Source organism: Microchirus variegatus, assembly GCF_963457635.1.
Source record: "Microchirus variegatus genome assembly, chromosome: 4".
In the NCBI taxonomy this organism is placed as follows: Eukaryota; Metazoa; Chordata; class Actinopteri; order Pleuronectiformes; family Soleidae; genus Microchirus; species Microchirus variegatus.
In genome coordinates, this window is record NC_139805.1 from 27,564,001 (window position 1) to 27,708,179 (window position 144,179).

The 144,179-nt window shown below is 40.2% G+C and overlaps 1 protein-coding gene across 1 annotated transcript; it reads left to right on the forward strand.

Moving 5' to 3' along the window:
* Positions 1-22,179: 22,179 nt before the first annotated feature.
* Positions 22,180-59,980, forward strand: brinp3a.2 (bone morphogenetic protein/retinoic acid inducible neural-specific 3a, tandem duplicate 2; the record flags this gene model as incomplete). Its single annotated transcript, XM_083888538.1, has 8 exons — positions 22,180-22,412; positions 37,283-37,473; positions 40,201-40,391; positions 46,486-46,591; positions 47,637-47,873; positions 52,571-52,793; positions 58,042-58,384; positions 59,210-59,980. 8 exons carry the CDS (start codon positions 22,180-22,182, stop codon positions 59,978-59,980), a joined length of 2,295 nt encoding a protein of 764 aa, XP_083744664.1.
* Between the last annotated feature and the right edge of the window lie 84,199 nt (positions 59,981-144,179).

The following is a 144,179-nucleotide window of genomic DNA, read 5'->3' on the forward strand; positions in this document are numbered from 1 at the left end:
AAAGGTCCAGTGTGTGAGGATTGAAAGAATTGGAGTAATTATATGAACTGTAAATCATTTCTATTGGTTTATCGCACACTGAGCAGTGGCTCAGTGGTTGTCTTTTAACTGGAAAGTCATGGTTTTGATCCTGGGTTCCATTACTCACATGCCGATGTGTCCCTGCAGACACTTGACCCCAAGGTTGTCAAGTAAATTAGTGTAATTAATGAATGTAGATGTGGCTGTCTTTATAAAATCTATCTATCTATCTATCTATCTATCTATCTATCTATCTATCTATCTATCTATCTATCTATCTATCTATCTATCTATCTATCTATCTATCTATCTGTGGGTTTAATATCAATAATATGTGGGTTTGGATGAAAACAAAACTTACATACAGGCACAGGGATTCACAAATTGTTGAATAACAATAATAACAATAATACATCATAACAATCCAAGTTGTCACTTTAGTGGCACCGTCGTCATGTGGCATTGACAACTGACAGTCAAACGTAAGAACCGAGTCCGTGTCTCACACACAGGAAATCTGGCGCAAATCTCTGCAGGGACGCGACATAAATCAACTTCAGCACCGTGGACAGCTCCGGCGCAGCGCCGCATACTAACCGGACGCCGGGACGCACGGGGAACTGTGATAATTAGCACCACACTGAGGTCTGCTGTGCCTGCTGCTGTACAACTCGTGAGTGCTGATTCCGTTCAGCATTACTTAGTTATTTATGTAATTAGTTATTAATTTCCTCGAGGAAAAAAAAGAGCCAAATTATGAATAAAGTTCACACACCAACCATGTTGTGCACTCAGCTTAAAGTGTTGTATTGTTCAAACTAACTATTTAGGCATCATAGTGTTTACAAACCAGAATAATGTTCTTATAAGTGCGGGATTCAGATGATAATATAAAATGGAAAACATAACAAAGGGCCACCCTCTCTCTCTCTCTCTCTTTCTGTTTCTCAGCATATTAATTATTCCTGCAGAGAACTAAGAGCCAATAAAAGACAAGAAGTGCACATGTCTGCGCGACCGTTCAAATCCTTACACGCTTACTCTTTGGCGCGCGGGGCTCTGAAATGATCAGCGCATAATCTGAAATGAAATCAGGTGCGCGCACACACGCGCCTGTGAGAGGCTGCGCGTGCGGCTGATCCCCGATGCTTTAATGTGTGCTGTCACAGTCATTATGAACACGCCAGCATCTATTCATTGCATGTGGTCTCCTCGCCGCTGCGTGGTGATTCTGAGGAGGAGAGGCTGCAGTTTCCAGTGCCCACATAATGAATCTTAAATCCATGCATAGATAAACGCACGCGCTCCACCGGACAAAACCAAAGAGGATTAAAAAAAGGCATGGGCTAACTATAATGTGACGCCTTACACTGATAAGGACTTTAAAATGTCCACGTCCACTCATGTGACACTTTTAAGTGCAGCAGCACCACGATTATGAGGGCTGTTTAATTAATTCTACTGACTCTGCCTGTGCTATGTGAAAAGAACTATAAATGAGAGGATAAAGTTAATGGCATAACATTGTCAATCCTCACCGGTGCTTTTCATTTAAAGTGTGAACGAGAGTGGAGGAAAAAAACCGCTTATCATTCCCGCCACGTCGTCCACCACAGTCTTTGGCAGCGATTACAGAGGGCTACTTGTGTCTTAAACATGTGATTAAGTGAGAGAGGGGCGCACACAGAGGGGGAGCTGAGGCGCCTGCTGCCGGACCAACAGAATCCTGGCTGCTGCTCTCCTCCACACAGCGATGCGGTGTAGGCGGGTCGGGAGTGTAGGGAGGAAAAACACGACTCCGGGCTGGAATCCATGACGGGATATTTGACCATCTTCTCGGGGTGTGCGTCCAGGTCCCCGGTAGCCGCATTCCGAGCCGCTCTCTGGCTAAATACAAATGCGCAAACGCGTCTTCTTTTTTTTTTTTAATCGTCTAATCGACAGCCCCTTTGCGCTCCTTGAGCCTCTCCTCCTCCTCCTGCTCCTCCACCTTCCCTCTCACACTCTTCTCTCCTCCTCTCCCGCTGGATGATTTCATTTTGTAAAGTCATTATCTGCGGAAAGGTCAAAGCTGATTGTAGGATCGTTGAATTCACTGGGATAACGGGGATTTCATCCCCCAGCGCGCCCTGACTGCGTCTCTCAAAGTTTTTTTCCACTGGTGTAGAACCGTGCGACGGATTTGTCCGGAGCACCGTCACTTCCCCTCCTCTCCTCGGATCCCTCAGTGTTTTTTTTTTTTGGAGTGTTGTTCTTTCTATGTTTTTTTTTTTTGTTCCCTGCGCCGGAGTTACTGTTGACAGCCTCACAAACTGTGACATGAGTTTCTCTGCATGGTCGGCACTTGAGAGGCACAGCGATTCTTCAAGAGAATGGGATATACTGAGTTAAACTTTAACTGCAGTTCCAAAACGCGGTGAGTTCTTGTAAATAGACAAATGTTCATTCTTTTCCACCCCTGTATACATAAGATTTTGTAAACGTAAACAACCTACCTGTGGATGTGTTGGTCATGTTTTTAAGAGGACAAACACATTGCAATGTGGAAACAATACTGGTATGTCATAATGTTGTGAAATATTTGCTGTGGCTTCATAATTCAAACACACAGTATTGGTTCAGATGTCTTGTCAGAATATGCATGAGCACTATCGGACTCATGTCCTCCCTTGCCTGCCTGCTCGCCTCCTCCTCCGCATCCACACTGTCACAGCTTCTCCTACAGACACCTAGAATCTATATTGCTGAGGGTGTATAGGAATTCTCGCATGTAGAGGATCAATTGTATAGCACTGACGTGTGTATATGTGTGTGTGTGTGTGTGTGTGTGCACGGTCTCTCCATGCACTAGCAAGGCAGCAAAAAAAAACAGAAAACAACTCCAGCTCTCTTCTCAGACTGGGGAAAAAAAAAAAAGTACAACAACAAAAATGGAAAAAGAGCCCCTCTGATTTTCACAATTAGACAATTTGGCCCTCGAGCATCACTCTCAAAGAAGGCACATGAGTCAGGGGCAGTGTACTGGGATTGCCAGTGGAGGCTCCGATAACGAGCCAAATGCCCTCGAAGAAAACAAATACCATTTAAAATGCAATCACACAGGTCCAAGAGCCCGCTCTGGCGCGGGCTGCCGTTTGCAGTATTTTAGATATGACTTCATATTGAAATAATGCTTTAGAGTTGATTACAAAACAGTCAGTGACAGCGAGGCAGTTTCGCAGTGAGGCTTTATGGCAGAGAAACACAGTGAATCACTGCTGTAATTCTCTCTTTGCCACTTGCCAGTGTTAGGCAGAAGTGCCAGAGAGCCTCAGACTGTTTATAGGGCCACAACAGGGCCACTGTTCAGCGGTGTCCTCATCTATCCTGGGAGACTGGTGAACCCAACCGTGTCCAGGCCTGAAAGGCACACTGTCTCCTCCCATGAAAAGAGAGATTTCTCTCCTTGTATCGGTCACCTGGCTCACAAAAACATTGTAGTTAGCTTGGTCGTTTCGTTCCCAGACTCCATTTAATTTCCATTTTTTTTGCACTGGGGGTTTATATGTGTCCCAAACATTGTTATCTCAGACAGTTGGTCAGGGTGTGAATAACATGGCTGCCTGTGATGGACACAGTTGAGTTTTTTTTTACATAATCTATTGGCTCCTAGACTAACAACAACAGCAGAAATCGCATGACAAGTTCTTGTTCTCGCAGTTTAATATCGGGTGCTGCAACAGAGCCAACTGGATGAGACATTGTCTGGAGGTGTGAAGGCTGAAAAAACTGGAATAAGGGAGAGGAAGAAGAAGAAGAAAAACCAAAAAGATCACAGCAGCCCTCCTCCCACAGATGCACTATAAATATGCCACAAGGGAATGAAAAGACTGTGGAGTAAATACAGTTCCAATGCAAGATGGTTCTTCATCACATAGTGCTGGTAGGATTCGGGGTGAAGGAGAAGGAGGCTAACAAGTATAACTTAATGTGTGATTGAAGAAAGAAAGATGAGGATCTCACCACTCACGGCCCATTATTTTATGATAATGAGCGAACTGGCTGGAGTTTGACTTCAGTCTTAGATGATTGGCTGCAGGGAGAGCAGAGTGGAGATGAGAAGATGAGGAGTAAGAATTAAAAGGGAAGCAAACTGTGCAAAGAGGAAGACAAAAGACTTTTGTGTCCGACTACGTCGATGAAAAGGAAAAACCTCTCAGACGAAGACCGACTCAAGCGTGCATCTGAAATCTCTCCGAGGCGGCTGGTAATTGAATGTGAAATCACACACAATAACAAGCAGACGCCAGGCCGGCTCTAACTGTTCATTTCGCAGTCGTTCACAAGAAGAAATCTCCTAATAATTCACATTATTTGCAGACTTCCAGGCTGCGTCAGATGCTGACTAAACCGACTAAACCATGCAGAGCTAATGAAAATCACCAATCTGTAACAGTAATGAAACTATATTTATGCCGCAAATCATACTTAAAGTCGCCTTCAGAGGGATTTACGAGGTTATATCACCGATACGGGATCACAGTGGGAGAACTTGTGGAGTTCCCATCATCGAGTTTACTACATTTAAAGGTGCAGTGTGCACATTTTGTTGTTGTCTCGATGTTATTATTCCGCCTCTGTTTTCGATCGGTCTCCATGAACAGAATTGTTATGAACACAATGCCGTTCACCATATGAGAATGGGCTCTGTCAAGCGCTACAATCAAACCTGAGGGAGGGAGCGTTTGTGTGTATACAGCAGCAGCGCAGGGGCGGTCGGGAACAAGAGAGGTTTTTATCAAACTTCGAACTTCAAAGTGATGCACTACACTTTTAGAGACGGGAGGGTATATGGAAATAAATGACTAAAAATATCCTTGGTATGGCAGACAACGCATAATTAACAAGTTAGCACACAGTGTCGCAAAATAGCATTAGGTATACAATAGGATAATGTCCTACTTCCCAAATCGGCCTTCTACTTCCTGCTTCCAAAAAGGATTCTTATGAAGTCATAAGAGTCATTTTGAAGCTACTCCTGCGGCCATTTTTCAGTCTCCAGTTGTATGTTACAGAATATACAGTAATAATATCTTCATGTCGTTGCTCCGTATAACAAATAAATAATTAAAAGTGAATCATTTTGGCTTGTGGCCAAAAACAAGACATTCGAGAACATCATCATTTTCCGGGTTTGACAAACACTGATCGACATTTTATCGACATTTTATGGACCAAGCGATGACTCGATTAATTGAGAACATAATCGACAGATCAATCACTAATGAAAATCGTCGTTAGCGGCAGCTATAATGGTCACCTTTAAAGTCAGATTTAAAGACTTGGTAATGTACAGTACAATAGAGCAGGAACACAGGTAATGGAGAAGAAACTGATTTAAATTAAAAGAAGTTTACATTAAAATACATTATAGAGTGAATTCCCAGTATAAACGGATGTGTTTTCAGCAAAAATGGTTTCCAATTTGGTACTGTAGTTAGGGCTAGCATTAGCATTAGCATTAGCTTGGAGTAATAATATTAAAAAACTCAAAGTTTTTTTTTAAAAGAACTGAGTGAAGCAGCTGAAAACAACAGATAGAGGAAGCAGACACACACACACACACATAGAGAGTAGTAAAGTCCTTTTTAATTTAAGAGCAACCTCTGTCCCTGTTTGTACAAGGCCATCAGCAGAGGAGGTATCTCTGTGTTTTACCGTGATTCATACCCACTTCAGTCTCGACATGTTCTTGGTCACTTGGTGATATGCAGCCAATAAAAAAAAAAAAAAATTGAAACGATGTGAAGTTTACAATCGAGAAAGCAATCATTAAAATGACTTTTTCTCCCCCTGTTCGCTTTCAATTTTGGGATTTTATGCAGCTTAAAATTGATGAAAATGAAAAGAAATGGTCATCTTTGGCTCGCCAAAACCTACGAGTGCACACACACGCACACACGCATACAGGCATTGACAGGAAAAACAGAATAACTAAGTGAACCAACCTGAATATTTCATGTTGTTTTACAGTCACAGCCATACACACACACACACACACACACACACACACACACTACAGAGAGTTTAAATAAAAATGATTATATTGCCAGCCAGCTCACATTAATGAATGTGTTGTGTACACATGAATCAAAGTAATATCTTTGGAAGATTTTGTTCTCCCATGTATCTCGTGTTTTTATTTTACTTTATTTTGGCGTTGTCTAAGGTGACGGGGGCTTATTGAAATCCATCTTCCGTAATGAAATGTCACCGTAATAAAAGAGGGCCGTTTGCTGTGTTTGTTATCAGTTTATTGCTTCTGTCAGCCAAATTTCCATCTGGCTTTTGTGAGACGAAGGATTTGTTGGCCTGATCCGCTCTCCGCACTCACCCAGATGATGTCCACGCCAGAATCGCTCCGCCGTATTTCATGACACGTACTTATTTACGTATTTTTGTTATAGGAGTTGAAAAATTAAACTGGACTTAAGAGGAAAACACTGACTCTGAGGTCACATGTGGTCCTGCTGCTGGAGTTGTGTTTTTATAAAACAGTACCAACTGTGAAAACGGAAAATAAAAGCCCTCGCACACCAGTCTTTTTGTGCGAATTACTTGCATTCACATCGGCCGTTGTAATTTCGGTCTACAAAATTGCAAAGTTTTTTTTTGAGGATCCTGGTTGATTTTCCGGAGCAATTTTTCGACAAATGTGTGTTGTTGATGATGTACAGCCCAACCAGTTAACGCGGTATCCGACCTCTTGATTGTGTTTGTTTCCCAAAACCCGGTTCTTTTCAGATAAACAAGGGAAAAACTATAAAACGATGCTTCAAAACAGTTTTCACCAACGTTCCCTCTGAGCTGCTGTCTCCAGTTGAGTGAGAGTGTGTGTCCTCGTCCTCATTTTTTATTCGTTTCAACGCATCGTGCTTGATCTGCATGGGAAGTTTGGGAGTTTGCATCGCGCCCAGTGTGCAAACAGTAGCTCATAACCTGAAACCATTGCGTATACTCAACCCTAGTCTTCTTTACGTGAGTCCTCAGACATTAGAAACTCACAGTTAGTTTAATATTACATGTTACCGTGTCGTTTACAAGAATTACAACTCATAGGTACGTGTTTTTTTTTTTTTAAAGCTCACATAGAGTGGTCCTGTTGCACGTATATGTTAGTTATGGAGGTCTACTTACATACATCAAGTTGTTTTTATGGTCAAAAACCTCTTAGTTGCTGTAAACAAGCCAATATAAATCCTCTTTTCTGACAGTGTTTCCCAGCCGCGAGATTTGAGACTCAAATCTCTCAACCCGGGAAGTGACATATCAGCACACCCACTCTCAGATAGCTTCTTCACGACTCCCCGCCGCATTCCCTTTTATGACTTTGACCCGGAGTCAGACCCAGAGTCAGACGACACTGTCGCTCGTGAAACACCTCCACAACGGACGTTATTCTTCTTCTGCGGTTCAATGTACGCAACCCGATGTGCCCAGACTAGTGCCCGGAGCAGGACGATCGGCTGTTCCGGAGACACAATACAATATTACAATAAAACATAGCGTTCTCAGCGATGGCTGAACTGTTTGCTTCGAAACTTCAGGGCTTCATAAACAAGGTAATGACGCAGATACACACTAAAAAACAGCGTTAATTGGAACTTCCGGTCTAGTTCCGATTTGAAACAGGCGCATCAAACGGTAGTACAACAACAGATCAATTCGCTTAGTAGTTAAAGCACTGTACTTTGGTGCGGTTGACACAGGTTCAACTCCCATGTTAAGACGTTTATGTTATTGTCTGTAACTTTCTGCCTAGCTCTGTCTAACCCTCACTCTGTCTAACCTCGAAACGTACTGTACCTATGGGTTGTATTCAAAGGGTCGGCCAAAAGGATCCACAGTTAAGTTTCAGTTAACAGAGTCCATTCTCATATGGTTAACTAACAACTATATTTACTTACTTACTTTCTAGTTAGTGCTTACGTATTCTTCATGAAGCCAACAAAGCACATGAAACGTGAACATGTTTCTTTGTTGCTTTAACAATATCAATTATCTATCTATGTACAATAATGTCTATGCGACAATATTCATGACAATATTGTGACAGCAGCTCGTGAAACGCACCTCCAGACTCGCGTCTCTGTGTAACTTCAGGTTTTTGTATCTTTGTAGAGAGCTTGGTAATTGTGATTGACTAAACAATGTCCGTGCTGGGATTTTATACTTGAACTCCACGATGTTTACTAACCCTTCTGAATCTTTCATTGTCTCCCCAGAAAATGGCTTTAACACTCTGGCTATATATTTACCAATACATCTTGTGATCTCTTGAACTTTTCACTGTTATAGGGAAGTGGGGGTTGTAAATACTTCCGTTTGAGTCTCTTGGCCACACTGGATTTTTTCAGTGTGAGGATTTGCCAAGTGGCTTCTTATATCACTGGTATTCCATGACCTGTAGGTCGCTCCATTCTGGCAGTGTTTTTTTTTCCCAGTCATCTTTTCCTACCTCTTCTCATTTCTTGAAACAGATCTGAGAGCAGCTCTTTTTTTTCTGCGGCACATGCCATTTTTGCCAAAAGAGGCAGTGAGTGGAGTGCAAAGTATGATGGGCACACACACTGGCAAGTGTCAACTCTTCACTGATGCTGCTAGAAACTGCTACTATTTGCCCATTTGGTGCAGCCACTGGTCCACAATGGTATCAAGAGTTCTTTAAAATGCCAAAAGGTTACAACCCTATTCATTTACAACAAATCACCGATTGGAATGGTCCAGAACGTATATTTTTTGGTATTTCCATTAGGAATAGTACCAAAATTACCACCCCCAACCGTTCCATTTTTTCGGCAGCCTTCCCTTGGAGTACCAGAGTAATGGTTATGGCATGGTAAGGGTGAAGCTAGCTCCACGACAGTCAGCCAATTGGGCGACAGAAAAGTGTAATTCCCAAACTTTGCAGCTCCGTTGTCGTCTATTGTATTGGGCGCAGCGCTCACCCTGGCCTAAAAGTGTACTGTTTTACTCATCTCAGTGGAAAAGTGAGCCTCACCGAGCCAGTAAAAGCCAAAAAAGGAAACTAACTAAACCAAAATAAAGGGAGGGGGTGACTCGTTATATTGCAATACAGTCATTTGCACGACTGCAGACGCAGCAGCTCATGTAAACAACAAATGCAAATAAGATTTTATTGTTGTGTGACTTCTCTAAGACTAATTTACATACAAAGAGGACGATAAGAGATTAAGAATAACCGCCGTTGAAATGCAAAGTGTGCCAGCAGACATTATTTTTAAAAATAAATAAACAATAAAAATAGAGTTAATATGCATGACATTATGGTCCTTTTGTGTCCAGTCCCTTAATCTGAATATGGACTTGTAATTTTGAGAAAAGTTGGCTTCGGAAAGTTTTTTTTTTTTTTGCATTTACACAATCACTTGACTTTGCAGTCAGTGAAGTTGCGTTGCCTTATGTCTTCTCGTTAATTACATGAAAAGTTTGTGGATTTTTACATGCGAGTGCTAGTGATTTTGTGTGGAAGCGCTTACTCTGTGACTTTTTTTTTTTTTTTTTGGCTTTGATGTCTTTTTCCACAGAACACCATGGGAGCTCATCCTTTGTATTTGTTTGCTACGACAGCCGGATGAGAGCAACTGGCAGCCATATTATAATTTCACAAAGGCTGTTCTTTTTTACCTCTGGCACTGTTATGAGAGGTATTGTTGACAGTTGTAGGAGGGAAGATAACTGGGTTAATTAGGGCCAAAAAGCTCATTAGTCAGCACAGAGGGGGAAGACGTAGAGTTTATCAGTTCCTGTTTTTCCCTACTTTGAGGATGGTTTTGGGGTTGGCTTGCAGACAAGTTACAAAGTGGATCCTGTGGAAAAAAAAGAAAAAAAATACAATTCTAATGGCATGTTTTAGTCAAATTGACTCCTACAAAGCTTGCACCTCCCCTCCTCATTCTCTCTCTTTTTTTTCTTCTTGCCATCATTTTCCTTCAGATGTGCTCGGTGTCGGATATCACAAAACAGGACACATTCCAATTTGCATACAAGCAGCGCCAACAAAGAGGATCTGAGTGTTTCAGTCACAGATATGGCCCGCATGGCAAACGACTCACAAACAAACCTGCGGTACATCGACACACGCACGCACAAAGCTCGGGGAAAGTGACGGCTTTGGTATTCTATCACGAGAGAACAGATGTTTATGAGCTGAATGCTCTGTTTTGTCCTCGTCTCCGATGGAAATGCCTGAAGAAAGATGAGGCTCGGGAGTTCCCACATCTCATCAAGCTCACTGTATATCTGCTAACAGACAGGGCGAGAGTTGAGCTCTGCTGTCAGCAGCTGGGCTTATATACCTCTGAAATGAAATGTAATTTAGGCTGTTACACAAACTTACATCAAGTGCTGCAGTATAAAGTCTCAAAGGCAAGTTTCGACTATGTAAAAAAAAAAGAAAAAAAGAGGGGTCTGGTAGGAAAGGCAAAACCAATGAGGCTGTGTCAGACTGTCTAACGCTGCCAATGCAGTTAATTTCAGCTCAACAACGATGCAAATCAATCACATCCGTTCAAAACAAGTGCAGAATAATGTCTGGAATGCAAGTAATCATACCCTCTGGGGACACTGACTCAATAAATTATCTAAAGTGGTGCAGGGAGCAGAACTGTTCGGACAAATACCACATGGGCGCAGTTGACCTCATCATCAGGCTGGATCTCAGTTCGACTCCCGGGGCCAGCCTGACAGTTTACTGCAGGCCACCGACATAATGACATTCTACCAATTTGAGCGCTCCCTTCTTGACCATTTTTTAGAGAAGAAGGGTGAACACAAAAGAGAGCCGTCGTTTCACAGAGAGAGGACGGGCCTGACTCGCAACTGTGCATGTCATACCGTAATGTAACTAGCAGTAGTGGCTTGTAATGAAAAGTGCCTTTGACTCACTGTCTCATCACTCTATTGACGTTTCTAACACAATGCCTGGGGGCAGAACGGCTCGAGCTTTTGAGTAAGTTATGAGCATGTTTTCCTCTTTGCCTGAGTGAAAGTCCTTCAACATGGATCATGTCTTTTTTTGTCCTCCTGGAAAATACACTTTGATTCCCCCCCATCGTGGGTCGTGCTGTGTGTCAAACTTCTCTTGCTTTCAAAACGAGATGATGTGCTTCATGTCTCACAGGCAGCTTCAGCGGATATGAGGCCAAACAGAGAGATCTGGGGGCGATCTCAAACCAGTCCATTTTCAATTAGTGCAAGAAACCTATTGTTCCTGTTGAGATTATTATTTCTCTCCGACGTTGCGGTCATTTTTGAGGGGGTTATCGGACATAAAAACTCTTGAAATTTGGCAGGGAGGTCGGGTTGGCAAAAAAATGCGATAGTGGCACCCGTTTAACGAAATTCAGTTGGTTCTACTCCAAAGTTCTTAGAGGGATTTTTGGGAAATGTTTGAGGTGAGAGAAGGCGGCCAAAACTGCGTTATTTTTTTTCTCTGTCTTAGTCGCACATAGTTGTTGATTTCAACCAAACTTGGTTCACTTGTTGCTTGCGTCATTCCCAACTTCCAAAATGTTCAAATTAGCATTTGAACTAACTCGTCTCAGCACGTATGAGCAAGCCGTGTCAAACTTGGTCCATGTTTTTCCCAAATTTGGCATTAAAATGGCGGGAAAACTAGTTCTAAATTCCACTTTTTGAAAGCTGTAACGTAAACAGAACTACTAGTTTAAGGATGTGCTTCCGAGCTAAAGTTGAAGAAATCAGTGGTGTCGAAATTATTCATGGACAGAAAAAAAAACGCAAACTTATTAAGCAGAATACATTTCACAAGTCAGCGGCAAAGACAAGGTTATTATAATAAAATACAGTGATAAAATGATGTTATAATATATGCTATTATTGAATTACTGCCCAGCCCTCGTCATTCAAATGCGCAACCTTGTAAAATATGTAAATACTTCTAAGCTATAGCTTCTGCAAGCTGTTTCTGAAACACTTCAAGATTTCAAGAGTGATTTGTATGAAGAAAAACAGAAAGACGGAAGAAGAATAAAAAAAACATCCATTGTCTGCAACGCTAAGAGAACCGTAATCAACATAACCGGCAATTTCACTGAGATCACATTGGAATGATTGGCTGGTTTGTCACCCACCAGTTGCACACACGTTCTCTCGCAATATGCAGCCGGAGCCTTCACAACAAGCTGGAGAGTCACACACACACACACTGCTGAAGTAGAGATGGGAAATGCAATTTTAATGAGAGGACGAATGTATTAATAGAATTATTACAATCTCAAAATGTAGCCTGCTGTCAGTCGGTCGCTTTTTAAGAGACTCGGAGACCATGTGCTTTGAAAATTGGTAGAATCAAGTGAAGACAAAGAAAAAGCAGCAAATTTGCCAAATGTATTTTAGATCAGTGCTTCCCAAACGGTAAATGGGTCTGTATTTTATAAAAGCGCTTTTCTAGTCCTGATGATGACCACTCAAAGCAGCTGGCACACTGGCATTGCATGTCAGCTACAGACAAGAATATACGCATTTAAAGTAGTTTCCTTGTTCTGTGTGAGGAAAACCTACATTTCAAAAAAATGTTTTCATTTGAGCAATAATTTAAGATCATTCATTGGTAGATGTGAGGCTGTGTCTTGGCAGTTTAGCAGACTTTTTTTAGGGACCTAAAAATCTCTAGATACGAAAACCACTAAATAATTGATCACTGCTGTAAGACATCATGTCAGCACAGTTTGATTGTAAAAGCAGGAAGTAGCGAGGCCTTAATGCACCTTAATGTAGCCGAGTAGATGGCGGATGGACGGCTGTGCATCAATCTGACGACCTAAGTAATGTGATCGCCGAGGCTGGGATGCAAAACAAACCCAGCTGTCTTGCCCAAACTGATAATTACATGGAATATGAAGTTAATGATCAATACGCAACCTCCCACACTGGTCTTGTTTATTCAGTTCTACTGTGTTGACTTTGCTCATAGTTTGTCTTCGTCAGAATAACCACATTTAATTTGGTGAAATTGAAAAAAAAGTAAATGCTGTAAACGAAAGTGAAAAGCGTGATGAAGAACAGCGGGTACACGCAGCACTCTTTGCTCCGCCATCTGCTGCTTTTTGGTCAAGCGATGATAAGATATTAGTATTAAACTCTGCATACGGTGGGAGTCGGCACACGCGACTTGTTAAGTATTTTCTTGCAGCTGAATTATTTGATATGGACTGGTGCTTACTGAATGTTGCTCGTCAGTGGGACGGGGGCAGTGGGAGGAGGAGGAGAAGGAAAACGATGTTGATTTCCATAAACTGTTGGCTGCGCTTTATTCGAATAGCCATTTTAACACCCACCACCACAACAACAACAACAACAACTCCTGTGTCTTTAGAGAACTGGCAGAACAAACAAACTCTTCCAAACTGACATTTCCTCTGTGCGGGAAACAAGCGAGACATTGTCGTAGGTGTGATTCTAAAAAAATGAGAAAAAGTCCAATATATTTGATTTCTCTCTACTTCAGCACTACTGTTTTCTTGAAGGCAGAGGTCTGCAACCTTCAGAATGAAAAAGAGCCATATTTGCCACCTATCCACCCAAATCAAACCAATCTGGAGCTGCAAAAAACCTATTTGATTCTTAAAGGGATACTTCGCCATTTTGCATGTGGCTTTGTATTGCTAGATTATGTATTGTATTTTAAAAATTATGCTTCCCTCCCTCAGTGAGGGAAGGAAGTACATTTTCTAAAAAATACTACTGCTGTTCTAGCAATACAAAGCCACATTCAAATCGGTGAAATATCCCTTTAAAATGAAGATATTATCATGTATAAAGTAGTTTTTTTTATATACATATATACTATATTTAAAGAACTACAGGACAGGACTCCAAAATGTCTACTTCTTCATGTACAAAGTGACTTTATTTAAGTTTATTTAAGTGTCGGTAATGGCTTTTGGGAGGTGTTTCAATCGCATTTGACGTCAACATTGAATGTGATGCACAGAAATATCATCGTCTCGACAAGAAAAAGTGTGAAAAACATGGGAATAAAATAAAAATAAACACAATGTTTTCTTCAAAACTACGAGGAGCCACTGCAGAGGGGCATTCTTAGGGCATGAACAAAATAAGTGTGTGTCACGTGACGTGCCTGAAGTGACTGTGCATGCTGACTTTTCAATTCCACTTTCCTGAACCTTGAGGTTGTTCCTGAAGAACCTATGGATACCATTTTTTTTAAAATTTAACTTGAAATTATGATTACCTCGGTGGTTTGGAGAATATGCCTCGCAATACGAATACATAATCTTGCAAGTGAGACCCCGCCGTCACTTGATAGCTAAATTCAACACAGGTAATTGGTAAAGGGGGCTGCGGTGGCTCAACGATTGGCCACAACTGTACTTAAGCTGATATTATTCTTGGCATTTGCCTATTCAGGGAATGCTTATATCTCTTTATTACATCTGAACATTTGCGCTCCTCTCACAATCCCGTTGAGGGAACCTCGCAGGAACAAAGTGAGCTTTCATTTTATACAGAAGTCCCAAACAGCCTCGGGTCACTGCTGGCCCATGTTGTTCAAAATCATATTTGAATGGATCCACTGGAGCCCTGGTGTTTGCTGGTGCTCAAATTGAAAAAGCCTTCCTGTTGTACGACACAACACATGATTTGTTCTCCAGATTATGGTTGAGGGGTTGGGTTTGTGCCTTCAGGAGGAGGAGGTTTTTTTTTTTTTTTTTGGAAAGCGATGTTTGCATAAGGATGGGGGGATGAATGTAACAGAATGCCCTTGTAAAGTGAGAATGACATGTATCTGATATTATCCAGGCTGGCTGACAACAAAGGATTACGGTGAGGCTTTGTTTGGGCGATAATGTGATTATAAGGCTGGCGGAGACAGAAAGCAGTGGATGTTTACAGAGAGGACTGTCACAGACAGTGTGTCAAAAACACACACACAAACACACACACACACAGAGAGACAGGCGAGGTGTTTGAGTATGCAGAGGAGGAGAGAGAGAGTGGGTTGAGAGACAAAAAGCCAGCAGAGCGTGAGAGGTATGGGGAAAGAAAGCAGGTGAGCAACAGGATACAGAGAGAGAAAGAGAGTAAGGCAAGTGTTCTTCTGCATCAGCTTTTGGAAAGCTGCCTGTTGGATGATAGGATTAAGAAGTCTTTGCATATGACCTCAGTGCTGTATTGTGATATTTAACGTGCCTCACACGCCCACTCCGAGCAAGGTCACTCTGCACACAGCACGCACGATGTAAAGCAAGTCAGGTTTTTAACCTCCAATATTCAGCTAAAGTGTTCTCTGAGCTTCACTCTGGATTCTAAACAGACTCTCAGGTGTTGTTGCAGCACAGACACACAACTTAGAACTCTCAACTATATGACTGTAGCCCCCTCCCCTCCCCTCCCCCCCCAAGGCCTCTGTCATAGTACTGGATTTTGTGAATCAGACACAAAGCGGCGCCTGCGTGTGGCCCTTCATGCTGCAGCAAGGCAAAAGAGCGCGAGGAGGAGAAGTGCAACGTTCAGACTCCAGCTCGAACAGGGGGGAAGCGCGGCAGAAGATGAGAGAGCGACGGCGGGGGGAAGACGAAGGTCTCTCCGTCTCGGTGCGAATAAAGTATTCAACGCTGCTGCAACGAGAGCAGATATTGCCTCAGGAACCGTTCGCAGTTTAACTGCATCAACAGCAAAAAAAATAAGATTAAGGAGCGCTGACAAGGGGCTGAGTGGTTTGCTTAGTTTCATCGTTGGGTAATTTAATTCCTGTCCCTACATTTACTATCTGTTGCATCGCTGTGTGGGATTGTATCACCGTCGTGGCGCCCCGTGTCCTGCTTCATGCTAAACAATTCATTAGATCAGGGCTTGAATCTATATAATGTGTGACTTTCAAAATAAAACAGAATTGAGATAAGAGACTGTAAATGAGTCCAGGCACAATGTGATCATGCTGCTGATTATTAATTGTGGGTTAACACTGATCGGACTAAGTGTCTCGCAATATTAGGAACAGAAAAGTGTAAAATCAGACTGACTAAACTGACTAACACACTCAGATAATCCACTGAGGAATAACATTACTATTGCATGTGTGTGTTCAACAAGAGCCAAAATGGCTGTGGTTACTCATGCTCCACAATTCCTAGCCTCAGACTTTGACCCAGAAATAATAGAAGAAGCCACAGGACACAGAAGATGAAGACAAGAGTAAGATAAACACAGCTTAACCCTGCACACAGAGCATTGTTGGCTGCTTTGTTATCCATTACTATGTTAAAACATATACAGTATATACAGAGGTTATAGGAATGTGCAATATAGAGTTTCTTATATCCTTTCTTTTTTTCATTTTCACCAACTCTATAAACACACCTGAGCTGAACAAGTACTTAAAATGTTTAAAACTGGATTGAATTTGTGAAATTTGGAAATACGTCACAGTTCAAAGTTCGCTTGGCTCGTTTTTTTATGAACAAAAAGAGTAGAAGAAATAAAGTTTCACAATTTTTAAAGCCCGAATATCAGAATTCCTACACATTTTCCATTTCAGAATTACATACTTTTCAACAACTCAAATTTCCAGACTTCTCGGGGGATTTTTCAGTCAATATTAAACATCTGAATACCAACTGTTAGATGCTTTTTATGTAAATAAATGGTTTTAAAATCCTTCACTCATTTTTCATGGAGCCAGCCCTCGGAAAACTTGCATCGACCGACAATAGGTGGCTGGCTCGACGACACGTATGGAAAATAATAAACAAATAAGAATCGCAGTCAGTCACAGTAACCATGGTAACCCAACACCATTCTACAGCCGCTTGATTAGTTTCATATCATCTACAGGTTAGGCTATGTTGCTTTAGTAACTTGTTTTGATTTGTATATATTCATATATTTTATTTTAGAAAGTGAGATAATAGTCTGGAAACAACACTAACGTTTTTCCATACTTTTTTTTTTTTTACCTTTTTTCCATATTTATCCAGACCTGGAAATTACTCAAATTAAATGCCATACTTTTCCAAGCTGGGTAGGAACCCTGGAATATATGACCTATAAACTTATCCAATTTACCATGCACATGTGGCACAGATCCATGCCGCATGAGCACTAAGGGTTAAAGAAGCCACTATCTCAACTTTCTCCAGTCTGTGATGTAATAGATCAACACCCTTACGTTGAGCTACATCATGGACATGTACGGACTCTCTGGTTCTGTTGGTGCGATTTTAATTTCATTTATTGACCTTCTTCTTAAGTCCCTTTATTTTTTTTATTTATTTTTTTTAAAGATGATTCCAGTTGATAATAAAAGCAGGCTTAAAACGTACCGTCCATGTGCGGCTGTCAGTGAAACTACGTCACGTTTCATTGCAGAGCAACATCCCCGACAAAGATCACCTCATTCTCATAAAGCGCCGTCTCCCAGCTGTCTCTGCAGTCTTTGCTCCCCACATTTACCTTAGTTGCAGTCTCATTAAGCTCAGGCCCTTTGTTGCTCAGTCTGTATCACTGTCAAAATAAAAGCAGCACAAAATGTGTCTGTACATTTCTGTGTAGGTGTCACAGTGTCACGTAATTCTCACCACCGTGGTCCACTGAACACTGCTAGAAAAATATGCTGCTGCTTTCTGCATAAGTGTGTGGAAATATTGTGTTTCTTTTAGGTTAAGAGCATATTTCTTTTTTATATTATTTTAATCCTTAAAGTCTGTTCCCAGTAATTACGATTTGGGAGTTCATTTCCCCTTGACTGCTCTGAAACGTGACTTGAGACTTAAAAGCATGAAGACACAGTCATTGTTGAGGCTCAATTAAAATGTTTTGTCCGTGTGAAAACCTTGAGTTGCCTAAAAAGAGGAAAAAAACTGTAGTTGAAAAAGTAACTTATGAAATGTTCTTGACCTTTTATTGAGATTTGCCATGATCCCCTCTGACAAACAGGACTTGAGAAAAGGTTTTGAGGTTTCAAGAATAATGAGATCCAAACAGACAGCATACCTGCTATATTATACAATATTTTGAATTAATAAATAATAAATTTAAATAACGTCATTAAGTCCACCCACATGCTTAATGAATCCTTATGTCTGTCTCTTAATGTGGATAAATGAACAGCAGTGTTAAACGTCAAATTATGTCTGTTTTACCTCACAGGGCAGCGTGGGCATGGAGACACATGAATTACATCATCAGAAAACACAAAGTTAGGTAAATGTATAATGAAAGCGTCACTCAGTACGGGGATTGTAAAGAGTTTTTCTGACATTTTATGGACCAAACGATTACTCGATGAATCGAGAAAATAATTGACAGATTAATCGATTATGAAAACAGGGTCTCTGCAAGTTTCAACAAGTCAAATTTAAGACTTTTTAAGACTTTTTTTAAGACCATAATGAATACAATTTCAGACCCATTTCAAATCCATACTGGCAAAAAAGTACAAAAGACATGAAGGAAAATTGGAGCCACAAATCGTTGAACTTGCAATTCAGCTTAGCTGTGGGCTTTCATTATGTTTTCTCCACTGCTATGCTAAGCTGAAACACACCATGGCGCGCGCACAGCACACCAGCTAGTGGTGCTCGATAAATTCTCACCAGGCAGCACAGGTGGCCTACTTCAGTTCCGTGTTGTAGTTATGTTACCGGTATCCTCAAAAATAGAAACATTTCAATTAAGCGAGACTGAAGTTTATGCATGTTTTTAAATAAAAGTAACGTTAATAGATTTTTCAGACCTTTCAAAACTGTATTTATGAGATTTTACGAGAATTTAAGACATTTTAAGGCCTTCAATTCAAATTATTGGATTTAAGACTTTTTAAGACCCCGCGGATACCCTGGAAAATAATCATTAGTTGCAGCTCTACTCCATTGTTATTTAAAATGTGGATAAGGGAAGACAGTAAATGTTGAAAATGTGTTGCTGAGGAAGGACATTTAAGGAATTTCCACACATTGCACATGAATTGAAACTCTCTGGAAAGGAATAACAAAGCAAGCTAGGAAGCTGTACTATAGTCATGTAAAGTGGGATATTTTTTTTCCTTATGAGTCCTTATGTATGGCTACAAAACGGGTTATCGTTCAAAAACTGAATGCGCAAATTCACCAATTCAGAAACCAACTGATCACTGAAACAACGGGATTGAATAAGTTGGAGGAAATGTGCTTTTTTTGACAGCACGATAAGGAAAAAGCCTGTGGATAAGTTCAATAGGACCAGGTCATTATTTGCTCTGTGTCCATGGAGAGCCATTTCATACAGTACACTCTTAGAAATAATGGTTCCAAAAGTGTTCTTATACAATGCTGAGATTCTACCTGGAACCATTTGTTTTTCAACAGTTCTTGGTAACTGGTGGTTCCAGTAAGAACCACGTTGATCCAGAGAACCCTTTGGAACCCCTTTCCTGAATAAGGGGTTTTAAGAAGATTCTGGGTAACACTAAGGGTTCTCCTATGAGGACAAGCACTTTTATTTCTAAGAGTGCATATAGGCATTCTGGTACATGCCCAGGGTTATGTTCATTAAAAAAAAAAAAAGTCAGTCTGGCATTCCATACGTGCAAACTCCATCTCACATTCCATTCCATGTAGCAGCAATTCCTCAAACCTCTCCTTGCCACAAGCAAGTTTCCATGGTTACACCCTCCAGTCTTGTGAAGGTTCTCGGAATTCGTCCGGGGTCATAGTCGTCTTGCGTCTTCAGTTAAGACGACGAGGTTTCCTTCCCCCATCGTCCGAGAGTCTCTTCATTCAGCCGCCAAACTGCCGACAGTGACATGGTGACCAGTCATTTCAGTCTCTTTCATCAAGAGCACACCACCAACAGTTGGGATGGGAACAGTTGGTGCTTGCAGGCTTAAATTGGAAGGGTCAAGTCATATTTGTCAATGTCACGCATTGAACCTAGTGGACGTCTTGTGGTATTATTGCACAATGAGTCTTTGTATTGTCCCACCACTGGTTTTTAAAGCCACAAAGAAATACTGGATGTCTGCCAATCAAACTCAATTGCAGACACACCGGGATCAATCCTCTCTTTCACTGACCTTGTCACCGAGACTCAATAACCTGCTGCAGGTTCTCTGGTGTTATAAAAACAATATTATGCAGTGCAGTTAAACAACAATATAGTATCAAACTGCTTGTTTTTAATGTGCAAGAACCCCTCTAGGGAATAATATAGAGTATATATAAGGTACATACATAAGATATGTTGCTCTCATGCACACATATATATAGAGTCATATGGCTGAGTAAACTTGACAGCTTGTCATTGAGCTACTGTAATGGGACTCAAACCTCCTACACACACACACACACACACACACACACACATTTATGTACAGCATTCTTAGTGAGGGCACTCGTAGACGTAATGCATTCCCTAGCCCCTTAGCTTTACCCTTACCTTAACCATCACAACTAAAATGCCTTACCCCAACCCTTAAAACTAAACTTTAACCTAAACCGTCCTTGCTTTCCTGTGGTTTTTTAAGTTTTTTTGGGGTCCTCACAAGGTTATATGTTAAAGAACACACACACACACACACACACACACACTCACGCAAACACACACTGTGGTGAAGATGACTGACAGGGTTATGAAGACAAATGTGAGTCCTGGACAACATTGTGAACAGCAGGCGCTCTGATAACACACACACAGGAGCAAGGACTGTTTATATTATCAACAAAAGAGTTGTATGTCTGTGTTTTTGATTTGTGTCGCGAGTACAAACTGCAATAGATCATCTGCTGCCGTCGCATCGGATCACGGCTGAACTATGACGCGAGTGCAAATCTGACAATGGCAGCCGAGCCAATTATTCACCGCGTTAAAGGGATGAATATACAATTAGAATCGTAACTTGTAACCAGTTTGAGGAGCACTTGTCCTGTGTGACGTTTATACCAGAGAATCGTTGTAAATCATCACAAAGTGAGGCTTCGACATCGACAGCTAAGCCCACAGAGATGAGAACTCCTCGGAAGAATATGTAAGAAAGAAATAATTATTTTTTATTCCAGAGAAATACATTTTCCTGATACATGTCTCTTTTGTTGTTGTTGTTGTTGTTTTGGTCTAGTACCTGAAGATATGGAATAATTCGCACATGATGTAAAACAGAAACACAGCAAATCCTCACATCAAAGAGCTGTTTCCGGTTCTCACTCCAGGTTTAGGGTGCAACATTTTGGCAGAGATTGAATAGGCTAAGCTGTAACTCACAATTATTTTTGAAATAAATTCATCTGTCCATTTATAGATTCATTGCTTGGTCCATACAATGTCAGAAAAACGTTGATCAGTGTAAATGATGATCTTATCGAACGTCACAAAACCAAAGTGACTCAGTTTTAATGAATTATTTGTTATGTGGAGCAAAGAAACCAGGAAAATATACACATTTAAGAAGCTAAAACAAACAGAAATCTTCTTTTAATAATGAAAAAATCTTTTCAAATTAATCGATGATCAAAATATTTGACGATTAGACGCTCTAGAATATACCACTTGTACGATTACCTTAGGTTAGATTAAAAAATAATTCCCGCTCACCAAATAGGTCACACTAAACAATACAAATTTGCAATTTAAGCATCATCAGTCGAACACTGAAGCATCGTTTTTTTGCGACAGTTAAAGATACTAATTAGGGGATGTCTGTCAAAAAGTGCAAAGTAGAAATCCATCCTTTCTGGTTTGTCTAGGCCACTGTAATTCCAGTCCTCCATTTTGTCACAATCTGCAGTCTCTAACCATTAGATGTCACTAAACATGACGCGCTGCTCCTTTAAAGTTTGATATCATTTATTTCTTCTGTAAGTCAGCAGCATTCGTGATCGACTGCCACCCTGTACTGTATATCGCTGCATCCTTAGCTGTGCTATGTGTTCTTTAGGTGTTCAGGGGGCATTCGGGTGATGCAGGTCCCCTGCTCTTCCCAGTGGAGGAGCCAGCTAACAACGAGTGGCTTGGGCTGCTGAACGCCCTTCACCACCACCACCACCACCGCCACCACCAGCAGCAGCAGCAGCGCCGCCGCCACCACCACCACCACCACCACCACCACCAGCATCCCTCCCTCGCTCCCCTCCATCTCTGATGGCTCTATGGGGAGTCATCAGCCTCAGCCTCCACTGCTGGGTGTGTTTACAGTCCGTGTTAACAGCAGCAGCGACAGCAGCAACGACAACATCCAGCCTCCCCAATGACAAGCCCGGGGGCCCCCTGGATTGGCTCCTCTCTGATAAGGGGCCCTTCCATCACTCCCAGGAGTACATTGACTTTGTGGACAAGAACCGGCTCGGCTTCTCCACCAGATACAAGATATATAGGTGAGTCATTACTGCGAGATGAAGTTCCACGCAGTTACCTCGCTGTTTCATGATTGCTTCTGCACTGTAGATTCATCAGAGTTAATTTCTTTGTGAGATCCATATGCTGCTTTAGAGGTGGGACGAACGGGCAGATATGAAGCAGTTTTTAGAGGATGAATTTGAAGATTAAGCATCACTGGTTAATGAAGGAAGATGGGAAGACTGCATGCTTTCATTAATACTGCATATGCTGGGTACATGCTGCATATTTTTGCAATAGTAAGCGGGAGGGTTGGAGGGGGGGGGGTGTAGAGAAGCCTCCTTGATTAATGTGAACCGTGAATTCCAGCAACTCCAAGGCCACACCAAATTTGTACAAATCCTCACCTGACCCTGATTAAAGTGCTCGAGTGAGAATTATATTGCTCGTGATGAAATGTACTGCAGTTAAATCAGGCGGAGTAGAATTAAATGATAGAGATGAGGAAAAGTAGGGTGGCGAACTCTGTGCTGCCTCGGCTGAATGTGCATCTATTGTTCGACAGGACAAGGTCAATGTGAGGACATCGCTGTCTTATTACATGTGATGAGGTTACAGTAGCTGCATCAGCTGTGGCTGCACTGTTTTTTTATGTATTTTTTTTTTATTACCAGTGCATGTGTGTGTTTATTGTAACATCAAAATGATGTAAGGGAAGAAAACTCCACATCCGATATTAGTGCACACAGTGGAATGAATGTGCTTTATGACAACCCGTATTCATGGCTGCTTGGTAGGCAGAGTGCATTTCCTGTCGTATGTTGTCATGCAGAACGGGATCTCCCAGCGCTCAGTGCTCACAGCATGGTCCGGCACATGCCTCCGCCGCCGATAAATGCCGTCAGTTGACCCTGCGTCGCATTCGAACACTCGCCCCGATCAGGTGGTCAACTAAAGACATGTTGATTAGAATTGGGGAATTAAAATCGATGACTTGTTGTGACAGCGCCGCAGCCTGAGCTATCGGCATACGGCCGAATTAGTGGACACGGCGCCATGAATCATATCCGTCTTCGTTGAGGAGGATGTTGTCCAGGCGTCTGGAGCTAGACGGACAGGGTTCCTGACATCTATGGATCGGCGCGAGGATGCTTTATGGCTTTAGTGATTGGTTGCTGTGTTAGAGGTCTTTAATATTTCCTTCTCTGGCAAAAGGCAGTGGTCCGTTGGAGCCGAGCTGCACGAGAGGCAAGATTAATAGTCTTATCATGTGGCCAAGTGATTAGTGAGCTCTTAGTACTTATTACTCTGCATTATCACAGAATCCCCTGAGAGGCTTCTGTCAGCTGCAGGGTTGTGTTTGAGGCCCACTAGATTACCACAATGCGGCATTGATTAATAGTGATGATATTAAAAGGAAAAACTAGCCTAAAAAGTAAATAGCCTGTAAATCTTCCTAAATTGAATTCACTTGGATTCATTCCCATTTGATTTAATAAAAGAAAAAAAAAAGAAAAGGGATCTGACAAAGACACAGGGGGATTGCAGCTGCAGTGTAGCCTCCTGTTTTGATTTTATTTTGCTCCTGTTTTGGGGAATAATAGCTCTCTGTCAACGCTGACACTGGCAGGGTGAAATGTGGTGATCATTTTTTTTTGGGAACCCACACCTGGAGCTAGCTCATAAAAAATTCAGCGGGGTTGTTTTATTGCAATATTGCAATATTCTCTCCAGGGGCCCGAGCATCCTGCTGTGTGTTACACTGTAACAGATGTCCTTGAATTTCCTCATCAGGCCCTAACTCTTGCGCTAACAAGAAAAGGAAATGATGTTGCATGGCGGTAATTCCCATGATTTGTATAAACAAGTGTATTTAGTCGCCACTCTTCGCACCAGCGGTTGACAGACACATCGGAGCGCGCTCGAACGAAGACAAAATAGAAACTAGTTATGGTTCAATTATGAAAGAATGTTTTTGTTTCACAAAGGATTCCAAAGTTTAATGTTGCAATAAAATATAAGCAACTATAGCATTTTAAAAGCTGCTGAAACCAGCGGTTCTCAAACTTTTGCCACCTGAGAACATAAGCTCTCAAGGTAACACAATTATTACTTTAAACATTAAATACAGTGGTATGAGGTGACTCTAATTACTGAATTTATTATTCTTTTTTCATACCCTGGTATACATTTCATCCCAAGTTCCACCAGAGGAATCTCTATAATTATCATCATGATAAAATGCGCCTGAGGGAAAGATGAACGATCCAGTTACTTGTGATTTGAAACTTACGGACAGACAGACTTTGTAAACGTTCACAGCAAATCATGTGCACGGGTAAAATAACACAAAACCATTTTGACAGGAAGCCGCACCGTTCAAATCCATATATATAGATGTTGTGTATATATATATATATATGTATAACCTATTTGAAGATGGTGGATAGCTGTTGTGCCCTAGGATGCAGGAACATTTGGAGTCAAGCAAACGTCCAGCATTTTACTGGATCACCAAAGAGTGTCGTGATGGGACTTGTGTAGTGATCATGTCATGTCAGCTACCAGAATCCACTGCTAATTTACTTAATCATGTTTATCTTTACATGTTTATATTGTGATGTGCAAGCGTTCTCCACAGTCGGATGAGGAAAAGGTGGTGATGTCTGAGTAATAATCATGAAAACTTTTAGGAATCACTTATATTTAGTCTCTAAAATTGCTTATGCTTATGCTTATATATATATATATATATATCTTGGTTAATCCCTGTGGAATAAAGTGTCCAGTGAACTCTGACAGATTGAAACCGGCACTGGTGCCATTTATTTTCCTGAGGTGTAAACAAACTTAGTCAATCGATGTCCATGAGCTCTATAGGCAAAACATGTATTGTTTTTTAATTATTACTCAATTTTACTCTTTTTTAACTTAATAGTCCGTTTTGAGAAATCAGCTCAAGGTTAAAATGAGACTTAAGTAAAGAAGAAGAAGAAGAAGAAAAAGAGGCTAGATTGGATGGATAGATTGAAACAAATAAGGCAATCATTCCTGGATAAGACCTCCAAAGGAACTGTGCTGAAGCTGCTGTCAACACGGTAACTGCTTTATACTTGAAACGAATGTCATCCATTAAAAGTACTGCAAAGAAAATAAAAGGAAAGAAAAGGAAGTTTTGTTTCAAGAGGCGTTAACTACAGTACAGAGGATGTCAGTGCGTTGGTAAGCTTCACTGTGCGTCAACAAAATAGTGAGTTAAAACAATAGGACTCTTAGAATTAACTGCAATTATATTATTCTATATGTGGGAGCCTGGGAGGGTATACCCAACCCTTTGAGTCTAACTGGATCAAAAAAAAGAAAGAAGCTGCTCACTGTTTGATCTAAGAGCCACTTCAAACACAATGAACAACAGCAGATTTTCCAAACCACGGGGGAGACTGCAGGTGCTCTGAAGAGTGTTGAGGTGAGTGTTTTAGACTCTCCCTCAGCGCTTCTTCAACATCCCACTGTTAGATTCTCACTCATGTTCTCTGTCTTTCGTTCCTCTCCTGAAAGTCAACTCCAAGAGGCCCCTTGTGGTAAATAGGCTGACAAAACAAAAGAAAAGTATTTTTTTTTGTTGTTGTTCCTTTTTAAAGAACAACTTCTTTACTTCTTTTTTTTTTTTTTTTTTAAACCAGACACTGTACCTTGAACAAGCGCCATTAATTGCTAATTTAGTTATTTAGTTCTTACTGGCATTCAATTTGTTCACACTGCAGGCAGCTCATGCTGCTGAGCAAAAGTTTGATTCAATAAAGTTCATAAAAGTGTGAAAAGAGCTGATGAATCCGCAGAGGAAAAGTCTCATTATTGTTTCCCGTCCTCCGTTTTTAGCCACAGTCGGTAACTCACTCAATGGCGTAGAATCAATTATCGAAATAACTTTTGGATGGATTTAGACGCGAGTTTTTACACACAAACTCATCAGTTGGGGTTTCGGTGTGTATGCGCTGTTACACCAGTAGGTAGTGCCAAGGCGCCCTAGTGCGTCATGCCAGTGTATTTATACTTTAATGAAACTACTCAACTGGATATTATGGATAAAAAAGTAGAACTTCCACATTAAAATGACACCTATTAAAAACTATTGAGAAACTGCAAACTGCACCGTAACTACACTATGATTTGTGCTGTCCGAAATGGTGATCATGGGAAATGGGTAATTTCACTTGCGCTGATTCAGGAAGCCTGTTTTTGAATATTGAGGCAAAGAATCAAACAAATGTTGATTAAAATATGTTTTACACTTTTCAAATTTAAAATTTAAAATGCAAAATCAGATTTTTTTTTTATTTTTTTTTTTACATGCATGTAAATAACTGCTAGATATTGAATGTCATTCTGGAAAAAAATGGGCACAAGCACTTACTCTGTCCCTTTTATGGTCAAAATAAGCAAAGAAAAAAAGTTTAGACGGGCATTTTGAGGCTTTAAAGGGTTAAAGAGAAGCAAATTTGTGCATAATATATAACATTTCCAACTGAAATTGAAACTAATTTTTATTGCCACCTATTCTGCACATTTTAGATAGAAACAGTATGCATATGTATTTATTTTATGTATGTGTTTTGTAACACATCTTAAATGAGATGCTGGGGGAAAAGTTCAATAAAGTTCTTTGGTCCTGACCCAAATCGTGGGATGTGTGCGTGGTTCCTGACCCAGTGTCTGGGTATGACGGATATACGACAACAGCAATAACTCATGTTTAACAAGCTGGAAACAGCAGCTGTTTGATGCACGGCTGGTTAAACTCTCTTTCCTGCAGTGTGCTCCTCTCAAACAGTGCTGTTTTTAGTGACTTTACTGAATTCTCCTTCCTCTGTCGCTCTCCCTTTCCCCCACGCTTCAGTGTCTGACATGACTCCAAACACAAGTCATGTGTGATTTCAACACAAAGCACTTGTATTCAGGAGGAAGCAAACCCTGCATGTAGCTTTATAATGAGAGTCTAGGGATTTCTGGAACCCGGGCAGGAAACACATCACTTTAAATGTACATTATTATTGCAGATTATATGTTTTACTCACTGACTGGGTAATATTTACCCTAGCACACATAGTGCCTCCTATTGATGATCTGCCACTATAATGGAAATGATTTGGTTCCCAATTCAAAATTATATTAGGTTTAACATTATGCACAAATTTGCTCCTTTCACGACATATATTGGGATGATTTGAGTCACAAATTTGGGGAAACATTGCCGTCGAGAGTAAATCTTACTGACTTACTGAAAATGCTTGCCAAGATCCCGCACTGTCTCTGCAGTCTGTCTGTTCGTGCATTTCCAAGATAGTGAGTAGCTCATATCAATAACTCAGTACACAGCCGTCGAGCAGATCCAACAGCTGTAACGTGGACAAATACATCTTGAGCTTGTGTTTGTTGTAAATGATAATTTTTGACAGTCCACTCTGGGCAGAGAGGCACATCACTTGTGCGGAAACGCGCGGGCCAGAGGTGATTGAAAGTGACAATATTATTTTCTGCTCCGGTCCTCCACATGTGCAGTCCAGATCTCGGCAAACATCCTAATAAATGCCCAATGACAGGAGAAGATGAATTACCAGAATTGCTTCTCCGAGTTACAGCGTTTCAGCCACCTCAGCAATGATGTGGTAATGAATTCACACCACGTTGCCCCTCGACTCAATTTCCTGCCTTTCTTACTGATTGAATTTGAAAGAACTTTTAACAAGTCCTCTGAACAAAATGAAAGCGAAATTGTGTGAATGTGTGTGTGTGTGTGTGTCTCCCTCTATTTTGGATATGGAAGAGCATATCCATTGCTTCCAATGCAAACACAATCTGAGCCTTCCCCCTCGGCCACCTGTCTGCTGTGAACACTGCCAGAGGGAATATGCTGCCATATTCAGCAGGGTGAAGACATGAGTGTTTACATACATTTGGCCTTATTCTCAACATATTGCATTAGATTTTTTCTTTTTTTTTTTTGTATGTGAAATATCAAGATACTGTGAAAAATAATTCCAAAAGAGATGGTTGTGACGGTTGGTGCAGTGGTAAGCACTCTTGCCTTTGCAGCAAGCAGACCCTGGTTTGAGTAGCTTTGAGTACCTTTCTGCATGGAGTTTGCATGTTCTCCTCGTGTCTGTGTGGGTTTTTTTCCAGGTTCTCTGGCTTCCTCCCACAGTCCAAAGACATGCAATATGGGGATTAGGTAAATTGGACACTTAAGGTAGTTAAGGTGTGAGAGTGAATGGTTGAATGTGGAGGATAATGCAGTAGAAAAATGGATAGATGGACAATTCCGAAAGAGGGCTATTACATAATAGCCCTATACATATTTACATGCATAACATCTGCTAAATAGCATCAAAGGTGAGTCATTGTCCGCACAAAAGGAGGCTCCTGCAGCAGACTGTTGCAGAAGTTGCAGTTTATTGTTGTAACTGTCTGAGGTGGAGCTCGTGTTAACTGATGCTACTTTATATTCAGTTACGGTCCAGCGGGTCACAACTTAGGGGTTGGGCAGCCTCCAAAGGATCACAAGATAAATCCGGAAGAGTTCTGAGATGATTAATGGTGTAGAAATGAAAGACTAAAAAAAAAATTATTCTGCTACACACACAATGTTTCACATTATATTTTCCCCAACCTTTCCTTATTTGTGAGGAATACTGGATATTTTATTAGAGCCTGTAGTCTTCAAATGTTAATATCTTGGTTTTTTTTTTGGTAGACTAGCAGAGTTAGGCATAAAAACAGATTGTGTTTTGTAAGGTAGAGTAAAAAAAAACAAAAAAACACTGAAGATGCACACTAATGTGCAGTGAAGTCAAAGTGAAATGTGATGCACTTTCCCTCTGCCTTGGTTTAAACCTGAAAGTGTGTATTTCAGAAAATGGGACCCTCTCTGACTTCTGAGAAACTCCAGCACTTGGCGATGATAGTGTCCCAAGATTTAAACTGATGAAAGTGATGTACCTTGGTGAAAAGGTGCTACGATTGATAATAATAATGACATAGCAAGTTGCGGGGAGGATTGAGGCCCCTAAAATCAACTCCGAGGTGAAACCCATTTCATTTCCTTCTCTTCCCCGCAGGATGAACCATTTGGCCTTTTGGGGGTTTAAGATAAGACAGTGCCAGCTTATCACAGCCGACGATAACTGGAGAAACGAATGACAGCAGGGATTTGTGAATAGTCTTTCTATACCTGCTTTCTGCTCTCTGTTCCTCCCTCCCTCCCCTCGCTGCCTGCATATTCCTCCTTTTCCACAGAATGTGCTGCGGTCTGGAACTAGTGCTTCCATGCTGCAAAGTGGAACTCGAGAGACACGGTGTACCATTTGAAGAGGTCATTTATTTGTACGGCATGAAATGAGGTGAAGATTAATCGCTACACTAGATGTATCTGAGCGCAAGATTAGTCAAAGGCGTTGTCTGAATACTACAGTGTCAGCAAAAAGGTCAATGGACACCACATATCCATTCAACATCATTATGTTTACTTCCTACTCTCCGCCTACAGTTTTGGTGGTAATATGTGCATTAGTGTCTTGGTTGATGATTATATAATCAAAAAACAACAACAACAACAACAACTAACAAAATAACTCATGTGCATTGGAAATCATTGCGACCCGAATGCTTTGACTTCCATGTGCATCAGTTAGAGCGTACACTTAGCATCAGTCAAACACCTGGCTGTTGGAGCTTTCCTCATTACTCCTGGTTTAATGTGATATATACCCTTTCAAAAGGCCAAACTAGCCCCATCTATCATGAGCGGGCAAGGGTGTTCCACGCGTTCTGATCAGCAGTCAAGAGGGCACGAAGAGCAATATTTGAAAGACTGGAACGGCGAAGCACTTAGTGGGAATTCACATGAGGAAAGTGCGATACTGGACTTTTTTCGTCAATAGCTGATATATCGCGCTGCTCGGGGCACATAATTACGGCACGGTTATTTTGCTAGCGATAGTAGCTGTTTCCAAGCGAACTGAGGCGATACTCATGCGCAACGTCGCTAGATAATCGCCAACATTTACCAGGGAAATGTCTAAAATCTCAATATTTTACACAGGAGTTGTGTATTTTACGACAACACTGCTGAAAGCCTGTGATCGCTACCGGCGAGCCCCGTCAGTCCAGCGACTGTGTCAGAAGGACACTGTGCTCAGGGTCTTGGAGGAAGTACTGAAATTGTTGTAATGAACTGATTGTAATGATTCAGTCAAAAACAGATGGTGCAAGCATAGGAGTCAAGGGGGTAGGAGCATTTTCAGCCTACTCCAGGGGATCTTTGAGTGTTTGCAGAGTTCCAATAATACATTTATTGGAACTCTAACACACAGATGGTTTGTTCTAATGTTCTACTGAATGAAATAGAGCAAAATGAATGCGTCCATCAAAAAACTTTCAAAATAGTTTTTTGCTTTTTGGTTATGATGTTCATATAGGGATTTTTTTTTTTTTACTGCTTTCAAACATAAAACACGTCAAGATATTGAAAAAATACGAGGCAAAACTACCAAAGTGCTGTCAAAACAGACGGCTCTTTGAGGAATATTTCTTCCGACCCTGTCTTCCTACATTCTATATGAGTAGAATGTAGTAATTATATGAGTAAATTGGGGGCGCAGAGCAAAACTTGGAAACACACTACTGTATCCTCCCAAAGACATTTCAAAGTAATCAAAACTGATCTCTTACAATTGCAGCTGCTATGTTTTTCTGAGGCTCTGTAACTGTCAGTGGGATGGAGATTTAAAATAGAATTGCACTTTTGGCCTGATATGAAAATGTCCCTTTTTTGAAAACAAACACTATCTCTCAAGTACACATTTAATTAGTTGTAGTTTTTCCTCCAGGTGGCTTGTCTTGCTTCATCTCCGATTTCCACTGCATCTAATGCGTTTTTATTAAAAACCAGACAACCATGAACAAACCGTCTTCCCTTTTCTTTCTTCCTTTTTTTTATTTCAACATTGGTAGCAAACTAAATAGGTGGCATCGTTTCACTAACTACATTTGTAATGTAGGAACCCAAAAGATCAGTTTGTACGGAAAAACACAGTATTACTTCACCACAGACAGATAGACGATGTAAAACACATGTGGGGAGTCTAATAAACTGAATCCCTTCCAGCACCCGTGGATTTACTGTACATGTCACCTGTGCCTCCAAATATGAGCTGTAGAGATTTAGATGCTATTGTATGTAGGAAAAGTACTAGTACTAGGAGTAGAAATGTTGCCGTTTCATGGCTTAAAAATACTGCATTCATTGGCCTTGTATTAGCTTCTTCAAAGAGAAAGTAAAGATAGATAAAAAATTGAGAAAAAAACTATACAATATGAGGGCAGAATTTAAGGAAGAACATCAACAAGAATTTGATTATATTTCAGCCAAACTAGTTGTTCTAAATAAGCGACAAAGCCATATATGATCCATCCATCCATGCAGCAAAGCTTTTGCAGTTTACCTGCGGTTCCTCAGTCACATTACATGTGAAATCTCTGTGGAATGTCCTGGGTCTTTCCTCGGGTTCCATCTCAGGTGGCACACTTGAGCTGCCTGAATGGTCTCAGATGGGTCCTTTAGACACAAAGGTATCGCAGCTCTACTCCGATATCCCCTCCAGACGTCTGAGCTCCTTACTCTATCCCACTTCTAAGTCGGAGCCGGGCGGCTACCCAATGGAATAAACTAATTTTGTCCACTTGTGTCTCATTATTTTGTTCGCTACCCAGAGCTCAGGACTACAGGTGAGGGTTGGAATACAAACTGAGTGGCAAATGGAAAACGTTGCCCTGCAGCTTAGCTCCCTCTTCATGACAATGGTCCAGTGATGCACCCATACTGATGCTCAAACTGCACCGTCACCCTCCTTTTCCAGACCTCGAAAGGTTTATAAGGCTCCACCTGAGGCACGAACTTACACCCGACCTGTTCAGTGCAATTCATCATTTTGCAGACAACGTGAACTTTGAGACACTGACCCCAGTTGTCCTACATCCATTCATTCATTCATTCATCGTCTACCGCTTTGTCCTCCACATGTGGGTCACTGGTGCACTACTGGTGGTAATCCCAGCTGACATAGGGCCAAATGTGGGGTACACCCTGGACAGGTCGCCAGTCCATTGCAGCCTGGGCCAAAAGAGACAAACAATCATTCACTCACACACTCGCACATCTGGGGAATTTAGATGTAAACTGCCCCATGTGCATGCCAAAACTAAGAAAACCTGCAAAAAAACAAAGCAGTAGCTCTAAAGCCCACACCGATTACACTCTTGTCTTTTCGACTGTGCCTTGAAATCCTGCAGTAAATCACAAACAGCCTTTGTATCCAGGCAAATATGAAAACAAAGGAAATCTGTTGGTATGAGTTTAAGGGCCAATTCCAATTCCTATCTTAACCCTCAATCTTAACCCTCAAACTCAACCCTTAATCTTAACTGGCCCTCAAAAAAGTGTTGAGGGTTATTTTGTCACTTAGAAATGGAACACCCCTTAAATGCAGATACGTCTTCAGACTGTGGGGGGCAGAATAACGCGAAAGCTGCGTCCAGTCTGTCAACTCCAAAAAAGAAGAAGAAGAACACATTTACGTCACGATTATTTATTACGATCCGTTTGTCAGTCAAGTTATTAGGTTGTCAGTTTGTTATAAGATGATACTCATACAAATACCACAACCACGGACATATTCAGCTGACAGTTACCACACACCACGGCTTATTGAAAAGTAAACCATAGCAAACGATCGCTTGTCCACACCGGCCGGCTATTGACAAAAGATCGTAAAATAAAAATAAATGTTACGCAACAATGACGTCAGTAATCCATAATATGGGCCTAAACTAAGATAATACAATGGTTTTCATCATTTTTATATCTCTATTAACAAAGAAAATACTTAATTTGTAGTGTACTTGTTTCGCAATCTTTGTTTTGTCAAAACACGCAATGCATTCTGGGTAGCCACCTCACTGCAGATCTGATCAGATTCATCCTTAACAAGCAAAACCATGCTATGTCCCCATGCAGCAACTCAAAGAAGGCAGGATGCAACCACATGTTGTGAAAAACACAGGCATTAACAACTACCGTATCAGCCCTGTGCTCAGATATGGTTAATGTATCTGTAAATGTATATGTGTGATTTGTGGAACGGGTTAGATGAGGAGTTAAAGGAAAGTCCATTTTAAGATGTCATGCAGAGGAAAGGGGGTTGCTGAAAGGCTGATTTATGTATTTATTGCCACTGGGTGTTTATTTAGAGTGCAAATAATTTGGTTTGTATGCAATGTTTGTGTCATAGATGAACAATGAAAGTGGAGCAGAGGAGAAATTGTTTTCTGTGTTGATAATAAATCCATTCTTGTAAATTCTAAATTAAGTGAACTGTTGCAATTTGTCATTATCACTGAAATATTAGGAGTTTCTCTTGAAACACGAGCAAACAAAGACAAAAAAAGATGTTCTGCCCTTTAAATGAGCATTTGAGAGAAGTGAAGTTATAATATTTAAAAGCTTTTTTCAACATGACCACTTTCAAAGAAGCCAAATCCAGAGAGGAAAGCTCAACCGAAACTCAGCTACAAAAAATCTGACATGTGAAATAACCAACACTCTCTGACACGCGGTGCATCTGTGTGGGCTTCCATCACTTTTGAGTGAAAAGGGATTTAGAAAAAAAAGACATTTCACACCTCTAAACCCTGGCCCATTTTGACCTTGCATATTTTTTCTATCCTTCGCTGCTTCAGTCATTCTTCAGTTTCTTTTGACTAAAAACAACAACATGTTCAGAGTAGAGTTTAACTTGTATCAATGAAACTACACAGACGTGCAGTATATTCAGAGTGTGTCTGTGTTAATAGTTTTCTATTCTTTTTTCTGTGATAATTAACTTCACTCTTGTGAGACGTCCTCAAAGCTCTTCAGTAATCTTCACAAAAGATGAAATTAGTTACTTACTTAATTTATTTTAGCTTTTCAAAAATAAATAAATATTGTTTAAATAAACATGATCATTATTATTTTGTGTAACCTAACTTGTATCACATCGTTTCAAAACAAAATAGCAAAAGTGGTGGTTTTCTGCATACACCAACAAGCATAATTGCGGACGCAGATTTATCTGTGAAAGGTGTTCCTTTGGGCTGATTTTTATCAGCCTGATAAATCACATGACTCGACTTCACTATTTTTGAAATATCCCTTTTAGCTACAGTATAATATTAATCTAATTAAATCCACCTGCTATCAGTGTGCAGCTCCCATGCCCACATTTCAGGTGAAATCCAGGTGAAATCAATCAATTGTTTGTGCAACACAGACAGACAGAAAGATGCTATATCTAGCTAGCTTTGTAGTTAGCTAGCTGCTATCAGATAGATAGATGCTATATCTAGCTAGCTATCTGCTATGAGATAGATAGATAGATAGATAGATAGATAGATAGATAGATAGATAGATAGATAGATAGATAGATAGATAGATAGATAGATAGATAGATAGATAGATAGATAGATCATGCTAGTTTTGTAGTTAGCGAGCTGCTATCACACAGATAGACAGACAGATAGATCTAGCTAGCTGCTACAAGATAGATATATGCTATATCTAGCGAGCTATCTGCTATGAGATAGATAGATAGATAGATAGATAGATAGATAGATAGATAGATAGATAGATAGATAGATAGATAGATAGATAGATAGATAGATAGATAGATAGATAGATAGATAGATAGATAGATAGATAGATAGATAGATAGATAGAATGACAGTTTGGACCCACAGTTCTTCAGAATTTTACTATTCGTAATGCTTTGACAAGCTAATGAATCAACTCATCTAATCTCAACAGTTTGCTTGAATCAGGAACTTCACAGCTCAAAATGCTCTTACTTATTTACAAAATGAAGAAAATACTGCTCACATATTGGATGCTACCAAATGCTGACAAGGGCGAGGACTGACCAGCGAGTTTATAGCTGGGAATAAATCCCCGTGGGTTGTGGCTGCTACTGGTAATTAAATTTGAGAAATATGAGCACCTTGCTTCTTTCCCATAAAATAAAATGCATTATTTTGTGATTGTCATATTTCAGTTCACGGCAATCTGTTCAAGGACTTATTTTACTTTGCAGCAGAGTTAGGAGGAAAGATCTCACGTGAAAACTCAATATCTAAGTCTAGAATTTGTAATATATTGCCAAAAGTCAGACAAACAAAAAAACCAAACAAACAAGGCTCATTTAAATGCAGAGTACACTCTCTCTGTTAAGGTGAACAAGAGCACAAAGTATCTGTATGATACTTAACATGGAAATATTCTACTTAACAGCTTGACCTTGGTTGAACAACTTCACATACTTTATAGAAAGCATTGCCAAATGCAACATCTGCTAAAAGAGATTTGCTTCAGGCAAAGGTTTTTTTACAAATATACTGCAATAACGCATGCATGAATGCTGGCTTGGTCTTTATTGATGCACACACATGAACATGCATCTCTTTAAGCTCTGCTTCAGCTCCGCTCACCACACTGCCTATGACTTATCTGTTTGTTCCTTTTTACAATGCACTGCATGTGCTGGGCTTTTTTTTTTTTACATGAAACGAGAAAGAGCGAGTAGCTTAGTAGCTGTAAGCGGGAGATATGGAAGAGGAAGAAGAGTCTTATTCTTTTTGACAGTATTCAAACCTTTAGTCAAAGTCTTCAGTTTCCCGCCATGCATACTGGCACTATAGTATTACCTTTAATCATCAATCAACGGACATGTGTGCCAGTCGTATTATAGTCCGACTCGTAGGCTGCAGGTATAAGCCTCCCATTGGCTGTGTGATTCTTCTCTAATCCTGCGAGAGTTTCTCCCTTTATTAAGGGAAATATAAAAGCTCAGAGCTGGAATCTGCGGATTGAATATGGCAGGTTTTGATAAAGAATTGGATGAAAGATTCGACTTGTATCTTTAGCATGTCGCTGTATCCTGAGCTTGGCACTGTGCATGCATAACAGGTGTGATTGGTTTAATACACAAACAAGACCTACTTTCCTTCCTCTATAGCAGAATGATAATGGGCGCAGGCAGAGAACCTTCTGAGGTGCTGACACAGCGCAGTGGAGGTCTGGCTATGTCAGACATTATAATCAATGAAGCACCAGGGATTCATATAAATCCAGCCTTTAAGCAGCACTCATGGTGGAGGTCAGACACATTAGCTGTCAGAGGTCACTGGAAGAACTTGAAAAGGCAACAAAGTGTGGCAGTCGCTTTTTTTTTCCATGCTGCTGCTGCTGCTTTCACGGTTCTTGTGACATTCTTCATTTCCCCCTACGTTGTCTAGATTCACAGCTTGAGCAATTTCTTTTTTTTTTTGTTTCTTTTCTTACCCCAACCTGTGTTTTATTCATTTTGACACACGTGTCTGTCATGATGGGGCTGTTAAGGAAAACATCTCTCAGCTGTGAAGTAGCAGCACATTTCCATCCCGGGTGACAATCATGGTTTCAAATGATTTCTTCTATTTTTTTTCCCTGTCACCAGCTTTCTGTCTTTTTTTTCTCTCATTCTCATCAGTTCACTTTCACTTCATTTCAGGCTGTGTCAGCATGGTTGAGGGATTCCTTACCATGCAAAAAAAAGAAGTCACAAAGAAATTCATCTGCATGTGTCTCTCTCCGTTTCAAACGATGAACAAATGCATTGTCACTAGATATGAGAACTAGAGAAGGCAGAAGATGCTGTATGAGCCTTTCTATCAATTATTATACATTTTCTTCCATAGAGGACTCCTTTTAACCAGTTGAATAATGAATAATGTATTTCTTTTGGTAATTTCCTTTGCTTTGCTTGTGTGTTCTCATGCGCAGGGAGTTTGGGAGATGGAAGGTGAATAATCTGGCTGTTGAACGGAGAGATTTCCTGGAGTCGCCCTTACCTCTGACGTCCGAGTTCATCAGGAACATACGACTCCTGGGCCACAGACCCACCACGCAGATGATCACGGACAACCTGATCAGGAAGTATGGCACCCACTTTCTGCTGTCAGCCACCCTGGGAGGTAAACAAGAAAAGCAAATGGTATTTTATTATTTACAGCATAGTAGTTACAACCATGTTCATAGCTCATTGTGTGTTTTCAATATGTAATGGTAAATTCAATTTCTCTGTCTCAGAGCTACAACTGCCCATCACCGTATACCTGCCCAACACAGAATACCAGATCCTTTTGTGCATTGTGTATTTTGTTTATTGTGCAATCAGCATGTCTAGCCTGAACTGACACCTTCCTACAACATCCACAGGGAGTCGGCTCCCCAATACCTACAGTAGACAAAGAGGAGTGAAAACATGGCCGGGAAAGCCAGACTACTTTGTCTATTGGAGGAATGCAAAAGGGGAGTTGCTCAGATAATTTCCACAACAAATAACAATATGTATTTTACCAGGTGGAATTATGACAGATTTAATGAGTGGAAGCCACTCAGATACTTGTGATAAGTGTATCATCTAGAAGGGTATATTGGCAGGAATTTAACCAATTGGTTCTCAAACTGTGGTACGCAAGCTTCCTCTGGTGGCACTTGGAGGAAAATCAGAAATACTCTTCCACTGTATGTACCAGGGTGTGTGATCAGAGAGGAGCTGAGGAATTTTGACAGGAGTGAGTAGAAAATGAACTAGAATCACCTTATGTCTCGCTCCATTTTAATCTAATTTCACTATATTAGTGAGTGAAGTAAGAGGATGACGATGAGAGAGCAAATTATCTTATTGGGAACCATTTACACCACTGTGTTTTACTGTTATGCTGAGAGCTCAATATTTTCAACGGTGTTACTTGGTATAAAAAGTTTGGGAACCACTGGAATAGAATATACCCCAACGTATTAGTGTTGTATGAGAGTATACTCAATTTAAAATAAAAATAGATTTGTTTTTGGTAAACTTATAAGTCTTTAATGTACACTTCAGGCACGGGCAGTGCATAAATGTACATGACTTACTACACAAAAGAAAAAAAATAGATAAAATAAGGCTCCACCCACATAAACAACATGCATAATCCAGCAAGACAGAGAAAGGAAATGGCAGAGAGAGTGGGAGAGTCTTGTTTTATTATCTTTTCTGGCACGCAGAGGCCACTGTAGTTCCCTGAAAAGGAAGAATAAGCGGAGGAGTTTTTGGCACGTTACCATCTGCGGTCTCACCATTAGATGTCACTAATTCCTACACACTGGACCTTTAACACAGCAGTGATAAAGCTACAGCGTACAATACTGCACTCTTACTATCTCCTTTACACGGTACATTAATAGTATATGGGATAAGGGGAAAAGTGTTTCGTCTCCCAGAGAACATACTGTATGCTTTACGAGAGTAAACAATTTGTGTGTTGATCAAAGCTGCAACACTCTGCTGTTCTCCCGACGAGCGTCGTGGCACAGTGACTTGGTCAAAGTGAGCAATGTGAATGAGACGTACTGTATTATGTGTGCGCCCGCTGTACCAAACAGTGCTGCATGCATTTATGTATTTATTGCATTGTGATGAAAGGACAACAATGAATAGAATGAAAATAAAAAAATAATAATACATAATCGTTTTAGACGCCCGGAGAGGCCTGGGCAGGACTGTTGAAGACGATTTCCTCAGGCTCTCGCAGAGCAATACTTGTCATTATATTACGTGTATAACGTGGCTGCACATAATGCAACCCTACCGGCCGCCTGAGCTCACGCAGCCCCTCGCTCTGATGGCTTTTTGCCAGACCTTAGTTGTATGAAGAGAGAAGAATGAGGATTTAGCTTTGGATCGTTGCCAGATATGTGCCTCTGTGGCTCTGAATGGATTGCCTCCGTGTTTGGAAACACGTGGACTTAATGAAATTAATAAATAGATAGTGATATTAAGAGCAGCTGAGTAACAAAAACAGTGGGCAGGAAAAATAGCACCCGAGGCATTAACACTTCATTATAAGGAGAGAAAATTGAGGCACTCAGTCTTGAGATTTCGGGGCAATGAAACCGTGCTGCACACCAAAGCCCTTGGACATATGAAGTGCCGATTGCTATGATCAGTGGCTACTGATGCGGATGATGTGGCTCATCCTAACCGAGGTCAAAAATCTGCTTCAAAGCCTTGGTTTTGCTGAGTTATTTCTACCTGGATTTGTTGTGTCCCAAAACAGAGCAGGTGGTTGGTTTGAGCATAATAACAAAGTGCCGAATAGTGGATTAAATGGGTTTAAATGAATGAGCAATGTGAATGCACATATTCACTTGAAAACATTCAAAATGGCTTAAAGTGACTTTATCCACAAAACGTTTGCGCAAGCGCACTTTGCATTACGGAAAAACGGAAAAATTCTGAAGGTCTCTGAAACCTGAGAAGTTGCACATCAAAGCCAACATATGGTTATTACGATAATTCTACTCACGCTGTTGCAGGAAGCCATCAAATCAGCGTCTTTGTTGCTAGAAAGGGACACTTTTGGACACTGAGACAATTTTTATTGAGTTATTTTTTTTAATTAATTCAAATTTGTTTTATCCTGTTCGAATTTAAACTTTTTCATGCAGTTAATTGTAAATAACTGCCAGATATTGAAAGTTATTCTGGATAAATGGGCAAAAGCACTGACTCACAGGACATTTTCTGGTATTTTTATGTTTAAAATAAGCAAAAAAAAAGAAAAATTCCAGATGCACATTTTGAGGCTTAAGTGTTAAAGGGTTAATAACTGCAACCAAAAAACCAAATTAAAAAATAAAATGTTTGTGTGCAGGAGAAGAGGCGTTGACGATATTTGTGGACAAGAGGAAACTGAGTAAGAAAGCCGAGGTGAGCGACTACTCTGGCAACTCGTCCGCCGTGACTCTGGAAGCTCTGCACCAGCTGGCTGCCTCCTACTTCATCGACAGAGAGAGCACCCTGCGCAAGCTGCACCACATCCAGATCGCCTCCACTGCCATCAAGGTACCGTCTCTTTTGTCTTTAATATTGTTGAGTTCTCGGGGGCACATTCACACACACACACACACACTGATGCACCGGTTATTAGGTCTACTTTGTTTATTTTTTATTTTTTGTCACAAGTCATCAATCAATTCAAACTCATTACAACAGGACAATGAGGTGAAAAATGTTAAGGCTTGAGGCTGGAGGGTTGGCAGGGGTGTGTGACTGTCCTTCCCCCCCAGTCACATCTTAGTTGTTTTATGCCTAAATAACTTAACTTAAAGCGGGCCTAGACCGGAAGTTCAAATTAACGCTGTTTTTTAGTGTGTATCTGCATCATTACCTTGTTTAAGAAGCCCTGAAGGTTCAAACAAACAGTTCAGCCACTGCTGAGAACGCTGTGTTTTATTGTAATCTCGGGCTCAGCGAGATCTCTGAAAAAATCCGGCCCGGTTACGTAAACACCGGTTCTCCTGAACAGCAGATCATTCTGCTCCGGGCACTAGTCCGGGCACATCAGGTTGCGTACATTGAACCACAGAAGAAGAATAACGTCCGTTGTGGAGGTGTTTCACGAGCGACAGTGTCTTCTGACTCTGGGTCTGACTCCGGGTCAAAGTCATAAAAGGGACTGCGGCGGGGAGTCGTGAAGAAGCTATTTTAAACATTGTTAAAACAATGTTTTGATAATGAGGAGCAGTGCATTCACCGTTCCAGAGGGGGGAGCTGCGCTTCTGAGAGCGGATGTGCTGAATAGTACTGGCCAATCACAAGACTCCGTCTTCTGGGGGTGAGAGTTGAGTCTGAAATATCGCGGCTCAGGAACACCGTCAGAAAAGAGGATTTCTATCGGCTCGTTTACAGCAACTAGGAGGTTTTTGACCATAAAAACAAGTTAATGTATGCAAGTAGACCTCCATAACTAACATATATGTGCAACAGGACCACTCTAGGTCCGCTTTAATAGCTTGAGCTAGTATCAGGGAGGCTAATTCAGGTTGTAATAGAGCTACTCATGAAGTATCCGTCAACAAACAAGTTCTTTTCTAATGATTGATATTATGACATTCTCTCTCTATGAGGAGAGCAAACCTCAACCTCACTTTTTCATAAACTTTCATAAAAAATGTGGACCTTTCAGTTTTTACTTATTCTCTTTTTCATCTCACCGGCTTTGAATTTAAGAATGTGCACCGTGCTGGTGCATGTGTTTTAACATCGAGCATTTACCTCTCACTCCCATCTGGGGATGTTCACGCGGCATGATGCCAAGAAGAAGAAGAAGAGCTTCTTTAGACTGAACTAAAAATGACATTAAGTGGATTTATTTTCCTGTCCTCTCCTCTCCGTCGTCTATATCATATTTGTAGGGACAAAACTTTCAAATCCTCCCATGGTGCATCGATGTTGATGATTTATGCGCGTTCACGACTCACCACACTCCTGCGGTATATAAATCTATATAAAACAGTTGCCAAAAAATAAAGAAAGAAAGAAAAATGAAACCCAGCCACAAACAAAGGAGAACAGAGAGAGAGAGAGAGTGTAATAAAGGGAAGGTGAGATAACGAGACATAGGTGAAAACAATTGGGAACGAGTGCTGGTTATCAGACAGGCGAGAAAAACAAAAGGGCAGTGAGGGAGTAAAATAACACATGATACACACCGAGGGAAACCACGGAGTGAGACAAAAAGTTTACTCCACAAAAGACACAAGGAGAGGAGCTCCAAAATGAGCAGCGAGACAGCCATTATCATAACAACTGAAAATATTAATCAGAATTAATTAAAAGTCTTTTTTTATTTCCTCAAGTTAAAGAAAAAAGTCCACAATATGACATAAATATCATTAATACACCGTAGCTATATGAATATAATATTTTGTGAGTGGGTTAAAAATACATAAAACAGTGAAGTTTTTTGAAGCTCCACACCACTCTATGTATTTCTGAACATAGTGCTATTTAGATCTTGTGTCACCCCCTCGACAATCCAGCGCTGCACATAGGGAGTGAACCATTTTTTACGTCACAACCGATGGATGCAAAAGCAACAATGCGCGAGTAAAGTCAGATGTCTGGGAACAGGTTTGGTGCAGGATCTGTACACAGAAATGTGTAGGTGGGGCTGTTGCTTTTCCACAAACATCAAGTTTGAACAAAAATTACATGAAAATCCACGTCACATTTACAAATATTCTTTATTACACTTCACTCAGTTGGAGCTAACAGCTAAGGTACGTTCTCATCCAAGGTGTAGAACATAAAGTACTTTCACACACTGCTCTTCAGACGCTTTGGTTTTGTAGACAGAGTAGACTCAGAAGGACATTTTAGTGTCCTCCATCTCCACAGGAAAACTTTAAGTTAAGAAGTTGATAATAAAAACTCATACCGTAATAACTGGTCGTTAATGTATCCAAAATTCTGTATAACGTATATAACTTTTTGTGGCTATTGTAATAACTTATCAAGGAACTTTAAGGAACCTTTAAAGGTTTGAAGTTCAGAACGAGCACCAGAAATCGATGGTGATGAGACAGGAGCACACAATGCTATGCTAATGCTATGCTACAAACTGCTATTTTCACCAGCGTAACATTTCCAAACTCAATGCTAAGGAATGAGGAATGCTTCACTGCTTACATTGCACTACATAACGTGTATGTACTCTTTTAAAAAGCAGCTGAAGACCTGGCTTTATAAACAATCTGTTAGTTAAACGAGGGTTTTAAATGATTATCTGTGTTTATGTTTTATGTAGTGTATTATATTAAGTACTTTGGTTGTTTTTAGTATTGCCTTATTGTATTATATTTTTGTTGTGAGGCACTTTGTGATTTTATATCTGTGAAAGGTGCTATATAAATAAAATTTACTTACTTAGGGGATGATTGGCCATGTTGTTACATGATGAGTTTTTATTACATTTTGTGTTGTTGTCACATTATCATCTCTTGCTACTCCAGTTCCCACAACAACATAACATCACTGTCTTATTTTTCTGATGGATTCAAGACCAAGCGGCGCTCACAGTGTCCTCTGCTGGCACACATGGTATTTACATCACACCGCGTGATCGGCTTCTAGGCTGTATATTTTGAACTTTTTTTAAGGCTCAAGATTGAACTTTTACCCCCAAGATCAAACAAACAAAGTGAAAGCCCTACAAAGACACAAGCGAAATGACAGGTTTGATGCGATACGCACTTATTAAGTCTGATAGTATTGCTTGACAGAGGCTGTTTTCAGATGAAAGCTGCAGCATACAAATGACATGACATCATTTATGCTCATGAAGACCAAATAGAGGCACGAAACAATAACATCAACAACAAAAATCCCAGTAGAACACAAACTGGAGGTTTGTATTTGTGTCTTTTATATTTGTGTCATTTGCAACGTAGAAAACTGTCTTTTTCGAAACCGTGCACGCAGCTTTGGGTGCTATTACATTTGTCTACAATTCCCCTGTCATAAAACAATGACAACTGCAATGAAAACAAAAAGATTATGCTTCTTTTTTTTTTTTTTTTCTTTACCAGCCTGCCCGTGATGAGATATACGATCATCAGCCGCCGTATAAGCACACTGAGTCTGGGGTAAGCGCGTGGCGAGCACATATGGCGAAGGGGGAAGATAAATGAATCTTGTGAAGCACTGCTAATGTCAGGTTTCTGCCTCCGGTTGTCACCTTCAGGTAGCATGGGGTTAATGGGGTGATGGAGAGGAGGACGACCCTCCCTTGTGCCTTTTTTTTTTTTTTTTTTCATTCCTGCGAACACAGAGGCTGTCATTGTGTAAAGCACAGCTTTCTCCACTGCACTGCAACAGGACATCAATCAGAATCAGGCTCCCTGTACTAATATCAAAGCTATGTCCTCACACTACAGTACATTGTGTTCAGGGAGGGCTTTTCTTTTGTACCTAAGGGAGACATATCTGCGGCGTAGAGGCAGATGCTTCTGTCTGTTTCATTTCTTCAGAATTAGTTTTTCTTTTTTTCCCGTAGCTAAAGAGAAGGAAGTGCTTTCATGCTCCAAAGGCAGTCTTCTGGCGTAACCGACAGGTGGAGGGAGCAGAGACTCACCTCCATCACTGGGAGGGAAGTGAGTCAAAGGAGCGAGAAAGTCCCCCCACGCTTGTGCATCATTTCCACGGGGTGCTGACCCACGCAGTAGCAGAACAAATGCATCTAAGCACTCCTCTGCATGAATTTGAAATCAAACAAGTTGAGAGATGAATGGGAGAGGGGCTGGCAAGGCAAAGATCCACAAAAAGGGGAATTGAAGCTCACTTTGCAGAGAGAGAGCCTGTTATAAGTGTTGTGCAGTGCTGGGGGATTGGCTGTGGAAATCTAGGGCTCTCTTAAAGAAGTCACGGTGCAGAGGACAGTCTGCTGTGTGACACAGCCGTGCTTGTTTGAACAATGAGTGATGACAGCAGCTGCCGGAAAGCAGCAGGGACCCCCTTTTGTTTTTTTTTTGAGAATTTTCTGACCCGAATCAATGACAATATCGCCACATGACTTGAACTATAATTTCCACTCTTAAAAAACACTGACAAACAAGGCGGAACGTTTCGATCGAGGCAACAGCAGGATTCTCAGGTCTCATATTTTCTTTTCATTAACAACTTGATTGTGTTCTTTTCTCATTATAGAAGAGACAAATTCATTGTTTTGTTTTGTTCCCACTTTTGTTTCTTCATTCTGGAAATATTCATTCTGACTGGAATTTACAGTTCCATTGTTTACGTGGATCAGACACCAAAGCAGGAAGCCATGATCGGATTGACTATTTATATTTACATCAGACAGCATGATGCGCTTCTAGGCTGTATTTTTCAAGGTTCCAAATCGAAATTTTACCCCAAGATCAAACTAAATTTGATCTGAATTTCCAATAAAAAGTGAAACCCCTACAAAGACACAAGTGACGTTACAGCAGTGTGATGGGTTAAACACTTATTTTGTCTGATAGTATTGCTTGACAGAGGATGTTTTCATCAGGAAGGGCATCCAGCATTAAAAAAATATCGGCCAAATCAAATATCATGGTGTCGGAGGGCAAAAGGCAATATACAAAGAAAAGACACACAAATCTTAGCTCGAGCTCCAGGCGTTGCCTCATTCTTATTCACATAGCCATATGTGCCAAGATGCAGGTGGCCAATAATGTCCTATTAAGTCTTTTTAATAAAGCAGGATGTATCTACAGTGAGCAGCAGCTGCTACACAGAGCGGAAATTGAAAGCTCCGTTCATCAGTCAATATTTTGCCGAATCGCGGTATCATATGGCATTATCAAATGATTCCTTATGTGGTTTCAGTATTCATGGGGTCTGAAACCCAGGGGCTGTATCTCATTTCCTCACATTTATAGCAGCATTAAAATCCCTCATGAGTAGACCAAGATATATAAAGTGATATAAATATCACAATTGCACTCAAATTTTCCTTTTAGCATGTGTGGGAGGTATGTCTTCCGCTTACAATAGCCCCGTTTCTTAAGGATTGATTAAAGAGCCTTAACCCGCAGTACCAGAGTCGTGAGTTCCCGAGCCCTTACAGCCTTCCGTGACTGTTCCTGATGGACTGGCCATCATTGTCCTGCTTCATCCATCTGTCACTTTACACCAACTGCCCTCCGACAAGACCAGGACAAATCACTGAACGAAAAAAAGATGGTGTCCTGTGACCACAAAGGGAGAAAAAAGAGAATCAGTCGGTTCTCCCTGCCAAAAAAAAGGAACAGCAAAGCGCTGAAATAACATCTCCTCTTGCAAATCAAGTGAAAAAGCATGTTTTGCTAGAGCTGCGTTGAAGCAAAGGTCAACGGAAATGTCCTCAATTAGTAAGTGACCAAATGAATAAGAAGAAACAAACAGCATGAAGCGCTCTAATGGAAAACGAGTGCAGTGCGACAATTTAGAGAAATCTGAACGTTCCCTTCTATTCCATTCACAGTCATGATGAACAGAGGATGCCACTTATGTTGCCGTTTGGCTCTGTCCAAAAACAAGAAGATCCTTGAATCAAGCTTGAAATATATTTCAGTTCGACTAAAGAAACAAGATTTATAAACATACTTTTCTTCCCCATGTCTCCCAGGTGACAGAGACCCGCACAGGTCCTCTTGGATGCAGTAACTATGACAACCTTGACTCTGTAAGCTCTGTGCTGGTTCAGAGCCCTGAAAATAAAGTACAGCTGCAAGGTTGGTTTGATATTTTTGTTTGTTTGATCATTGTATTTATTTGTATTTTTTATTGTTGAAAGGGGAATTCAGGATTATTGGCGTGGGGCTGTGTACATGCTTAGTGGGATATAATATATCCCACTAAGCAATGTACAATCATTGAGCTCTGCATGCTCACTGTGCAAAGAAAAATGATGTTTGTGTGACTTTGTAAATGTCGCACTTCCCAGCATCAGAGTTAAATGACAAGAGTTGTTGGTCTATATTACTTATTATGTTAGGAAAAACATATAATTATTGTGAAAATCTGACTCAACCCGCACTTTTGAAATACATCTAACCAAGTTTGTCTGAATGAAATTGTCCTACATTTAATTTATCAAAGTCTAACAGATGCAGTTTAGAGTCAAATTACTATTGTGTGTGTGTGTATACACTCAACTGGATCCAAACTGGCCTTGGCACTGCCTGTTGCACAGGTCGTCCTGCCCGTGGGCTTTGACCCACAAATAATAATAGTAGCCGGTACACAAAATAGAAAGGTAACAACGTGAACAAAAGCACGGAAACTCCAGACCAGTGGGATAAAATTGGACTGACAAGGAATGCTGCTCAAAGAATGAAATACTTTGTATTCAGTGGTGGAAAAAAACGTTGTTTAGGTCTGTGATGTAATAGGTCAACCCAAAGGCCTTATACTAAACAGTTGATCTCCACCTATAGTGGATGAATTCCCTACTACTGCTTGTATACTTGGATATGGACAGTGGTCCAAATAAATCACTGTTATCATATCTAAATCATAGCTAAACTGTCGCTTGACTTTTCAGCTGATGGATATTTTACTGGCTGAGCTGTTTGACAAGTGGTTTCTCTGTTATGTCAGCTGTATGTAAAACCCTGCCTGTGTATCAGTACTTTCATATAACCCCACTTCAAAAATCCCAAACTATTCCTTTTTACGATATAAGCTCAGTCAGTGCTCCAGTGCCACTGTACGTAAACTGCAACTCCCGAAGCTTACAGTTTGATCATAGCTCTAAACCCTGCTTTCTTCTGACAGGCTTACAAGTGATCCTTCCAGACTATTTGAGAGAAAGTTTTGTGCAGGCTGCTCTCAGCTACATAGCCTGCAATGGAGAAGGCGAATTTGTCTGCAAGGACAATGACTGCTGGTGCAACTGTGACCCCAAGTTCCCAGAATGCAACTGCCCATACATGGACATCCAGGCCATGGAGAAGAGCCTGGAGAGAATCACGGAGACATGGGGGATTCTCTACAAAGAATTTGAGGAATCAGGTGAGAACGCCATGAATTGCATGCAAATGAAACTTTGACGATATAAATCACCTATATAAAGAGGGAGTGTGGATTAGTTGATGTGGTTTATGTCCATTGTGAAATCTGAAGACGGGGAGGATACTATGTTTGTGTCTCCCTGTCGACTCATACGTGAGCTATAATAGAGAGTTGTCAGACTCTGTTCCTGGCACCCTGTCTGCATATAAAAAACAGAGAATGTGAGGGACTTTGAGGATAGAGCAGCACATTAAAAAGTGTCACCTTATCTCTCCAGTTTCATTCATACCATGCGTCTGAATCAGGGGTCTCAAACTCAAATGACCTGGGGGCCAATGCGCATCTATTGTGGTCAAGAGGGGGCCGGCTTAGAGACCAAAAAGGGGGTAAAAAACTGTTCACAATATCACATGTATACTTAATAATACTAGCTATGATGCAAAATTAATGTATTAATATCAAAAACAGACATTTATTTGAAATTACATAAATAATAGTGTGGACAACTGTAATTAAAATTCTTACCAGGAGCCAATTCGGCTACTGCCATTCGTGGCTCGGGCCACGATTGTGTTTTAAGGGTGAATTCCAATTCCTTGCTTAACCCTCAATCTTAACCCTCAATATGAAAAATGTGCGCTCCCGCTAGTGCAAGTGCTGTCCCGATTCTCAAGGTTTAAGGGCTGTATCGCCCTCAATATTGAGATTTTTTCCGAGACCACCCTTGGGAGCAAGGGCTACCCAGAATGCATTGCGTGTTTTCACATAAGAAAGATGGCGTCGAAAGTAGCGAAGCGAGTGCAATACAAATTAAGAATTTTCTTTGTTAATAGAGATATAAAAATTATGAAAACCATTGTATTATCTTAGTTTAGGCCCATATTATGGATTACTGATGTCATTGTTGCGTAACATTTATTTTTATTTTTATCGATTACCCTTCAATAAGCCGTGGTGTGTGGTAACTGTCAGCTGAATATGTCCATGGTTGTGGTATTTGTATGAGAATCATCTTATAACTAACTGACAACCTAATAACTTGACTGAAATAAAATAATAAATAAATAATCGTGACGTAAATGTGTTCTTCTTCTTCTTTTTTGGAGTTGACAGACTGGACACAGCTTTTGCGTTATTCTGCCCCCCGCAGTCTGAAGACGTATCTGCATTTAAGGGTGTCCCATTTCTAAGTGACAAAATAACCCTCAACACTTGGTTTTGAGGGTTAGTTAAGATTAAGGGTTGAGCTTGAGGGTTAAGATAGGAATTGGAATTGGCCCTAAAAGACTTGGGCCAAGTTTTCATCATAACATGATATTAATTGGGGGGCCGCATGTAATCGATTGGGACCCCTGGTCTGAATCATGTTTGAGGAGGAGGAGGATGAGGGACCACCTGTGTGGCCACAGGGCAGAGTAGAAGAGATAGCCACTTGTATACAAAATGTGATAATGCAGTATTTTACTGTGCAATCACATGCTTCAGCTGGTGATCAAAAACACAGTTAATTATAGTATCCACTATGACTAAAGGTCGTGCACAGGGTACAAAGTGTGTGTAAAAAAAAACCCAAAAAAAACACCCTGAACACAAAGGACAACAACCGGTTGTTTTCTTTTATGGAGAAACCGGTGACTGATTTCATTGGAGTAGGGGTAGAAAACAACCGGAGCGGGGAGCGCTAATCAGCGGAGTGGTCTGCAGTGGCTGTGAAATCGTGCAGCTCCGTGAGCAATGGGACGCAATTCTCATCGCTCCACTCTGTTCACATGCTCTGCCATGGAAAATTAACAAAACAATAGAACCAGATTAAAAAATGCAACAGCTTTCGGCTCAGGTAGTTTACATTATGTCAGGCGCAGATTTATCAGCTATAAAACCTGTTTATTGGCAGTTCAGCTTTCATATCACCAGGGAAACAGATTTTGAATTGAGGCGCTTAGCATAATGTTTAGTTATTATTGCTGTGCTCAGTCACCCTGCCTTGGTTGTTATTACTCAGGTGAAATCAAAATGGATGTTTTTTTGTTTTTTTTTCCACTCCTTAGTTTTGGCTGAAACATCCCAAAGTGCAATTACTTTCAGTGTTTTCATTGCTGTGTGTGTAATGAGGGCAGGAGTGTGCCAAGAATGCAGATATCTGCAGGTTTTTTTATAACTGTGTCCTTTAGCATGAGACGCCGCAATTCTGCCTCGCTGCTTCATCAGCCGGAGAAAAAGGACAGTGGGGGTTTTCTAACGACGGAAAATAAGCAATTAAGAGCAAAGATTCTGTGAGAGATGAGGCAAATGTAAATGAAATAATCACAAATGATATCCTTTCACTCGTTCATGCATTCCTAAAAAGTGAAGCTAATGACCTTAACAATGACAAACAATGGACTGCGTGATGTAGAGGCAGAAATGTGTAATAGCAAATAAAGACTGTTCTCCTCAAAGGAAATAAAAAGTTCATTGCAGTTGACAGTAATAGATGCAGTGGGAGCAGAAGTAACAGTGTATCACGGATGCAATAATGTCGCAATTTAAAACTATTATGATCAATGTTTATCTAGTCTTGGCAAAACTCACTGTCTAATAGGTCTACAGTTTTGTTTCGTTTTGTTTTTATTTAGCATATTTGGCTTTGCTCTGTGTGCCACCGATGCATGTAGCCGATGCCAGGAAAACAGCCTGAAAAATGGACACTCACTGAAAATATAGAAACCAGTTGGGACCCCTGAAAAAAAAAAAAACACAATTAAAAAGGCTAACTAAACTCTATACATGCTGAAGTCTGCAAATATCATAAGAATATTGTTATTCTTTATATAGCTATTAGGCAGCTGTATGCAGCAACTAAAGTTTGTAAACTACTCACTCTTGTGCACCAAAGTCCACAGGGAAAATCAGTGTTTTTTTAACTCACTGGGACAGGGGAGCTGAAGGTCCAAAGCTGCCTGGTTTGGTATGTTTTATCACATATGAAAATCCAAATGAATGTTATTTTTAACACTAAAGTCACAAAATAGCACATTTAAACTTACTAATGGAGGTAGCAGTAAAAGCAACAATTCCTGTGTGCCTTGATGTAAAATCTGAAAAAGTGAACATGGCAGAAATTCTTCAGGTATTATCCTATTACAGGAATATATTATTTGAGTTGAAACTACATGTTTTTATTTTATAAGCCATGTTTTAGTGTATCAGGCTGCATGGTTACTGGCAAAAGTGGCACACAAGGGTCATCAGTACCTCATTCAACCACACTTTAAAAGACCTGAGCTGTTTTTTCAATCCACCATCAACCAAATCCAGGTCCTACAGAGTCCATGTTATTTGTACATCAAATAAAAAAATGCTGCCATTAATTATTTGTTCAATTTCAATGACTCCTTTAAATGAGACGGAGGAACATAACCTTCTTTTTCCCTCTATTTGGAGGACAAAATCTGACAAAACCTGTTGCACCCCCCCCAGGTTCTTCAGCACTCACAATCCAATATGTACTTATCAATGGCGTAATGGAGCATTGAAATGATCCTTGTCAAGGTATTAGGTTTCAGGTGGTCATAATTGACTGGGTAATATATCACAAACACTGGACCCACAACAAAAGCCCCTGTAGGATGTAAACATTGGACAGGAAAATCAAAGCTGGGCCACTTAGATATATGCTCGCTTTTAAAGTGGTACATTATTTACAAACTGTCCATAAAGTGTTTGGGTAAGCTACAATTCAAAGAGTACACTTGGCTGCAGTTAAACCCAGTCCCAGTTTCTCAGAAGTGGCCTGATTACAAAATATGCTTTGTCATTTACAAATGTCAAATATGCCGACTCATTTACATGTATTTTTGTCTTTATAAATGAAAATGGGAAAAGGCTATGACAATGATGAGCTACAGAAACTGTGCCTTAAAATGAAAGAGAAATGAAGAGAAACCGCGCAAGTAAAGGAAGAGGTCAACTCAAAGACGTGTGTGTGAAGTGAATTCTACTGCTCAAAAAATCTGGTTGTTTAGCAAAATAGAGGATACAAAATGTGTAAATTGAATCACCCCCTGGGGACAAAAAAAGTATTTTTGAATTAATTGAAAGGCCTTTTGTCCCTGTCCACCCCTGTGCACACAAACTCAGAATACAAAATTCTCTTCTTGAAGACCAAACAGAGGGAGAATTACAACAAAAATCACCAAAAGTCACAGATTGTTTGCTGGATTATTACTTGATGTATTCGTCTGTAGCTGCTGCTCAGAAAGAGCACATGCCCTGCATAATTCCTACACTGGCATTCCAAACAATGCCATACAACGCTCCACATGGTCTTGTGGCGATGGGAATTCCTTCATCTTCCCCAAAAACTGCTCCACCACCCAACTCCCAGATGTCACATGGCATTTTGACCATTTTGCCCATGCATTGGCGCTTGGTTGGTCCCTCTCATACCAGCAGATGATCCAGGAGGTTGCACAGGAACCTGGCCAAAGGCTCCAATCCATTGCTCCTCATCAAATCCAGCTTAAATTGACCATCTGTTTGGCTCATTGCGGTATTGGCCATCCCTCTTTGCGTTGAGATTTACAATGCTTCAGTATAGGCTGCAACCTATGACCTGTGATTGGCTGTAGACACTCGGCAGACAAATAGAGCTCAAGAGACGTTGACTACATTGAATAATACCTTGTTCTCATTCCATTTGTCTTTCGTTTTAACAGATGAATTCAAGGCATTCTATGCAAGGCTGCCCCAGAACTATTTTCTCAACATGTCAGCCATCCAACACCTATGGTCCCTGGATAGTGTGTTCCAGTGGCGATATGAGCAGCTGGAGACCAGCATGAAGGTCCTCTCCAAACGGGCACACAGAGTCATCTTTAAGCTCTTCAGCCTCAGCAAAAGGTGTCACCGACAGCCGCACGTCCACCTACCCAGAGAACGGTGAGCAACTACTCTACCTGTATGCAATATTTATTATTATTCAGCTTTATCTTATGATTCTAATATCACAACTTAACTAAATGTTCTCTCATTTCTTGTTGATGTGAACCCGCTTAACATATGCAAGGTTCTGGCTTTTTTTTCCTCCCTTCTTCTTAGTTTCTTTTTATAATTATTTGCCAAAGTCGAGTGCACTTTGAGTCACAGCCTGCATTTCCCTCGTACTAATCCAAGACTGTAGGAGGAAGTAAACAAGCTGCACTTGTTGCTGGGACATTTCTCTTGTGGAGCCTTGCTATAACCATTTCAGTTTTAAATCTTCTTTGTACAGTTTTCACCAACAAACATGCACATCCTCCTAAATGCTGGAATACAGACATCAAAATGCCAGCAATAAAACAGCCAGACTTCTGTTTGAAGAGACACATTAATTCCTTTGTAGATCACACATTATGCTCCTACAAGAGCAGCATTTTGATTAAGTCTCAGCCACACTAAATCCACACAGAATCATGAAAACATAATTGCATTTCATTGTACTTCATCTCCATGAAATCCTTTAAAATCTATCAGAAAACGACTTATTTATATTGGTTTGGTGGCTACATAGGAGGGAATTGTTCTTTTACAATTCAAATACGTGTTCTGTCTCAGTGTATTCAGAAGAAATGTACGTGTTGCTGTGTCACATCAGGAAAGTAATACTTTAAAGCACATTCATCCCTATACTGTCAAGATTTATCAAAACCCTTAAACAATACTGTCAGACTATATCAAAGGCCGAATAGAAAAATCCTCACAGAATCTAAAAAATGTGTGTTTGTATCTGACAGTTCCAACAATATGTGGCCATGGTAAGGACACTCCAGTTGTTTAAATGGTTCAGGTTCCTCTGAAAGAAACCAAAATCTACCCACCAGCCACTGCTCCAATGCCAGGTTCACAAAATGTCAGAAAACTTTGATAAGTGTTTGTCAATTGACAGTCAGCCATTTTAACCATGTGTGACCTATGTTTTCACGACCACGTTGCAATACAGTAACATCGACAATGGTCTTGTGAGTACAATCTGCCCCCAAGAACCCCCCAGAAAGTAGACGGAAAGAAAAAACAGACTCACGGTATACCTTCATTTGTCAAAGGCAGCGACTGCTGAAAGTGATGAATCCAACTATCACTGTCAGTCACGGCGCTTTAAGTTTGACGGAGCCGCCTCAGTAATGGCGGTGACGGTGCAGAGCACAACACATAAATCAACTGGCAGATTAATCTATACGGTGAACTTCAATGTTCAACGTCCAGTCTCTCTTTCTTTTTTTTCATCTTTCTTCTCTCTCTCTCTTTCCCGTCTAAAGGCCACATTATACTTCTCCGACTGCGTAATGCGTTATCCGACTGTGTAACCACGGAGACCACTCGAGCCTTCATACTTCTGCGTCGTGGTGACGGATACGCACTGCAATTTCCCGCCCGACCAGCAGGGGTCGCTACGCAAGGTTGTTGTGCTTTTGGCTACAGTGAGCAATGGCGTCCGAGAGAGAAATACTGTTGTTGTTGAAACAGTGGCCGTTTTTCACTTTTCTGTGTCACGGAAGCCAGTTTTAAGATAATTTGAGGCAAGAAATTAGCCATTTAGAGTCTAAACATGTGCTGTGTGTGTGTTAAGATATGACGTATTTATAGTTTGGCAGCGACGTTGTCAGCGGTGATCATCTCCGCCTCTGTGGACGCTCGGTTCACACTGAGAGCCGGCACAGAGCAGCTTAGCTCGGCCTGTTCTGAGGACCAATCGCAGCTCTTGCCGTCTCCGTTGTCCCTTGACAGAGTGACGGACACAAATATTTTGTGCAGTTGGAGACGACGTAACCTACGCAGAGCACTTTACGCAGGAGTATAGGTTGGGCTTAAGTCGACCCCCCCCCCATTGGTCTCATTCTCTATCGACTACAATGCAAAAACAGATTAATCACTGATCCTCACCGCTGATATTCACGCCCAACGTGCATAAAAAGAGTGGGAGCAACATCGCGCTAGTCCACACGGTTTTTATCTATGTTATTGTAGCTGCATCCAATATGGAGCGTTTCATGAAGCTTTTACCCGTTTTTTTGAGAGTCCTCGTACTCCATGGAAAATGACTGAGAATGGGATTTTGTCAGTTTGACGGGGGAGGAGTGGAGAGTCAACGAAATACACCCTAACTTTCCCTTTAACATTCCATTTGTGACACTTGAGATAGATAAGAGATGTGCAATTGATTTTGCCGGCTATACTTTTCCACTGTGCTGACAATTTATGAGCAAATAAGACAGTCAGGGGAGCAGGCAGCTTGGCTTTTATTAAGCTTGTAATGATACAACTGGCACAGTGTACTTTGTGCTGGAACTTTTGCTGTTTGGCATAACGATCCACATTGTCATTCAGGAGATGGTTTTTCGGTATTTCAGCTTTAATCGGCTTTGAAAATATCTTTCTCGTGTTTTTATTTTCTTCCAAAGGAAAAAAGGTTTCAGGATATTTTTTTATGTAAATCAATATTTTGAATGACTCACAGAAGGAGAGTAATCTTTTTTTATTAAGGCCGCTAAGAGAGTGCAGTGAAGATTTTACTCTAAAAATAGTTTTTTAATGAATTTGTCAATGTATTCAGATCTATTCAGTCCCCGCAGCCTCGCAGCTCGTTCAGTCATATTGTCACCTACTTATGAAAAGGTGGCCACAGGCTTTGCTCATAGCATATCATGATGCCGGCATTTTCTTCCCTCCTGTCTTCTGTCATATTGATTATTTTTACATTCCTCCTTGACCGGTTTGAAAAATGTCTCACAGTAGCATATGTACAGTGCCACTGGACAGAAGATGAATTGTGTAGCCGCTGTGTAAAATGAGGGAGCAACAAGCAGTGACATTATTTCAACCTTCTAAGGAGAACCTATTTTGACTTTCATTTATTGTAAAACTGCAGGTGCCCCCTCTCCAGAACCTGCATTTGCTTTATCCTATCTAGGCTACTCGAGACATATGGTGGTGCAAACATGGCTCGGTGGAACAAGCTGTGTTCTCTTTAAAGGCTCACAAAAATACAACCGTATAATACAAAGAAAAAAAGGCATAATAATAATTCATAGACTAACTGAGAGCAAATGGATGGGCACCTACCAAATAACCTTGGTGCCACCAAGCACTTATTCATATTAAATCAAATAGATGCCAAATTCCATGACCTGCAGCATATACAGAACGTGGAAATAAGTACTTTTAACTCTGAATGAGAGAAATGTAGCATTTCAAAGGTGAGGTTATGTGGCATATGCTATTTAAACACGTTTGATTTACTCCTTTAATACTTCCCTTCCTCGTTTGGAAGTGAAGAAATTAAATTATCCTGCACAGAGCGCTGATCTCAGTACCTTCTTAAAGGTTTGGTGTGGCTATTAATTGTGATCCGTGGCTGATCACCATATGTGTCACCAAATGAATGCTCTTGCAGGCAGCGTGGAAGTAAATCCATTCAGCTCTAAGTTTTAAAATCATGCAGAAAGCCGAGGAGAGGAGTGTCGGCTTTTATGATGGCAGATGGATTGAGAATGGGTGTGTTTAAAATTGTAGCAACGTCTGAGTCTGGTTCATTACTTTAGTTAAAGCTTTATAAATTAAAGGAGACACTGGCCCAGGCTCAAGGGAATTCCACAATTGTGGAGCACCCGATCATTTCTGGGTTTAACCAGTATTCGTGGCATATTTAAATCACTATTTCTTGCTCCTTTAACACTGAAGAGAGAATGTGCTGTGAGTTACAGCTGTGCTTTGGTAGAATACTTGCAGAAAACAGAGAGGCTGAACATGATCACACCTGGGGAACTGATGGCACAAGTGCAGTCTTGTCTCAGCGACTGGCTTTGCTCTGCCAGAACTGTCGGAGGTGAAACGTTGTACCCACAGGTAGCGAGTGATGGAAAGGAAAGAGCTGTTTGAGTTCATTTCCTATGACTGCTTATTCCCCCATCAGAGGATTTTGATATTCAAATCGTTTGAACCGAGACTCCATTGCCACCACCAAGCACACAATAAGATTGGGGATACAGAGGACGGATGCTGCAAAAGTAATCCAGCAGACATTTTCAGATTAGCATAAAGTTTACCCCAATACATACTCATCAAAGAAAAGGCTTTTTTTCCTAAGAAGGAAAGCCAGTTTGTTACTGTGCATTTATTCTTCAGCAAGGAAAGAGGATAAGAAGTATAAAGGGATCACACGTTCAAGAAAGCGCTACAAACTCCAACCGACATAGGGGAATTTTTATAGTCCGTATGTAGCCAAGAACTGCAGTGCTCTGTCTATCTCCCATGTCTCTTGCCAATGCTTGTTTGATTCAAGAATCTCAGCTAAAGCTCACACAATAATGTGAATGTCCATCCATCCATCCAACTTCTACGGCTTTATCTCCCACATGAGGGTTGCGGGGCCAATCCTAGCTGACAGAAGGTGAAAGGCGGTGTACACCCTGGGCAGGTCGCCAATCCACCGCAGGACCTCATAGAGACAGATAACCATTCATTCTCACATGCACACCTATGGTCGTGAAGGATTACATAATCCTTCTAATCCTCATGACATTGATATTGCAGACACTATGCAAAAGCCAAGATTGCAGAAGGACAATCATTTCTCAAGAGCCTCAATCTACAATGTCTATCAACAGTAGCAGTCATATCAAACCATAAACATGGTCACATTTGGGTATTTGTTCAACAAACATTCAAGACATTATTATAGAACCTTTAAATAGGCCATATTCAAGTTTGAAATGTGCGGCATTTGCGTCCTGTGACCTTGATCATCATTAGAGAATGCCAATTTATGGCAAACTCCATTCTCTCATGACGTTGTCATGGAAATGGTTCAGTTGCATAGTGAGAAGTATTTTGAGCATCTGTGTCGAAAAAGGTCAGTGAAAGATATGTTGTCTTGTTTGACCTCTGCATGCTTTAATAATATAGAAGTGAATTTAGTCATCACAAAACAAAAATACAACCAGAGAAGTACATTGAAGCTGGAAATATGAAAGACTGTTGAAATTTCCGACTTTATATATATTTCTAATGAAATAAAGTCCGAACCCCAGACCAAATCAACAGTGTTCTTAATAAACCACCTAAGCCTAAAAGCTCTGCATACAATAACTTCTCTCTTTTTCTGCTTGTCTGTCCCTCTCCATCTCATATCTGTCGTCTTTCCTTGGTCCAGGCCTCAGTCCTACTGGCTGGGTCATTTCCAGTCCCTCCTGTATTGCTCAGAGAACAACCAGCTTGGCGAATTCTCCGAGGAGCTTCATAGCTGCAGTTGCCAGTACGAACACAGCCCCTGTCAGCTGCCACCGCCCTGCACCGTTGGGGAAGGCTCGGCCTGTGCGGCATGCGCACCGGACAACCACACCCGCTGTGGGAGCTGCAACGTGGGCTTTGCCCTGACACAGGGTGGCTGCAGGCCTATGGTGGCGGACTCTACGGAGAACTACCTAGGATTCGAGACGGACCTCCAGGATTTGGAGCTGGGCTACCTCCTGCAGAGAGCTGACCGTAGGCTAGAGGTATTTTTCTTTAGCCTTTGTTTAATCACGTCAGACTGACAGTAAACTGCATTGTCTTTCACAACAGTAGCCTGGAGAGAATACATTACTCATGGGAGCCATTTAGCATTACAAAGGCTTGCCCTTCTGGCTACTGAGAAACTTTATAGTTTTGCCATGTTTTTTCTTGTATTTATTATGCCACATTTTAGATTCTCTCTGTCTGAGGTACTTTGTAGCTCGTTTGATTAGACTACAGAGTGTAACTACAGAGTTGTTTGAGCTGCATTTTGGTGTTGTACTTCCCAAAGGCATACAGGCATTGTTTGAAAATAACTGGTACAGCAGGGTTAAACACAGTAAGACCAGAAATAATATGCCAAAATACATAGTTGGACAGAAAAAGGAGTGTACTGCATTAGTCTAATTAGTATGTGTGTGATTTGCTTCTAAGCTGGCCACGCAGTGAAAGCAGAACGTCAACACCCAAACCAATTAAGGCATAGTACTGTTGTGCACTCAAGACATGTCAACCCAGTACACAGACACATCTATCGCAAGGGTGGCAACAGTCTTTTCAAAGGCTTCAATTCACAGCTTTGTACTGTATGTAAAACAAATGATCCTAACAAAGAGCTGGAAAAGATAATAAAGTTGTCAAGTCTGAATGATCATTGTTGACACTGAAACTGCAGCCTGTTGCTCCTTTTGTGGATAGTAGTTGCTCTTATCAGTGGGTGACTGATTAATGTCAGTAAACCAGTGATCAGTCAAACCCATAACCAACTGCACATAGTGCGTGTTATTTCTTTCACCCATACTGTTCTCATGTCTGTTTTCTGTTAGGTGCATGCCATCTTCATCAGCAACGACATGAGACTCAACAGCTGGTTTGACCCATCGTGGAGAAAAAGGATGTTGCTGACGCTGAAGAGCAACAAGTACAAGTCCAATATGGTCCACATGCTTCTTGGAATATCCCTTCAGATCTGCCTTACACAGAACAGCACCCTGGAGCCTGCCCTTACTCTCTACATTAACCCCTTTGGAGGGAGTCACTCAGAGAGCTGGTACATCCCTGTCAATGAGAACAGTTTTCCTGACTGGAAGGCCACCAAGCTGGACCTACCTTTTGAGTGCTATAACTGGACTCTAACACTGGGCAACAAATGGAAGACATTCTTTGAAACTATTCATATTTACCTTCGGAGCAGGATAAAAACTCAAGATGGAGTGAATGACAGTGTTTATTATGAGCCTTTAGAAATGACAGAGCCATCCAGGAACCTGGGTTACATGAAGATCAACAGCATCCAGGTCTTTGGCTACAGCATGCACTTTGACCCAGAGGCAATCCGCGACTTGATTCTGCAGCTGGACTACCCGTACACCCAAGGTTCCCAGGACACAGCAATGCTTCAGCTCCTAGAGATACGAGACAGGGTCAACCGGCTGTCACCGCCAGGGCAACAGAGGTTGGATTTGTTTGCCTGTCTTCTCCGGCACCGACTCAAACTGACAGCCAGTGACGTGGTTCGCATTCATGCCTCCTTACAGGCCTTCAGCTCACGCCTGCCAAATTCCACTGAGTACGAGACAACCAAGCTGTGCAGTTAACAGCTGGTTGAAGGGACGTAATACACTTGAAAAGGCGCAAAGAGGACATAAGAATTTTGTGGTTTAAAGTTGTGCTCTGCCTCTCTGGATTACCAAACTGCTTGGTTAATCAGGAGGATACCAGCTGTGGACAGCTGAAGAATGTACTCATCTGGTTGTTTTGGTTTTTGTTTTGTGGCGACTAACAGTCTATATTATCGAAAATGAGGTGGATCAGCAAGAAAATGCACAACTGTTTCTCAAGAACAAACTCACAAAAAAAATTCAGCAGTAGATATCCAGACATCGCTACATAAAGTTGAACCATCCTGTTTCAGTATGATTCTGCTCATTTATACTGTCAGTACCAATGCCGATTGGAAATCAATTGACATTTTATGGTAAAAAAAAAACTTGGTCTGTTTGTTTGTAATTTTTATATGTTTCTTTGCTTCAGTGACAGTGCACTTTCCATGAAGACCAGAATACAGTGGTGTCAGTCAAGATTTTGTAGATAAATTGATATTAAAACATCATGTTATCACAGATTCCAGCTGTTGGCATATTATTGACGACACTACAAGTTTTTATACCTGAAAGATAACAACATCAAAATCATTTTTGATGAGCCACTGATGTATAATATAAAGAATAGTGCCTCATCACTTGGACATCTGCCCTTGCACAATGTAAACTTGGTGAGCAGAAGAAACACTGTGAGCAGGGTGTACCTTTATGATAGCGACTTAAACTGCCAAAATCAAGACCAGCAACTTCAAGAGCAAAGATGTACAGAGGTGAGTTAAACGAATGTCCAGTCACAGGATTCCAATCCAAACGCCAATGGTCACAGAATTTGACAAAGCTGGTGGTGCCCTGAGACCTAGTGCACTCACTAGGGTTCTTCTGAAAGATGATCATGGCATAGAGGAAAGTCACTTTCCACAAATCTCTTTGGTATCCCTATCCTCAACATACAGGACATGAGCCCTTTGAATGTATGTCATCCAGCAAGAAAACTGAAACTGAGAGTTCTGAATGGTTTAATATCTGCAAAGGCCAGTAAGCTCAGGAATAGTCCACATGGACCAAATGGAGTGTTGTTAAGTGGTGGTTTCAGACAAATGCCTCAATATAGAGGTCGAGGGATACAAATACATATTTTTTAATAAGCATAATTGTGTTATATAGGTATCCTGCTTCCAGTCTCTTTCGCAAGGGGCATCATATCTTCTGTCTCAAGCATCTGCTTGCATTTTGACTATTGCAGCAGGCTGCATTACACTAGACACACAGTACATAACTTTGACCATTTGTCAACACTTTCTCCGCTCTTGCTTACACAAACAGATATGGTGGTGTATATGGCACAGAGCTCTTGTATGCACAGCAGTGCTGCGATGGCTGGACAGATCCAGCGTAGATGCTGAGAAAAGACAGCAGCAGCTGCTGCTGCTATTGTGGTGCTGACATACTGCATGGCCAGTTTAGACAAGGCGATGGCACAAATACCAATTAGGCTCAGGAAATACACCGCACTTTCTGTCTGACTCAAGTGTACGGCACCTCAAACTATTTATTAAACTGTGCCTTCGAGACTGTGTACATGTGGAGGCAAGACCAAGAAAATCAGAGCTAAACTTTTGATATACTACACTGGCTCTCTGGCTTAATACGCTATCACATTGCAGTGACATTATAGAGAGGTGACCACAAATGGGCCACTGTGCTCATGTGACATGCACCACACTCTACAATCCTCTAGGCAACCTACAAATTCTGCAGTCTATCGGTTCGGTTCTTCTACCACTCCAGCATCCGCAGATACAATATTGTCACCTTTTCAGCACAATCTGCAGAGTCACAGCCCTCATCATCGTCACAGCTGGCCCAGTTAGCTAATCAAATCAACCAAGAAATATGCTTAGCCACACAAAATTCCTGCTATTATGGGCTTGTCCTACTTACTCAATAAAAATAACACCAAAGACAAGAGGTTAACATCTGCTTGATTGCCCATTTCCCTATTGGTTACGTTTGATCATGTAAGGGGTGGGTAAACTTATTTTAGAGTCGGTCAGGACTTGCGCTTTTTCAGACACCGTTTGTCAGACATAGAGGGGGCAAGGAACAACCGTATCCTGCTAAAAGATCGCTGGACTGAAGGACGTATCGCTGACTTGTCATCAACTTCATTGCTTTGTTCTCAAGGCACCTGCAAAAAGCGGCAAACGGAGCATCTTTAAACCAGATGAGAAGTCTGGAAACCCGGTAGCTGTTACGTTAACAGCAGTAAAAGTAGTCCGCTTACCACCAACTTAGGTCAAACCAACAACCTGAAACTGGGTCAGAGGGGTGAATGATCTGCATTGTTCAACGCTAACCCGAGACAGGTTTAAGCCTACAGACGCTTAACTATAGAAGATGACGATGACCTGGACGACTACCTTCTGTGAGTACCTTCACAGATATCATGTTACCCCCATTGTTTCGGCAAAATTTAACAAGCCTTTTGTTCTGCCTTGCTAGCATTGTTACCTGTTGCCTAGAAGATTTCAAATTAAACTAAAGCCACGATGATCCACAGGGAGCGACATGCCATTTTTACACATATAGTGTGAGCACCTAAATAATGAGCTTTGGCTTTACATCATTGTCAGTATACTCATACTGTATGGTGTGAGTTAGAATGAAACCCCCAAGACTGACATTATACTGTTGTCAATAATTCAAATGCCAGTTTTCTGACTGAACTCATATCAAATTGTGTAAATGTTGAAAACTTGTTGACAGGCTTTACCAGGCTCACACACTCGTGTTTGCAGATATGGCCTCAGTAGATATAAGTAAGAGTGAAAGTAAGTCAAAATTACATTATGAACTACTAATAGTAATTATATGTTGGCAGTGAACTTTAAACAAATGGCACAAATCAGCAATTTTCTTTTTTTATTATTATTGAAGTTAGACTGTTGAATATGATGGAAGAACTTAACTAAAAACATGTAAACTGCCAGCCTCAGCTGTATAGCCTTTGTTTCAGTCAAAGACAGACCAGACAGGCATTTTTCATTTGTGTTCCTCCAGTCAATTACCCCAATATCTGCATCAGTAATGAACACTGGTGTTACATAAAAACATACAAACATAGTTCAGTGACTGATCAAACACGATCACGTGCCAGGTAAAAGACGCCACCTCTAATCTGCAAACATATGTACTTCAGTGACACGGCAGACCAAAGGGAAGTCAAGCACCTGTGAAGGTTAACATTCACCACCTTCAATTTGTCAGCTCATCCCATCAACTCTAACTCCTGTCAAACGCTACACAGAATGAGCGCCGTGTACGGATGAGTAGTGTTTGATGAGATGTGCGAGTGGTGGGATTTATTACCTAATGTCAGAATGTCTTTTTCCTGAATACAGCCCTGTCAATTACATGGGGGCAGGAACGAGGTGCTTCAATGCAGCATGAAAACGAGTAGCTCTGGCAGAATGAGAAACTGCACCTCTGGTCCTGTTTGTGAGTTTATGGTGACTTTATTTCAAGGTGGCAGTCATTAAATTAAAAAAAAAAATGGATCCTCACAGCTACTTGGCAAACCATTAGGCAGGCAAACCCTTTAAAATCCCAGTGTGTGTGCGAGAGAAAGGGGACCACAAATTGCTCGAGCAAAAAAGTAATGCGTTTTACTCATCTTGTGGATGTGGATGGTACACACTCCTATTATAATGAATCCTAAGGTACTTTAATTATGATGTTTAAAAGCACCTTGCTCATTAAGCAATTCCCAGACCAATTCTAAAAACCTGTCCTGCAGATGGAGCTGGTCACTATTCATTACATCGAGCTTGAAAATTGTGATTTCTTTTTTTATTATTATTCTTATCATTTTATGACACCAGTAAATGCAGCCTCCCTAAATAGCGGAGGACAACGAATGGCAAGAGGGGGGGGGGGGCTTTGATCAGAGAGGCTCTGATGTTCCAATAGTCTGTCAGTCAAAGATTTACACAGTTTTACAGGTGGTCACTGCAACCCATACAATTAATCACTTCCTGTGTGACACAAGGTTTAAACACCGCTATACTGAGAAACGCAGCGAGAGTAGAGTGGAGCTACTGTGTTAGGCTTTGGGCTCGGGTTGACAGAGGTTTGAATCTGATGGACATTCATTTATAATTACAAGTTAAGCACTGAACTTTTGAATTAAACCACAAAGCACTGATAATAATAACGTTGGATGGATTAAATCCAGGTGAAAATGAGCAGTTGCCCACATAAAGCAGCACGCCAGACAGACGGCATTTCAAGCACCCAGAAAAACTAAATAGAACTGAAAAGAAATGCAGGTAGATGTGTACAAAGCATCTGTGCAGCCTTTATACTTAATTATGTCGGCAGCCAAGAGGTCAATGCCGTCTCTTTTCAGAGTTCTGTTGTGTTGATATTCCAGCAAAGTGCCTGGGGTGTCAGTTGGTCCTAAAAAACCCTTCTCCACATTTGCTGATTTATAAATGAATAGACACGTTCTAATTGTTGAGTTCTTTTTTCCGCAGTGCCAGCTACCATTTGTAGCCTTGGTTAGAGACACTTGTTTTGTACAAATACTTGAGGAAAACCCATTTATGAGAAATAAAAATTATTCATTATTTGATCCTTACAATATAGCCGAGGTAAAATATTGAAGTCTGAGTTTCATTTTTCATATTTTACAGAAGGCTAAGGTGACATTTTATATTTGTATCCGTAGTACAAAACACTGAAAAAGCATATCACTGGCTCAACTACATCATGATTGCCAATCGTGTTGCTAATCACACAATTGAGGAAATAATGTGAATGGAAGTAAACAGAACAAAAACAATAGCAGGACACTACTGACAGATAATGGTGAAAAGAATGTAACTCATGCTCTTTATCTTTTTAGCATACTTTGGTACGATTCAGATGGATGGATATTGTGATTAATTGTGAAAAAATAAGCAGATAAATATGGACGGTTGAACTGAAATTATTAATTGTAACTACATTTTCAGCCACTGAAACTCTAGGGCTCTAGAACAACAAATATATGGTTTTCTAGTTTTAGTTTTAGAGCTCATTACAGCCTTTATTTTTCCATGTGGGTGCATTAGACATCAACTGTGATTGAGTCGAGTTGCTTCTGCTCCCACATCTGGGACTTACTGACCTTTAATTCCCTGTCCATCTTTCCAAAATTACAGCTTCTCACACTTATTATGACAACTCCAGGAGATGGAAGGAAAAATCAACAAACATATATTATTTGTACACAATGAGAAAGCCCAGAGTCCTGGCCGATACCAAAAAAAAAAATTGACTTGTCCTAATCGATACCTCTTGCCATTGTATTTTTCACCGGGAGCCTAAATCTCAGTGTCAGTATGGATGTGCATTGCATTGTGGCATTGTTGTGGATGTACGAGCTTCAGCTTTCATACAGAGAAACCTTTTCCTCCCCGGGGGAGCCGACAGTGAACAGAAACAGAACAGAAGGAGGAGGCAAAAGGTAACTGTCGCTCGCCAATAAATCCATATGCTGCTTTATTACTTCAGAGAACAAAAGGCTTTTCAACAAGATCGATTGCACCACTGAGGAGCCGTTGATAGGAATATTAATATATATATAGTAAATAAAATTCTCTTGGCATTTGGCTGCTTTGTCCCTGCTACCAGATCAGCATCAATTTATTAGCAGTGTGATGGCTTTTGCCCGATGTGTATTTTTGTATAAGCACAAATCAGTCCTATTTATTTGTTTATTAGCTACCATGATGCCTTGCATAATAAAATGGCATTAGTCAGTGTGCCAGATGAATCCCATTTATTTTTGTAGTAACGGTGCATTAACATGGTAGTGTAAAGATTAAAGATGATGGAGGAACGTGGCTTGCGACTTGTGATGGGGTGACTGCTTTGAGGCCCCATCAGGTCAAGGGCTGGGGTATGTGTGAGCAAGGTACCCGATCCCCATTGCTCATTGTTAACTGGACACTCACACACCCAGTGTATTTCCTTTTGCGGGTTCCAAGCCCGGATAAATGTAAGGGCTAAATCAGGAATGAGTGCAAAAATCACTGTCAAATCAAATATCTGGATAATTATGACAGAGTAATAGGGCCAAAGATTCTTTTTTTTTTATCATTATCTTTAAACAGAACGCAGATGTAACCAACGATAGTCTGCAGTCGAGCACTACCAACCATTTCTTCCTCCAGTCCACAAAAGAGACGATTTCCTCCAAGTCTGTGCGATCCTTTCTTCCAAACAGACTCCGTCCTGATGCTATAGACAATGAGCTGATGTGTATTTCATTAATTTGTGAAGTCCCAATCAAAATGTTAATTCACAACATGCTCCGCGATCCTCATCTTGACGCAGGATGCAGCTGATCATCTGAGATTTTGCTTGAATAATCAATGTGAATTGTTCTCTAAAGATTGCGACTTTATTCTCAAAAGATTACGACTTTATCCTTGAAAGATTATGACTATATTCTCATAATATTACGTCTCTATTCTCATAAACAACTTTATTCTCGAAAGGGTATACCTTTATTCTCATAATATAACTACGTTATTCTCGAGACATTACGACTTTATTCTCCAAAGATTACCACTTTATTCTCATAATATTACGACTTTATTCTCCAAAGATTACCACTTTATTCTCATAATATTATAATATAATAATATAATAGGACATTTTGGACATAAAGTGTTTTTTGTTGTTGTTTTTCTCCCCAAGACAGACATATAAATAGTAACTTTTTAATCATATTGAATTTCACCTGCTTGTTGTTACATATTAGAGTTATCACATAACGTTATGAAATACACCTAACCTTAAAACATAGTAAAACACTGTATACTGCAGTAACACCAACTTGCTCAGGACTTGGTTATTATCCAAGGAGGCTATTTGTAAGAAAATGAAATAACATGAAAATGCAGTACGACATTGATAGTTTTTGTGGGTTTTTTTCCCCAAAGTTTCTTCTGTTTTGTTTCTAAAGTGTCACGGAAAAGAGCAGAGTGAGGTGTCCTTCTAAATCAAGCCTCATAGATTGGAGGAAACAGCATGAAATCATTAGCACGGGGAATGAGACACCGACTTGGACACTGCTTCTACTTTCATTATGTAAATAGTGCTTCAAATGTCACACCAGACAAAGTCATTGCGGGCTACTTGCTCAGGAGCCTCGACGGCACACGAATGCACCGCCGTACGCTAGTGGCAGTGATGCTCAGACGTCAACACAAGTACACTGTGAGTTTGTTTCAGAGCATGATTATTTTAATTGCCCAATTACTCAAGCGCCACTAGGTTAACGCTGCATGGATAGCTAACACAATACTCTACTTATGATCTATGATGTTATATGTGCAATACAGTCATGTGCTTATGCAGTGACCCTCATGCAGTGCCATGTAGAGAAATTATACAAAATGACATATGCAAGATAGGCATGCAGGGTTATCAGGATACTAGAATTTGAATTTGAAGAAATTCTGAAACCCAGGCAAAAATAATACAGTTAAACAGTCTTTTTAAGAAAGATTACAGGCTAAAACTAACAGTAATGTCAATAAAAACACAGTGTTTGACTTTGCTGCTGAAAATTGTTTTTTTACATTTTATCCTGTTAAAGGGGAAATGTGTAAGAAATATATTACATGAATTAAGGATTAAAATACTGGCTTCACTGATGACAGACATTTTCATTTCAGGGCTGTAAAGTCTGTGAAAATGTTTGGTTTTGTTGGTGTGTTCTGGGTTGCCAGGAAACTGTAGAAATACAGAATATTAGTACATTAAAGCCTCATTACCCCTCTCAAAAATGTTTCAACCAGAGAAGAAGAACAATGAAGGTCAGCAGATGAATTATAGATGACTGAAAACGTGGAGGAAGTTGAAGACCGAATTCTTCAGTGTGGATATAGACAGAGAAAGACAAAGCAAATCAGAAAGCTTTAACCAAGGTTAGTTAATTCCCTCTCCCTCTCTTGTTTGTTTCTCATCTTGACTCGTCATATCTAAACATCATATGATTTGTCTCTGCAGCTGTGACTCTGCTGCTGTTGCTGCTTCAAAACAGTGGACGCTTTGACTTTACCAGCTTGCTGTGTTTTCCGTATTATGGAAACGTCCTGTGGTTTGCAGTCCACGCTCTCCCAACGTTTTATCATTAACGAAAATGGCACTGTTAGTGTCTACACAAATACAAATAAGTATCTAATCAAATATTTTTTTTTTTACTATCTGTTTAGTATCAACTTTTGACAACAGGGGGTTATTTTTTTTTTTCATATTCATCACCATAAATTGCGAACTGCATTGAATTCTCTGGAACAAACTTCAGACGCGCGTCCGCGTTTGTTTCCACGGTTGCTCAACAGCGCAAGCGATGGCCAGCGATCGAGCTTTAATATTAATGTGCTGTCCCTTCTGGTCTGCAAACACGCCTTTAGACACGAGATGAGAAGTGAGACGCGCAACAGGACACACAAGAATGGGATCTGCTTTAATGGGATAATTGGATGTGATGCGAGTCCACCTGCTGTGTGACTGTTTGTGAGAGGCGAGCGGCTAGACGCTTACTAAAAAAAAAAACCCAACCTAATCAGCCTGGCCCACTGAGAGCCATTTTATGTTGCAACATCAATTACAAAAGAATTGCTTCAGGGATTCTCTGGCCAGGCTTCCCGGTGCATTACTTATTAGACAATCCTTTGCTGTGACATGTACTCATCAGAGGACCGAGGCACCGCTGCTAGACAAGGTCATTTATGAATTATTTCGATTTATGTCACAATTTCACAAATACGCCACTCTGCGCTCAATGTCTGAGTCTGTGTCCGTGTGTTTGGGGACTGGAGTGTGAAATCAGCGTCATTTCTGAGGCCCCCGCAGTGCTGCTATGCTTCAATAAACCTTAAATGTTCATCAAACATCACAGCGACGCTTAGATATTGGTAATTATGGCACTATACAAGTGCATGAGCACTGTGACATACAGCGTATGGAAGTCAATCTTTCAGAATCAGAAAATGTTTGTAATTTCACAGTGGTTACTCTGTGATGGCGGTCATTTTCTATGGTAGTTTTGGAGAGAAGTGTTCACACGCTTTACTTGAGCAAAATTAGAAATATCAAAGGCCAGATTAAACAACTAATGGGCCCTGAGGCAAAAAAAATGAGCTGTGGGCCCATATTCAAGCATCATCTAATATAAGTAGTTGGGCAGTGGAAAAGAAGAATCTCAGTATTAAAGAAAAAAGCCCATCAAAAGTTAGAAGAAGTACTAGTTATAGGCAAAAGCCCATTCAAGTCTTTAACTGGTATTTAATGGAGCTAACTTTGACAATTCAATATAACTATTTAATAGGTTTCAATTCATTTTTTCCCCCCAAGTACCTTGTGTGCTTCTGTTGGATGTCAGCTCCATAGTAAAAGATGATATTTTAATCCATTCTAGTAAAGTGTAATTTTCAAGGGAGACAATGGATAAACGCTACCACTGTTAAGCTGCTTGGGGAGGGAATTGCCAGAGATATTATCACAATATGTACGAGTATTTGCAATATCATCATGTGGTGCACTATATTGGGATTGTTTTCGTCATTTTAAACTGCAAATCATGGCCACAAAGTAAACTTTGTCATCGCTGTCATCCAATAAAATAAAAAAATTCACGCTATTCATCTTCCTCCAGATGTTCGATTTAAACTTTGTTGGGCGCATTTCTCAGTTTTCCATCATTGGTGTTTATTGTGGCCACACAACAGCTCTAGGAGCACTTGGTTAGAACTGATGGTTTTGTTCTAATACACAAAAAGGTTACATTTTATTTATCAGTTAAAAATGTTAAAAATCGATTCTCGTGTCTCAAAATTAAAATATCGCAATATTTCAGTGCACTGATTTTTTTTCCCTGACAACTTTACAACATTAAAAACTCATATTAAATTAGATGAAAGCGTTTCACACACAGATTACTGACTGTAACTTTTAAGAGTTCTTCTTGAAAGTAAAAAAAAAACACTCAAGAATGGACATGTTATTGCTCAGCAGCGCCACTAGTGGTCAAAAACACAACAGGGCACCTTTAAAGTGTTTGCATGCTACACAAGCATGAAAACGTGTATAAACTGTCAGTATTAACTGCTGCTGCATTAATAAAACAGTGTTGTATAATACAACTCATATGTAGGTGCCGTTTTCCTTCTTAAGGAGGGTTCATTTGAAATGATATTACAAGATTTTCATCTTCCACACTGTCTGGCTCTCCCGCAAATCATTTGACACCCAATTAATTGTAAAATGCTTTGAAATCAATAACATATTCCAAGATCCTATTAGATGAATAAATGATTATGCCAGGTTTTTTTTTCTCGCCTGTTATCAGAGATCTCGTGAAATTGGTTCATATACTTGTATGGAAGTCTATGAACCAATTATAAGAATATCTATTCATATACTAGACCCGAAGGGTTCAGTATTATGAAGATAAGATTTGACTGTGATGATTACGCATAAGGAAATGTATCCATCAAAGTGAAACTATACCAGATTTCCATCTATAGCATTTGTGAGTACCTGCGGATGCAGCTGAGCTTCTTATTGTTTGAATAAGATAGAAATGGGGTAATTTAATCAGCTCAGAGCCATCATGGCATCCTTAACAATGATGATTCAACAACGGGCAAGTTCGCGAAAGAGCCGGGAGAAAAAAAAAGTCAGAAGGAAACACTCCAAATCAAATCTGAGCAGCCTCGAGTGTTTGGAAATGATCGTTAGAAGCCTCAGTGGCACTTGAGGTGTTGCTGTTGACAGACGCAGGATGCTGCTCCTCGCTACCTCATATGGTGATATGCGCCAGCAGTCAGCGGCAGAAGATGCTCGCCAATCAGCGTGGTAATTAAGGTTGAGCCAACAAACACAATCAGCGTCCAATCAGGCCGCATTGTGGCAAATCACTCTGCTTGAAGACGCTTGTGTTCATTTTCCGTGTCCATATAAAGTGATTCGCGGTGGGAAGATATAGGCTCCCTGCATTTGAATAAAAACTTTTTTTTTTTTCATTTTCTGATGAAACAAACCTGACTCTTGCTTGGTTTTGGTCACGAGTTGTTTTTTCCAATTTTAATATATGATGCATGTGATCCTAGGTCTACTCATTAAATGTGACAAAACTAAGTGTAGCCATAACTTGCAACATAAATAACGCACATTAAAATTTGTTTCCGTTGCTGTGTTGATGGCAACGACTACCGCGATGTCACGAACTAATGAAAAGAAGGAGATAACACCACCTGTTGCCACATCTATATTTACAGCAGGTGACAAGAGGCACCTGCTATCAGTTTCTGGAAAGGACAAATAAATAAGTCAATCTTGAGGACAAAAAGCATTTTCCAGTGTAGTTTGCTTTAAAATGTGAAATGTAAAATGCTTTAAATATCTAAAAAGGATGCGAGTGGTGTTTTATTTTTGCTACGTAGTGTACTTACATTAACCATAATGTTTGTAACACTCATATAAATCCGTAAAATTCGTATTTATGGTCTCATATTAGCTGACTTGGACTGATGTCATCCACTCTCCCAGCCTCTGATTTAACTTCAGGGGCAAACCACCAAAACCTCAGACTGAGGAAGGAACTATTAGTTGCCCCAATAGTTACAGCCAGAGTGTGTGTTCTGCACAAGGGAACCAAAACAGACGCAAACAATACCCATGATCCCACGCTGCTTCCCCACATCATCAAAGTAGGTCTTTTGTTTGTGTTTAGATTGAGAAGACCCCAGGTGGCAGCAATTACATGCCGTGCATTTAAATCTGTTGCAGTGCAAAGGAAGGTTGACATGCTATATTTGTGTAATGTTTGCAAAAACACATCTGAGGCGTATGATTATTACGCCGTGTGGACAAACCCTGGTGCCATCACGGAGGGGCTGACCATGAATGTAATGTATAGATTTGAAAAAGCATACAAAAGGGGATTGTTGTGAGTCTGCGGCTCACTTCAACAGTCTTCTATCAGCACAAGTGGCTGATCTGATGAAGCTGAATCCTCGCTGCCCCGCGACTCCACATGTCTGCCAAAGAGTGTGTTAAATCGCCTGACAGCCTTCTATATATCATCTCATAGACTGCTGTCGCCTCCCAACTCTACACTGATGAAAAACAGCCAGTGCAGCTGAGGTAAAAAAAAAACAACAACACTCAAAGGTTATGCCGCACATTTGTCTAAGAGTACCGCAGAATTGATCTTTTTGATGATTCCCTTCTTTTTTATTTTTGCTTAATTATTTTTTCCCTCTTGTAGAGGCATAAAATTCCGTAAAATAACAAAGAGGCTGCGAAGCCTTGGCTTTAATTAAGGAACGCTAACATTGTAATCATTTGAATTCATAAACAAGAGTTAAAAGCTGCAAAAGATGCTATGGAGAGAGACAGAGAGGGGTACATTATTGATTGAGGGGAGAGATTAGAAATTAATGACCCATGTGTCTCAGATTGAATAATCAATTCTAATTAATATCAATTTCACAGTGCAGCTGCTCTGTAACAGTTTCCCCCAGATCGGTTTTTGGTGCTGTTCATTTTTCAACCTCTCGGGGAGAGAACACGCACCACCTTGAGGGAGTGCAGAGACTGCGGTGGGAAGAGTCAGAACCTCCCTCAGGCAGAAGGGTCTGCTTTGAAACGTGTGTGTATATATATATCATTATAGCTGCTCCCCCACAGGTTAATGTAACTCCCACTGACCCGATAGCACCTGTTGCTCTGTCTTCGGGGTGAGGAAAACATCGGTAAAGAATATTAATGCCTCTCCCGTCGGAGCAGAGAGAGGAAGACATTGGACGTTGTTTTGATGAAGCCTTGTACAAGTCGCAAAAAAAACCCACCCATCGTTCAAGTCTCATTGAAGACGTCAAAAATAATGTACTCCGATATATGTGCACCTGTGCATGTATGTAAATGCTGTGGAGAGCAAATCCCCACTGAGAAGTGCAAGCGCTATTTTTCAATTCACATGATGGGTTGATTGCCTCACAAAAATCAGAACAGTGACATCTCAATAGGTGTGCCCTTATCAGGAAAATAATAAGGCAATTTTTTTATGACAGATATTAGACGTGCAGACCGTCAGATGAGCGGGGCGAAGAAAAGGGTCCGGACCAATTGAACCAAAGAAGATGCTTATTAGAGAGGTTCAATTTGCATATATTGCATGTCAGACATATTGGCAAAAATGTCAAAAACTAAATCAGAAACGCCATTCTAGTGTATCTGCTGAAATTGCTCCTTGATCATAGTGAATCACTCTGACAGGATGGTGATGCTATGGGTATCTGGTGGAAATAAATCATCGCCGAGACATTCATCAGGCGCAGCAATAGAGTTCAGGTTTCTCTCCCATGCTCTCGCCGGATGGCGGAAGAGAGGCAGGGAAAAAACAGGTTCAATGCAATTTTCATCAATATTCACCAAATTTGAAACGTCGAAATGTAGAAATGACAGGGTGCAGGAAGGATGACTTTAGATCGGAAAGACCAATAAGGAAAAGTGCTTCACACAGAAGCAATTCTACCTCTTCTTCTTCTATGCCTTCCCTCACTTAACTAGCCTTGGACAAATTGCTGAATGGGTCAAAGCCTGTCTTGCTGCAGTGCTCTCATTCCATCCCTCTGCAGCTCAGGGACCGGATTCCCCCCTATCTTTGGTTTGGTTGTGGTTTGGTCTCTAATCTCACTTCAAGAGTTTCCTGAAAGTCATCTTCGTGGTTAACTTTTTAAGTGCACGAAGAAGAGACTTGGTGATGGATCAGTTCTGCCTCGGATGGCTCCAAATCGCTGGGTAGATCCCTGTCATCCTCTCTCTCTCTCTCTCTCTCTCTCTCTAGCTGAGATGGAAGCTAGAGGGCCCGGGATGTCAAGTGCCTTTGACACGTCAGACAAATAATGCTCTAAGCCCACATTCTAGAATATTAGAACTCCTCGGATGGATGTGAGCCCGCATAGATACAGGAATCCTAATAAAGCTGTCGTCGTCGTCGTCACCATCAACACCATCATCGCATTCATGTCCAGTCACCTCAAAAAGCCAGCAAGGGGGCAGTTTTGAGAACCTTATCATTAATGCAGTCGCTGATGCCTTGCAAAACTTACAAGCATTAATTAAGAATCCATTACGAGCCAATTCCGTCAGAAATGCGGACATTATGCAGAGTGACATCTCATTATTTAAGCCTATGTTGTGCTTGGTATGCATGAGTTACAACAGTTTCTTGTGGGCTTGTGTGAAAAAAAACAGAAAAAAGAAAGAAAAAAAAGAACAGGAAAGCCATCTGTTCTTTGCAGTCCAGGATGCAGAGTGAATATTGATACTGGTGTTCCCAGTATAATGTGTCAGCTTGCGGCTCCATCAGCGCAACAGGACGTCGTTGTCTGACGTGTGTCAAAATTATCAATATGACACCAACAGGTACAGCTTTTGTCTCTTTGCTGGGAATTCTGCAGCTCCTGACATGACAAAAGTGTCCAGTTTACAGCGTTTTGGATCGAAAGAGACAGTTTCACAAGTGGTTATGACAAATTTTGATTAAACGATACCTGTATACTGTAGGAAATGCATTTCCATTTCAAGTAGAGCTGAAACGATTAATCGATGAATCGATTATTAATCGATTACTAAATTAATCGGCAACTATTTTGATAATCGATAATCTATTTGAAGCTTTTTTCATGACTAAAACAAGATTTCTGATTGTTTTAGCTTCTTAAATGTGAATATTTTCTTTGTTTCTTTGCTCCACATAACAAAGAAATCATTAAAACTGAGAGAGAACATCGTAATTTCCAGGTTTGACGAACACTGATCAACGTTTTTTAACATTTTCTGACATTTTATGGACCAAAAAATTCATAGATTAATCGAGAAAATAATCGACAGATTAATCGATTGCGAAAATAAAAGTTAGTTGCAGCTCTAATGTCAAGTATCAGTGAATAAGGGATCGAAGTCAATCAGTTAATGTAATTTTAAGCTTAAAATATAATTAAATAATGTGCTTTAATGATGTGCTGAATCTCGCCCGGCCCTTGCTTTAAATCCTTACATAATGTCGTTTTCAAATATTTTCAAAGGACTGGAATTATTGAAGCGTAGGTCAAAGCCAGTAGTAGAATGATCTGTTCAGTTTATTTTTCTTTTATGTAAAGTTTTCATTTCAAGGCGATATCATTTTATCTACACAGCGTATCTCATAAAGAGCAGTAGTCCTTGGTGGCTGAAGTATGAGCTACTGTAATTTAGAGTTATTGCCACCTTTAAATCTGAATAGTTAAAAGTAGGGCTATTATTATGAATTCAATTAATTATTATTTTTATGAATTAGCAGATTAGCGGTTCTGTGAGGGAGAATTCTAATCTTCAGCCAACTATAAGTTTTGTTACACGCATTGATATTATAACCAGACCTGCCGTACAATATTAAGAGCCATAACTTAGGATAAAATACAAACTTTCAAGGTTCCCTCTCCAGATACCAAGGCACCAGGCATCTGGACGGGAGACACGATCTCTTGTAAGGCTTACTAACTATATGTATCAGACCTGGCACGCTGCTCGCCAGAATCTGCCATGAAGTGCTTAACTCATTACCGACTCCAGAGGTTCCATCATTGCTCGTCTCACCCGATAATCAAATCTCTTCAACAGTGCAGTCCATAAAATGGTCAGAATGTTGTTTACCAATCCTAAAAACCATGGTAAACAAAGATGTGTGTCTTTCCAATTACCATGAGGGACCATACCATATACTGTATATACATATATATGCATATATACTGTATACATATATATATATGTATATATACACACAGATATGCATATAAATGTTTGGGAATTAATTAGTATTCAATTACTCGTTACAGGGTCAGATTGAATTCTAGATAGGCACATGGATCTGAGATCCTCCTAATGATTCATTGTGCTTTCTAATCTAATTGTGTTCAGACTCCATACCAATCTCCAACAGGGTGGTGGGGAAAAAAAGGAAAAAGTAGAAGAGGTATCAGGAGAAACAAGACTCATCTGAAATCCCTTTAAGCCTTAATCGAACAAATAAAACAGAAAGAGAGTGGGAGACGGATAATGTTCAAATGTTCATGATTAAATATACACAGGCATTTAATTACGCGTGACGGCCATTCTCGCAGACCGGCGTAAACTTTGCAACATTGCTGCACGTTAGTCGCATCAATAACCTACATGCGTTGCAGTGTAAGACATGAAGTGCAGGAATCATGCAATTACCTTTGGCTTTGAATAAAGCTGGGTCAAAATACTGACATGGGAATAGACTTTTTTGACATTCTGGTGGTGACAAATACTGATCATTTAATTCCAAAAAGTGGTGTGACTGCATCACAAATCCTTGTGGTGAACAGGTGATTAAGTGGCGGAAAAAATGAAGTATGATGTATATTGTGACCTATTTTTATATAATCGTTTTGCAATATAGTGACATAATGGCCCAGAACACACGTGCTAATGTAGCCTCCAAACACACTCACTCATCTCATTAGTTTGCCCCACTTTCCTAATGTCATTTTGCACTTAACCATATTTAAATAATTTTGAGGGCAGCTTTTATTTTGCAATCTTCATCTGGTCTCAAATTAATCCTTTGTGATAAAGTTCCACGATCACACGAGGCAAAAAAGGTGGCTGGGAGTTTTCTTAATGAAAAGAAACTTGAACTTTCCATTGAAATAATTTCATACTCAAATAAGCTTTTTGGTGAAAAAAAAAAGAAAAAAAGTTTGACATTTACTTCTACAGACGACTCTTGTATATAAGAAACATAAGGAAGTCCCTGAAGAAACAAGTTTGGTGCCATGTCTATGTTTAATGTTAAAGTGTCAGGAGTACTGTGATTGCTTTCGGAATTACCGACCCAATCGAAGCCTGATTAAAGTTAATGGCTCCCTGGCGTCCTATGATCGAGCTTGACCGATTGTATTGTAACGTACGGACATTCACATTTTTACGCCCACAACTGTGAGTGAATTTCTCTGTGGGTGTTGACAGGAAGGGATTGCAGTCCAGGGTTAATGTGAGAGCTATCCATCAAGTTTTGATCGCCGTACGTGTTCATTACAGTTACTCAGTGGCAACCGATGCCTAACTGCTGAAAACACACATATTACAACGAGCCATGAAGCACTATAATGCGTTTCCTCGTATAGGAGACGGGGGGGGTAATTTAATATTGGAAAGCGGTGGCCTAAAAACGCAAGCTCACGGGTCAGAATATGTTCATTATTTATTCTGGTTTTCCCCTCACACACAGAAATATCAAATCACTACAAAGACTCAAAGTATTCCCAGGTGGTCTCTTGGGATGCATGGCAATAATATGTGATGCCCTATACTTGCATAACAGAAGAGTTTGATGCATAAACAGACTTAATCAAACAAGTGTGAATGTGATCATTTGATTAGGTCGGGGGGAACGTAATAATCATGAAATATTCAGAGACCGTGTCCTCAATTCTCTGCTCTAGATTCATGTCAACATTCTCACCAACGCTATGACGGTTATAATAATATCCACTCAATTAAGTCCAACCGGATAGTTTTTTTTTTTTTTCTCCTCTAATGTTTTATTAAGAGAAGATGTTTGCAGAATCTGTAATAGCAGATCGAGTAATGAGATCAGTGAGCAGCCTGGACTCATCATGAAATAGGGAAATATGAATTTGCCTTTTAGATTTTTAAATATATATATATATATATATTTAACCAATTCACCCTTTGGTCATGATAACTTTTTTTCCTCCTTGGAATAATTTCCCAATAATTCTCCTTGAATAATGTGGAACATTTGCAATTTAAATAACGCTAGCTGTAGCGGCAGGGGCCGCACGGCTGGTGTAGTGGTTAGCGCTCTTGCCTTGGCAGCAAGAAGAGCCATGTTCCAGACCTGATCGGAAGGGCGAGTATGCATGTTCTCCCCGTGTTTGAGGGTTTTCTCCGGCTTCTCCAACTTCCTCCCACAGCCCAAATAAATGCAATATGGGGATTAGCTAAAATGGACACTATAGATTGATCGTGATGGTGTTTTGTTTGTCTCTATGCGGCCCTGCAAAGGACTTGCGAACTGTCCAGGGTGTACCCAGCCTATCGCCCTGTCAGCTGAGATTGGCACAACACCCCCCCGCGACCCTCGTGTGGAGGATAAAGTAGTAGAAAATGGCTGGATGGATGGAGGATAATGAGCATCTTTTAGCACTGAAACAAAAGTAAAAAGAAACTTTTCTCTATGGCAAACTTTCGCCTCAGGATGTAAACCCCCACTGACGACCGAAAAGCAAATTCTCCACATTACGCGAGGTCTTGTTTTGAAGTATCCCCACACCGTCTACACTTCCAGCCATTTTTCTACCGCTTTATCCTCCACATGAGGGTTGCCGGGGGCGCTGGTGCCAATCCCAGCTGACATAGGGCAAAAGGCAGTGGGTACAACCTGGACAGGGTCTGATCACTTACACTCACAATATATAATGTGAACAGTTGGTCAGGAACATATGCTTAAAATTTGCTTAACATTTCTATACAAAGCCTAAGGTTGCGCACCACGTATGTGTAATGTTTAAAAAAAGCATGCGTTTCTATAATTTACTGTTGAGAGTAAATGGTTTCTCATAGACAACAATCCGCAGGCTCAGAGACGCCTTTGCTGGCTTTAAAAGATAACGAGGAATAAAGCTTTTATCAAAAAGAGATTTTGTTTTTTTCAATTATTATCCCCTCGTTTCTGTCATTGTCTACCAAAACACAACCTTCCCTGCATGTCATGTTTTGACAGATAGGTCATCTTTTAATGGTATGTCATAGCAGTAACATGAAAAGCTAAATAAAGTTTATTCTGATAGGGAATACAAAAGTGTTTTTTTTTTTTTTTTTAGTAATGCAGTGGGAAAGAGGTTGCAGTTTATTTTCCAGAAGTTAGCACCTAAGAAAAGTACTGTGTGTGACCTTCAATTACAAGAAAATTACAGACAAAGATGAACAATGGTCATGTCAGTCCTGAGTGAAGAAAAATAAATAAATGGCGACAATATCACAAGAAAACAAAGGCTGTCTCTGGGATTTGATGGCTTCGATATGCAGCATAATCAGGAGTAAGTAAGTGCATGTCAAGACTATTTGTAGGAATATAAATTGTGTTAAGTCAAGAAAAGTAGGTTTAAAAATATAGCATGACAGAAGTTAAGGTGTATGGTGTAATTCAGAGAGGTTCAGACAGAGCTTAACCTCTCATGCACAGGGTCTGGAACATTATAATACCTCACCAGTGGCCTTTTGAGCCAGTGTAATATATCTTTCGGTCAAAAGTCAGAAAATGTAAAAGGCCTCCATAACAGCAACAGTTTCCCATTTTTTTTTCCTTTTCTTCCGTGGACTAATTAGTCTGTCCAGATTAAAATCTGTGTTTCCCCCTTTCTTCAGATTGCACTTTTCTTACTTCGATTTATGTTCTTCTTCCCCCATTTTCTCCCCAAATGCTCATTGGAATTCACGGATGGGATTGGCAAAGTGTCGTGTCCCACATGGTGATTAACAGGACTAGGTCTGAGTAACTTGGATCTATAAAGCTATAGCCAAGGAAAAACAGCTTCAGTTAAAATACAAATACTCAGTGCATTACTGGTTATAAAAACAGGGTCTGAATAGAACAGCATGGGTTTAGATCCAGACTATGGTTCAAATGTGGCTCAAATTTTGTTTCCTGTCACCGTCCTACTGTTTTTCTTTTTGTTTGTTTTTGTATTATTTATTTTAATAAAAGGTCATTCAACCACAATAGTGTCGTGATTAGTTCCAACTCTTTTGTGACTCAATATGTGTTTTGGTTGAAAGCTTCATCACATACACACACACACACTTGGGATACACATTTAACATTTCAAAGGCAATTTGAGGCTGAAATTCTAATTAAAGTCTTGTCGACTGAGAACTTAGCCTAATAATGTAAATGACATTGGTCTCCAGCGAGTGTGTGGTTTTCACTGATAATTCAATAGATTCCCCTCCACTTGTTCTGCTATACCCTGTTTAATTACAGATGGCGGATAAATTAATACACACTGCATGTGTTTGGGATTGCCATTAATATGGTTGTTGTCATTTTGCTCTGAATATTTAATGACACAAGGCCACATCTGCTTCTTCTTCTAATTCCCATCTAACGCGTTAAGTGTCACAGGCAGACCTCACAGTGAGCAGGAACGCTCTTCTTTTAAACTGTGCATGACCTTGGAGTGTCCTTAATCAAGCTAGTGAATCTCTACATTAGCTCCTAGTGGTCTTTCTGCCATCGACCATGACCTTCGACTGACATGTGGTAAGGGATGGAGAAAAAAAACCCAAGACAATTCCTGTGGAAGGACCGGTAAAATCCCGATAGCTAATCTTGTGCAGCCTCTCCATCGTTTGCCAAAAAGACAGCCAAATCTATATAAATGCACTTTAAAATCAATAGTATATAAGATAGGAAGTTTTGATGCCAACATATGGATGCAAATACAGCCTAAAGGGAAATTTAACTGTGTTGTTGTTTTTCTAGCGGGCTAGACTTAATTACCAGAAACAGATGAGATGTGAGAGCGTATTGTAAAAATTGGACTCTGTAATGAACGGGCAAATGTGGTTTTGGCTGAAGTTCTAAAGGAGAGTGGAACAGGTAGATTAGACGTGTAACGAGGCTGAAGATGGGTGAGGACTACATAGTGAACACAAGGTACAGTTATTTGTGCTTAAAGTAAAGTTTTGCATTAAACAACTCTCATGTGGACGATAAAGAGGAAGAACCCCTGAAACTTTGCTTTGCTAATCAAACTAAAGACATCCCTCAATCTGTTAAAAATCTGATAACAATTTAAAAATGTAAACATTATCATTTGATTCCAAATGCAACGCTCTGCACGTCTGCGTACAAATCCCATCCTCATCGTTTAAGTGACGCTATGCCTTTTTAAACGTGCAAAATAGCTATGTACGTACTTAAACTATACAACAATTTACCCTCTTTAATCCAGATTGGAATACTGGTGCCCAATATACTCCTAGCATTTTCATTCTACACTCGGATCCACCTCAGCACTCTCACCCTCTATCTAGTAGAATTCTTTCCAGGACGACTTCTATGGAGCCTATTCCTCTTTTGTAAGTCGCTTTGGATAAGAGTGTCTGCTAAATGCTTAAATGAAAATGTAATTATCTCAGTGACTCTCCTCTCATTTCTCCACCCACCAAGTAGTCAGGGTCAGAGCGTGTACCAGAACGAGGGGGGAATTTAAGATTGGTGTTACTGGCTGGCCTTTTTTGAAGACATACACAAAAAACAAACCAAACACAAGCATCTATCTTAATGCTAAGTTCCTGGTCAAACAAAAGCATACCGAACAATCTACTTTTACTGCAGTTCAAGCAGTATATTAAACTGTATATATTTGTATTGGAACATGTAGAAATTGCAAAGAGAATACATTTTCAAGATTAAACAGGCACTGCTATCGTGAACTATGGCCATTATTAAGTGTTAGCCTGCAGCAAATATGTCTGAAGAGGTCTTCAGTACTTGGGAATAACGCTGAAGCACTGTAGTATAGTAAGTTTTGGTTAGCTTAGCTACAAAACATGCTAAAATTGATTATAGTAACATTAGTTTTCCTTGGAGTTGGTTAATATAAGATTCTCAACGCCTCCCATTTGAAGTGTGCTTCTTCACATGCAAAGTGGACGGTCGGAGCTATGTGAAATGGCCAAACGGGTGAAATGAGACTGAGCTACTAACACATACCAGTCTCCAGAAACTTCCCAACGTTCAGTAGCGATCAGCTCATCTGCTTAGTAAAGCAATCGTGTGTAGAATCGAGCATAACCTCGAGATACGAATTTGCACACAACTTATTTTCCATGCATGAGTGATTCTTTTGAGGGTGCAATGGGTAACTGGTAATCTGTTTACTCAAATGAAAAAAAAAAAAAAACAATATTATAGAAGTTGAAATTGAAGTTACAGGCTGTTTGACTCTGGTGTCTTTGCGCCCAGTAGCTGAATAACTTTTGCATGGCAGAATAGAGTCGTGTTTTTCCTATTAAGCTGTTTTTTTTCTTCGTTTTTTTCCGTGAAAGCTACAAACTGAAATCTGTTTCAGTATTAAAGTGTCACTGTCGAACATAAATCATCACGCATTGCAGTGACAATGCATACAAAAAGCCATGAAGAGCGCTTGTAATAAACATGACAAGAAATGTGCTCTGTACTTTGCGAAGAGATCCGACTATTTCCTGTTGCATTTAATACAAATATGAGCATCATCCATCAGAATGGGAGTCATGAAGCAGACAGGAGCTCACTTCTCAGTTGGAAGTAAAACAACCTTCAGGCTGCAGGTTTTTCTCAGAACGCTTTGCTGTGTTCAGCAATAATTTTGGAGCAATAGGCATTTTTTTTTCTTAGATACCCCGGTACCTTGAAAATAGCACTCCATTATCAAGCATGAATCACAAGCAGGCACACCTGCAAAAAACAAATAGGGAGAGGAACCACAGTAATTAGGTATGTATAATTGTGTACTTTGGGCCGTTTTTCCGAAATAAATCTTTGCTATCAAAATTCCTGTAAACATAGTAATTGCCGCATCTGACTAGACCTGCATTGAAGGACTGGACCTGCTTATTAAAACAGTGCACATCGAATGTTAAAGTGGTCACACTGATGTTCCCGTGGACACTTCCTGCCTGGCTGCATTTTTTCCGAGTCATTACCGCTGTGCTCCTGCAGAGGAGGGTCACCGATTCTGAACAGTGAGGTCAACCAGGAAGAAAAGGGGATCTATTTCCAGCCATTGCTGTTGAATATGGTGTCATCATTTCACCTTTTCTATCATGTCTTCATGATGAAAAGTTTTTCTATACAGTATACTGGCAGCACAGCAGAGCTGTTTGATGAACGACGTATACCGGCGCTTAGATTCACATACAAATGTGTTTTAGGGTTAATGAAAAACAGAAAAAGGACGGCCCAGAAAATGTGTGTCTGACTGACTATGGTGAGTGTTTAATTATTCATGTGCAAATTGTTGCACAATAACATTGGCTGAGTGCAATTAATGCCTGCCTGCCAACACTGTGTTCCCCAATTACAGACCGAGTCAGTTTCGCCTGACATCTCTTCAGTCCTAACCACCAATAATGATGCACGCTCGGGCTAAAAACTGTGCATACTAATGACGGAGAACTGGACGGTGCAAACACCAGACCTGGCTGGATGCCTCTTATAATGGTCAGCCAGCTCCGGAACAGAACAGCATGCATTATTTGTAAAAAAAAATTGATTCCATTGGCATGAAGTAACATCGATGATATGGATCCTCGGCAAAAACGAACCCTACTGATTTCTGGAAACTCCCTGATGCTTTTCCTCTTCTCATGTACAGAAAGGTCAGATGCGAGTTGAACTATCTAAGGGAATATTGGTGAAAACTAGACCTGAATCATTCATGTTGTTTGTGAAAGAAGGAGTAAAAGCAACCACAATATATACAAAACAAATGTATTATTTAAACCTTTGGATCACAACAATTTAGGAAGACTTTAAAACCCAAAGTCCAACAGTAGGTAGTAGTATTTAATTTATGAGTGTGCTTTATTTGGCTTCATGACTCAGCTGGGCTGAAAGAGACAGCAGTTTTTTATCCAAAGTTAAAACAAAGAAGTGAGCTGTACAATCACAGGGACAAACTCAAGAGTGGTTATGACAATGTGCGTACTTAATCTCCACTGAGGTCATGATGAAACGCACACCAATTAGAGACCGAAAAATTCAAGCTGTCATTGTCCCCAAAATGTTCTACCAAGCATTTTTTTTTTGTGTGTGTGTGTGTTTGTGTGTATGAGAAGTTTGGCACAGTTCACACAAGGCCTCGACAACCCTGATGTCGATGCCTCTCGACTCTGAATGATTTCCCACCTTCCACAGAATATAATGACTTTGGCTGCACCTTACTCCTGGACTGGCACCGTGCCCCCAGAGTAGTGAAGGTTGATCTGGCAATGGTCAAAGTCTGTTCACCCAAATTAAAAAAAAAAAGGACAAGGGGGGAAACTGACCATCTCTGAAAAACCTGGGACCTTAATTTATCCAAAGAGATCAAAATGAGATACACTTTGCCCACATAAATAAAGGCAATTTGCACAAACTCCTCAGTAAAGTCATGTTGGAAGTTTTTTCAGGCATGACATAAGTGACCTAGTTCCATGCTTTGCTGGTAATGAGGCTTGTATAAGTACTGGGGGATTGTAATGGGCAGTGTCGGCCAGTGTGGGACCAATGCCTGGCACTGGCAGTGTTTTGGACAGTGGTCGAGATCAGCTCTCGCTGCCTCTGCTCTGAGATATTGCATTGACCTCTGCAGCAGGCTCCCCGAGATTACCTTGACATCTGTTGGGTAGGTTTCAAAAAGCTAATTAATCCCTGCTGACCTGAAGTTTGGCCGTGTGCTCCAAAAGCAGCTCTAGTCTCGGGGTAAAGACCCATTTTTTAGGTGAGCCAACAGCTCCAGTTGGAAAACGGTCTGAAAGCTCTACTTTCTACTTGAACTCATGTGAAATATTTGGATGGAATATCAAGTTTTTGACTAGCGTGGTGTTCTTTCACATATGTATTCACACACATTAGGCATAGTGCTAGGCACATCAACAGCATTACCAGTGTTAGTGGCGGCAATGTTAACGCATAACACGTTTCCATTGACGACTGACCAGAGAAAGATGCCTATGATGTCATGTTTATGTGACACCCGATTGATAAAATTAGTCTCTAAAGTAATGCAGAGTCCAGGCATTGTTTGCCAGTTAGCTCCATTAGCTCCAGTAGCTCCTTTAGCTCCTCCTGCAGATGAACTGGAGAGCTCTGTTTATTAAACAAAAAGAGCAGCACTACAAATAACCATAACACATACCCGTGTACTGTATGTGTACCGTTGTTAAAGTTTAGCGTTACGTCATGTGTTAACGTTAACGCCGTTAACGTTAACGCCGCTAACGTGGCCAGTAATAAAAAATGTACATTCGTGAGCGATTGACTGATGAATTGCCCACAACTCCCACATTAGCAAGTATGATTCTTCCTCCTGCCCATTGGGTAATGCAGATAGTTCCCACCAAGAGGCAACATTATTATTATTCATGAATAATATTATGCAAAATTAATAACTAAACAGCCAATACATTTGGCAATGTCACCCCCCGAAAAAGTGCTACAGGGCCCCCTGATGAAGCATGTCATTTTTCACCCGTGACATTTGTAATTGTTAGAGTCTGGAAAAAACAATACTGAGGGCCTCGACAATATTGTGGGAAGTCCTCAAGGGAAAGGGATCTGCCCCCGTGGAGGAATAGTAACTGCAGGTCCAGAGAAGTGGGAATTCTCGACGATATTTGCAAATGTATTGCTCTAGTTTTCAAGCAGGTGAGGAGAGCCATGGGCAAAATTAGGTTTATCTGAGCAATGTTTGCAAGGTATTCTGAGGGGACTGGATAACCCTTTCCGTTTGTCATCACACAGATGGGTGTGCTCAGCTGCGGCGCCCAGGGAAATTACTAGGTTCTTGTCTACATACAAAATCCAGCTTCGGAAATGGGATGGTCCACGGGCAAACGTGTCAGATTTTCTTCTCTTTGTGTGATGGAGGAAAAATGCAGTGTTGGTGCCAGTGAAGTTCAGACAGAGAGCAAATAGGAAAATATTCTCAAAGCCTTTGCCCTGTGTTCATGTGAACGGCCTTGTTTGCATAAAAGCTTGTTTTTTCAGAAATATTCAAAATACCTATGATGTATGGATAAAAGCTTTGCTTTTCCTCTAAAAAAAGAAAATCTAATTGCAATCATTACTGGTTTAATTAAAACAACATCTGCAAATGACACAGAACAAATTAAAATGTAGCACACACACTTAATTAATTTAGGAGTGAAAAAGTAAATATGTAATGTTGAGGCAAAGAGAGGAGTTTTTATAGGTTTAATCAATGTCATCAGCTTGGTCTATAATTATTCAACAGTGAGCAAGAGAATGCTGATAAAACCAATGCCAATATCACTGGATGTTGCAGAGGCTGTCCATCAATATCCCACTGTTAACTTATTCAATGTAAGTTCAATTAAGTTAATTTTAGCAACATTTTCTGAGATTTTAGCACCTGAATTTAGCTGACACACTTTCTGTTTCAATTTCTGCTACCTACATACGTGCAAGGATTAATTAAAAAGTAGTTTGAGAAACTTGTGCAACCGTGCTCTACAAAATGTTGATTTGGGATTGTAGTAGCTGATTTAAAGCGGACCTAGACCGCAAGTTTCAATTAACGCTGTTTTTTAGTGTGTATCTGCGTCCTTACCTTGTTTACGAAGCCCTGAAGGTTCTAAACAAACAGTTCAGCCACTGCTGAGAACGCTGTGTTTTATTGTAATCTCGGGCTCAGCGAGATCTCTGAAAAACTCGGTCCGGTTACGTAAACAACAGTTCTCCGGAACAGCAGATCGTCCTGCTCCGGGCACTAGTCCGGGCACATCCGGTTGCGTATATTGAACCGCAGAAGAAGAATAACGTCCGTTGTGGAGGTGTTTCACGACCTACAGTGTCTTCTGACTCTGGGTCTGACTCCGGGTCAAAGTCATAAAAGGGACTGCGGCGGGGAGTCGTGACGAAAAAATGTTAAACAATGTTTTGATAATGAGTAGTGCATCCACCGTTCCAGAGGGGGGAGCTGCGCCTCTGAGAGCGGGTGTGCTGAATATGTCACTTCCGGGTACTGGCCAATCACAAGACAGTTGGGAAGCCGAGGTGAGAGTTGGGTCTGAAATATCGCGGCTGGGCAACAGCGTCAGAAAAGAGGATTTCTATCGGCTCGTTTACAGCAACTAGGAGGTTTTTGACCATAAAAACAAGTTAATGTATGTAAGTAGACCTCCATAACTAACATATACTGTATGTGCAACAGGACCACTCTATGTGAGCTTTAAAAGTAAAAAGATCTCTGTTTTTCCTCTACTTTGAGGAATTAAAAGTGAACAGGGATTTTTAATACACATGGGCAGGATGTGCTCACAAAAAGCACTCTTTTTGTACTTTTCATCAACAAAGCAGAGCCCTCCGGTGATCTCTGCATCCTCCAACAACAGAAGAAATGGGTGAGGAACACACACACACACACAAGCACTTTTTGCCATTTCTGCTCTGGATTTTGAACCCTCCTCACTGTGCCATCTCACTTATTCTCCATCAATCCTCCCTCCCTCCCTCACGCCTTCTACCCTCCATTTGTCCATTCGTCTCTGTGGATGTGCGAGGAACCTTTGCTTCTGTTCTGAGGTCTCATGGGAGCTGCCCAAACACTTGCTCATTCCTCATCCACTTCTCCCTCACAGCAAGTTGCAAGTGATATCACTTGTCCTTGTGGACATTGGTCTATTTTTTTGCTCTCAGAGGAGCACACCAGGGGAGGAAAAAGCCTAAAAAAAAAATGTAATTGCTCGGGAAGATGCCATCCACTTACATCCAGGGGCTCTAATAATGACATGGAAATATGCTGCGTGTCACTCGCACTTGTGTGGCAGCAACACGGCACCCTCGAGAAAATGGTCAAGGAGCAGAAGTGTCAGTGATTAGAGTGGTGAGAGTGTTGTAAAGGTGTCACACAGTTAACGCGAGGCCCAAGTCTATCTGGTACCAGCGCGGACAGGGTCACTTTGCCTGCTGCTTCTCATCCGACAAGAATGCAAGTCCGATGTCCTTCAGTGTAAGTGAAGTGTAAGGCATGAAATATCGCACGGCATCTGGTTCGACAATTATGAAATCCTGAAAGTCAAAAGTATTTCCAGTAATAGCCCATAGTTGTGTCCCTGCTATTGTTATTTGTGGTGTTATCACAGTGTGGCTACAAGGTTAAGTCTAAAAAAAAAAAAAAAAAAAAAGTAAGGAGGAAGAACAGAAGGAAGAAGGAATTACAAAAGAAAAAAAGAGGAACGTCGATTCTCTCCCTCTCTCTCCCCCCAGTGGTTTTTCTTTGTTAACACTGTGCTGATGATACAAACACCATTTGCGACAAGTAAAATATGGGGTTAATGTATCATGAAAAGTACCGGATTCAGCATTTCTCATAATCCTTTTTTTCAGATTTTATGGATGAACAGACTAATACACTACATTACCAAAAAAGGAGGGGGGAGGATGTTCCCCCTCATCCATGCAAGAATCTAATAACTATAAATCCACCGTGGTGACCTTTATGGATATGTGTGGCAAACATAACACCGGTCCATCGCGTAACGTTCAGGAATTCCTCAGGAGAAAAAAAAAGGATAAATTGTTTATTTTTATCACGTGAATGTTTGACAAATGACTTACTTTACTTTAATATATGTGTAGCGAGACAGTATATAGAGAACTGTATGCATTATTTAAGAGCACTAGAGCCATTCCGTCCCCCAAAAAATGTCCTTGATTTAATCCACTGCAATTTAATCTTTCCAGGGTCTTAAAGACATGGCCACAAATGATAATGAAAAAAATATAAATTGCAGTCCTACAAGAAACTTGCATGCAACTTTTTACTATGTTTAATATTTAATGTCTCTACCCAGTAAGGTCTGCAGTAAGTAGCATGATCCTAGGTACAAAAGAATTACATTATAATGATTAAACATCAGAAAAAATACAAGATCTAGTACAATACATTATCCCTAAGTTGTTAGCAATTAAGGGAAAACATAATTAGTCTCAATGTGTGGTGCAAGTACCAACAGTGGTACGCGAGTTTCCTCTGGTGGGACTTTTGACCGGAGTGCGTAGAAAATAAAACAAAGAAATATCTTAATAATAACTAGTACAAATTGTACAAAGTGTATGTACGACAAACACGCTCGAACGAGTTCGCTCATTTACGTAGGGTGCAAATCGCCAAAATAGACACCAATATTCGAAATGCCTGACTTCCTGTTGAGTTGAGGCCATGGCTACTGCCAACTTTTTTTGTTCGTCTTGGTCTCTAACATCTGTCCACCAAGTTTCAGGAACTCCGGTGAAACTCAATTTTGTATTTTTTAAGTTTTCACCTTAGGCCAATATGGCATTTTCGCCACATCTGACCTCCATGCCAAGTTTCAAGAGTTTTCATGCATGTTAACCCCCTCAAAAATGACCAAAATCCATGGATATTGTAATAATAATAATACTAACCTGAAGGATGGTTCCTCGCACAAATTCTTGCCAGGAGCCCCTGCCTTGCTTGGGCCCTAATAAATTAAATAATAATAACAATGAGAGTCACCTTATCTCTGACTCCATCTTAATCTAATGTCACTATATCAGTGTCTGAAGTATTACGAAGTGTGGCCAATATTTTCTCAGGCAGTACTACATATGACAAGTCAATCAAAGAAAACTGATAAGGAGGAATATGTAAGAGTAAACAGTAAATGTCTATAAAAATGGCTTGATAAAATAGCTCTGAAGAAAAAGAAATGTGGCGATAATAGCCCAACAAGACCATTTAGAGGGTGGATAAGAGAGACGCTACATACTTTCAGATGTAAAAAATGTCACTTAAACAGTGGCGTCTGTAGAACTGCACAAAGTGTTGTTGTTGCCAGTGGCAACAAAGTGTGACTATTATACGAGCACAGCAGTTCTACAGCTGACAGATTAGTATTGTAATCGAAATGGGTCTCGCTTTCTCTTCGTTTTGATGTCACACATCAAACACGTTAATGTCCACTAACCTTTCAGCTCTTAGAAAAATCACCTTAATATAGTACAGGAAGACGTGGTTTATGCTATACATACAGTTTATGTTTGACTAAGTGTAAAAATGGTGCAATGTGTTATGTGTTATGTGTAATGTGTGTAATGGTGTTGAATGGTGCACAAAAACAGGGAAAAAAATGTAAGCAAAACAGGGTGGAAGGAATTTGATTAGAATGTAAAATAAATTGTATTGTTGTTGTTTAAACAGAACATGAAAAAGTTACTCCAGCTAATTGTATTTGTGTTCAAGAAATTACTGTATATGTTAATTTGACTTCAATATATAATTGCTATTTGGAAATAAAATATTTAAGCAACATCATTTTTATTAGTGTTTAATAAACATAATCATAAAAAAACAGCAACCTGGTAATATTAATTTCATAATAATAATAAAACAATACATGCATTGAATTGTAACGTGATTTTGTGTCTGGTGTACACAATCTGTTTCCAATAAAAATTTAAGAGTGAGTGAGTTGGAGTTCACCAATTCACAATATCAAATAATTTCTGTTAAATATCAACCCCTAAAGGCACAATCAAATGAAGTATGGGAGTAATGGTTTTGCTGCAGAGAATCAAGAACTTCTCCTATTCTAACGTTGAGCCACAGCTGCAGCTCAGGTCAATCTCAATAGACCAATCTCAACAGTGTTCCCGTTTTTGAATTGGACCCAACTGTAGCCTGCAGTTAAAATAAGTAGCGCTGAGTTCCCCTGATGCCCGGGCCTGGTCACTGCTCATTATCCCTGACAACTGGCATGCAGTCTAATGTAATGTAAATGACCATTAATATACTCAAAAGCCCAGCCAATGTGACAGAACCAGACCCAAAATTGATTATCCTTTCAAAATAGGTTGTTGATCGTTGTGAGAACAGCTGCCTGGCAGCACAGAGGGGGAAGCGGAGACGGTGGAAAGTCACACCACAGCTCCTCAAAACTAATCTGCACTTAAAGTAAAAAAAAAAAATGTATAACACAGTCAAAGTGGAGCAGAAGTAAAAGTTACTTATGATGCAGACTGTCCATCTGCCACCATGCACCTTTTAAATGGCACTCGCCGTCACCTCTTTTGTTTCTGAATGGGATCGTAATTTACAAAGTGGATGTCATGCTCTCTTGAATAAGACCTGAAACTACAGATTGAGACTATAAACCTTTCAGGAAGATGTTTTACGGAGGTAATAAATCAAGTGAAAAGTAGGATTGTTTTCTTATAAACTCAAACATGCAATCTGACTTTTATCCCCTCCGCGATCGTCATTCCAGAAAATAAAAAAAGTTTAATGCGGGGGCTTCACTTTCTGGACCTGAAGTCTAGGCTCAAGCAAGCACACAGCCCTCTGCAACTTCACCTAGCCAACTTTCATCAGGAGGAACGTTCTGCAGAGTAAGTCACAGACCAAACAGAGTTTAATTAGCTTCATCTGAACCAGCAAGAGCACAGTATTGAGGATCAGCAGTTACACAAACACTGACATTGGCTGGATAATAAACAATAGCCAGTGCCACAGGGCAGCTCTCTGTCATGCTTTGTTTTTTTTTTTAATTGCACCTTATCAATTATTTTTGTATATATATTATTTATTTACTCAGAGCCATAGTTTCCATGGTGACAGAGTATAATAAAAATGTCTCGTCATTAACTTTGGTGTGATATCAATTAGTTCTTTAGTTCAAATGTGTTTTGATGAGTCTCATTATCAAGCTGAGCTACGCCTCAGTAGAGCTTTAGGTCGTTTTCACACCTAATATAGTCTCCGCTAGACTCCGATAGTACGATTAGGGACTTGGTTCAATTGGGAGGTTGCAACATTTAGCCGGTCTGAGTTGTGTTCCTCTCCTCGCCTGAGGAGGCCCTGCAACAAGAATTACTGTAGGAGACAAAACGAACAATGAACAACATCTGTTGGTTAATGCAGGGTAACTTCTGTTAAACACGTGTGTATGTTTTGGTTGTCTTTACCCAAAAATGCCCTGCTTTGAAGTCCACTTCCTGCATTTGGTTCACTTGAAGCTACGCGAGACCTACGCATTGAGTTTGGTTACGCATTCGACAAGGATTGGATTAAGAAGAAGCTGGTGTGAATGCACCTTTAATGCGTTTTTGTGTGGCATCAGTTCCTGATGATGACTGGAACTAACTTGGTGGACAGAGTCCGTCTTCATCAATCGCTCATGCATAGCCAAAATGTGGTGGAAAGTGACTGGAGAGCAGTGACTGAAGCTGTATTTCATTTGTTATGTAAGGAATCCACTGTTAAAATAGTATTATGATCCTAAAATGTTATACAGCTCAAAACTTTGCATGTTACAGTATAACATGTCTTTCTTCTTGTCATCACCAAATCGATATTTTGACCCACCCCTAGTGTTTAAATCTTGTCATAATTGTCAGATTGTATTGCTTGACAGAGCCCTTTTTTTACAGCATACAAATAAATACTGTTGCGTCATTTCTGTTGACAAAGACCAAACAGAGGCAGAATAACACTATATCTATAACAATGCAAATCATCAGTGCAGCTTTAAGTGCAAAAAAAAGCAGCGATAGATCCTAATGAATTCCCATGGTGTCTTTACAACACCGCCAGAATATCCTGCTGCATTTGACCATGTGTTAAGATCATTAGCGCACAGCCGTGTAAGTTGTTTTCGCGGGAACGAGGAATGCAGCGTAGAGGAAGTGACACTTGGATTAAAGAATGGATAAACTGTATTCACAGGTTGTTTCCCTCGCAGGTTATGTTGTATATTGATGAGGCTACAGTGCAGCTAGTATAATGTCCCTGGCCTTGCTTTTACACCGCATGGTCTGATGCACAAATAGACCACTGCAGCACACACTGCTTAAAAGGCAGTGAGCATCCAAGTGTGAAATGATGCCAGGGGTGGGGTGGTGTGGTGTGGTGTGTGTGTGTGTGTGTGTGCGCACTTTACAACCCGGCACCTTCACCCACCACTGAGATTAATTGCACTTGATTGACTATATCAGATGCACTTGTGTTCCTTTGCCTTCTCATTTGGAACTCCCAGGATTAGTGGGAAAACCTCCACTCACTATACAATATATCAAGCCCCTATCAGAGCAGGCAGTAATTAAGCTCCATTTCTTGTTTGTTTATTCTCACCCATTTTACATCTCAGACCTACAGGTGGAGCGCAAAAACTAATGCGTCAATGCATCCCTGATGTCAAAGGTCGACCAAAAACAACAGACATTTTCAGGGACATTCTTTGCTAATTGAGATTAAAGCGGAGTCTGTGTGTGTGTGGCACTGTCAACAGTCACCGTCTATAACAAGTGATTCAAAATTACAAGGGCAAAAGGACATGTCAGTGGTCCACTTAAATATGAAGTTGGAGGTCAGACAAACGGTGCTTGTTATATCATCTTAAAAAGGGAATAAATCACATGCTACTTAAATGTCCAGTGTGAAAGAACTAGTGGGAATTAGTGACACCCAATGGTGAGATTTCAGAGTGCAACACATGGAGGACTCTTCTCTCTCTCTCTACCAAGGGCATCAGGGAATTATTGTGACCACTCTCCATCGTCATCATCGGTTTATCATTGGCTTGATGTGGGTAAAGCATTTGCCGTCGTTTGCATGGTAACAAGACCACTTCAAATTGTAAAAAAAAAACAGGTCTGTTCAGGCTGCAGGAGACACAAAGATTGCAGCATCTGTGAAGGTTTATTCTAAGGCTACAAACAACAACAACTGATCTTTATTTTTCAGTAATTACACGCTTATAAAGTTATACTTATGCCTAGTATATTTAATTGTTTTGAAGATAAACCCTCCTACATTTTACACTCTGGATGAGTCTCAGTCGCCAGGTCATTAAATCCCAATCTTTTACGGGGAAATGAAGGCTTCCTGTCATGAGCGAAGAGATGCACAGCCTTCATATGCATCACTTAACCCAATGCAAACTTCTGCGATGATCTTCTGAGAATTGACACTCATTTTATCTATCTCCTTCCTTCATTTTGTTTTAGATTGCCTGAAAGATAGGCACTTGTCGCCACCTCTGAATGGAGACAGCTGCTTAATTTAACAGCCAAAAGAAGCACCCCGTCTACTCCCCTCTCTGGTCACTTGATTTATAGTTTGCTGAAAGTCAATTATGGGATGAATGCTCCAGGTTTTTTTAATTATAATTTATATATAAATTTAATTTATATTTTCAGTCAACAAGCCCTCACATTAACTTGTCACAATACGCCTCCGAAATGGTCACTTGTCAGAAATTGGAAACACAGGTTATTTAAGACCAAATTATGTAGTCCTTTGCCGTGGGGCTCACGTCTGCACAAAACATCACAATGCCCTACATTTCTGACAAATTAGTCACAATGAATTATTCTTCCATAGCAGCCTTTACATCAACTGAAACACAAGCTCAAATGATGCTGTGTAATGCAATGTGAACCCACTGTTGATTGATAGATACTGTAAAAACGCAATGTGCTTGCTGAGTTCTGGTGGTTTTCCAGCTGCATTGACACCTGTTTTTTTGTGTTACTTTGTCGAAGTAACCAGGCAGCAGATGTACATATCAGTGAACGTGAACCAACACATTTTTTTTGTGTCACTTTTGTAAAGAAAACAACAAAGGAGACGCATCTGTGGCACAGTGGTAAATAAGATTTGAATCGTTGCACATGAACATGATCACTCTCACCACTGAGAGGAGATAGTCCTGTGGCCTGAGGGAGAACCACACAAAACAGTGATACCACGGCTGTTCTTGCCCTGTGTTTCCTGATACGTTTTGTTGTTTTGTCTAAGCAGGCGGATTTTGGAGAAACGAAATCCACTCATATGTGACGACTGACGGACCAAGTCAAGATGTATTATACACAGAGAATTGTGAAGTTTGAGCTTTATGTCGCAAAACTTGTAGAATATAGAATATATTATTTCATGCAGGAGATCTGAGTTTACATTTCTATCAGTTATTAACAGTATCACAATCTTCTAGTGCTGGGCAGCATACCATTATTTTTATGATGTGAATTTATACCGTACTGCGGTTAATGGAAAAAGTGGAACAAAGACTTCGACGGAGGACACTTTTCACTGCTGCACTGGGACATGATGAGAACCGTAATGTATGGCTATTGTGGGAGTACGTCGTGGGGCAGAATCTGACGTTTAAGAAATGCGATATATAATTACTTCTCAGTACATGTGCAGTATTACAGATTTCAAGGGGGCGACATCACTGCTAATAGGAAGGCAGTTAGCTATGTAGGTAATGGTGGGCTTAGACATGATGACGAAAATGTATAAATGTGACATGATGGATCACCAGGGCATCACGGCACATCTCCCCATTCCTTTCTTTATTTATTTTTTTACCTCCACCTCCAGAAATGTCACATTTCTCTGCTCTGGGGTTTGATTGACAGCCTGCTGTGTTCTCCCACTGCCCTCCAGGTGGCCGAGAAGACAGGTGACTCATCCTGCATGAACCCCCCGCATGAAACCGTGATTTTGTAAGGACATGTCACGTCGACAGTTGAGGGGAGAAGAAGAAGAAGAAGATGGAGAAGAAGAAAAAAATCGGCTGTCCCTCAGATGTAGAAAGGCGAGTGGATGAAGAGGAACAACAAAGGAATGATGCTCGACGCAGCCTGAGATCGAGGATTCTGATAAACCCTAATGTAAGTCACTGGTCTTCCTGAGCGAACAAATGAAGTCACACAATTGGTCTTCGTCTACAGTACTGCACAGACGGACTGAATCATTCAATGCATGTAAACTCAAAATAGGAACGATTTGATTGGCAGACAAGGAGAACAACAAACGACCCCAAACTCATTCATACATTCATACATTTGATGTGGCTGGTAAATTATATTAGTATTGGTCATCAAAAACATCTTCATACGTCTTATCTTTTGTCCAAAAAAGTACTAAAGGACTCCATGTGACAAATATAAAATGTTGTTGTTGGCAATTCATTTAAAAATCCATTAATCGCTGCTTAAATGCCGCAAGCCCGAGACACGGCAATTAACAAAAAACACATTAGATCTGAGATACAGCGAATTAAAAGTGAATCAATTAAACAAAAAGGTTAACCTCATCTGGCAACAGTGTGAAACTTAATAAATTGTAATTAAAGTAATCATCTGCATTTGTGAGAAGTTAGTGAGCAGTAAACGGGTGTTTAATCTGCCACTCTTATGTGACGTAACTGTATACAATCACCACATCCACATTCATGACATGGAGCCACCTCTGAGGACCGCGTGAAGTCTTCTTCCGTATATGCTTGCTGCTCCAGCTTGTTGCTCTGGCTCTTGCTTGATGCAAGACATGCATGAGAGATGCTTCCCTGTGCCTACACACAAGAGTCGCGGGGTGAAAAGTGCGCGTTCACTCGCAGCCGTGTGCGGCAGCGTCGCTCACTTGAACCGGAGCGTGTGGTGAGGCAGTGAGGTGGTTTAGACAAAAAAAAAAACAAGGTTATTCATGTTGCCTAAGATGAATGCTTAGTGTTCATCCACCAACACCTCCTACCTCTCAAACCACCTCTGTGATGAATCATTCTGAGGTTACACACCAGCACAAACATGCATTTGCATGAGGGTGGGAGCAGCTTAGGGTAGGAGGCAGCTGGAGGGTAGGAGTTGGGGGATTGAGGGGCCAAAGGTAGGAGGGCTTTTGTATTCCTCTATCTATCTCTCTGCCTGTGTGTGTGTCTTTTATATATTTTTTCTGTTAAACCTTCAAAGCACATATCCTAGGAAGCAGCACTATTGCTGGTACAGGTGGAGTTGGTCCTTTCTTTTTGGTCTCATCAAACGTGATGCTGCCAGGTGCAGTGACTGATGAGGAGGAGCTTAAAAGAAAAAAAAGATTGGCTCGCCATAAAAGCAATGCCCGCGAGTCTGAGAGGCAGCCGGGGGGAATGAATGTGGCTCGAAAATTCTGAACACAATCTAAGTTCATGATCCTCACATTGTAGGGGATGGAACCTCAGAGTATTACACACAAGGAGCGGATCAATACGGAATAGTTGAGGTTCTTTGCTGAGAGGACAAAGTTCCCTTCTTCAAAAGTGCACTATCTGGTCATCTGCAACACTCATTTCAACATGTACGTGTGCAGTGGTGACGCCTTTGATTTAATGTGATGTACAGCTCTTAATTTATCCACTGTTGATTTCTAATGTCATATATAGTTTCAGTAAAATAAGCCAATTCCAGCTCTAATCCATGGCTCTCAAATTGTGGCCGCTTCCTATATTAAAGCGGAACTAGACCGGAAGTTCCAAGTAACTCTATTTTTAATGTATATCTGCGTCATTACCTTGTTTATGAAGCCCTGAAGTTTCGAAACAAACAGTTCAGCCACTGCTGAGAACGCTGGGTTTTATTGTAATCTCGGGCTCAGCGAGATCTCTGAAAATCACGTTATAGTTACGTAAACAGCAGTTCTCCTGAACAGTCGATCATCCTGCTCCGGGCACTAGTCCGGGCACATCCTGTTGCGTACATTGACATGCGTTGTGGAGGTGTTTCACGAGTGACAGTGTCTTCTGACTCTGGGTCTGACTCCGGGTCATAGTCATAAAAGGGACTGAAGGGGGAGCTGCGCTTCTTAGAGTGGATGTGCCGAATGTCACTTCCGGGGAACTAGCCAATCACAACACAGTCTGTCTTCTCAGGCGAGATTTATGTCTGAAATATAGCGGCTGACAAGTGCTTCAAAAAGGACAGATTTCTATCGGCTCGTTTCCAGCAACTAGGAGACTTTTGACCATAAAAACAAGTTAATATATGTAAGTAGACCTCCATAACTAACATATATGTGCAACAGGATCACTCTATGTGACATTTAAGAATAATCGTGTTAGTTCAAGAGCTCACTATTTTCTCAGGTGGTACAAAAAGTCTGGTCTGTATTAATCTGAAATGTATGTATTTATGTTCTGTAGACATATGGTTGGTAGGTTTGCACCAATGATATACTGTGCAGATAACAGTGAAATCTGTGTTCCCTTGACTGGCCATTGGGGGGCAACTCTACCGAATGCAAAATGTCTATGTAAAAACAGGACCTTACTTCTAACACACACCAATCTCACAATATATATATATATATTAAGCAAGGAAATTTGGGAAAAAGTGCATTTATAGTGGATGACAATACAGTTACTCAACACAAACTTCATTGACTAACACAAAATGTGCCAATTTGGTGTAAAATGGTCAAGCTTGCCATGTCTGCTGTTGAATATAGAACTGTCTTTTGTTCTTTCTTGAAAGTCTGCAGCAAACACGGTGCTTTTACTACCGACACATTGGGGTTGTCACATATTTTGTACTGCTCTCTTCTCTGAATTACTCTCCTAATGACGTTGCTGTACTGTGTGACATATCAGTGGTTGCATCACGAGGCAAAGTCTGTTTGACTTTCCGTGATGCATCTCGTTGAACATTGTCTTTTTGTTGTTGCAGCTACTATGTGGCAAGTTCAGCCAGAAGAAATCCCTGTCAGTTGCGTGTCACCTTATTCCCGGGCCAACTGCACGATCCCTCCGAATTGTAGGAACACAAAGCTGTTATGAATCTGTCACCTCCTGTCATTTTATCTTGGGCTGCAGGAGGTCTTGCAGTGACTGCAAGCTTGTGCTCAGCCAGGGTTTTGCTTTCCGTAAGCCTTTCTCTAGGAACTGAGTAGTAGTTCAATGTTATCAGACAATTATTAAATACAGCAATACAGAAACCTCTTCATATCTCCCCGTGTTGAAAGACACTTTTCTTCCCAAATCTGCACTATTCGGGCAAGCCGTCTTCAACAATTAGCCATCCTTAAGCCTTTGTATGTGTTGGACAAAAGGAAAGAGTAATGTGCAATGGGCTGATTGCACTAATTATAGGACTTTCAAAAGCACATCTCATCTCTTCTTTCCTCGACCAAAGCAGCAGAGAAGTAGCAGATGGACAAAATAGTCATTTAAACAGAGTGCACTGCAGGGTTAGCATATACTTTAGCTGTCAGAGATCAAGGCATAATGAAGTGAGACCTAAGTAGACACCTCAAGATGTGTTTCTCTCACAGCCCATTACCATGTCCTGCTTTATTCGGATTCAATTAAAGCGGCTTAATTTTCTGCGCATTTAACTCTATAGAGTTTAATTTCTCCTATGCATCCTCTCAAGTGTTAAAGTGATGAATGGTGTCATCGAAATAACAGGTCAGGGGAAAAATTTTGCTATAACCTCCGCTGGGATTGTGTGGTATATCAGTTTCAAAAGACAACATCATATTAAAAACAAATCATCCAAATCATATCCCAATTAGTGATTTAATATGAGACATTTTTTGAACAAAAACATCTAAACACAACTAGACTAATCATTATACTGTATATTGTGGAGTAGTGTACCTATAGCCGAAATGTTTAAATCAGGGGTCAAAACTCAAATGACCTGGGAGCCACATGAACTTCAAGTCTGGTTACATCATGGTATTCCTTCATTATATAGCAATAACAGCATTTGTGCTGGTGTTTCACGTAATATTGATAAGGAACTACATAGTTCACATTAAAAACATGTACATAACAACAAAACAAAATTAATCGATAAATATGAGAAACACAAATTGAAGTGGCAGGCTGCATGAAATCGATAGCGCTAATGGGTTGTCCCACAAACAGTAACCCTGAGATAACACGGTATCTACTTCAGAAATGATATTGCACTTTTGCAGGAGTTCCACTTTAGTTGTCTTCTGTGCCAGCCCATTGTTTACTTGTTATTAACGTGCTGCCATCATTTTCAGCAGTAATTTTCAAATTATGAACAATGTGTTAGGACAAGAAAATTGCTGAATTTACTTCTCAGGGACCTTAACACTACCGTCTGTGGTGTCGTCTTTTGGCTATCTTCCTGTTTATTGCTGCCGTTAGCATTAGCACCACTAGCAGTGAAATATAAAGGCTGTGCTGCATCAAGTTTATTCTAAATTGCAGCCTTTGCAATTTGCTAATTGCCTTATTTCAAACGGCAACTCCAATTTGGAACCAATTAATTGTTTAGCAGAGGCTGCAAGCAAAGCTCCCGCTCTCATTTGCTCAGCTTGTTTCTGTTTTTTTGTACCTTTGTTTTTTATTTTTTACTAATTGAATTAAACAGTAAAACTGGAGTTTGATTCAGAGTGTCCAAAACAGCTCCCCCCTCTTATTTTTCAGTCACCTGTGCCTGCACACTGAATGCAGCTCTCATCTGCTGCTACACAGTTAAATTAAAATTGTCCTTTGGATGTTGGAATCAGTAACTCGACACTTAAAACAATCAGTGCTGAATCATGGATGAGCTTCATCTTGAAATTATGTATTCTTTTCCACGTGCCATAAAGACTCAGCTGAGCACATTGGTAAGGACGAGTGACACGGCCTTTGTGTGCTGCATTTAATGGCAGCTGTAGAAATTACATTGAGAATCAATTACTGCTCTCACATCATTATAAGACTCCTCCATTACATGTTTTATGTGGTATAAGAAATATGTGGTGAGAGCAAATACAGAAATCCTAATGCATGAATATTCCTGTTGACAAAGAATAAGCCAAGACATTATCAGTAAAACGAATAAATGCATGTCTTGAAGAAGAAGATGATAATTATTGAAAAACACTCACTCACACGCACTATCGGACTGAAAATTACTTGCTGGACCACTTCTGACCACTAAAATCAATTGTTATGGCAGCAAAAATCTGAAGTGGCACAATTAGCCCTCAACTTGGAGAAGTGAAAATGATGTCACCGATTCCTTTAAACGCTCAATCAGTGAAGCATCAACCAGGCATCAAGAGACTTTTTAAAGGAGCTTAGTGGCAAAGGGAAAGCATGTCTCCTTTTTTTCATTTCTCATTACTCACAGTTGGATCTCTCAGATTTTTACGACTGACAACAAGCTCAGGAGAACTTGGCTGCCGAATGTCACTCGTGATGTCCTCACCTTCAGAGTGGTATCAGCAGAAGGCGACGCGCACAGAGGGGACCATCTGGTCCGGCTGACTGGGAGCCATCAACTGCACTTCAGGCCAACTGACCTTGGCAGGCAGTGGCGCCCCAAATGCCGAGATGGCACTAATATAACACTGGGACCCTGGAGATCGGTAACATGGGCAAGCATTCTTACAACGAGGAGGAAAAATGGTGTTCTGGTAACAAGAGCCCTAATGATGTTATATATATAAAGAAAAAAGGTGCAGTGAGAAGGAGGACATTGTTATTATTATTTAGTAGTCAGCTACAAACCTAAGTTTGTCAAAATCATAGGAGGAAATCAAAAGCATTGGAGATTTTAAATATAATGTTGTTTTGATAGACCTTTTTCGATTCCGACTGTGTGGTTATTCTATACTGCTAAGAATCAGGATGCCTGAACATAAAAGCCTGTTGTGTCACCTCCCAAATGGTTTTCATAACTCTTAAAATGACCAAAGGGATCCTGTATACTCAAAAACAGAAGAACTTAAAGTGTTTGGAGCTGAGGGCGTACGATTTTTGTACCTGTAGATAAAAGTCAATATTTGTACCTAATCAAATATACCATTTATGTACACTTTAGCACCCTAAAATAGGGTCTTTACATTACTATGGAGCACAAATGTACCCACTGAGAGGATATGATTCTGTTCCTTTTTTTAAAGAGACAAAAATGAACAATAATTGGCCACACATTAATTAAATTATAACTGATCACTTGAACGAAGAAAAAGCTAATTAAACAAGGTAAAATTGCAAACATAAAATGAGTGCTGGTAATGGGAATGACTCTCTAGATTTTCAAAAGAATGTTTGCGCATATACGCTTCGGGTGAATATAGTACAAACTAGTTTTTTAATTCACATGGTACCTTTTCTGATAGTCAAAGGGTATATTTCTGGCATTGTAACAGTGAAGGAATATTCTCCAGTTAGCTCATCAGCTTCGCATCTATCCATCAGTACTTTTCCATGCATACAGTATATACTTGTCCCAGTACCGAAAAAAAAGCACTGGAATATGCCTGCACTATGCTTTTGCTAGTTAACAGTCCATGACTTTAACATGCAACTGTGAGTTTGTTCACTCGCTGCATTCGGCAGTCCCTTTTTTTGGCAGCAGCGGCGGTGCAGATTCATTTCTCTGAGCAAACAATTTAGTGATGTCTGCGGCGTCCAGTCAACTTGAACGATCCTTGCGATTCCCCGAAGGAAACACTCCAGCTGAAATTGAGCATTGTGTTTCATGGACTGTGTCCTAATGACTGATGACATTTTCCCAGACACCTCCAAAGACGACCTCCAGCAAATCTAGGACACTGCGTAAATGCTAAAGTCTTTCCTTGTCATGAAACAAAGTCAACCTTGTCTCAGTGTCACATTACACGGACTGGTGGCTCAGACAGTGTGATAAATTGTAATAACAAAAATGCATTAAATAACACTGCAAATGATGAAACACACAAAGAAACTCCTCACTCGCACACTCCATCCATCCATCCATTTTCTACCGCTTTTTCCTCCACACATGAGAGGTGCACACAGAAAGAGAGAGAGAGAGAGAGTGATTGGCATGTCATGGCGAGACGCTGATATTTTTCCCAGGGAGCACATGTGCTCCTAAACATCAAACAATTTGGGAGCACAATGAAAATTTATCAAATTGAATGTAGCCCAGCTATTTTTTTTTTTACTGTGTGCCCAACACACAGCACAAGGCTGCCGTTTGCATTCAGCACCGCTTATTTTTTTTAAAATCATTGGCATGACACAGGTAAATATTGTAATCAGTGTGTCACAGTATGATCATTTTCGTTTCAGAGGGAAGGGAAGTGGAAAAATACAATACGTGTACGTCGGTAGTCAAATAGCTATTTTGTAGGGGCTCGAAGCTGACAGGGAGGCCCCCCCCCCAAGAACTGCTTATGATTGCACAGTAACAAGAGCTATGTACAGGAGACTGCAATGACAATGATTGAAAACCCCATGGAGGCCCAAAGCAATCAGCTTGCTACCAAAAGCAACAACGTTGGACTGGAAATGCATCAGCTGAAAACCTTTTGGATTTCTTCTTTTTTTTTCTAACCATGAGTGAGACTCAAAAGTGGCTGTCGTTGTGCCGATCCCCTGAGTACACTAGTGCGATAAGTTAAAAAAATATATACTGAACAGCCGCCAGGGGTTACAAAAAGAAGTCCATTTGAATGTAAGCTGAATTCTAACTCGAATTGCAATTTCAGTAAACAGGAGGCTGGAGGCTTCAGAACATGACTCTACTTTCATAGCCTATGAAGTGCTTTCTGATATCTGGGATATGTGGGTGTCTTCATGTAACTCTGATAACACCAAACAATCTGCTCTTTAAAGTACTGAGTGAGCTGGGATGACCCTTACGACAATTAACCGTGTCATTTTATTGCAGTTAAAACAAGTACAAACGTGCAAAATGGAGAGAAAACTATGCAGCGTTGTTCATACTCAAGCTCAGTCAGCACCTTCACTTCACAGCCTTTTCATAGAAGGCAAGGTCATCCATAAAGACACCTGTCTCACCTGACAATTAACATAGGTCATACACATCTCTGTCAGAGTATGAAACAGCGATGGCCACTTTGCCTTAAAAAGTTGTTAACTTCACGCTGGATGCAATCACAATAAATCCATTTTGCTCTGACCTCTGACAGCAAGTGTGTGCTGGTCCCTTGATGGCAAAAGATAGATCTGACTGGGAAGTTAATGGCTGCAGCAGCTCTCAACGCAGCGGCTAAGTGTTCACAACAGGAATCCCGGGAGGCCTGCTAGCATTTGTCCCACTGTTTATCTCAATAAAAAAGGTTAATGCAGTGATATTTAAACACAAAGGTGGCAGACAGCACAAATGTCAAGTGCCTGAAACACTCGAGATGGAGCGATTGCAACAACATTTCACTTGATACTTGATCCTACATGGCAAAGCTTAGTTTGTAAATAATGTTTCCATTTCAAGGATCTTCTTCTATGGAATTCTACTTTAGGGGTCGCCACAGCAGATCATCTGCCTATATAGTGTTTCCACAGAGTGGAATGGTTCGGTTTTGTACAGTACATATTTTTCTTCCATTAGCAATTGTACCAAAATAACTGGCCCCAGCTGTTCCATTTCTGGCCACCGAACTCTTGGGGTAGCAGAGTGAAATGGTACGGTATGGTGCGACAATCAGCCGTTTGGGTGACTCCCTTGTGACTGGTGATTATTCAACATCGTATGAGTCTCGTCTCATATGAATTCGATGTCATAAACCAAGCAAATCTGCTGCGTTTGGCGTCATCGCACCAGTATGAAGTCACGTTACATACTTCATTGACACGTCCATTGAGCACAGCCCACACCCCGCGTACCAAGTCATACTACAACCATACCATAATGGAAACCATAACCATAATGGCATATCTCTTCACAATGTTATTAATATGAATTATGTTCCCATTTAAAAAAGAAAAAAGTGGATCTTTTACTATTATTTTTCAAAATAGGGCTAAAATACAGAATAGCTGTGGCTGTTCTAAATCAAAGCAACTTTCCTTCACTGTTCCGGGGAGAGTTTAATGTTGGGTTGACCTTCTGTCACCCCTGGCTCTGACTTCAGAAGCTCCACTATGTGGTTGACCTTTGCTGATCCCACTTGTGCAGTGCCACAAACAAGGAAATCACTACCTCTTGTCCTTTACTGCTTCTTTGGTATCTACTGTGTTTACAATTGCAAGGGTTTCTGCGGTATGGAATGATGGATTCATGTAATCCTTTTACAATTGCCTATTTTCATAGTTGCTGCTCAGGCTGGCAACATTTATCATTATGCATGCAGCTCTTGTAAATGAATAGCTCTTGTTTGTCATCATTGTTGGCTAATTGCAATAAAGAGACATCTCTTAGGCTGCGTAATTACAACTGTACATCATATTCAGCCCAAATTATCATCACCTAGTGCATCAGGTAAGCCCATTACAAATGTGGGGGGGGGGGAGCAGCGTGAACACACAAATTTAGCATGGCATAATGCAGAGAGTGCTTTTTGAGAGGAGCCATTTCATTAGGATTTCAATTCCCTCACAGCCAGCCAAATGAACTGCATTCTCAGATATTTAATTAATTGTTAGACTGGCTATGGGCCGCCGTGCAGGGCAAGCTCTGCTGTCACAGTGAAAATGCAATTTATGTAGTGCAAATGAAGAGGAATTACCATGCCATGATTCTCACACTCAGTACTGCAGAGCATGTTGTGCTCACAGCAACCCTCACGTTCGACGAATACAAAGCAACGCACAACGCACACAACGGTGTTGAATTTTTAATGTATGTTCAGATACCAAATGCTTAATTTCCTATTCAATCAGGGTGTTTTTCTGGGATTGGATTCAGATAGAATTAAATTGAATTAGTTCTAAAATAGAAACATATTGCATTCTCTTGGAAGATGTCACAGATAATGTGAATGTATTATCATATATTATCAAACAGACTGGATATGGTTTGGTGTGCTTATATATACAGAAATTGTTTTATAGTTTAATATTACATTTGTTGAAATGTTTCTTCTGGTTTTAAAGGGCTCTTTGAAATAGGTAATTTGAACCATGTCTGAATTCATGTTGTTTTATTTTTACTGATCATTTGCATTTGTTTATTTAATCAACCTACTTCCTTTGAATAACTTTTTTCTTAAAGTCTTAACATAAATGGATATTTGATGTTGGATATTGCACAGATGACAAATATCATAAAAGAAATCAGCTGAAGAAAAAAGCAGCAGGAGAACCATCCAGCCTCCTAAAAATAGAGTTGCATCTTTCTGCACAAACAGTGTCCCGGTGGCTGCAACAATAAAATTGTAAAAGTAAGACCTACAGGGGAGCAATATAAATGTGGATGGTGTCATTTTTCTATCACCGTCATACTGTGCAATCTGTTTTAACGTCATGTAATGACAACTTTAATCCAAAAAGTTGTCTCTGTCGGCTTTAATGGAATTACCTGTGAACAATCGCCGTCTAACTCGGAGCAAACCGCAGCTTTTATTATACGGCGCGATATTGCTTCACATTATCACATTTTGCTGTCACATGATCCAGTCTGTCTGTCATACGGTAGAATCTCACACACGTGCAGCTGTGTAAAAGAAGCTAACGTTAATTCAAACAGAAAGAATGCAGGAGCTGGATCTATGACATGACATATGTTGTAATTTTCGCAGTAAGCCTTTTTCTCTGAAACCGGGCTAGAGTCCTGCATGAGTTTCTTTTTTTAATATAATCTTAAAACTGTGGGAATATAGGATGAAGAGGTCAGAAAAATATGTTCAGGTAATTATATTCTAGGGCATACACATACAAAACCAGACATGGCCGTGTTCACTAATGCCTGACCTCCACCACGAATCACTGAGTGAGGCCACTGTACCACATCATGAAAATTCATCCGGCTATACTAAACTATTCAGGTGCTTTAGTGCAGTGTTTAGCAACCAACATAAAAGCTGAGGATTTGTTCAGATGCTCAGAATTGAAATGAATGTACAAGGTGCTTCTGCTTTTATACTAGCTCAGATACAAGCAGTTCTGGATGGAAGTATAATGTCGTGTGTTTAAAATTCTGACTATAATATTCCAAACTAATAAGGAGGTGCAGACACAGGTACATGTGATTAACTATGTTATCAAGTAAAATACTTAATACGGAATTTGATTGTAGTAGAAAATGAAAGAAACTGTCAAAATGTCTGTGCATGTCCCTGCCTGTGTATCATTTATACTGGAACAAACTCTAACAAAACTGAATTAATTTTTTCCCCAGATAGATTAAAGGAAAAATAAATTAAGAATTAAGAATAATGGATATTTACAGCATACTACTTGCAGATCTTAACCAAATTAAACACAATTTATAACAGCATCCCCTGAAGCATTATGTGGAAAATACTGGACTTTTACAAGAAGTTCACAAAAACTCTGCCATCTCAAAGGAGAGAGAAAAAAGGCAAGTAACAAAGATAGACAGCCTCGACAGGGACAGGAGTTTATGTTCCAGCAATATAATGACCCAAAAACATTGAAAGAAAGAAAAGAACTGGACAGTGCTCTCGCACTATGGAAGAAGTGCAGAGACACAAAACCCGATGGAGCAGGTTTGGGATGAAGTGGACAAAAGGTGAAAGCAAACCAACCTAAAAGTGCAACAGCTGAGAACTTCTGCAACAGTGTTGGGATGGACTTTCTAACTAGCGTTTGATAACAAGAAAGACACAAATGTGTTCGGCAGCTGGAAGAGTCGTAAGTTAGGAAAATCTGCATTTTCTTTCAGTAGAGGACATGAGAGGACAGCGTCGCTAAGTAAGTCAACATACTCTCAACTGGAAATAGTTAATTCAAGCCTGTTTCAATATCGACTCAATGTGACTGTGTCACTGGAGGAGTCATGGAGGCATCCACGTGATCCTCTGGTGGCTGATCCAGAGAGAGCTGGACAGAGGCTGTTTGTGTTGCATATACAAAAATAATGTCAGGGCAGTTTTGAGCCGAGTAGAACTTTTCTTTTAAATAGATGAGTTTTGTTTTAGTTTTGTCTCTTCATCAGATGAGTTGACAACGTCATGACAAATTAAAAAATATTCCTAACCTGAATTGATGAAGATGGATGTTGCAGCTGAATATCCCTCACCTCACCCTTCCCTTCCAAGTGTGATGGAGAACATATGTAGCATTCAGTTAGCATCAAAACTCAAAAGATGTATAGTTTGTCCATTTTGTGCTAATAAAAAACAGCAATTCAATCAATCATACACTCATACGTATACACTCGTACGTACGTATAAGAACTTTACTCTCCCCATAGGAATATAGTTTTTAAGCGAGTTTACATGGTCTCTATAAACGATCAAGTATAATTATTCTATCTTCAGTTTCTGCCAAATGACAATAACCTTGCTTAAATTTTACACGCCGGAGCTTTAATTTGTCTTTCTTTTTTCCTTTAAAAACATCTGTTCCCTGTGTGATGCAGAGTGGCACTTGCCACCCACTTGCGAACCAGACAGAAAATAACACACCCAGAGCTTAAACGCCAACGTGATCAACACCACCTGCCATGCGCCCTCAAAAGGACCTACTCTCTGTGACGAATTGCATCAATACACGCAAACGCGAACACAGCAAACTTCCTGTAATGGAGGCTCTGCAGAGAAAGCCCTGCCCCGCTGCAGGTTTTGCTTCCATGCATCTCTTTGGAGAGAAAAATGAGTCCCATGGGGTGGGACACCAGGAGGGACACAAGTGTCAAACAACACACTTAGGATGAGTAATGGAGGAACAGGACCATAAACGCATCCAGTGACCTTTAGGTATCCGTACACACTGTGCATAGGAAAGAAGGGGCACAACATGTCAGCATTAATTGCTCCAAAGCAGACATTATTTTTTGTACGTGTCAGTGGGAAAAAAAACAAAAAGCGGAGAAAGTACCAGATCTGAAATAAGTACCAGATGATAAATGTAAATGAGCAGGTGTGGGTGTTTTGTCGTTGGGAGGGAACTGAAAGGAGACCGATGTAGAGAGTGGGTGTTAGAAGAGGGAGAGAGAAACATGGTAGATTTTTAATCTGTGGTTCAGCTGTCATTGGGAAACTCCAGACCTGATTGATGACATGCACTTCGAGTGACAAGGTCAGGTTATTTTGCTTGTCACTCCTGAACACTCCTACATTCCTGTTTTTTTTATATATATATTTTGTTTTCCACAGGCAACACAGTGCAGGTAAAGCAGCTTATATAAAACCTTTGTATAGCCCTTTGTTTCTCCAGCCACTACTCTGTTCAAGCTGTCACGGGGAGGAGGGACAGATTGATGGCGCATTACCTTTGATTCTCTGGCTCCCTCGTCATTTAAAAGTCAAAGCAAGACCAAGATGGCGCACGACAACGACAGTGATCTGCTTCGACCTATCAAGAGCATCTCTGAGGAGGCACACACACACACACACACACACCGTCATCCAGTTGACCCAGTTCCTCTACGCTCGGGTGGCAAACACGGCGATGGCATAATTCATTCCAAGTCTGAAATCTTTTCTTGATCGATGGAGCCATCACCAGTCAAGTTCACTGTTGCGACCTTTGCTCCTGCCATCTATAATGTTGCCGCTTTGTTCTGTGCTAATTGGCACTTTTCTCTTCATAAATCACACAAAAAGAGAGAGAAGTAGCCTCATTCGCAGAGGTTTAACCAGCTGTATTTCAGAGTGACCAGAACCTTTTCATTAGAGTGGACATACATTATCCTCCTCCAGTTATCTTTTCTGAGGACACTGTCTGACAGAAGTCCGATGGGAGGGAAGCAGGGGGTCTGGAACATTAAAGCTGCAGAAGAGTGTTTATCATTAGCAGTGGACTGACGACTTCCTATTGTCACTTTATTCAGAGATGAGGTTAGCTCTCACACACACACAAACACACACACACAGTCAATGAGATTACCAAGCACATAGTGGTGAGAAAAAAAATCACTTACCAAAGAAAAGGACAACAAAGGGGTTAATTTACTGTTATAGTGATGCAGCACACTGACATAACTCATTAAGCCTACATCATCGACATCCTCTCAGCATGTGAATGTAAATGAGGACTGCCTCAGCACTGAAGGGCAACAGATAGCCTTTTTGGAACCAATAAGCCAATGCATGAGTGGCCCCATTTTTAACTCTGACGCTGGAACATCGTTTCAAACTCTTAATGGGAAAAAAGAAAACATCAATGCCACATGAAAAGACTGACACATCATAAAACTAGAATTACTAACTTTAAATTAAATTTGCCTTTCCACGGAGGACACCGCCTTTGTAAGTGATAATTTTATTTGAGCTGTAGTTTCGTCTTTTAATTACCATTTTCCAAGAATGGCTTCAGACAATCTCCCCCGAGGGGAACCTTTGAATGTTAGTGTGGGCTAAGTATTATTTCATTAGTTGTAATAATATTTCTTTCGTCAATGAAATCCAAGTTTTGGCACAGCAGGATGGCATTACAGTAGGTGGCAGCTCTTGCTGGTGGCTGGAGGTGTGGGTGGTGGTGACACATCTCTTTTCATAGTAAATAATAAGCTCATTAAATGGCTGAAATGTTTTTAAAAGCTATTATCTGCCCCATTTCATTTTAATTAGCCAACTGTCTGTGAAAACCTGCATGCACATCGTACGCTTACTTTTTCTGTCAGGTGACAAAAGAATGTCGAATCAAACTGATCCGACATAATGGTGATGTCAGCGATTTGAAAGGTGGAATAAACAAGGGAATCAGTCGTCCCTGGAGAAAGACGCGTCGAAGCAGGGATGCAACGTATTGTCCTCATAATGAACGCTTCCCTGATGAGATTTGATACAAACGGGTTTGTCAGTACGTTTCAAAGAGATTGAAGCGCGGTTGCGTACAACCTTGATTGTGGAGGAAAATGAAAATAAATGAAAAATGCTTTAATCAAACTATTTATGAAATATTTGTCACACAGAAACCAGAGGCAAATGGTTGCCAAAAGCACTGACTGTTCTATTAAATGAGTCAACACAATGTCCTGCGAACTCCTGCAGTTGTATCCATGGCCATCGCATTCCTATATGGTTCAGGAAGAGTTGTACAAATGAGGGAGCTCCAGGTTCAGTGAAGATTTGAAGGTTAATTTGTGGATTAATAACTTAATTAACACATGGAGGAGTTGAGGAATGAAAACCTGCTTCAAATGGCAACTGTGGACAATGAAAAGCTGTGTAATGCAAGGTTCTTTTGAATTGTAGTCGTTAACCCCAGCTATAGTCCCTCTTAGAGCACTCAACCAGTGTTGTGGGCATTATTTGTTATTATGGTATTATATGTCATGTAATATTATAGCATCATTCTCATTAAAACTGTCATGTGTGTCACATTCAGACCATTGTCAAAAGAGCTCATATACATAACTCCCTGTGTTTCTCAGTATTATTGTGCTTGGACCTCATGTCACCCAGCAACATTCCCATGCTGCACACGGGAAAGTGATTTGTTTCAATGTCGAGAGACATGAAGGCAACAGCAACATTGCACAAGTAACCAATGAGACGACCGCAAACAGGTTGGAGGATGACTGAAAACGGAAGACAAGCGACCTAGAAAAGTTGCAGAGGTGAATTCTACTGCCCCAAATACACGGTCATTCAACAGTGTCACAGGATAAACCCCCACTGACTCCTGTGCTGCTGCTGCTGCATACATACAAACACTCCCTCAGTCAGGTTTGATTTAGCTTAAAACAGTGTAGAAACAGATGCAGAATAATAACATCAGCAACAGCAACAGACAAATCCTCAAAAGTCATGCTGCAGCTTTATTTCAGACTGACTGCATATAAAGGACAACGTGACAGTTGCCCAAAAGTGAAGCCAATCCATCTTGATTGTTGCCTGGTGGCTATCTGTATTAGAGGTCATAAACCACGCCTCCTCCACACATGGCTTGCTATTTTGTCACATTGATGTATGGTCACGTTTGGAGTTTTCTGAAGGATTATATTTCGATTGGCCGTTTGATGAAATAAAAACAGAGAGAAACATCATGACTGACAGCCGAGACGGACGCCCTATCTGTCAAATCCATGGGAACTCAATAGCAAAGCTCCACTGCTGCACAACGTCTGGATCTAACCAGCATATTAAGGCAGCACCAGGTTATTGTGCTGCCGTCTGAAATAAAACAAAAGGTCTTATGTGACGCCATACATACATGCATGGATACAGTATGTGTATAAAAGCACAATGGCATCAAGGTCCAATCTTTGAGCCGTGACAGGAATTTTAGTTAAGATAATGTGAGAGATAGCAGGGACAACTAGTAACACATGCACACACTAGGGGTGGGAATCACGGGGGAACCTCGAATGATACGATACGGGATACATGGTCCACGATACCAATAATGTCACAATACGATTCTGAAATGATATATTGCAAGACAATCATATTGCGATACATCACGATATCGGTATTCAACGTGGATGGGGAATCTCTAAACGTAGCTTTCTCAGCCATTATCCCTTTAAGTGGCGCCGCCATGAGATGACGTGACATGAAGTAGTTATGCCTGTCGTGTAAAACTGGCAGGGACTGTTTACTTTAGAGCACCTTCATTTGTTCATTAAAATATTGACATTTGCCGTGGCATAGTATCGATTATCATATTGCACGATGAAGGACAACGATATATCACCCACCCCTAAAACACACACACACTATTATTCACAATCTTGACACCTGTATGTTGTTGTTGCCACTGTGGATTAGCCACAGAGAAAGCAACAATTACCTGCCTATATTCCGTTTGACAGGAATATCGATCCATAAGATAGTGTTGTCGAGGCACAAAGTTGATTCAATATGAAAAACACAGAATTTTAAAATAAAGGGTTTTACTTTTTGCCAATTGCCATATTGCTGTAGCTCAGCTTGGTACATTTCTCTGCCGGGAGACTTCATGTATTATAGAAAGTAACTGGCAGGTTTAAATCCCACTAAACTTTTGAAATAGTTTTGCCAAAACTGCAAGTAACAGGCTTTTCATAACAGCTGATGGCTGAAAGTAAAATTTCAGACAACGCTCACTTAAAATGTACAGATGGAAAAGCAGAACTGTCTCAGCGTACGACGATGAATAGTTCCATTGTCATGCGTTTAATATTGTGGAGGTGGGCATGGTTGGCAAGAAGAGAGAACTCACAGTGGCAGCAAGACCTGCTACAAAGACTAACTTGAAGTAGACACACAGTCGCTTTGACACAATTCATGTAATGGGAAGAAAATTTGAGTGAAACTATAACACTGCATTTCCTTGGCATCAGCAACACAGTATATGCCCATGAACGTCGAGGTTGATCGGATGAGCTGTTGTTTGTCGAGTCTGTTTGCAGCACACATAGCTGTTTGATTGCTTACCTATTGTGAGATGGTGGATGCTGCTCTAGGTGTCTTTCTTTGTATTTGTTGAAATGCTCTCACTTGTCAACGATAGCCATCAAGATGTCTGAGGAAAGAGAGGAAAACAAAAAAACTGTGTCTGACACCTTGATGATACTGTAATGAATATGAATCAACAAGTTACAAACAATGCCTTTCTATGTTTTGGGGGCAGAGCACTGATGAGAGGGAACTTACCCAACACAACATAATAAGATATAATCAATCAAGGATTCTATTGAGCTAATTATAAAGCTATATTTTTATATATTTGCAGCCTTCAAACTGTCTATGTTTTTTGGCCTGTTGTGCAACCCATATCTGGTCACAATTTCCTTTAAATCTGTACCTATTGCTGTGCTGAGACAAGTACATTTACTAAAGAGGTTTGAAAAATCAAAACAGATGGTAGAACAGTTATGCATGAATATGGGTGTGCACATGAACACAGTGTAACATCAGATATAAGTGCAGCTCTGTACGATAGTTTGAATGCTAAAGCTGGAATTTCACTGTACACATTTTATATATAGAATGTTTAATATGCTCATGAGCAATGTTTATAGCTCCAAAATGAAATGACAATACTCACACAAGTACATTCACATTAGTTCTAGCATTTTATCAGCACCAAACAAAGCAGCAACTAAAGCAAAAGGGAATGTCGTTTGTTTCTTAGGCAAAGGAACAAATGTCATATTTCTAGTCAAATCAAAAGAAACAAGGAAGTCTTGTCATGTAATGCAGCGAGAACAGTGTTTTCTTAGTGCAATCTAAAAATATCGACACTGGAGTTTTACATGTTTCTGGAGAAGCAAGTTGAACTTCAGAAACACAAATGTAAGCACATATGAATAAAACATCTTACACAGCTACTTCACACACAATTCCTGCTTCCGTCGTCCATATAATGAAGACGTTCAGCTACACAGTGCAAACCACAGGAAATGATTAAAAATGGTTACTGAGAAGCAGAGACAGGGGAATTAACTAAAAGTCTTTAATTGCACTTTGTGGACATTAATCACACTGAAAGATGAGGTTCATTTCCCGCTCATCTTAATCTTCATCACGGAGGGGAAAGTGAAGCGGACTCCTGACCGGGCCTAGATGCAAACTGTGCAGCACATTCATACGGATCACGAGTGCACCAGAGACCAGCTGTGAATATATATGTCCTAGAATAAGCCCTCATCCTGGGAAACAGTACACTGAGTCGCTGTAGCCAAATAATTCAAGTCGAATTACAGATACACTTCCCCCAACAGCCACCTAAGAAACCACATCTTTGAAAATAAATTGCACCTAATTATTGTGCTTTATCCTCATTGGCCCCAAATGAATATTTATTGTTGGTATGTTTTTGGACGCACTTTTTTTTTTATCATGCTGACATTATTTCTGTCTGTGTCTATGAGTATTTTCAGCTTTAAAAATAATTCCGAGCTTGTTTCACATTATATTTTAAAGTAATTTCTGATATGACGTTTATTCGTTTACATTCTGTTGCTCTTTTTCAGGAAAAGGGCCCGCAGGCACTGTACTCAGTATGTCTGGGCTCGGTTTCATTCAGGTGATTGTGTTTCCTTTACAACAAGAAGTCAGTAAATTAGAGCTCTTTTATATAACCAGGATTGCGTGCACTTTATTTCAAATCACAATTAAGTTAGGGCTCTTAACACCCACATACTGTGTTCTTCCTTCCATTAAAGTAAATGAGAAGATTGTCTTCCCTCCCGCGAGTTTGCAGTCATCATTTACAACAAATATTATGAACACTTGAGTGGCTGCTATGAATTTTGCATGTAGTTCTTGGATATGAACTGCACAGAAATAAATTAAGAAATTAAATGTAACTGTTGCAGCAGTCACGATGGAGAAACATTAAAATTTTACATAACCTAACCCTGACTTGTAAACTGGATTTGCCTGCTGTCAGAACACAGTGCAACACAACAGGGTGCACGGAGAACGCACAGTGGTAGCAGTCGTTTCAGTCCTGTTGTATTCTGCAGGGTGCATTCAGTAATATCGCTCCTGTTTAGGCAGCATTCAGAGCCTAATACTCAGTTGCTGTATTTATAGTTTTAAAACGGGGAAAGAAAAAAAAAATGGAATTCTGAAGAAGAAAATTCAGGTTACAGTTAACAGGAACACACTCTTCTGCTCGTTAGTGCTGTGCTGAATTTTAAGTGTATCCGAGCCAGTTCTCATGCAGCCCGCTGATACAGAGCTGAACAGATGAAAAACGTCCTACACAGACACAGTGAAATAGCCTATATACCAGAGACTGGAATATATAGGCAACTAATAACCACTGTAATGTGATGCAGCCCAGTGAAGTGGCATTACCTCTATAACACTGTCTTGAAAGACCTCATTGAGAAGTTGTGGTGTGAAATTTGCTGAGATTGTGTTAGAGGTGGTGACTCGGCTCTCCAGATATGTGAGGCAAATTGAGTATTTCATTGTCTTTTTTCAGGTTTTCTTCCTGGAGGGCAAAATAACACTGGCTATGTTTCGATGGGCAGCCATTATTTCAACATGAGACACTGTAAACAGCGTTGTATAACTACCTTAACCCTTAAAAGAAAAAAAAAATTTGTCCGATTATACTAGTGATCTTAATCAGATTATAATGTCCTATTGGTCTGATGCACAGCAGCCGTTTTGACAGGTCACAGTAGGAAAATAATGTGTCACTAATCCAATTAATGGTGGGTGAGTTCCATCTAGCTTCTACAGTGTCCTCATGTACTGTCCTTATGTACACAAAATGAACATCATTTCTATGATCAGTTCCCTGCAAAATCATCAAGATGTTGTAAACAGTAATATATATGCACAATTCCTTTAGAAGTTAATGTAAATAACTCAAGACAATGTCTTATTTATCGAGAATAAGGTCAATAGTTGGATGGTGTCCATGCAATTGAAGCCCTGCAATTGAGTTAGACCAAATGTTGGGTCAAATTGATTTGGCAAAACTTTGCAACTGACATCACCAAATCATTATTGAATAAATCTGCAGATCATTTTTTGTATAATTTTGCTCTCAGGAACTAGGCAAATGCTGCTAAGTGCACTGGATTTAAATGTGCATCTCTGTTCGTCTTCATTTGCATGGTAAGCCTGCACTTCAAAAACACAAAACGTGTGCTCTTGCTGGTTTTTCAGTTCAGGCTGCTGTAGGGACATGGTGGCAAAAGATGGCAACCAAACCCCTAAACGAAGAGGCCAAAAGAAGATGAAGAAACCCCGACTACACGCTACGCACTGTACTTTGAATTGAAACCATTGGAAAACATTGCCTCCCTATTGACAAACAGAGACATAATGACTTCTTCTCTTTGGTCTAAGAAAAAAAATTTTTTGACTGTAAACACTACCCAAGTGACCCCTTATACAGACACTGTATATGTTTGTTTTTGGCAAACACTATATTATGACGGTGAGTGCCATGTGAATTGGAAGTTGTTGTCCCTCAAAAGAGCAACTTCACACCTGTTATTTACGTGCTGGGAAACATAACCCTGTTAGTGCGCCTTAAGATATAACTGATTAACTGCCTGAGTTCAGCACAAGTGAGACAAGAACAAAGGCGAAGAGGGGGGAAAAGAGAAAGCATGTCAGATGTTCTTGCAGCACAGGGAACCATTTTTAGATTGGATTCCTTTTTCCTTCTGCAGCCAGTCACTTTTACTTTGAGCCTTAAGTCTAATGGTAGCTCAAAAACAAAAGGGAGGAGATTGAATTGCAGATTGAATTGCATCCCAAGGTCAAGAGAGAATTGAGGAGATACACAACTGCAATATAACTACTGCCTATGGACACAGCAATATCAGACTCTCCCCACCAAAGTAATTATAAATCCCAGTTTTGATGATTTCCCTATGCATTTGGCTGTTTCATTGACCATTTTATGTAAATGCTGCGCTCAACAAATGTTTGTCTAAGCTGTAAACTCCGCGAAGCATGATATGACTTTCTGTAATTTATCAGTTTTCCTCCTAAAGACCATCACACATGAATAAACAATTCCAATACAGCTTATCAAATGAAAGCTATTTCTTATCCTGGAGGCCTCTACAGATGTGATCATCAGAGCAGCACTGCTCATGTTTTTGTTCTCTTATATATATATATATATATATTTTTTTTTTCTTTCACAAGTCTGTAGCACAGGGACTGAAGAGGTGAGCTGTATTTCAAGTCCTGCCAGCTGTACATTAAAATCTGATATTTAAGTTCTGCTTTAAAGTAGCTAAGAGTTAAAAAGGGTGGTAATGGATTCAGATGTTCTAATAAATTCAGGATATAAATTTTGGACATATGGGTGACTCATCTAGTAATGAAATCGCTCGCCAAATTTAGGGAAGAGTGTTTCTCATTTGCACTAACCCTCCTGAGTCACACTTGCATGTTTCAAAAAGTGCAGTGGTGCTTTTCAGAGTGGACCCCGATTGTTCCAATATCCCGGCATTACAACAAATGTAGGCTATAAACTGACAGACTGCGACAGCATTTGGAAAAATCAATAGTAATCACACGATTCCTGAAATCATTCTCATTAAGCTCGCCATCATCACAAAACCCAAAATCCTCAATTGGGCCTGCTATAATAATGTCAATCAGTGGGACTGAGAACGCACAGTAGCCTTTAAAAGCAATTTAACATTGTACAAGTACATCATATATTCTTTTTTTCTGATGTCATTATGCCATTACTCAGCCACTAGTGCAGTAATGATAGTAAAGTGAATTTTTGAAATGGACCTGCTCCCTGATGCATATCAATCTGCTGTTAAATGGTTGGGAGTTTATCACAATATTCTGACCATGAGGCATGGGATAATTTCCAGTTTTCACTTGCAATTATTTGACCAACGTAATCACCAACATGTTTTTGGAGCGTTGTAACTCACAGACCAATGATGCCATAATGACCACACAATCGTCTGGATCGGTTCAAAGATGAGTGTGAGGCGGAGGGGATGAGAACAGCACCTCTAAATCAGAGGCCATGGTTCTCAGTAGGAAATTGATGGATTGCCTATTCCGGATGGGGAATGAGTCTTTACCCTATGTAAAGGAGTTTAAGTATCTTGGGATCTTGTTTCACGATTGAGGGAACAATGGTGCTCTGCCGCACCATTGCGACGAAAAGGGAGCTGAGCCAAAAGGCAATGCTCGATCTTCGTTCCTACCCTCACCTATGGCCAAAATTGCAGAAAAAGCAGCCAAAATGGGTTTTCTCAGAAGGGTGGTTGGGGTCTTCCCTTAGAGAGAGGAAAAGGAGCTCAGTCATCCAGGAGGGACTCAGAGTAGAGCCTCTGCTCCTTTGCATGGAAAGGAGCCAGTTGAGGTGGTTTGTGCACCTGGTAAGGTGCCACCGGGGCGCCTCCCTGGGGAGGTGTTCCCGGCACGTTCAACTGGGGCCAGAACAAGGACTAGGTGGAAAGATGATATCTCCTTGCTGGCCTGGGAGCACCTGGGGATCCTCCAGTCAAGAGTTGGAAAATAATGGCTAGGGAAAGGTAAGTCTGAGGCCCCCTGCTAGAGCTGTTACCCACACAGCTCTCAGATAAGCAGTAGACGATGGATGGATGGATGGTTTTTTTTGTTTGTTCACATTTCTGCACCTGAAATCAAGTGCCTTCAGCAAAGTAAGTAAAACAATATCAAAAAATTGTTTGTGATCCGAGTCATTTGATTAAAATCGTTTGGACGCCGCCGGCTGAGACTCAGCTGAAATGCCACTGTTGTCTGCTCAAATACCAGGGATGCATCGTGGTATGAGAAAATCTACCCAGGCTTGAAAAGTGATTTGAGCAAGGCTGGCTTTTCAGCATGCGGCATGACACAGTTCCCCCACGATCACTAATGAGCAATCACAACAGCTCCTCTCATCGCCTTTAAAAGCAGCAGACAGTCCGCTAATGAGCCAGGGGGATAGTCCTGTTTCTGGGAGGCACAAATACACAACACCTCCTAAATGTTGATATATTGCACCACAAATACTGTAAAGTACTGAGAAAAAAATAATGCCCATAAATTGGGTCACTGACTAATGATGTGCACCAAGGTAGGTATTGAAGACAATATCCACAATGCAGATAATGTGGACACACTTAACTGAGATTTATTCAGTCTTGAAAACTATCGGTCCATGTTAGCAGCATTCCATCTGATTTGTTTATTTAAAGTTACAGAACAAGTAGCCATTTGATTTGTTTAACAACATATTTTTATTGACATTTTACCTTCACTTTGTGTCATTGATTTGTTTTCTTTACTTTGTTGTGAAGAGGTAGAGCATTATGCACTAGATGTAATAAAAACATGAGTATTTATTTGTGTCTGTGACTCCATAGAACAACTCTTAAATTAGATGGTAATGCTTGAAGAAATGTATGACATTAAAGAAGAAAAAGCAATGGTCCCACTATGGCTGGGCTATAATTATAAACTGAATAATATATAATATACACAGTGTTGATTTCTGCTCATAAAGATATTTTAAACCGCTCATGATTGATTATTGATTGATATTTTGGTTTTACAGTGATAACCTCTTTGGTCATGCACTTTGTTCAGCACTACAGAGCCCACATCCCACTGAACTATTCATGTGCCTCAGAGCAGACCATTAATCTTTTTAAAAGGTTTACTTTCATATGCACTCAAATCTGGACTAGTTTTTAGGAGACACAACTCACCTCAGATGAAAGAGATTCTTGTAATTTTGCGGTTTTGATCTGTGTGCTTCTAAAACCAATGAAACAACTTGTGGCACTTTCATTTGGAATGGTGATGATGATTAAAAAAAGGGAAAATCATTTTTTATTTTATGAATTAGCTAGACTAATTCAAATTGTCTAGCTCAAATTGCAAATTACCAGTCATTTCGGGACCTCATGATTTCAAATGATTGTTCATAAAAAGTATGCTCCTACCTGTGATGTGAGGCAGAAAAAGAGAGTTTCTTACTAGTGTAAAGTTAAGTGAGTTATTTGTGTTTAACGACAATAGTTTAAATCACCGTTTAACCATTTTTGCAATAATATCTTGGTTCACATTTATTGCATTCAGGATATACAATTACTTTGTTGTGCCATACCTATCGACCATTGTCACAAAAGGTAGCAACAGAGAATCTCAGAAGTCTCATTATATCTCAAAGTAAACACCGGAGTCAATTTTGTTGCAGCTGGTTGACACATTGTGCAGAATCACAACACCTGTTGTGTGAGTGATGCGTCTCTATGATGACCATGCATCAGTGAATGGGAATTCACACAGGCAAAGTTGTGAAATCCCCAGACACACAACTGCTTTTAAAACAACATTTGCCATTGAAAGTGCAATAGCTGGTCGGCAGAAAAAAAGTGCTTTCAACAATTGTTTGGCTTCCGTGAAGGCAGTGATGTATTATATGTGTACTGATGCTTTACAATAAAAGGATTTGTTGGAGCTGGAAGACTTGCCATTATTTTCAGAGCTGACTTTAAAGCTCCAGTAGGCAGGATCACATCAATAATAATCAATAGTTGTTGAATTTCATTCACTGGTTTTGGGATCATGGCTCGGTGTCCTGAGCTATTCTGATCAGATTACCATGGACAAACACATGTGTTTCATATGCAAGAGATAACCTGAGGAAATCTGTCCTTCTCTGAAATGCTATGCCTATATTGATACTAACTGCATTTTCTTATCTTTCTTAGGTTTCTTTGCAGCATAGAAAGCCACTGTCAGTGCAGGAATAGCAATATTTCCATCAAAGTGACCTCTTTGCAAAGTAGTTGTAGCAGAACAGCGCAGAGGAGCACCCTATCCATCTCTGAACTGGTCTGTGAATGGTCAAAGTCTGCCAACATGATTTTATTGAATTATTGATGAATAATCCCAAACATATCCTCCCTTCTGTACATTATCTACAATAATTTATGGGAGTTTCCAACGTTGCTCCCAGTGGAGATTTAAAGGGGAAAATTGTTTTTAAGTCACATCATGACAAACAGACAAAAGAAAAAACTTCTGGTCGTATATGACATATTTAAGTTCTCTCCCCTAAGACAACACACGACCATATTATTGACACAGTGTGGCTCCAAAAGAGAGGTGGCAGTCACTGTTTTTGACGCTTACTTTCATTCCTTTTTGATTGAGTCCATCTTATGCATGCACATCACAGGCACTTGATGAAGCGCTGAAGCTTATTATGTATAGTGTGCTGATCAGTAGGTATTATAAGCATTGCAGGCCAAGTAATTCTACAGTGAGACAGAGGCCAGACTCCACAGTGATAGCTATTCATCATGACAATTTAAGTAGGACGCACTGACAGAACGCACTTTAACTTTCAGATGCCATTGAAAATGAATGTATTTTGCATTGCATTAGGCTGCCATGCTAGCCAATGACACCCAAAGGCATTATCATAGAAAATGCGTCTTAAACAAGGAGCATTGGCGGCGCTAATACTTTGGAGACTTGGGAGTTCATGTGTTCAGTGTTTCATTAAACTCCAACCAGTGTTGTTAGTCACGTTTCTGCTTTTCACGGCAACAGACGCACATATACACAAAGCAATGATTCACTATTGTCGTCTATTCAACTGTAAAATCATCTATTTCACTTAAGGGAGTTATCTTGAAAAATATAAAGCATTAATGAACTGAAAACATGCTCCATCTTGGTGTGCCATGAGTTTTTTTTTCACAACCATACATTATGATTACCTAGTAAAAAACAATTTGATTAAAATTCATGTGAGATCATGTGGATATGCTGTATAATCTGACATTGGTGACCTACATGTTAAAATATCTTGAAAATTCACGATTAGAGCATACGTCAGGGCCAGATACAAATTTTAATTAAGTCCTAGCAGGATAGCAAAAGAGAATGTGCTATCTTGCTACAAATAACCTAAAATAAGATAACAATGTTAGAAAATAAAAAAAAAACAGCATGCCACAAATTTATCCCACAGACTGGTTCAGGATGAGAATGACCTGCGTTGTTTAATTTAACGACTCTCTACACAGGTATCCAGCATTCAGAGGCTAAATACCTGAATATTTCCAACAGTTATTCAGAACTGAATAAGCCTCATTGATGAGAGGTGAAATGTTAATGTAACTCAAGTGAGTCCAGTAGCCTACAGGTAACTACTGAAAATAACTATGACTGGGAAGAGTGAGAACCTCTGCAGACATTCGCAGTTTATTTATGAGTCAGCATGAGTCTGTAAGGACTTAATATAATAAATAAATAATATTTGAATATTAAAACATCACTAAACGAGTGAAAAAGAATAAATGCAAAAGAATATGAAATGTCAAGACAAAAAGTTAGATACGGAAAGAAATACAGTTATTAGTCATTTGAGTCTTCACCTGTGCCCCCTAGCTGACCTCATATGTGCAGCTCTGGCTGAGCTGAGCTACGTTCAGCACCACAGAGAAATGGAGGGCAGCAGCATTTTCCTTCCTTTCAGAACTCATTTGGGAAAGAAAATGCCCAATTTTCCCACTAACAGTCCACCATTCACTTGTAAGTAATGGTGCACTGTCAGAGGTTTAGGAACCGAAAAAATAATCAAAAGTGTTAGTATTCCGACACTGCTGCAAAAGCCCAATTAAGATCGTATGGTTCACAGCAAAGTGGCTGCTCCTTTTTTGTCAGATTTCTAACACATTTTTCATTGCCAATTTTCAGCTGTAAAACTCAAACTTTTTGCTCGTACTTAGCACACGTTACTATGAACAGATGTCAAACCACCATTTAAGAGATTCAATTTCAGTGTTGTGTAGCCCTTAATACCCAAGATATAGCCTCCAAAAATACAGATATGTTTATGTACCTTTTTTTTCTGACACCATCTGGTGTGTTTGTTTTGCATTACATAAATGTATTTTAGATACGTTAACTGTGTCGACTTTGAATCACATAGGCCTTTATTTGTGTAAACTGTGGTGAGTAACTTTGAAATCGTTTGACAATGAGTTCACACAACGCTGATGAAGCCTAGCAGCTCCACGCAACTGTCTGTTTTTCTCAGCAAAGCGGTGTTTAGATCTCGTGTCACCTGCTGGAATTCCTGCGCCGTACACAGGAAGCGAGGCATTTTATGTCAAGGCAGATAAAAGCAATAGCAACAGTGGGCTAATGGAGCGCAACGCTTGCAAAGAGGTTGGAGTACGACTGGAGACACAACTCTCTCTGTTCACTGGTGTTTAGATCTCGTGTTACGAAGCAACATTCCCACACTGCACACAGGAAGTGATTTGTTTCATGTCAAAATAGACAGAGGCAAGCACAACATTGCACTAGTAAAGTTGGAGTGACTCATGACTGAAAACACAAAGGGCCTAAGAGCAGTTTAACTACCGGTAGATTAACGCTTCTTTCCCCCCCACCTGTTCCTGTAGTGCTGCTGTATACACACAAATCCTCCCTCAGACAGGACACAGCGTACAAATAATGTTACAACTTTCCTGTTCGCGCATATTAAACTCTACAAAAACAGTGGCTGACCTTTCTTTCAATTATTGTTTCACAGTGATGTACAAGTGTTCTCAAATGTGTGCACTAGTTCCATAAATAATAATGGTGGGATTCAATTCAATTTGCATGACACTGAGAAATTATATACTTCATGTTACTATGACACCACTAGAATGATTCTTCACATATCTTCAAGTATAGAACTACTTGTCACAACTAAAACTAAACTTGTCATAATAAAATAAATACCTAAAATGGAGGATTAAACTGTATGTTTTGCTGAGCAGTGTAGTTACATAAGCCAACACATGTCCAAAACTCTTTAAATCAAAACAAAATGAATGAAAAGAATATGCAAAGTATTTGTTGTCATGGTATAATCTGCTTTAACTGTCTCTGTTAAAACTTTTGGGGCAAGGTTCCTCACATCATAGAGAGAAGGGAAATATCCAGTAATACCAGTTAGCCATTATTATTATTATGTATTTATTTATAGTGTTATAGTTTGTTTGTTTTTTTCTCATTGCCAGTTATGACCAACCCCAGTCCAATAAATTGAATAAAATAAGCTCCTACTCGTACATATAAACAAAGAAAATGAAGTGAATAAACCAAATACAATCAAACATACTATGCAAGACCATGCTAAACTTAGAGTGGACCTGCTAGCATAACTTAGAGACTTACTCTGAAAGCTAAAGACTTTTACTCAGCACCAAAACTTCTTCTGCTGCTGCTACAACATATTAAACATGTAAGGAACATAAAACAAGTACAAGAAAATACCTTCTCAATTCCAACCAGGTGTTAAAAACGTCACAGAACGCCATTTTTACCTTTCTCTGCGTCGAATCGTCGATAAACGTCAACAGCAATCTCTTCAATCAGCGAGCACTAATTCACCGGAAGTACTTCAGAATAAAAGCCTAAAATAACGCAATATTATTTCACTACCAAATTAAAAGCTTAATCGAAGTTGTCCTATTATAAGAAAAAACATTATAATTTAGGCGTCATTTAAACCATTTGCTATATCTGCTGATCAGGGGAAGACAATAATTGCCATGATCCCATGCTGCTCATTAGAATTCCAGTAAAAATAATAAAAAGCTTTGTTCTGGTGATGAAGAATCTATTGCATGTACTAGGGGTGTGACGAGATCTCGTAGAGAAATTATCCAGTCTGCTTTGGAAGAGACGGCTTGGAGACGCAGGAGCGCAGAGCGAGGAACGGCGCAGGAGAGGGAGAAGAGAACAGCGCAAGGGCGGTGCGCAGAAATAAAAGGGCCGTTTGTCTGCACCAGATGAGGCAGATGAGGGGGCACTACCACTTTTATGTTTATGTTGCTTTATTTTACTTTTAAATGTCACCATTGCATGGCTTGTTTTAAGATTCACTGGCCGATTACTTAATTAATATTTAACTTAAGTGAAAAAAATGTATATTATTTATTTAATTTCAAGAGTGTCTTTTTGCAAGACTCTATAGTTGGTGTTTAAGTATTGTTAATAAATGTCTTACAATAACACATAATAGTCATAATTAAACATTTCGAGTGAACTTTTAATTAATTTTTTTTTTTTTTTACAAAAAAACGCAGTCAGCCGTCAGTGGGCCCCGAGAGATACCACCGGGCTTAGCCGGTTTTCTGGGGGGAAACCCTGCTTACATCATGCATGTAAAGAGTTATACATTTCAAAATGCATGTGCAACTTGTTCAAATAAATCTGTTGGTCCAGTCATATATATTGTCATTGTAATTTTCTCAAAATCTCGTCTCGTCTCGTTCTCGTGAACCCAATATCGTGTCTCGTCTCGTCTCGTAAGCTAAGTGTATCGTCACACCCCTAGCATGTACTCTTAAAGGGATAGTTCAAATGTTTGCACATAAAGTTGTATGACAGAGACATCACTAGATGAAAACTGTTGAAGATGAACTGTTAAGAGAAGATCCATGGTGATGTCTTTATGAACCAGAGTAAACAGAAATGGAAAGAGAGAGAGAGAAACTATCCCTTTAATTGTGCTTGAATATGTAGCTTGGACAGGCTTCACAGTGCATCTGTTTCCTCTGTTGTTTTGTTTATTTTTCACACAAAAAAGCAGTTTGGGTCTTGAAGGAGCTCCACACAGGTGTAGAGGTTAGTTGACATGCAAGCTACTCCATCCACCCAGATTTCCTGTTTGGTGAAAGGCTGATTAGAGTGGCACTGAAGCAGCTTTGGCCTGGAGTCAAATAAGCTTCCCGCCACTGTGGCCTGAGGCAAAATAATCACACTTGTTTGGAGGCAGAGCAGATGAAGAAGATAACCTCCGCTGTCAGGATGAAAATTCAGAATATCAGCACAAAGAATTTCATTAAGTGTGCAATTCGGTGCGGGTTTTCACTTTCAAGAAATGAAATTGATAGAAACAAACTGACAAACAGATTTACATTTCTATTACATCAATTAATATTATAATGAAACCAATACAAAAGGCATTGACTGAATCCCATGTGGACAGGGAAGAGGATGCTTTAGGCTTTAGGAGGCAGTGTTTTGTTAATTATTTAAGAGGAAAGAGACAACTTTTATGCAACAGTACAGTATTTATTCACTACCAGCTCCTGGGGAAGCTGTCGTCACCACTTTGGAGAGGCATGTTTTCACAATGCTATCCATTCTAATAACATAGTTGGAGCATTGTTTTGTGTCAGAAACACAACACTCAACATTCATTTTTGTCAAAAATCAGTGTCTGCTAATTGAACAGCATAGATATTGGGTACATATGCCTTGGAATGGTCATAATAAAAGGCTCCGTCACAGAAAGCAATGTAAGGAAGCATGAAACTTGCACACTGAGTGTTGCTTACGAACTAAAAGATGCTGAATAAATCGCATGAAGCGGTGCATCCAAATCCCAGCTGTCAAGTCTTCGCTGATGATGTTTTTCACTTACTGTGTTTGTGTGAAATCCCGTCTCGAAAGTGACACCATTTCTCCACTGCTCGTCCGAACTGGGATGCGTCACCTTCTCTCACGTGAACTCACTTTGTGTGTACGTGCTGGAAACATTAATCGCTCCTGATTCGCGACCTCCCACAGACGACGCAGGGGTTTTAATTTATTCCGTATCATCGGCTCGCTCTTTGTAAACGACAGCACGCTGAGTGAATGGGACAGAGGGGGAGTGCGGCACCTTACGCGCGCATTCACCTTCTGCTCAGTAATGCGTTTCCCACCGAGATACAAAACTAATTACTCCATTTTATCAATCCGGACGGATAATGCAGAATTTCACACTTTTGCAAAAGTATACGTAATATACAATAGAAAGGAAATTAAAGGTCACACAGGTCTCGTTCGTTGCATTGCGGCTTGATTTAATAATTCCCTTCATGACCTTTAGCAGTGTCATTTAAATGATAACTGGTGTTATTTACTGGCAAACAGAGCCTGGGTCCCTTGATTCATATTAACAAATCTGCTTATTTGTTCTGCCATCTTGTTTACTGCAGAGGAAATGGAGTTTACCGAACAACTGGAAAAAAGCCCAATCACAGCCAAACAAACAAGTCAAAATGTAGTTTTCACTAATCCCAATAGTCAACCCCTCACTTCCTCTGGAAGTTTTCAGAAAGTCAACTGAATGTCATTAAAATTCATTTCATTTCATTAAATGCATGAAGTGGATATTTTAAAGTTGGTTCAAGTGCATAATGCGCAATATAGTGACAGTGATGCTCGGCAATAGGATTACTCAATTTAATTTAAATGCATTATAAAGAGGCGTTAAATCCCTTCTCTATTGTGTCCCCCCGCAGCAACACGAATAAAATTGGAGATATTTTTTGAGTTTGCGGGTTCCTGCATTTTACATGGTAATTGTCTCACGGCTCAGAGGGAACCTGATGCATTTAGAAATGGGAAGATTTGTCAGGAAGGTGTTAAGGGCTCGTTCACATGCAGTGTCTACACTTGAAAAACGCATGGAGGAAGCCAGAAGTGTTTTTTTTTTAAGATATATATAACCAAGGCACTGGGGTTTTTGCGGCTCTGTTGTGTGCACCGTTACCAAGCAACCAAAAACTGGGCGCTGCTGAGAGATTAGAGTTGTATAAGTAATGTTGTAATATTGTATAGTAATAATAATAATAATAATAATGGGTGCCTTTTGCGACAGTAAAGCATAAAAAAAATATGAATGTGAGAAGGAGAAATGGAGTCGATGAAGGACAGGGGTGGTGTGATCTATGGAGAGGGTTCTGCGGTGCTGAATTTTGGACCAGTTGGAGTTTATGGAGAAGTTTTAGGGGTAAACCAGAGAGGCGAAAGTTACACATTCAACACATGATACTAAGAAACATTTAGGTTTTGTTTGATACATGTGAAAAGAAAGGTTTGCTGTGTCTGGATGATTCATATCTTTAAAGCGGACCTAGACCGGAAGTTCCAATTAACGCTGTTTTTTAAGTGTGTATCTGCGTCCTAACCTTGTTTAAGAAGCCCTGGAGTTTCTAAACAAACAGTTCAGCCACTGTTAGTAGACCTCCATAACTAACATATATGTGCAACAGGACCACTCTATGTGAGCTTTAACCAAATGAGTCAGACTTTGTGTCCGGACAATTGGAGTGCCAGAGTGGTTTGTGTATCAAAAGACACATACATGCACAATTCAGCGCCCGTGCATCTCCACTGAAAATGTATTTGTGCGTACAAAGGGCTTTGCAGTGGCTCAGTGCGCTGAAAAAATAAACCGTCATCAACCTGAGCACACAAGCCGCCTTTCAAAGATCTCAAAATGCAATAACTCCCGTGACACATACACAACACACACACACACACTTACACAGACAGACACGGCTGATGTGTCGATTACTCATCAGCATAGAAAACAGCCGGACCTCAGGGACTGTGATGACAGAGATATTAGAGTCTATAAATCTAACAGGGACCCTGTAACTGAGAGCACATACAGTATGACAAATGCTGTGGTCTGTGGCCATCGCTTCTCATAAATACTGCGGTGGGATAAATTAATTGCAGCGGCGAGCGAAATGTGAAAGAAAGCAAAAAAAAAAAAAGAAAGAACAAGAAGTGGAGCTCATTACGGAAGCGCAGCAAAGGAGTGTGAGACAAATACACATAAATACCAGGACAAAATGCTGTGTGTTTAAAACTGACTTCAAAGGACTATTGCTTAAAGCCACACAAAGGCCCGGAACACAAATGATACTTTGGCCATTTTTGAAAACAACAGATGGAGATATTTATCAGGACTAAATTGGATAAATGTTCATTATTTCCTCTGGTCGTGTCGAGCTGCTCTTAGAATGTATTTATGTGGTTCTGTGTGGCAATAATATGACTGTATTTCATAATGCTGTAATGTGTGAGTGTCCATTTCCAGATACTTCTACCTCTTCTACATCTCCTTCCTCTACGATAGCAGGAGACTGTATTGTTGTATGACTGCAAGTGATGAGTAATGAGTAAAGTATAAAGAGTCCCGCTGTGGTCAATTAATTTATTAAATCAGCAACAGGGCGGATAAATTGATATACTACGTACAGTCTCCCTTCAAAAGAGAAGAGGAAGCTTACGTTAGTGCGTGCATTCATTTGCTACGATATTTCTTTACCTTTCCAAACATTTCAGAATTCTGTTGTTACCCAGTTGAACAACTTCGTGCAAGGCATGAAGCAGGGGCTGTGTTTGATCCTACAGGCTGTCACATTGAATTCAGGTCTGGTGGAGTGAACAGAAGTGTCCCGCAGGGCACGTCTCATGACAGTACAGCAGGGTGGAAAAAAGCCGCGCGCTGCTCTCTTTGATGAATCCCACCAATGTGAGACTCTGTGACGTGACGGGGCTTCGTAGTCGACCGCCGCCCGAATCGCGAAGATGCGATTCCCCGTAATGCGAACGTGTTACTATACACACGAACGCAAAAATTCAAAAAAGAGCAAGCCTGTTGTGAAAACTTTTAGCCGAGTTTATTTCTCATCAGGAGCAGAAAGAAAGAAAAAAAAAAACAGAAAAAGGTGTGCAAGTGTGTGCACGACACCAAAAAGGAGGTGCCAAAGGTGCCACCGTCCTCGAATGTCACACCTGTTATAATGAGCGTATGGGCCTACTCTATTCTTGTGCCTCGCCTGTGTGAAATATAAACACTTTGTCAGTCAGGAGAGGTCCCTGTTGGGTGACTGAATGGAGGGAAGTGTGAATCCCTGCTGCTGAAGTGAACCACCGAACACAATCAGATTCAAGCTGTGCATGGGTGACACACATGCTACTGGTTAGGAGGAGTGGGGGTGGGGTAACGACAATCCAGTCTTCAATGCATTGCAATTCTCTCCTAACAATTGTGAATTAATGTATGAGAATCAATAAACAGAAATTAAAAGGGAAAAAAAACAACTCTTAACCATCTGTAACTATTTGCCTCTGGCGCGCTCAAGCTGATGCCACGTAACTGTCTCGGAATTAAATGAATTTTAATTAATAGACATACAAAAGAACACAGAACTAACAGAGGGGTAAATATCGATCAGCTTTTAATGACTTTTCACTCAATGTCTGCACACATCTCTCTTTGTCTGAATTGAGTCTTACAATAAAGGGAATGAATTATGTCTGAAATGCTTGCTTTTAATGGCAATATTTTCTTTCTCGTCTTGGATAAAATGTTGCTCCATTTTCATCTATGAAAAATAATAGAATCTGCAGCAGTAATTGTTTGATCACTGAATTGTAGTGCCCCTGAATCCTAATTAAATCCAATAGTGTGGTACCTATAGAGCAGGGGTTCTCAAAGCTTTGATTGACCAATTTAGGAGCCCAATATTGGACTGAGGGTCGCCAAAGGAAAAAAAAAACCAAGGAAAAAACCAGAAAGAAATCCCTTTTTACACAAATTACATAATTTGTAATAATTTTAATGACCAGATTGCAGTTCTACAGTTTACACTTATCTGTATCCAGTAGGGGTGGGGGAAAAAATAGATTCAGATGGGAATCGTGGTTCTAATCATCCAAGATTCTGAATCGATTCATAAACTTAAAAAAACGATTTTTGCAACAAAAAAAAAATTCTCACATTATCTTATACAAACGCTATTGTTTTGATGCCATAATTTGCCTTAACACACAATGCATTGTATCAATTTTTGAATCGAGAATCGTATGAATCGAATCAGTTGAATCGAGAATCGATTTTGAATCGAATCGTGACCCTAAGAATCAGAAATCGAATCCAATCGTGAGCCACCCAAAGATTCACATCCCTAGTATCCAGTAATGTCCAACAAGCTTAGTAGTTCCTGGATTAAAACTATCAACTGTAATTCATTGTGGGCCGCCAGAAATTATTCTGCAGGCCCCCATTGGCCCGCGGGCCACACTTTGAGAACCAATGCTATAGAGGGAGACTAATTCATGGGGCTTTATAGTATGTATGTCTGATGGATCAGTGTGCACCTGGCATTTCATTTCCCCTGACTGAAGACAGGAAAAACAAAACCCTTATTGGGAAGTCAAGTACTGTATATGATTGAAGTGGTTTACCATTGCTCCAAGGAGAATTTGTACACAGATGCACTGCAATAGAACAAAAAAAAACCTATTGTATTTTAGTGCATAAACATAGCATCATCTCTGACACAAGCAAATAGTCTCAGATTTGACATGGTGGGTCAAAAAGAGGCTCCACATAAACCTGCTAAAGAGCACTCAGAGACATGAAATATTACAGGACGAAAGAACGCCGCTTGCTGCATCTCAAAATACCACAACTTAGTTGAAATTCAGTTAAAAAACACTTAAGTGGGAACACCTGCATATTCTGCTTATTACATGAATCATGCGTCTAACAAACTCATGCTAATCTTGATCTTAGTGACGTTGCTGCTTCCAGGTGGGCTGATTTACACATTTTTGCTAAAACACAGTCTCAAGGGTTCTTTTAGAATGCTGAGAGGGAGAAAAAGGAAAAAAGAAAACTAAGCAGTGAGCAAGAGAGCAGGCCAGTGGATGGGAATGTTTGGTTGATCAGAGGAGGTCAGACGGGAGCATCCATTTGGACAGAGCTGACAGGAAAGCAGCAGTAACTGGTAACTAATCTTTATAGATGAGCTGAGAAGCCGCTTAAAGCGGAACTAGACCGGAAGTTCCTATTAACGCTATTTTTTTGGTGTGTATCTGCGTCATTACCTTGTTTATGAAGCCCTGACGGTTCGAAACAAACAGTTCAGCCATTGCTGAGAAAGTTGTGTTTTATTGTAATCTCGGGGCTCAACGAGATCACTGAAAATCCCGTTAACGTTACGTAAGCAGCGGTTCTCCTGAACAACCGATCGTCCTGCTCCGGGCGGTAGTCCGGTCACATCCGGTTGCGTGCATTGAACCGCAGAAGAAGAATAACGTCCGTTGTGGAGGTGTTTCACGAGCAACAGTGTCTTCTGACTCTGGGTCTGACTCCGGGTCAAAGGGACTGCAGCGGGGAGTCTTGACGAAGCTATTTTTAAACACTGTTAAAACAATGTTTTGATAATGAGGAGCAGTGCATCCACCGTTCCAGAGGGGGGCGCTGCGCTTCTGAGAACGGATGTGCTGGATAGTACTGGCCAATCACAAGACGCTGTCTTCTCTGAAAGTTCACTCTGAAATCTCGCAGCAGAAAAACAGCGTCAGAAAAGAGGATTTCTATCGGCTAGTTTACAGCAACTAGGAGGTTTTTGACCATAAAAACAAGTTAATATATGTAAGTAGACCTCCATAACTGACATATATGTGCAACAGGACCACTCTATGTCACCTTTAAAGTAACATGTCCAATGAGGGCAGCAGCAGAAGATGATGCTGTGTGGATGATGGAGTTTAGTTATAGTGTGACCTTTCAGCTTCATAATAGTTTAGAGTAATAGAGTTTTGACTTGAAATTGTAGTGCATAATTGCTTCTCGACCCACCTCCCTAATAAAAAAGGTTATTATTTTGTCAAATATGATCAATTCATACATTCAGGTGATTGCAAACCCCAAATATTTATTGTTTATTCTCCAATTCTTGCACACTGGACCTTTAATGTAATGTACTGTGCTTTTTTTCTATAGCCCTTTACAGAAACCCACAGTTTATATTGTTACCATATTTAAGTTCAATTTAAATTAAATTGAAGTAAATGTTCAGTGTCCGAGCGACTCTAAAGTAACATTTCACTGTGTGTTACTGTCAACATGTGACAAATAAAAACCTTGAATCCTTGAATCCTTGAGTTGACCAACATGCTTTACAAAATAAAAGCATTACAGGCACAAAGCATTAAAAGCAGACTGTAAAAACAAATGCATGAAACGTAAATCAAAGCAAAGACAATACCAATTAAAAACACACAAGAATAGAAAGTGAACTAAAAGAATAAATATGCTTTAAGTTTGAATTTAAAAAGGTCTTGGGCAATCATAAACTGGTTGGATGAGCGTAAATCTCTGCCTTGCATGCGAACAGTTATAATTTCTAGATATCTGCTTCTTCTCTACACTGTTCCTGTAAAGAACTGGCAGCTGGGTTGCCATTATGTAACTGTAAATATATATATTTTTTTAACTGTCACTGAAATTTACAGTTTTATCCTGTAAATGAAAAATACAGTGTACATATATTAACAGTATTACCAACATATGCCAAATATTGTGATGGGAAATTTCAAGTCATTCCTAGATACTTTTTGTTTTTGAGAACAAAGTCAAAACACATTAGGGCAAATGGATCATTTCATGAATTTCAAAAATTCATGGAAATTATTCCTTAAGAGGTTTGCAAATATTTTCAACACATCCTTGTTCAGGGCGATGCCAATTATTATGATGGTAAATTTCAAGTCATTCCGAGATACTTTTTGTTTTCGAGACTAAAGTCAGCTCACTGTCTAAATGCATCAGGGAAAATGGATAATTTCATGAATTTCAAAAATTCATGAAAATTATTCCTTAAGAGATTTTCAAATATTTTCAACAAATCTTGTTCAGGGCAATGTCGACTATTATGATGTTAAATTTTAAGTCATTCCGAGATACTTTTTGTTTTCGAGAAGAATGTCAGCTCACTGTCTAAGTGCATCAGGGCAAATGGATCATTTCCTGAAATGAAGTCATACTTTTTGTTTTTTTGAAGAAAGTCAGCTCACTATCAAAGTGCTGTACTGTGTGGAAGTCCAAGAACATCGGCAGGAGAGTTATGGCTCACTCAAAGACACCAGGTTTCTCAATCCAGCCTGTAAGTAGCATTGGTGAAAACATCTACTGCATCTGAAATATCAGAGAAATGTGTCAAAAAATACAAATACAAATGAATATGCAATTGCACAATGCAATATGGAAAAACAGTCAAAGTTACAGCAGAGCAAATATTCTTCAGTATGAAATTTGTGATCCAATAATTATCTTGAAAATAAACTTGCCTTTATTTGAATCTGACCAATCACACACAATAATTAGCATGCACTGTCTTTAAAGTGTTGTTAAAAGCCCTATTCGCACTGGATTAATTACCTGGGGTCACCAGAGGTCCCTCAGTAATACTTATCTCATGCGAGTAGAGTTAATTACATCGAAGGTTTACACAATCATAAAGTTTAATTAATTCACAACACTGACAAAATGCAGGTGTCAACAAATGTTAACCTTGTAGAAATTAAAATGCGCACCTTGTGTTGTTTGACTACTTAGCTCGCAGTTAACCAAAACCATTCTCGCTTGTGCACTTGCTGTAAACATCAATGCAAACAAAACTAATCGAATCAAACAATAATATTATATGTAATATGAATCAATAAAATGAAGTTGCTACTCACCAAATGATTAGTAAGATGGAGATGGATCAGGAATGGCAGGTAAATAGCTTCACATGTGCAGCTCAGGCAATGCTCTTCCCAGAATGCCAAAAATAATGCATGATAATGTTATCTAATACACTTTAACGGTAAAGTTCTGTCAAATAGGAATACATTAGAGTTCTGTATTGAGCTGTAATTTCATTTTAATTTTAAAACTGTTGAAATTCTGCCGTAAATTCACAGAAAAGATTTACAGTGTAGTCAGCAGGTGCACGCAAGTTACTCAGAGCACACTGGCACATAAAGGCATAGCGTAGTTCAGTCTTTACAATCAGGTAAACACGGCGCTGGATCCTTTGTTTGGTTGACACGCACATAAAGAAGTAAGATTCACCAGTTATTCAGTTACAATTACGAAAGGACAGGTAGAATTAATATGCCATTTAAGTCATGATATTTCATTATATAGAAGCTCCTGTACTGTTAAAGGTCGTGTGTGATTTCAGGTAAACAGTATACAAAACACAACTGTAAAGTTGTGATATTTAAAGCTTGCATTTCGAATGTGTTGTGTGTAGTCTTTTTTTTTCTCATCTGTATATCAATATTAACAAATAATCATCTGTGGAAGAGCTGCTATAATTGATAACAGACACATTTGCCCTCTTCCAGAAGAGAAAGACTTTTTTCAAGCAAATGCCGACCAATAAATCCCTCTAGTGGCCTTAATAGTCATGACAGGCGGTAAAAAGTACATCATTTCTGTCATGCACACACTGCATGTGTGATCCGTTCATGCCAAAATAAGGATCTGTATCAGTATGATCTTCTATTCTATCTCATTAATCTTTTATACCTGAAATACAGGTTGTTAACACATGATAACAGCGTTTGGACAGCAAGCAAACATCTACCTAAGCCTCGAAATGTCCAGCTTGCCGTTTTTGTTGCTTATTTTAACTGTAAAAGGGCCATAAAGTGTCCTATGAGTAAGTAACATTCAATATCTAGCAGTTGTCTACAATTTACTGCATGTTAAAATTGTGTTTTAACAATTTCAAATCAGGATAAACTCAACATTTTATAGAGAAAACACACTGTCGTCGTCCATGAACACAATATTTGGCATGTTCATTTTTAGTTTGGCATTTTACCTATAGCACAAACTGTTGCATAATGGCAGTATACCATTTATTATGACCCTCTTTGTTTCTCTTTGAAAGGCTTGTGTCAGGGATTGGCATGCCAATGGAGACTGGGAAAGGGAAATGTGCTTCGGGGAGTTCCAAACCGAGATTTCAGAGCTTTTTTCTTTTACATTACCTGCTAACAGCACTAGAATTAAAGCCATTATTTTATAGAGAGTGAGGGAAAATTGACTATTCAAAAGTTCTTCCTGCAAATACACTTTGCCAGTAACTTTAATGCAACTGCTAGAATGTGAAAGTCCCCGTGTGTCCACGATAGGACTCGCCCATAGTCTGAATGGGTCTCCATAAATGTGGTTAAAGTCGTAAAAAGCAATTTCTGGCATCATTTCCTGGCTTTCTTTAAAGTTAGGGCTTTGGGCTTGTACGTCTTTAAACTCCTCCTGTAATATTTATGTTCCATAAACCACATCAAAAGCCCAGTACATTGAAGATTTTTAAGAATTCAAAGAAGTGGATAAGTGGAGATTCACTGTACGGCCATTACGTTTTCTTTTTTTTCCCCCAATATGTAATGGTAGCTTTTAACGAGCTTGGGACCAGTGCCTAAAATCAAAGAAGTCAATGAACAGCAAATTGGAGCAGATCACAGCAGCAGCAGCAGCAGCAGCAGCAGCAGCAGCAGCAGCAGCAGCAGCAGCAGCAGCAGCACACCCTCTGAACCCGCAGGAACCTTCCAGTAATCATTAAGGTATTGGGTGAGGTAATTGCTGTATTAGCTGCTACTTCCAACTGAGTTGCTAATTATTTATCCAGCTTGGGAGCCAATGAATATCTGCACTGGATATCTATAATCCGTCATGTTCACTAACAAAAAAAAAAGGTCCAACAATTATAGGGTAAGCTGTTGTGAAGTCGTGATTGCAGTTAGGGAACACTCTTTCTGATGAAGTTGACTCTCAGTGTGATCCTTAAGGAAATAGTTTAACTCTGCATCTGGAATAAAGCCCTTCCTTTTACCACTGATCTACATACTTTTCAAAAGATGCGCTTGGATTTTTCTATGTACAGCAATATTCATTAGTACGGAGGCCCCGAAGAGACATGCGGAAAAAAAAAATATATTGAAATCTCGAGTTTCCAAAAAAATTATGAAAAAAAACCCCCAACAATTTTCAAAATTGTTTGGAAAATCGAGATCTCGACTTTGAAACTCGAGTTTCCCAAAAAAAAAAAAAAAACTTTGGATACTCATTTAGGCCAAAAAAAATGCCTTCAAAAAACAAGAAAATATAACCAATATTAGGGGGAAAAGTCAAATTTTATTTTTAAAACTTAACTTCTCTTAAGTATCTTGAGTCTTAATAAGTAAATAAGTCCAAAAATGGTGTGATTAGATAAATACACTGAATTCAAGTCAATCACACGAGTGTATTTTTTAATTTTTTTTGCAATGATTTCATGTTTTGGGAATCTGGCTCTCAGATTAGCAACGCACACTCCTTTCATGGGAAACAAATGTGCGGAGACAGTCTCTCCATCTCTAAAATGCTCGTTCAGTTTTGACATGTTTTTAAAGTGTCTGACTTACTTTTAGACTTTTGTTAGGATTTTTTTTTTTTTTTTTTTTTTGCAGCAGCATTATATTAAGATGCTGCTGGTTCTGGGGAAGTAAACATTTCACCGAAGGGAATTGGCTGCAGAGTTGATGTAGTGCAGGGGTGTCCAAGGGCCAGATTGGATAATGTGAATTTGGAAAATGGAAAAAAAAATTCTGCCTATCACATCTGGAGTCTGTCTATGTGGAGATATCATAATAAAGGATGGGTGGATGTATGTGTCTGAGTTTCAAACACAGGATTCTAGTTTCAAAGAGCGACTCCTTACCAGATGAGCTAATAAGGGTGATAATTTGGGCCGTTTTTCTATTTGACTCCATTCCCTGGCCATAAATAGTACATTATAGTAGTGAAGGTTTTTCTTTAAAACACCCTGTGATTAGTCAAAGCCTCTCATGACACTGCAGATTTGTTGGTTGTGAGGCTGTAAAAGCACATAGGCGTGTAGTTCTTTTTTCCCACAGATCCCTTCATTATTCTGAAAAGGTTATCAAGGAATTACTGATCACTGATGTATCGCATGACCTAGATAAGTTAACGCAGAATAAGAACTGGATTAAAACTCCTATCTATACTTATACTATGAATGTTCATAATTGGATTATCACAGTCTATTGAAGTGTTTTGCAGCAGTGGATTATTGTAGATGTGAGTCACAGAAACAAGAACGTGAAACGAAAAATCCCTTCAGCAGCTCATGTAAATCCCATAATTAAAATGTCTTATCAGAAATGATGTAGTCTGATTATTGGTAAACAAATACTTCCGATTGCAAGTGGTCAATTTGCTTAGTAAGCGCTAACCAGACAATAATACAAAATTTACCTCAACTATATTTTTCAGAAATGACAATAGCTGCACATAAAAGAGCCCTGCTCGGCTCATTAGTACAGGCGATGAGCAGCTGTGGTAGAAAATATCTGGTTATTTTAAAACAGGGCGAAGTACACGCTTTGTGCGCGCACACGAAAGTTAATGAGACTAGTCTGTTGCAAATGTCAAGGTGCAGCGCGGCACACGAGCACCGCTAACATCGCTCTTAACTTAAGCAACTGTGATATACACAGAGAATCTTTTTCTTTTTAAAAGTCTGCTTTATTGTTTTCAAACTTTCCGAGTCTTCAAATAGAGCAGCGCTATGCAGGCTGGTTAGCTGAGAGTTACTGGTATGAAATCGTACTCCCCTCTTTCTCATTCTGGCCATGAAACAAGCAATTCCTTCACAGCTCAACTACAGTGTTAGATATGGAAGATGAAAAGGAAAAGAGAAGAAGAAGAAGAAGAAGAAGAAAAAAAACTCGAAGTCTGAAGTTTAGTTTAAATCAATATGAGGATAGAGTGCGCTGGTAGCGGAGTGGTCACAGTGCAACATTAAGTCCGTGGTTCAATACTGGCTGGCACCTGTGCTGCATGTCATCTAATTATTCCTGTCTGCCTCTTCACCGCTGGCTGTCTGCTAAAGACAAAAGAGCAAACAAAGTGCAGATTGCACAAAATAAAAGGACTCCTCCCCTCCTTTTCCGCCTCTCTTAAGCATGCAGTGAACTTCCATCGAGTGGAACAGTTCAGTTTGGTACACAAACTTTTTTTCCCATTAGGAATAGAACCAAAATTACCAGCCCATAAAGTTAAATTTTTTGGCACCTTTTCCTTTAGGAGTAAAATGGTATGGTCAGAGTGGAGTTTGACGACCTGTTGTGTTGCGTTCAATGTCGTCGTCGTCGCATCCCACCAACCGAATAAAGATGGGCTTTACCATCCCAAACAGTACCATCATGGAAACACAGCATATGGGTGGCTTTTGCATACCAGAAAAGGATGCTGTTCTTCTTCATTTGCATCGTAAGCTCACACTGGCTGGGTTATGGTATGGTGGCACAACATGGAGGCCTCTGGAACAGTAAGGCTCATGGCTAAAGTAAGGCTATGATTGATTGATCATTTCCATTTTAAAGTAATTGCACACTTATACAAACTTATACCTATTTTTAGTACAATAAATGTTTTCATAAAATGTTACACACGGGACGTTTATACCCCCATATAATTAGCTCTCTATATAATTAATTACTCATTTCATTTGTAGATACTATTTCAATGCATATTGTATTTATTTCCAGATTTTCAACTTTATTATTGTATGATTTTATTGCTTATTTTACTGGTTTATTTATTATTATTTATCTGTATCTTTAGCATCTTGTTTCCACTCATGCCGCATTTCTATCTTACTTTGCACGAAGCGAAAACAGTGCAGTAATTCCTGGACGTATAGGCAGACGGAGCAGTTCAGTCTCGGCGTGGGAAGATATGAAAAAAAATCTTTGCGATGATTGCCGGCAAAATATTTGTGATGAAAGATATAGTCATGATACTTTAACTTGCTTTAACAAACTTTCTACAAACTACAATGCAGATCCGACACATACAGTATATTTAGGGGGAAACTGGGCAAATGCATGCTAATTGTTGAATCCACAATGAGACAGCAGCAAATGAAAACAGCTGTCGCTTAAATCACGGGTGACTAAAAATGCTGTAGAACATCCGCCAACATACAGCATTTGAATGTACTGAACATTTGAATAAAACAACATCTTTCCCAGACTTTACCATGTATGGAACATTTAATGAGTTTAGCCGAGCCGTCAGCGATGTTTACAGCGAGTTTAAACTCCCGGAAACTTTGGCGATTAAAAAAATAAAACTGCATGATAACTAGCCATGCAGACAGCTGTTTTACAGTCACTCACATCACTCACTGCAATTTACTAATGATAGGAATTCTATATTTGGATATTATTAATTGGAAATTTTGATATGAGAATTCAGTGTTGTCACACCTGTGATCGTGGACGCGCTGCGGCTTATTCGCGCGTCACTCGCGGTTATTGTAACTGCTGTGGTCATAGACCTAAACTATGTGACACGTCGTGACTGAGCCGTTGTCCTTTAATTGTTCCAACAAGCAATTAACAGGCCTATCTGATAACAATTACTGTATCTTCATAGCGCTAATGTCATCAACAACCCTATTAAATCTGCCGACATAATCAGGCTAACGGAGCGTGAATAGTGGATAAACAATACTTGTCGCAAAGCTGTGTTGGTGGAAGCTACTGTAGTTTTTTTTTTCTTTTTTCTTTTTCTTAACCTGCCCTCTGTACACATGTGTACACATAGTTTATTATTATATAACAAGGAATATAAGAGTTGTAGAGCGTTTTCTAGTGAATGCTTTGTAGCGCAAACAGCACTGAGAGGAGAAAAGTCCCCGAGGTTCTGGCACCACCACGTATTGTGAGCTTATGCGTCTAGGCAAAGGCGGTCGGAATTTCTCTGTTCACAAGTAATTAGGTTCCGCAAATGTCTACATAATACTGCACTGTATTCCCCCCCCCCCCTCCACAAATCTGGAGAGGTTTGAAAATGAGCCAGTAAACGGGGCCCCCGGGGGCAGGAAGATTACAGTATAGAAAGTGTGTCCATCTTGAAAGGTCCTTAATTACCTGTCATTAAAAGTTTATTTTCAGATGCCCAGAATGAGGGCGATGCACTCCACGATGCAAATTAGAGTTCACTTAAAAGGGTATTTATGAAACTGATATACAAGTGTGGGGACTCGCAGCACTGTAGTTTTGGCACACGCTCGCACACACTGTTTTGGATCTCTCACCTGCACTTTTTTTTTTTATAATTACATCTACTATTAATACGTTGTAATGTAGCACTGCAATTTTTTTTATGGGACGTCACATAAAAAACAGTGCAAGCAGACACATTTGTTTTGCCTGACTTCCGTATCTCATCTCACTGTGTTATCCACGTCCTCCTCGCATGTTGTCATATTTTTCTGAGCCTCTCTGACACCTGATTATCGCTACGTCGACAGACAGTATAATAAATCACGCGACTTACGAACAGAGACACCGAGCTGCTCCACATACTCGCCAATAACATGGATTTTATAGGGATTTCTTGTACGTCGACAACATGAAATGTCCAAATACATCCTTATCCTGGTAAGACGAAGAATGAATTCTGATTACATGACAAAATATATAATGATGATTTACTTGTAGATTATTTGTTTGTGACAAATGAAGCGGGAAAGGGCTGTCACCATGCGTAAACCAATTATTTCTGTAAAGAAAGACGCGTCACCCCTTTGTTACATTGCTCTCAGAAGCGCAGCTCCCCCCTCTGGAACGGTGGATTACTACTCATTATCAAAGCATTGTTTTAACAATGTTTAAAAATAGCTTCATCACGACTCCCAGCCGCAGTCCCTTTTAGGACTTTGACCCGGAGTCAGACCCAGAGTCAGAAGACACTGTCCCTCGTGAAACACCTCCACAATGGACGTTATTCTTCTTCTGCGGTTCAATGTACGCAACCGGATGTGCCCAGACTAGTGCCCGGAGCAGGACGATCTGCTGTTCCCGGAGAACCGGTGTTTACTTAACCGGAACAGGTTTTTTCAGAGATCTCACTGAGCCCGAGATTACAATAAAACACAGCGTTCTCAGCAGTGGCTGAACTGTTTGTTTAGAACCTTCAGGGCTTCTTAAACAAGGTAATGACGCAGATACACACTAAAAAAACAGTGTTAATTGGAACTTCCGGTCTAGGTCCACTTTAATAATAATATAAAAATGACAAAACACTTTTTATTTCATAAGCACAGGTTGTTGGGGCTTTTACACCTGGGTTTTGCATCACGTTAGGATCACACGACTGCTGGTGCCAGTGTCCAACAAACACCTGCTCGTATGTTTTGGACATGTTGGAGCAGAGAAACTGGAGAAAACCCACACACACACACAGCAGAACAGGAAGAACATAGAAACTCCACATTGAAAAGACCTGGAGGTACATGCACAACCCTGAACCACGTGAGCCACTTTAACCAGTAATTTTCACAGCTTTAACACTTCATCTCGTCACATAGCGGTAGCAGCACTTTCTTTATTCTGTGCTCACTAAAAGCATCCATTCATTTTCTATACCACTTTATCCCCCACAGGGGGGGTCATTCAACCATTCAACTAATCAACCTATTATGTGCATGTTTTTGGACTGTTGGAGGAAGCCAGAGAACCTGGAGAAAACCCATGCACACACAGGGAGAACATGCAAACTCCATTCAGGACCCATAGGCAAGAGTGAGTGCTAACCACTGCACCATGGGTCTCAAACTCAAATGCCCTGGGGGCCACTGAGTGTCTTGTTCGGTCAGTAAGGGGCCGGTGAAGTCAAAAAGAGGCATAGTGACATAGTAATAAAAAACATACAGAAATAACTCATCTAGAGCTGTAACTAAGGATTATTATTATTATTTTCTCGATGAATCGCTTGGTCCATAAAATGTCAGAAAACGTTAAAAAATGTTGATCAGTGTTTGTCAAACCTGGAAATGACGATGTTCTTTAATGCCTTGTTTTGCGCACAAACCAGAATGTTTCAGTTTTAATGATTTCTTCGTCACGTGGAGCGAAGAAACGAAGAAAATGTTCACATGTGAGAAGCTAAAACGATCCGAATTCTTGTTTTAATCACGAAAAATCGATTAATAATCAAATAATCGTTTTAAGCTTTTAAGTCATTATAAATCTCACCGTTGTAAAATGAATAAACGCAGAATAATAATAAAAAAACAACAACACAGCTTTGCTGCACAAAGCTCATACTGTGCTGTAAGCCCAGCTGGATAAAATCCAATAAACCCCCTCTGAATTGAGGAGGAAAGTTCTAGCCGAGCACAGTTAATTTTTTTTTTCTTCCCTTGCTGCACTATTTCAGGGCACTGAATAGAGGGCACAGGACTTTCACTTGGCATGATTTATGGCAAAGTAACAGCCTTGTTAAAGTAACTCCAATTACAGATCCTCTTTACCTGGTCTGGCTTACATCTCCGCGCCCAGAGTTCTTGTGTGAAACTCATCTGGGTCACAGAAGCCTCCGATGACCACATATCTAAGTCAGGAGGAGACTGGCTGAATTATCAAAGACTCCCTGGCCCTCTTTTCTTCTTTTTCTTTTTCTTTTTTTTCCCCCCTTTGCTCGGCAACACTTTTGAGCACTTCTCACTCTGAACAAATGATGTCTAGTGTCCCTCCAGCTTTTGAGAAATGTGTAAAAATGTGTCAAGAGCATCTTCTTCACTTGATAGTGACCTCAAAAAGCAGTTATATATTTATTTTATATTTAAGTGACACGTTCGTGTGGTGACACGACAAAAAAAGAAAAAAGAAAAGATAAAGTAATACAAGAATAGAAGATGTACATTTTTCCCTATTATTTATGCAATTACTGTTGGCACTCGCCGTGATGGATCATTAAAGGGAAAACAAATCATGTGTGATGGTGAGGCGAAGTCTGGTTTAATGACACTAAAATAAAACATCACCTTGAATACGCTCATAATTCCACAATCTGCGAGGGAAGCCATTCTCTCCGAGCTCGGCGTTTGTGAGGCTCCTCAAACGACTGCAGGGCGCGCTTTTGTTCAACAGATGAAATATTATTGTGCCTTTTTAATGTGCATGCTTTTCATTTTTTCTCATTAGTACCTCCATTACTAAAAGTAATTACTGGTGCTCTGGTTTATGAATATTCCTACAGCAGCGCCATTGTGATCTTTGTTTCCGGATTCAGAGGCTGCACGAGAATTGTCTTGGTATTTAAATGAAAAATAAGGAAAAAAAAGTTTCAAACACAAGGTGCACCTTTGCATTTGCTGCAGTTTCTATGAAATCTGCCTCCTCTTCTCTCACTCTCTCTTTCAACAAGGCTCCTCTCAACTATCTTGCACAAGTCTGTGTCTCTTGTGACTCAAAATATATATAAAAAACCGTGCAGGTGCTTCAAGATTTTTAATACAAGATAAAGATTTTTTTTTTTTGCGCCCATTGACAGGAAGTGCACGTGTCACCTCTCAGCAACTTTGGAGAATGTACAACATGCATCTTAAAATGTTTGAAAAATCAATAAAACTTCAACATCGTGTTCAAAAAGTATAAGGCATCAACCTCTACTGAAGACACTGCACCTCTCACCCAAGACGATTGTCCATTTCTGAACCCGATGGATGAAAAGAAATGATCCTCGTGTTCCAAAACGCCCCCACTTTCAACAACGCCCTCACCGTCCAGGTCTAAAACTTGGCCTC